This window comes from Misgurnus anguillicaudatus, chromosome 17, assembly GCF_027580225.2.
Source record: "Misgurnus anguillicaudatus chromosome 17, ASM2758022v2, whole genome shotgun sequence".
Lineage (NCBI taxonomy): Eukaryota > Metazoa > Chordata > Actinopteri > Cypriniformes > Cobitidae > Misgurnus > Misgurnus anguillicaudatus.
Genome location: NC_073353.2, coordinates 25,584,704 through 25,705,633, shown reverse-complemented (window position 1 = coordinate 25,705,633; position 120,930 = coordinate 25,584,704). Strand labels below are relative to the sequence as shown.

At 37.7% G+C, this 120,930-nt stretch overlaps 2 protein-coding genes across 2 annotated transcripts; one reads left to right on the top strand and one right to left on the bottom strand.

Annotated features, from left to right (window-relative positions):
- Positions 1-10,608: 10,608 nt before the first annotated feature.
- Positions 10,609-88,854, bottom strand: clybl (citrate lyase beta like). The gene is made up of 8 exons (XM_055215299.2): positions 88,723-88,854; positions 48,754-48,964; positions 28,257-28,445; positions 21,053-21,154; positions 20,338-20,431; positions 19,975-20,142; positions 12,613-12,737; positions 10,609-11,557 (listed from the first exon to the last, which is right to left on the bottom strand). Exons 1-8 carry the CDS (start codon positions 88,764-88,766, stop codon positions 11,462-11,464), a joined length of 1,029 nt encoding a protein of 342 aa, XP_055071274.2. The 5' UTR covers positions 88,767-88,854; the 3' UTR covers positions 10,609-11,461.
- Positions 88,855-107,775: 18,921 nt separating this feature from the next.
- On the top strand, positions 107,776-109,985 carry LOC129451832 (G-protein coupled receptor 183). The gene is made up of 2 exons (XM_055215296.2): positions 107,776-107,954; positions 108,136-109,985. The coding sequence occupies exon 2, from the start codon at positions 108,146-108,148 to the stop codon at positions 109,163-109,165; it is 1,020 nt and encodes a 339-aa protein (XP_055071271.2). The 5' UTR covers positions 107,776-107,954; positions 108,136-108,145; the 3' UTR covers positions 109,166-109,985.
- The last annotated feature ends 10,945 nt before the right edge of the window (positions 109,986-120,930 follow it).

The window sequence follows — 120,930 nt, the reverse complement described above, 5'->3', positions numbered from 1 at the left end:
GATGCATGGGCGAAAACTTACGGGGTGTTGATACAATCCAACGTGAGTACATTTTTATGAGCTCAGAATTCAAGAAAAACTGTTGCATGCGTTTCTCCATATAGCATCTGTTTTAGCGCAGTTTATTGATCGAAGTCTCGTGCTTTTCTCTTAGGCGTGCATGTTAAAGTTTGCCGTCCCATTAAGTTAGAGGCCGGATGAGTAGTTGTTTGCTATTTGCTCTGAAAGCTCAAGCCCGACTCAGACAGCTGTGAGTTCACCTATTAGCCCCGATGTCTTTCCCAAAAGATTGCTTGAGTTAAACATCTGACAATGAGCACTCAGGGGTGCCGCTTGCCTGACCTCCACTCGCTTTTAATAGTTTCATAGGAACTTCATTAAATCAATTACTTCTTGAGCACATCATAATTCATTTGTACTTATCTTTTTAAAAGACTCTTTAGTAACACTGTTTAATACTTTTAATGAATATGTCGTTAACAAATATGAACCAACGCCCAACAATTGTTGTCTTAACTAATGGTCGGTTTGTTAAAAATTAACAATGTTTGTTAAAGTGCATTTTACAGTTACATGTCGTTTTTGTTGTTGTTGTTTTCGAAATTGGCATGCATAATTAGTGATAAAATATTATCATTGCAAAAATCTGCTATGCATCATTTAGATTTAATGTAGCAGTTTTTTTATTAGCGAGGCATGAAATTATTGCAAAACATAGCAAACTTTTAGATTTAGCAACCAGCAGAAGCTCAACTTTTCGTCTGTTAAATCTATGGCCTATGAACCATTAGGACAATTAACCATGCTTTTAATAAAGGTAAGAAATAAAAACATGGTTACTATTAAATAGCAATGGTTTTGCTAGAAATACCTTGTTTTCATCAATACGCTAAAAACAATGGTTACTGTAAAACATTTTTCGTAAGGAAAAGTCTCTAATCTGAATGTACTGTATGAGTATTGTTGTGGTTGTAAACAGTACCTTATAAAAATTAACTTTTTGCACTTTACAACAAACTAATCTACACTTTTATCAAATACTATATTTACATATTGTAAATAATTGTCTGGATAATTAGTGATCTAAGGCATTTCTAAAACTCATATAATACAGTTTTATTAAATTATTATTTAAAAATATACACTAACAACTACAAAAAGCTTTAAAAAAGTTCTTAAAGTTCCAAGTTCAAAGTGCTATGGTACTTGTATATGCACCACACCAGCGATAATCCCCTTTATCTTAAAAGCATATGAGTAATCCTGTCTGTCTGCATGAGAAAACTGTCATAATATCTGGCCTTACCACAACATCTGTGGGCCTCCAAACTTGGTGCTGGTCCAAATATGGATCCCCAGGATTGGGAGGCTTTCCAAGGCACTTGGTGATGAGAGCAAGGTCGTCCACGGACATGTCCAGGAGACAGAGCTCTACACCTGGCCCATTCAGCCTATGCAGCACATGAACTAAACCTCAAAGCGGCGCGACCACTTCTCTGCTTGCCTTGTATTTGACAGGTTCTGTTTAAATAGGTTTAAATGCAGGTCTGGACTTCCAATAGATAAAACATTGCATTTATGTGGCAAGTGTTCAGAAGCATTTGTTGGGCTAGGCCTTGTCCTAGGAGAGGATTAAAATGTTCGATATAAAGTGTGTTTGGTCAAGGAAACACTACGTGATCTGCTTGAAAGTGAACAGTAGGCATGACCATTTAGCATATAAATTCTGTGCATTGACTTTGCATCTATGTACAAACCACTGTGTTGTTGGTCACTGTAAATAACAACAAAATACATTACAACATTGAGTGAAATGTTAATGTTAAAATGATATAGATGGGTTATTCAGACTGCTGGATAAACTGAATGGAAGAAGAGAGTTATAAAGGGAAGATAACCCAAAAAATGCCATTCAAAACTTACATGACTTAGTTGCTTTTTCGAAAAAAAAAAAGTAAACATGAAGGGAATAAGTAAATAATAATTATGGTTAAAGATCATCCTTTTCCATAATTTCAATAAGAACTGTGTTCTTAACCGTTTTCACAAAGATTAGTGATGTCAGACTTTGAATTTTTGTAATAGGAGTAAAATACAGTATTTGGATGCAAAATGATATGCATTCACGTGACAAAATCTGTATTGCATTGGCTTTCCATTCTGATTTTGCGTTCTGTAGATCCTAAACCTTTTCCACATCTTATGAACTATCATGAGCAGCAAATCAGAGTTGTGCCTCTGTATAAAGCGTCTTTCATAGAGGAAAAGGTCAACATTCAGTGAGAGGAAATCATCTGCACAGCTGGACAACCAAAGTGCTGGATCATCTCAGTCAGAAACAAGAAGAAAGAGAAAGAACAAATACATAAGTCTCAAGTGTAAGAAATAAGAAGGAAATGAGAAAGAGAGAAGAAACTGTCAAGTTGACGAATACAGTTTACTCTTGATTAACCTGACATTGTAAGCCCACCAGAATATTGCAGGCTTCACGAGGGTGGCTGTATGTTCTTAAACATCACAAGTCACTTTCTCTGTTTCAAGCTGACCTTGTAATGGCTATTAGACATGGTTTTGAACTACTGGAACTATCTTTCATAAACCAGTGTCAAGGGTCCCCCTGAGTTGATAATGACTTGCTTTCATAACTGCTGTGACATTTCGTGTAGGTATGCTAGGCTGGCTCGCAGGCCATATCTACAGAATGCAATGCTTCCTTTCCCCCTCAGCAGGTGTGAATCCAAGCTGCATGGTCTGCGATTTGCAGTGCTGTGTTTACGCATCTCAAAAATAGTATAGGAGCAAGAACACGCTGCTAATGTCCAGCATTGATAAGCAATTTGGCTTACTAGCGCATGACAACAGCTCAGAAATGTTAAGGGTCTGAAGGTTAACTAGCAAATGTAACTACTCTGTCACCATGATATGGAAATGACAATACCAGGGGAACCACAGGAAAACTAGATGCTAGCCAAAGTTCGATTAGCAGGAAATGGATGTACCCAAAATGTTCACCCAAAAATGAAAATTCTATCATCATTTTATCATCCTCATGTTGTTTTAAACCTGTATGAATTTCTGATGAATACAAAAGAAGATATTACGATAAATGATGGTAAGCACACAGATAATTGTAACCATTGACTTCCATAGTAGGAAAAACAAATACGTTGGAATTCAATCGGTACCGTCAACTTTGTGCTTACCATAATTTATCAAAATATCTTCTTCATTATTTATCGCAATACTTCCATAATATTTGTTTTCCTACTATGAAAGTCAATGGTCACAATCAGCTGTGTGCCCACAATCATCCACCAAAACATCCTCCCTGGTGTTCATCAGAAAAAGAAATTCATACAGGTTCAGAACAACATGAGGACGAGTAAATGACGACAGAATCTTCATTTTAGGTGAACTATCCATTTAATTTGCTTTTGATAAAGGTGTCTGTAAATGTGAATCTAAAACATGCAAAATGATTTTAGGCCACTGAATATCAGCATGCATTGACAAGTTCCTGTGGATGAAAAAGAGATAAATGAACTCATTCACTGTGCCCTCACATAAATGAGGTTTGATGAAACTGATGATGGACTCGGGCTGCTGAAGATGTGATCCCAGTGGAGACTTTACAGTGGTCTGTCGCACGCACAAGACAAATTATATAATTAGGCCCAACTCTTAGGGGATGACCACCTTTGCCCCGTTCTTGACATCTTCAGTTGTAAATGACAGCATATCTTGCTAAAACAACTGAGCAAATTCATCTTGGTGACATGAGCGGAATTCTCTTTACACTTGTATTAATTGTCTAGATTTGGAAAAGCCCCTTGACGTGTACTTTTTACATGACACTGTGCACCTGTGGGAGAACATGGCATTTGATTATAAAGATAATCATGATTCCTAAGCTGGCCTGCCTGAGAGATTTGTACATGAATGAAAAGCAACTTGTTTAAACATTAGAGTCATTTGCATATGCAATATTGGAAGAGTTCATGAATAAATCGTAATGTCTTAAGACGGCCCAATAAATCAAATGAATTCATTTTGATAAGAAAATTAAGAACCCGTAACCCACAGTTTATGCATTTTATATTTATTTTTTTATAAATATTTTTAAATTTAAACGTTCCCAAAGAAAAATGTCCATGTTTGTCTTGGTGTGCAACCCAAAATTCCAAATTTATGCTGCAATCCGCACAACACAACCAAAAATCTCAAACATGACTTGCTTTTGATCATCATCAGCATTGTCAAAATGTTTGTTAAGGGCCGCATGCTCGCAAGGGGCTCTGACTGAAAAGCAGGTTAAGCCACCTCTCCAGCTATGCGGCCCCCAGCGGACCCTCATTACTTTGGCTCCTGGAGCAGTCAGCTGTACTGTGGTTCAGAGAAGAGCAGCTCCTTACCTGGGCATCACTGCCTCACAATCACAACATAAGCGCCTTCACCAGCCTGATATGACAGCTCATACCCAACTACAGCCTGCCGAACATACAAATTATTAAAATATGTTAGTGTTCATTCGCTTTGAAATGTGAGTGGCATTTTGAGTGCACGTGACAGCATTTTGACTTGACATACATGTTTGCTTAAATATGTTTTGGGTTTTAGTTTGGTAGCAAGATTTTGCCATATGTGTATTTACAGCATTCTTCAATAAAGCTGCCATTTCAGCTTACAGGGCTTGGCAGTGTGAGGTTTTATTAAGTTCAATCACCCCATGCGGTTTCTTTGTTGTAGAGGCAACATTATTATTGATATGCAAAGGATGCTTTGTGGACATTTCAGTTATGAGAGATTTCTGTATGATTAGCATACAGAAAATAGTAATCCATTTCCTCATTTAAAAACAATCGCTGGAGTGTATAACAAATGTTTTCATAAAAGATTTTTGTAATGCGACAAAAATAAAACAAGAAATAATTGTATAAAATAAGCGGGGGAAGCACCAGTAGTACTGAAGTGTATTTTAACAAGTTGCTATAATTTAATTTGAAATAATAAATTACTTAATAGGGTTGTCATTCAGTCGTGATTCGTGTTCCTTATCCCAGTTTACAGTGTAATGTGTCTTTTCCATACTGGGCGGAATCAATTAGACACGAATTACGTTTTTTTAATCTACAAAAAACAACTTTAATGTTTAGTGTATTATTTCAGGATCAGATTTCATATAATCAAATAAACAGACTTTAGTTCCCTATAGATGATAGTATAATTGTACTGAAGATTTATAAACAAGAAAATGCCATTAGTACTCAGAAGTAATCAAACCAAATTAACAAAAATTTACTGCTAAAGACACTTTGTATTAAAACAAAGTTTGAAAGGTCAGTTTAATTTTCAAGTGTACGTAATAAAGTAACACATTTTATTAGGCGGAAGTAATTCTTTTTTAATTAAATATGTTTTCATAATATGCTCTGTAACATTTCGCTATCGAATATATCGGAAACCAATTTGTTTTATTTTAAGGCAATATTTTTTCAATGTTTCTCAGAGAATTTTGTTGGTAAATTAAAATAATATACTTATATAGAAATAGCCATTTTTAAAATATCGCACTGATCTTGAACTGAAATTACATTTAACTTCATATTAAAAATAATTAGACTTTTTTTTTACAATAATATCAACTCTAAGCTTTTATAAGAATAATATTTTGGTTTAGGAAATTTGGTGCTGTCAGATAAATAAATTAAAATGATTATTTTTAATCCAAAAGGTTTTGAATGTTCTTTACTTTACTTAGATTTCAGTGGAAATAAGCCACTTATTCAGACTTTACACTTTAAAAATTCGATAACTTTATTTATTGTACTTTTATACGTTTTTACAAAAGTATAAAAGTAAATAAATGTAATTGTCTTTTAATTAAATGTATTTTGCAATCATCCAAACATTAAATAAAGCATTCATGCATTTTAAATAAAAACAGCATTAAAGAAAATATTTTCCCACAAAACAGGTAATAATACAAAAGCAACGGACAAAAAGTACACCAAAGCAGGTTTAACAAATGAAATGTATTTGACTAATTCAAAGCCATAAAGTTGTCAGCTGCCCATTCGTTAAACAGCGGTATTCACTCTTGACAAAGTTCTGGGTCTATAGGACAAACATGTTTAATTGGATTAGCGGAGATGATGTCATAAACTACAATTAAAGGCTCGACTGTGCAAACACAGACACGCGCTTAACTTATTAAGCACAGGTCTATAAAAAAAGAATTACTGTAACAAAAATGTTACTATATATATATAGGTTACATTTATAATAAGAGTTATATTTATAGTTATAGTGTTAGAAATACTGTAAGGACAGGGAGTTTCAAGTAGTGCAAAACAAGATAATTTAAAAGGTAATTTTATCAAAAGAACAGAAGTAAATAAAATAATAATTATCACTTCTAAATAATAATAATAATAGGTAAAAAATAATAAATAACATGTAAACCTAAAGTAAAATCTATTCTAGAATTGTATTCTAAACATTTAGATTAACCCAAATTGATTGATCTATTGATTTAAATTGGCGAGAGGTCAGAAAGCCTAAGAGACACTGAACACACATAATGTTTATGTGTCCCATCAGACCCATCGTCTACCACTTCCCTGTCTTGAGATACATTTATGAGCAGTATAGTTGATCTTCTAACTTTGTTATCATAAAATTAATCAAGTGAATTGACGCTTTTATGGATTTATTTTAACCACAATTATTGTAAAATAATACCAATAGAAAAAAACTTGACTAAAATATAAATAAAATTTACAACATTTGCACGTGTTAAAATGATGTTCAGCATCATGTAATGTTTGTTTATAAGCCTAATGAAAATTATTCATAGTGTCTCCGTTTTATATAAAGAAACAAACACTATTTTTTAAGAATATCTGTCCACATAGTCTACACGTTTATGTTTACTGCATGGCTTGTTAAACAATAAGCACAAGGTGGACACGCAAAGAGCACTTTAGCAGAACTTGACTCCAGGCAAGGCGATGAAGCATCGGCTCGTATTCACATGTGCGCGACAAGCATAACCTGATACCTGATACTTAAATCAGTGAGCTGGAAAGGATTACTATTTAATTACTTAGTATTATTAGGTTACAATTTAGATAACACTATATATACTGTAACAAAAGCGTAAAGCAGTATAGAATAGCAGATGCTTTAAATATTAGATTTTTTCTGAGACAATGACTTAACCAAATAGTCCTTTTCTTCCACATTTTTTAAATTGATGTTTTAGATAATCAGGTTCATTCGCTTTTAGTCCACTGCACAGAATACACCTGTTACTTATAATAATTAGTAAGTACAAATATGACCAGACAGCAACCCATATAAGTATATATTGATCATATATTCATATCCACTGGTCTGTCTGGATGCATCTGGACCGTTCAAGGGGGGTTCAACAGCAAAAGTCTTAACAGCCAAGAAGCAATAAATGTCGCCTTTATGAACAGCCATTCTCTTTCTGCCCCCAATTTTGACAGCATCCGGCGGCACACTTCTTAAAGTTCTGTTCTTCTTTCATCAGAAAGCCAGTGGGTGAGATGGTACTAGCTGCGCCAAGCAGTCAAGATACACAGCAAGCTCACCAGCACTCAAAAGCCTATCTGTTTTATCGCATCCATGAAAGATATCGCGCAATTGTTTTAATTTCTCCCTAATTCATGAGCAGTTCTGTGATAATGAGCCAGCCGCCATAATATACATAAAACCATGATGCTCTGATTATCCTGGAGGCTACGCGACAATTGCACCATTTTGTCACAACAGAAGGAAAAGTGAATTTGAAGGGGGGCTGCCATGGGCCTGTAATTGGGGAATCCACCCATGTGTTGTTCCGAAGACTGAACAGTGAGGTGGAAATTACATCTGCCCGTATTGCAAGGAAAAAATATTTAAAAATAATCATCGGGGTGCAGGATAAACTCCTAAACTTTGACAATTATTTTTTATCATGCAGTCATTCACATCTGTTCAAAAAACGTGACAACAGTAATAACAGTAATAATAAAGTTTTGAATTACTATAATTATTATTGTTTATCTTAATATTATAATGCTAAAAACGAACACAACAATAACCTAAAACAATACAATTTTAATCTATAATAGTAACTAATTTGGGTTTAAATAAATAAATAAATTATCAGGAGACTGATGGTGAGTTAACTTTGATTGACAACGCACAAACAAACAACCTTTGACGTTATTACTATTAATTATAACAAATGGTTAGAAAGAAATAAAGGGTTTAAACATGAAAAGTTTATAAAGACTTTTTGTCGCACTGTAAGGAGTGTGATTTACGTGGCCCCTCCACTCGAAGCCATAGCAACCGCAGACAAAGACCGGAGGAGGTTTGCTGGGGTTTGTCCTTTGATCTGTCTCCATTTCAAATAAAGAGTCAGCTCAAAGTCTTCGGTTATTCAGAAACAACTATCCTCCACTCAAGCAGCCCCCCGAAACATTACAACATTACTGTTACAATACAGGAATAAAGAAAAATATTTAAAATGTTTAATTTATATAATAACAATGAACATTATGAAATCTCTCATTAAATAGCCTAAATAAAAAAACGAATATTTCATATAAAAATTGCGGATGTCTGTCTGATGCTTTCACAGGCTACTACCACAATCATCCAAGAAGTTTTATTTTTGTAACAATAACATTAAAGTACGAGCTAATGGAAATGTAAAGAATATTAAAAAAGATTACAAAATACATTTAAAACATTGTTTTAATACATTTGGGAAGAAATGCTTTAAATGGGTCAAAAACGCGTCTGTACACTAACCCAAGCAACTTTTAAAGGTATTTTGCAATAATAACCAATTAATCTAAGAAAAACATGTTTAAATGATTTAATATTTTTAAAACATTGACTTTTTGCCCCAAGTGTTTTTATTTTTAAATGAATACTTTTTCGAAAGAGATTAAAGCTAACATCATTGTTAAAATAACACATGCGTTCGGTTTTTGCTGTTAACGGCGAGCTTAATATTGATATTAATCCAAAATGATTTTAAATAATCTCATTTGCGAATGTTTTTGCTGTAGACCTACTATTTTATTCTATGTTATCCTAACAAAGACTCTTTATAGCATTATTAGAGTTCAATTTTACTCATTAGCCCTATTGCCAATAAATTCAATTTCATTTCAATTAGACATTATTTCCAAAACGGTTCCCGCCTGCTCCTGTTGTAAACGATTGGTTTTATTGCAGTGGAATCATCTTTGTTGAAATGAGTTTGTCATATATTGTCTAGTAAAAGAATGAAGTCATTATTGGGAGATCCCTTGGCGAGAAATTAGGCGAGCAAAATCCTTTCTGCCACACGGGTCCCATTGAGATTAATGAAAAATATGTAAAACGTTTCCTTTTAATTTTCCTCAGAAAGCACTTTGCATACATGCATTTTCTCCGCTGGGTTGATATCAGATAATTTATGAGAGCAATCTCAGCACATAACCATCAGGACTGTGTTTCAAGCCTAATTGAGTGCTGTCAAGATTAGGTAAGGTCCTATTCGTGTTAATTGTATTGTACTCTCTTTGGGAATACTAGTAAATGTATTTAAATAATTCTGCCTTGTGAGCTGAAAAGATTATGTCAAGTTAGAGGCATAATAGAAATGTCATGAAAAATGACAAAGAATTAGAAGTTGCATTTCACTGATCCTTCCTCGAGTCCTTTAAACCGTGCACATATCAGTTTCAGGATAATAAATAAAATGAACAATGCCTGTGGGTCAGGATTAATTCTATTAATTTCACTTTACATTAAAATAAGCTGATAATAATAAAATGAACACATTTATGGGTTACAGTAAAGAAAAAATTAAAAATTGCCATTTCGGTCCTACAAAGGTCACCTTTAGTTTTACATCAATCAACAATCAAATGTCTATCATACAGATTTCCTACAAAGGGTTATGTTACAAATTTACAGGTCAGCATTACCCGAGCTTATGCGTGACCGTGTTGTGGTTAGTCTAATTTAGCTGTTCCTATGTTAGTCTTTAACCAAATCATGCTTTTCTGAGTAAAAGAAACTGCTTTGCTAAACTATATGATGGCTTTTAGCTTTCCACAGTGGGCTATTGATCCAACGGTCTCTGATTGGGAGTCATTAGGAGCGCTTAAGAGAGCAAAAGGCCTTGTCCAACATGAGTCCAAAAAGAAGATTCCAAAGAAAATGTAAAATAAATGAGCGCAAAAGGCAAAGAGCACAGGGGAGAGGGTACAGGAGACAAGCGTGGGACAAGTGCCAGGCCGTCAGCTTACTGTCTGTCTTTTGGGCTGCTCACAGCAGCGATTTCCATCTTTCTGTCTGCTGGCACAGAGCTCGACCCGAGACTCTCACCGCAGACACTATTGATCACGCTTTATGTAGAGGCCTTCATTACCATAGTGACCAACTAAACCATCAACCATTCCCCCACCCCCATCCCAGACAAATCTATTCTGCCAAAGATCTCATCGGCCCGTGGGAGCCGAAGACCAGCAGCAAAAAGTGGGAACCGAGTGTACTGTAAGATGCATTCATGACAAAAAAACAACAACAACACGCTTGAGGGTAGAAAGGATGGTCATTCATTGGAAATGACATCCTGGAGCTTTATTTGAAAAGAGGCATTCTTGACAAAGTGTGTGCGTGGAACAGTGATGAAATGGGCAACGGCGGCACGTCTTTACAGCACCCGGGCACGTTCGAGGCGATTCAGGAGCTGGATGGAGAGGTGGGACCCGCTGACCGGGTAACAAAGCCAAGGAAAGCACGAAAAACTGCTGATATTTACATAGAGCGAAAAGGACAAACTGCAGAGCCCTTTGTATACATGTTTGTGAGCGAGGGAGCGAGCGTGTGGCGTGCCACTGAGCAGGTCAGCTCAGAGCCAGACCGCAGACGCATTCAGACCTTCTCTTAGAAAACAGACCGGCTCGCAAAGTCCCCTGAAACAAAGGCCTACAATTTAGAGCAGGCTCGCAGACTTATTCTCTCTCTGTTGGTTTTGGTAAATTCATGGAGGCTTCTTGGCAAATAGGACTTTGATGTGCAGGGGCCTGGAGCAGCCTTCAGGCTGAATGGAAGCTCAACTGCAGGGCAGCTCTGTTTGGTTGCCCTTTCACTGGCACACACAACCTTTGCCACGGACAATCATCCGCTTTGACGCAAGAGGCGCAGGGGGTGGACACTGCGTACACAAACAACAAATTAACACACAAATGCAACATTATAATACATTTCGTCAAAATAATTAACTTTAATAATTAAACGGATCTTCGGAAAAATGCATCTCTGAAACTAAGAGTTCTCTGCTGCTGGTTAAACAATGCACAGATAGATTTCAGGGTGTTGATGTGAAGTGCAAGGCGCGACCAGCGTGGTGCAGATTTTGATGTCTGTGGAAGTCGGGTTTGCATCACTTTCCCCGAACAGCTGAAGACAACGTGACGATGTTCTGAGCTTGCTTCAGAGATGGCATGTCAATCATACTGCCATGAAAGGTGAAAGCTCCCTGAGGAGATGAGAACAAAGTCCGCTGACATATTGTCTGAAATATATACATACATATATAACACAGACGGACACTCCCAAAAACCTTTATTAGCATACAAATATTTTTTTATAAACATCACAAATACAAGAAAACTATTGTTAGCAGTAGATCAATAAATTTATGTTAGGTTTAAGTTGTGTTTAACTAATTGTGTTTCACTTATTGAAACCAAACTTTGTACATGAACTTGGGACTCCAATGTGAGGATGCACAACATAACAAAATCATTCTAAAATTTTACGCCGCCAAACAGGAAGTCGTCCATTTCTCAGGAATGCTTTTACCTATTGAAACCAAACTTTGTACATGAACTTGGGACTCCAATGTGCACAAGATAAAAAACTAAAGCGGCAGCACCAGAGCAAGCATACTTTCGCAGTTCCTCCGGAAATGCATTTTCTAGTTTAATATTGCAAGCAAAAAATGCAGCACTGTTGCAAGAAGTTTTTTATTCAGCTTACTTAATAATAACCTCTTAAGATGAAAGGGTTAAAAACTAGACATATCCTAAATTTACTCAGCTGTATAGGCGTATGTTAATGTTGGCGCAATGCTAAAAATGCAATGTTGACATGCACTAAAACCTCAGGTGCGTATTATACAAACATTTTCTGTAACAAATCTGCAAGAAGATTGAAGAGCGTATGGAAAAATGGTGGCAGAGCTCAAGTAAATCAAGCAACTGCGTCCAGGAATCTTGGCTAGACGGAGAAGTGAGGAGTGAGGAGAGGGATGCTGACGCACCCCCCAGGCCATCCTTAGCGTAAGAATTACTGGCAGATTGTACATTACTAGCACATCTCAGACACGCGCAGCCCTACCGCGCAGAAAACGCAGGACTCAATGATGCACTAAATTAGGAACTATAATATTCGACACCTCATTTGCTTTCCTTCGTCGGAAGCTTGAAAGATACAGTGCAGCATGGGTCGCGGAAGACGTCTTGATGTTACGCCACGCTGGAAAATAGTACAGATCTCTGTATGGAAGCTCAGGGACTAGCGAGTGTTTACCTTTCCCAACTTCTGATGCTCCTCGAACGCAGCGATCAGCTCCGTGGCCCACTTAACTCTCGCTGGACTGGGGGCGAATTCTTCTTGAACAACTTGGATTTGGTTGGGGTGGATCACTTGCTTTCCTGGAAAGAAGCAAATACAAGGAAATTGACTACATGCTACAAACAAACTACATGAAAAAGGGAGTCCAAGGCACTCTTCATATATCAAAAAATATAAAAAGCCTGTATTAAGACATGGCTATAGCATTAAAAACATTAAACTGGGCAGCAACCGCACGCGTATCGGCACAGATACCCTGAAGATGGCGGCTATGCGTGGGTTGCTGCCCAGTTTAATGTTCTTAATGCCATATAGACATGTCTAAAAAAAGTTTTTTTATATATATATTTTTGATATATGAAGAGTGCCTTGGATTCCCTTTTTCACGTTTTGCATACCCCATACCAAAGAGCACCTAACATTTTTTTTCTAAACTAATTTCTTCAGCCATTTCTGAGAACTATGGATTTTTTCTGATTTCATAAACACTACATCGTTCTGATCACGTAGATCAGTGGTTCCCAAACTTTTTCAGCGTGCGGCCCCCCTTATGTACGGTGCATTCCTTCGCGGCCCCCCCAAAGAAAATTTGTGACAAAAAACTGATCTAAAACTCAACATTTTAATAAAAAAAACATTAAATGATACAAAAAAGTACTGCTGTTGGTTAGTAGCCTTATTTTTTTAGGTTAAATTACACAGAATTCATGATAAATTAATGTATTTCATAAAATGTCATAAAACTGGGGGCCCCCTAGCACCATCTCGCAACCCCTAGTTTGAAAACCACTGACGTAGATAACAGATAGCAATAAAGGAATTTTACTTTTTTTTTAAACATAATGCTACGTTTTAATTTCACACCATGATGCATTTGAAACAAATCTAGAGACCCTTAGTAGGAGGGACAACTGAGATGTTTAAGGGCCAAAGGGCTCGACTCTATGGTATAGCTGACATATTGGGCCCGAGGGAGCAGGGTGCACCATATTGTTTTTCCTGGAAGTTTCAATTTAAGCAAGAGCCCTGTAACCAACCACTGGTTGTATGTAGATTATTTAAAGCCTAAAAATGTTCTAAAACAGGAGCTTTAAATCAAAATCAAATTTAGTGTAAAAACTCGAGTATAGACGGTTTCATTGGACGCACGTGTGGTGACGCGATACGCATCTGATTGGAGCTTTACTTCTGTTTCAGTTTTTTATGGTCTGACTAGTTGCTAAACTGAACTCTTATACAAATACCTCGTCGAAAATAACAAATGTTTTGATTTCCTAGGTCAGTGGTTTTCAAACTGGGGGCCGCGAGATGGTGCCAGGGGGGGCCCTAGTTTTATGACATTTTATTAAATACATTAGTTTATCATGAATTCTGTGTAATTAAACCTAAAAAAATTGGCTACTAACCAAAAGCACTACTTTTTTGTATAATTTAATGTTTTTTTTTTTTATTAAAATGTTGAGTTTTATAACAGTTTTTTGTCACAAATTTTCTTTGGGGGGCCGCGAAGGAATGCACCGTACACAAGGGGGGCCACATGCTGAAAAAGTTTGGGAACCACTGATCTAGGTAATCTACATGTTGCTTATTTTGCTTGTTATATAAATAAACTACGTTTAAAGTACTTTGTTGTTATTTAGTCTTAGCGGAGTTTACCGGAAGTTACGTTGTTGACCACGAAAGCCGTTTGTTTATGTCGTTACTGCTGAAACCGTCTATAAACTTTATAAGCCAAGAAACATAATATTCCACCAGTAGTCTTAACTGATTTGCTATAGGGTATTGTAGTGTGCACTTGCTGTAGTAAACTACGCTTTAATTTAAACAGCAAGTCACTTACTGCACCTTTAACAGTGTAATCCATTCTAACACAATTTTACAGGAGGTGACTGAATTCTGTGCAACCTGAAAATGTAAGATTATTCCTGCAGGTGTGGTATAGGGACAGGCATTTGTGGGTACAGGCTCCTCTTTGTCCGAGAGGGAATTTAGGGACACAGCAGGGATGACGGATGCTATGAATTATGGGTGTCATCCCGATTTTCGCCTTGTGCCCCGCTGACCTCCAAACTTTACTGCACGCTTAGTTACACTCTCAATCTGAGGCCGCCTCCGTGAGATTTCACTCGCTGTTTTTATTACAGACTGTGTGTGAGCTGCTCACACACATGCACACACACACAGACAGGAAATTCAATACACACTTCATACAATCATGCCTATACACAAACGCAGATATAGATGTCATAAAGCAGCAAATTATATTTTAATTTGTGTTAATAAAATATGGATGGCGACTACAGTGGATGACTATGAAATTTTATGTGTGACCCTGGACAACAAATCCCGTCATAAATAGCATGGGTATATTTGTAGCAATAGCCAACAAAACATTGTATGGGCCAAAATTATAGATTTTTCTTTTATGCCAAAAATCAGGATCCATGAAGTTATTTTGTAAATATACTACTGTAAATATATAAATACTTTATTCATGTGAGTGGATGCAGTTGCCAAGGACCTCATTTGCACAACTTTAAATGCAATTTTCTCCATATGTTGAATTTTTTGCACCCTCAGATTCCAGATTTTCAAATATTTTTCAATTTTGTATGTCGTTCAAATATTGTCCTATCCTAACAAACCATACATCAATGGAAAGATTATTTATTCAACTTTTAGATGAGTATATACAGTAAAAAAATATGCTTATAACTGGTTTTGTGGTTCAGGGTCACATATTTATAGAGTCAACATCAAGGACTTGCAAGAAATTCGATTGATTAAAATGGTTTCTCTCTTTAGTTCCCACATCTTCACGTTTTAATTTCATTTTCAATTATTCAGTTTCATCTGTGAGGTATTTTCACATCTTTTTCCTCAGCTTTACTTTGGAGCATCGACTAAGAAGCTAAAACGGATTATGGCCAAGGCACCAGAAACCTTATTCTCAAAAATAACATCTGTCCAGTATTACGCCAAGATTATCAGGGACATGTTCCCAGATCAAACTTCTGGGTTATGAAACTCCATTTGAGATGTGACAGCAGGCACTGTTATTTTTCTGCTTTAGCTCGTCTCAAAAGAATAAACAATGTAAGGTAGCTAGCCGGCCGTCACCGAATTTAATACATGAGAAAACCATTAGCTCCATCTGTGAGTCTTACCTCGGTTGACCTCACAGAAACAAGCCTCTGCCATGTGTTATCCATTCCAGTTCCCACATAATTCAGCACACAATGTTACATATTGCAGCATAATGCCAGTCACATGTTAACACGCTCATGCCATGCAGGTGTTACTTTCCTTTACACATTGTCAAAGCAAATATGGCACCGCGTTCCCACAGCACAACTGAGCAATTGAGAGTGAATGAGGCGTTGGGTAAAAGCTAAGGCATGCGCTTCAATGTAAATAAACCAAAGCAGCTTGGTGACTATTCTTTTCTTATTCAGCCACAGTGCCGCAGACGGACGTATCGTGGAGGCTGAAGACCAGAGCGTACGTGTACCATCCCTCTGCGGGTCTGGAGGAGATGGCCTGTTGGATCAAACCCTAAAGCCGAGGCTCAAGGTCCGTGTTTGTGACGCCCATCCCAGAAAAGACTGGCAGGGGGTCGTTCCCTCACATCAACAAAATATGCCCCCTTCCCCAGACTGCCACCTGTTCAGGAGCGGTCTGTTTTGAGCCAGCTAGTGACAGAGTGAGCAGAGGGGGCGTGGTGAGGCCTTATGCCACACTGCCATTGGCCTGCCATGGGCGCATCATTATTGCTTCCTAATGCCAACCGGCCAATCATGGGGTGCCATCTGGTTTGGGTATGTCTGGTTGGCTCACTACCATTTAGCAAAGGGGTCCTGATGGTTTTCAAAACCTCACTAAGACAAATCTATGAAAAAATAATGGCAAACAAATAAATGTGCTAAATAAATTATTTTTGTTTGTTTTCTTACACTATAGCGAAATATCACTGATATGAAGTTATATATATATATGTAGTATATATAAAAGAATATAACACTTTATTGTGGGGAACACATATTCACTATATACTGAGATTTTTTGCCTCAAATAAACTAACCTAATACTTCTTAATAAAACCTAAGATAGTTGTTGTACAGTTTAAGTTTAGTTATATGGTAAGATTAAGGGATGTAGAATATGGTCATGCAGAATAAGGCATCAATATGTGCTTATTAAAAGCAAATATGCTAGCAAGCTAATAGACACCTAGTTAAAAGAAAGAACTGGTCCCCATACTAAATTATTACCAAAAAGAAATAACAGGAATATTAATGAAAATACAAAAAATGAAAAAAACTTAATTTGAACTTCTAGATACTTTTTAGAATTAAAAATGTACCTTTTATTGTCTTAAATTATTGTTTTTTTTTATTTTTAATGTCTTATTTAATACACAACAATATATGTGTACTCAATAATGCATTTAAAGTCATAAACAGGGAGTTCAGGGGTAATGAAAAAAAGCTTGGACACAATGTGGCGTGACACATAAGAGTCGATAAAATACAGGTTAATGCTCATCTGATTTTTAAAATTACATCGTAAAGTTTCCTCTTTTACAGCAGATTAAATCTTTATTAATATTGTTAAAAAATGTTTTGTTATGTCCGATCAATTTCAACTAGGAAATGATTAGGGACAGATTATGTATGATATTTATTGTAAATAAAAAAATTACATTAATTCACTTAGCATTCATTTGCCATGCAATGTCTCAAATTATTTTTTAAATAATCATAAAACACCAAAACATAGATAGATAGATAGATAGACAGACAGAAAGAAAGACACAGAGATAGAGACAGACAGACAGACAGACAGACAGAAGTGTGGTTTAAATAAACCTTTTAAATATTACAAAATAATCTATAAAATGTTAGATTACGTGTAAATAAGTAAAAGATTTGTTCCTGCAGCAGTGCACCGTTCATGACACGCAGTCATAACAACCTAAGGATATTTATCAGCCTGTAATTTCAATTTCCTATTTTCCTGCAAACACATGCACACACATTTCACACTGAGGGTGTAACACTGTAAACAGTGTTTCTGTAGGCCTCCCAACACAGGGACTAGCAGTGGCAAATGGCGTGGCGCGAGCTCAAGGCACACGATAGAAAGCTGCTCTGATTCAGACTCACACAAGAGGCAGAAGAGAGTCATCAAACCCGACTCCACCTGCCTAATGACAGGGTGCCGAACGGAGCCCCGCTGATGGGCCGCAACATGGCGCGATCAAGAATCGCCACCAAGAAAATATAAATACTATTTCACTTGCATCCAAAGATTTCCTTGAATAGCACTAAGCCAAAAATGATAATAAATAAATACATTTATGTAAACCTTACAAGAATACTAAAGTTCCTAGAAAAAAATCTTCAGTAAAACTATTAAAAATATTACAGACAAGAAAATAAATCAGCTTACGTTATCTTATCTAGTTAATTATGATAGCTGATCGAGTAGTAGTTGTCTATCACTTCATAATTTTACAATAGTAATAATAACTTTTGTACATACAGAATTTTGGCACAATCAGGATGTTTTTGTATGGCATTTAACAATTAATGTTCCTAAATATTTTTTTTTTTGCATAAAAAGCAGAATAAGTTTTGTTGAATGAGTTGCATTTAATAAACTATAATTAGCAATAAAATAAAATAAAATAATATATTGCTTATAATAAAATTACAAATAATGTGAATAGTGATAAATTTCAATGAGACATAAAAAAAGAAAGAGATTAAAAGTGAGATCTTCAGAGCAGAGGAGTGCTGTGTTCTGCAGGAATGGCAGTTTAAGTGTATACAGGGATGTGCAGGGAGAACAGTGTGCATTCTGCAAACAGCAATTATATATTCATTAGCAGAGGCTCAGAGGAGGGCTGTGTCTCGCCTCCCGTGGCCAGTTACCCGCTCACCAGGACACAACACACACATACACGTTGCTTGGCTACAAACCCACATAGTGCCGAGTTGCAAACATACGTCTATCTCGCACACACACACTTGTGAGTAACGCATACACATACAGACAAATAAAAAGACAAGCATGCATGCGTACGCAGGCAAACAAAGTAAACTTTCTGTGGCACAACACAAAAACCTTTAAATTATCCAAATTGGGCAACACTACAAAGGTTTTTAAAACAAGATAAAATTGTACATAAAGAACTCAACTCTTAACTTGACTGAAATGTAACAATTAGATTATCATATCTGATTAAAAAGGATTCAGCAGACTTTAAAACAAACGTCACGTGGACAAACAGGAAACGGGTATCACTTGTATCCGCTTCTAAGAGAAAGTATTATCAGCAGTATGAGCTGTACAGCAGACAGCAAAATCAATTTTTAAGGTGAAAATTTTTGCAATTTTATTTTATTTTAATATCTGAATATCATTAAGAAAAATAATAAGAAAACTGATAACGGTTATGCTGATCTCTGGTAGCTCCTTTGAAGGCATCTTCTGGAGTAAAACATCTCTATATTTACAGAGACACAACATACCTGAATCGGATGCGCTACAACCTGTATTACAGAATAAAAGTTTGTTGTGCATTTAACAACCACTATTAGAAAGGAACTCAATGGTACAGATACAAGAAGAGGTGTGAAAGCTCATAAAATATTTTCCATTTAATTTTACGAGATATACAGTACTGTGCAAAAGTCTTTGCCACCATTAGATTGTTTATTTTTGCAATTGTATAGTGATCAAATATAATTATTTCTCAGGTTTTTTATTAGAATACAACAAAAAAATCCAGGAAACTTGTATGTAGTATTAAAACTGTATAAAAGTATAAGCTGAAGAGTGAAGTATTTAGTGTAAACTCCCCTTCCACTTGAGCAATAGCAGGACACTGCAGGGTTTTTAAACCTAAATTAAATTAAATCCTAATTTCTTATTCTAATCGAATGACTTCATGACTTCAATCTCCTCAAAAAAGCTCAAGATGTGTTTAGTGACAAATATGTATGGACTTTAAAATTTTGCTAAAACAACAAAGCTGGTGAACAAAGCCTAAAACTTTTGCACAGTACTGTATGTTTATTTATTTATTTATATTGTTGTTGCTTTATTAACAGCATCTCTGACATGCTATTACCAATTATAGGTTCTCTAACTTGTTTTACTCAGGCAGCAGCAGACATTTTTACGTATTTGAATCAGAATATACATATGTGAGTTAATGTGCTTTCATTGAAATTCTGATTATTTTAGTATCAGGCCAGAATACAGTACAGTGAGTGAAAAAAAAAACAACAACAGTAGCAGTCAGCATACCAGTGAATCCCATGAGCGCGCCCTCTCTGGCCTGATGCCTCAGCCCCTCCACATCCTGATAGTCGATGTAAACAAGGTCAATCGCCTGGAGCCCAAACGCTTTGGTGGTGACCACCACTTTTTGCCGCGCGTACAGGAGCTCTTTAGCATCTTTGGTACGTGTGGCTCCTACAGTAAAAAAAAAAAGGAAAAACATGAACAAAGGTGTCATACAAAAGATCACTGTGGTGAGTTATAATCTTAAATAATAATGTTCTCAAATGTAAATCTGCATTTTTTATATAACATTATTAGAAATCTCATCTAATAGTGCATGGCATATTGTAAAGCATGTTAAATGATTTAATAAGAAAGACAGCAGACCTATGCTGGCACAGAAGTCATCTGAACCGAAGACAACGCCATCATGATGAAAACCTGCCTTTGGCCCAAAATCTCGAAGTGCTTCACACACTGCCTTTAAGAGAAAAAAATAAAAAGCGGTGTGTGTGTGTGACTGTGTGTGTGTCTGTGTGTGTGTTGGTACTCAATCAAGTCATCCAGTCAGTCGGCTCTAATTTTCCCCAAAACTCCCTTAATCGCTGCCCATGTCTCTCATATAGTGTTTCAAAATGGAACCTGATCAGATATAAAAAAAAAACTACACACAATTAATGGCCTGATGCGTCCCTGTCTCCATAGATGGAGAAATCTAAAAATCTATGAAGCCGAAACTAACCCCAGAACTAAAACCGGTGAAAGTCTGGAATGTGACCGTGTCAGGCGTGGAGCAGATGGAATTTCTTGAATGCTTTTGTTGGGCTCCAAATTAATTTCACTTCTCGCTGTGACTCTGCAATATTTCCCTGTCTTGGCTCTGTGATACTGTCTAGCCAGCACAACAGAGGGTTTGGGGGAGGGGAAAAACGAAAATAATCAAGGGGAAAAAATGAGCTGCATATTTTATAAAGGAACAAAAATGTCATTTTTTTATTTTTATTTTTGAAGCCCACATGACAAACAGTTTTTAGATGTCAAATTTCTGAAGACACAAAATAAGCATGTGGTTATATAAAAGGTTTGCAGGGTTCTTATTTACCTTAAAATTTAGCAGACCTACAGCTGTTTCCACAAAGGTGACCAAGCGGATGGGTTCCTCAAGCTCTCTGCCTTTTAAGTACTGCTGAAACCTGTCAACAAACTGAAACACAAACACTTAAAATCACTTTATAAACAGATTACACAAAATCCATGCTAATTCAATTGAAAAACCTCTGACTTGGTGGTTAGCAGAAAGAAAAATATTACTACAAAGACTCGACAGGATTCACAAAGTCTTCGTGTTTCACAGAGGCCCTCGAGATATACTACAGGTTCCTGTCTGAAATCACGAAGAAACGCTGAATATGAAAAGGGATTTGATTCGAGCTGTCTACGAGTGCATTTCATTTCAGTTTAATGCAGAGCCTTCGCTTCCCCGGGTGAAAGGACTCGGTGTGTGACACGAAACTTCACCACTCCATTCATTTTCCCGCTAATATTCGAGCTTACCTAAGAAGGCTTTAAAATGAAGTTTGGTTCTTTGAAGACCAAAGCGTTCGGATTTTTTCCAACAGACCAGTTCACAGCTAGCTGTGGACTGCCAGTGGGGTTGCCCAAATTCCAAAATCTATCATCTGGAAACACACAAAAGCTCCCTCTGTCAGATATTTTCTTTTAAAGCCTGTACCAAAAAAAGGGGGGTGGAAATGGAAAAAAAAAACTCAAAGCAAAAAAGTGTAATTCCCTGTTCCCCATTCGTCTCTCTTTCACACATTGGGGACAGCAGATTAAAATAACCTCAGGTACGTCAAGGCTAGTTTTCCAAATAAAGGCAAAAATATCCCACACACACTTGTTTTATTAGCTCAAAGAATATGCCTTCATTGAGGGATTTTTTTTTTCTAATGGGGGAATTTTAATCATCTCCCCATTCAATCTCAGTAGGATAAATCATATCTGAGAGATTTGCATAAATATAAACCATCAAAGACTTTTCATCTTCAAAGGGGTTTTCAAGACCCAATAAGCTTTGTACTGTAATCATCTGAGGTCACAACCCTGCAGGGGTAACGCTGCTATGGCAACATAAAAACGCCAAAGGCTTAGCATAATATTCCCCTCGAACGCCAAAAAGGGAGGGAGAGGGATTGGCTTGTTTAGTGGCCCTTCCATTTCCTCACCATCTCTCTTTTATCAGATGCAACGTACTGCCCTCTCCAACGGGCCGGTATTTTCGCACGAAATAATATCGGCTTTGCGGCGAAATAAAGCATTTATGTAGCCCTCAATAAAACAAAAATATTTGCCACGACGCGCGTCTCGAACAGCCACCGTGGTGCCACGAGAGACTATAAATTACAGGTGTGCTTTTATTGAGTCAAAGTATCAGGACCGATCGGTCTCTTTTAATATTTACACAACCACCGAACTCTCAATAGTTCAGTAGTTTAGCTTAAACGGTAATACCGCTCTCAGGTGTCAAGAGAAGAGGGTTTTCCGGTCACCAATAGCGCTATTATAAAGGCCAGACTCCTTCAGTGGTCCTTCAACCACACTTCTCAACAACAAGTGCCACCTCAGCCCCATCCGGAAGAGAAAGACGCACGGATTTCAAGGCGAGGGAGCTGCTAGAGCGAAAAAGGCGGCAAGTGGATAAGTTTCAATTAATTCTCTTCAAAAGAGGGCCAGATTAAATGTTTCCGGCCTGCTGAAGTGCTCATTTCACCGTGTGGGGGTGAAGAGAATTAGGAGCGGACGGGGAGGGACGGGACTCGAGCTGGTTCTTTTCAGGACTCGGTAGTGTGGCGGCCAAAGAATGCGCACGGCTCTGAATCTGTGGGAGAATTGTCTGCGGACAAAAGGAGGAGGGGGGGAGAGTTACGCCTGTTATAGTCCAATAAGCCTTGTCAGTCAAATAAGCAGAAAGAGAGGACAGAAAGAGAGAGTAGAAGATTTTCACACAAAAGGAAACAAGTAAGTCCATCTTTTAGCAACAAATCAGTCTAGAGGTTCCTCTGCTCATCTACGTGAAGAAAAAGGAAAGAAAATAAACAACAGAGGGATTTAGGGTCAGCAGCAAAGAAGAGAAGAAGAGGAGGAGGAGAGAGAGATAATCAGGCTTGTAGTGGTACGACTTTGTGTTGTGCGTTGGATTAGATACTCGCTGACTGCCTATCACAGACACAAGACACGCAACAAAGGAGAGGGAAAGAGAGATATTTAATGCTACACAATAGCACTTGATAGCAGGTGATTATTGTGTGGCATCAAAAGAAAAAGAATGAACAATTTTCTTCATTTCAGAGTCAACCACTGGATTTGCCTATTTAGTACCAATATCTCAAGTATGAAACAAAGCTGATAATAATATTTATTGTTCTTGAATTTAATTTACAGATAACTAACCAATGATTTATAATGCAAATTTACCAATAGTTACAGTTAAAATACAATAGTTATTTCAGTTATTGTTACGGAACATATATTTTATTATGTTTAACCTCCTAAAACCCGAGCTGTGGTTTGGCTTGCATTTTAGATTTCTTCCAGCTATTTGGGGTTAGGAAGAACCAATAAATAACCCAATATTTTTCTTTGAACATGAAGCAGTGCAATTGTCCACGCTTGTGTACAACAGGTTCCAGTTACACAGAATTAAGTATTTTGGTGCAAACAACAAAAAATGTGATGTCCACGTATGTGGACACACCAGGTCTTAGAAGGTTACAGTGGAAGTATCATTAGCAAAACTGCAAAAAAAAAAAAAACAGGCACCTGAAACACTAGTCAGCCATTGGATGAACACACAAATAGTTCCAGCCCTAACTTACACCATTGGTTGAGTCAAGAGGTGTGTTCGACTTCATGTGGCACTGTCCAGACCAATCGTTGGCTGGGTTGAAGCAGTGCATGCCGGTTACAAATTTTGTCCGACGTGAGCTGACGCCGACGTAATGAGACATATGGCATTATAGTACTGCGAGACCAGCTGCACGAAATTCTTATGATGACACAGCTCTTCGTGATTGGTCACCTCGATGACAACGATCACATGCGTTTTGTGTAACCGTGATATGTTTTATTGTGTCATATAAAAAAAATGAAAAGAAGTGAAAGATGAAACTCTATAGGTATTTTAATAATAGGGGTGGGTGGGGCAAAAACTAACATGGGGTTGGTTGTAACACGGACCGTTTACATTGTTGCACAGGGTTGAGCGATTTGTTTTTCCGTAATGTTTTCACGCTGACAAAAGACGATCTCCCGCAAATTTATGGAACGGTATAATGTTTTTCCATAGCGTTATTGATGAAAAAGTGTTTTGGTGGCATGCAAGTAATTTTTTATCATGTTCACATTTTTGGATTTCTGAGTTGGGTGTGTAAGATACCAAAACCAATGTTATGTCATCTTAATCAGTGTCTTGTTGACTAAAACATAGCATCGTTTTGAAATATGTCTGCAGCACTTACCAACTTTTATGGTGGGCTTGAAAATATTTTCACCCAGCGGGGTTAGTTGTAACGCTGTGTTACAACTAACCCCTCAGCACTGACAATATGAAAACAGCTAGCGTTAGCATAATTCTTGCCGTTGTTTTAAATAGGCTACACACTAATGATTGCTGGCTGCCAACAAAATAAATATGCTTGTCTTATCAAAAATTTTGTCAAAATTTATTTTTGTTCATAAGGTCATGTCAAATATTAAAATAATAATGAAATGAATGGCTAAAATCAGACTTTGATTTTCATTATCTCAGAATTTGATTTTGAGATTTTAGTATGGTTTTTACAGACTGGGTCTTCTCACATATTTAGACATTTGTATTCATTTATAATTCAACTATTGTTAGATGAGGGATGAATAGTGTAGATACCTGTCTATTATAGACAGATATATAAACAATATCCACTTCAAGTATATAGACAAAATAGTATTGAAATATTTGCCTGCAAAACTTAATTTTTAGCAAGTGTTACAAGTAACCCCCTGCCTGTTAACCCACCTATGGGGTAAGTTGTAACGTTTGTACTTCTGTCATGTTTGGTGTAATTGTCCAAGAATGGTAAGTAATAGAAACAAACTTCAAATAGTCATTTGTAGCAGAGATGTGTGTGTGTTGCTTGTGTAAAAATATAATGAATCAAACTCAAATATTTTTTGAATGCATCCAAAAAGCATTAGGATGTGCCCCGCTCTCCCATATTGGCTTATGTTTACTGTTATTTTTGGGCATACAGTATAAACAGCAACTAAAATATTTTCTATTTGTATTTGCAAATTTAATAAAAATATATCTATATTTTTTTACAAATTTACTATCTAATTTACATCCGCGATAAAAAAAGGAAACAAGGCACACACGTCACTATGGCAAGCAGCAGGCTATGTCTTTAACTCCTCCCTTGATTGCAAGTGCAAACCTTGCCGAACGGTCTGCGCAGTACCGCATGCACTCGAACACACCTTTCGTTGATATGATTGCAGTCACAGCATTTAAATTAACCTATGAATTGCTTAATTCTGTTTTTTGTATATTAACCTGAATTGGATGAAACATAATTTAAAAAAATAATAAAAACACTTCCCCTTTAAAGATTTTTTTATGACACGTAAGTTAATACCAAGATGCAAATTTACGGTATAGCAACAATTAAATATCAGGTGCCGCAAGGAACCGTATGACAATGTAACAAAAATCATAGCAGTGAAAAATAGCAAAGACAAGCGAATCACTCTCTCTTTTCATGTTTGTCTCACGCCACTTTCAAAGCAGTGTGCCCATGTCAGGTCAGTGCTACACGACTTCCTCTCCGCTCACAATCCTCCGTATCCTGCTGCGGCTATGAGCTCGACCGTGTGCAAAGCATGCGGAGTGCATGTTCTAACCCCCACCACATATGTGTACACCTTTTTTAACACACACAGAACTAGCTGTGTATTGCCAGTGTGACATATGTTTGGAGGTTGTATTGATTTTTGAGTGGCTATGTGGGGAGTGAATGACTGATATTCTGGTCAATGTTATTTTGAGGAAACTCTCAAAATTGGAGTAATTTCGTGTGAGGGGATTCTTTGTATTCAGTGTGACTATACTGAAAGCAAAAAGTATATATATAAATAATCTCTGATAATTTACACAAACGCCCGAAAAATATTCCCGGTCTTCAAGTGCGCTTTCCTTAAAACAACAGCATTGTTAATGGAATACTCACAGGGGATGTCAGACATTTTTGAAGGAAACAAAAACGCTAACAAACGCAAATGAGAGAGAAATATGACCACCTGTCTGCAATTAAAAGCGGGAAAAAGCAGCCCAGGAAATATATTAGCACTAATTAAATCCACTAGTTAAAAACTTCCTGCTTCAAGCCTAAACTAACTGTGAGCAACAAACTCGGGGCCCCTCCATCTCTCTACCTCCGCTCCTCCCTCCCTTCATCTACCTAGTTAAGACATTGTGGCTTCTTTTAGGTCCTTTCAGTGGTCATGCAGAGCAGATGAATACTGCAGATTTGGGCTGGGTTGGCCGGTTGGGGGAAATGAGCTAGAGGGATTTGGGGGTTGGTGTGTTGGCATAGCCAGGGGCCACCAGGGGCCTCCTGGGGCCGCCTGGCAGAGACAGTCCTGCTTTGATGGATGGACAGAGGTCCAGAAGAACACCTCTTATAAGACTCACAGGTGTTAAAATGAATACCATCAATGTGACGTTGATGATGTATAGCACATATGTGATAACATCACGGCTCTAGTCATTAAAGGTGCAATATTGCGCCCTAACGGTGGCATGGTAATATTCTTTTATACAACCATGGCTCTTCGATTTTATCCTTAGACATTTTAATTAAAGGTATCCTTGAACTTCGAATTAAATAATTGAATCGACGATGCTGCCACTCCAATCAAACGTGATTATCCCTATGCCCTTCAAAGATCAGAACTCTTGATGTATAAACTTGAAAGAGAGTTGCGCTACTGTGTCTCATACTCATAAAATACATTTGGCGAATAAATCACAGAAAAACAATGTAATTTTCACTTTACATGGAGCGACTGTTTATGCTACATCTTCTTCCCAAAGCACCGTTTGGAGTGCACTCAAAAGTGCATACATGGAGACGCGTTTCAAATAGCAAGCGAACAATCTTTATGTTCTTGACAGAACACATGCAAACAAAATGATCTCGAAATACCACAGTATTCTTTTTCTAATAAAAACATTTGTTTAAGATGTTTGCCAATAAACGACATGGCAGAAATTGTCCTTGTCCTAATTCATGTATAATGCTGAAACAAATGTAGGCATGTTAGAATTACAGTTTTGCCGCTTACATAATGTAGCCTTTTTTAATGTTTGATGACAAGATAGAGACTTAAGAAAAATTATGTAGACTAATAATTTAAGTTTAATGTCCTAATGATCAGCCTACTTATTTGTATGTCCCACAGCTGACATGGAACATTTTTAACCGGTTCGGGAACTTAATGTTTTTGTTCTAACCGGTTCAGGAACGTCAATTTTAGGGTTGAATAGAAAAACAGAAACGTTAAAATACTGTTTCTGTTCGGAACGAACCAATTGGAAAAAAACTGATTCAAAGTCCTGATAGGACATTTTTAAAAAGTACTGCCCCAGTATGTGCACAAACAGGGCTATTTTATATTTTTGCCCCATCAACGCTCAACATTAGTGAACTTATGGAAGGTTTATTCAAGAAACTCTGTGTGTATCAGGGGACAGAGGCTGAGCGAGTGTATTTGGTGACATCTGTCTTTTGAGGCCAATTTCAGATGTCATGGCTTTCTTGAGCAGATGCCAAGAAATACAGCCCATCTCTCTCTGGGCTGAACTACAGGGATCAAGTCCTTTTTAGTGTAATGGAAAAGACTGTTATTATTGCTTTGAAAAGAGCTGTGGTTTCTTCTTACCCTGTGAGTTCAGAGGCTGTGTTCTTTACAAACGATGGAAAATGCAAGAGCACATCAGATGTATTTATACTTTCTCATTTTTCAAATTAGATTGGGCAGAGCCTTCAATTTTTGGGAATAAAATGTAATTATTGTAACATTAACTATAATCTAACTGTAATCATCTTAAATTTACTATAAAAACACGAGCCTAACATGTATAACTCAAGAGTCTGATGAATGTACTAAAATGTTTGAAAAACAAATAACATATATTAAATTAGTGTAAATTCGATTTTTCATTTTTGGACTATATGGTTCAAGATTCGTAAGAGTCATGATTCACTCACCCACTGCAACTCTTCTGTGTCCTCCACCTTCGGCAGCATGAGGGCCGTGGGCAGCACCTCCGCCTGTAAAATAACCTCCAGGTCGGCTTCGGACAGGCCACTGGACACAGAGTTGACCCGTACGCACTTCTCTGTCCGCCCCAGATCCAGCTCTGCCAGCATTTTCGGTATGGTCGTCCGGGCGGCATCCTGCCAGACACACAAAGAATAAAAAATGATGGGGTGGTTTCCCGGACAGGGCTTATCCTAGTCCCAGACTAAAAAGCATATTTGATCTGCCTTCATTTAAAAACATCTTCCACTGACATATCTTAACATATATCAGTGCCACTGTTTTGCACAACAGTAATGTTTTTTGTAGGGGTTGTTTGTAAAAAGTACTAAAATGTCCTAACTAAGGCCTAGTACTGGATTAATCTAAACCCTGTCTGGGAAACTGTATTTGTGTCAAAAGCACTGACCTCTACAGAATTTACAATAAACAAAGGAAATGACTTAAAATGAGTGGTGACTGAATTAAAAGAATGATGCAGTATAAAACATGCTTGCAACAGTACAACTGAATGGCTGCGTTACATAATTCAGACAATTCAGGATGGACAATGCATTCTATCTGACTGTACACATGTTTGTGGATAGTCTGCATGTATAAATTGGACCGTATCAAACTCTTTCACTGAGTACTCAAATGACATTTTTAAAGCTTGCCACCTTTTCTATAACTTTGCTTCATCTGCTGCACTGTTAAAGTAACTTAATATTTGGACTTTTGTGTAACTTTAATATGCTTCAATCATGCAATTTTATCTAAATGCGCAAATCCATTCATATAACACTAGACATTCAGATGCCTCTCATTCCTTACCATTGTTGTACTACACAGTCAATTTCAATCAAACACAGAGGTTTATCACTTTGGCACTCACTTTTTTGTATTACTAAAATGTCATCATTCATAAACCTTTTCAAACACACACTGAGGGCCAGGGCCACTATGAATCAAGCTACTTTGTAAACCCCATTATGTTGTGTTTTGTACACTATAAACACTTGATTTTCAGTAGTTCTATTTTCTTTCATTTCATGTTTTTTTTAGATTCAACGTTCAGAAAATGCATACTGCTTGGGTCGTCAACAGGGGCTCCTTGGTGGTATTACTGGGGGTACTTCAAATATTGTTTGAATTCAAATTATTTATTTATTGAAAAATAAAATAAGATATCAAACAAAAATGCATTAATAGGCTTATAATAGAAATGATAAAAACTTGATTAAAAAAGGTTTTAAGGTTCCTCATAAAAATATTCTCCATAGTGAGATCACCACGATAGTATAGGCCAGTAGTTTCCTTATTTATTTATAATTACAATTGCATCATCATTGATGCCCGGGGAACAACTCACTAACTGGTTTTAAACCTCTGTGCACATAACAACCTCTCTTGCCTGCGATACAAGCTCAGGTGCGAGGAAAGTTCACATGCAACACAAGTTGGTGTCGCATGTGCAGGTAATGCGGGAATTTTTATGTTAAACTATGATAATAATAATAGCATAATAATAATGTTAAACATTAACCATAAAAAACATTAAGCCATAAATCAACATAAATGCTATCGGCGATATGTCTGACTATCATCGATAGTCTATCCACCTTATTTTCGAACGGGAAAGTAAGTGATATGATGTATTTCCCTTCTTTGTCGAGACGTCCATTTCAATAGCCAGCCGGTAGAAAGCAGTGTGGTGGGAGCACACATAAAACATGATTTAAACAGTTATGGTAAATATTTACTACACCTGCCATGTATGACCCAGTAAGACAATAAAATTAAGAAGTGGCCTAATATATCATATGATATAAGATATATTCAATAATTTCATGTTGTTGCTCGGGGGTGACGGGTCTACAATGGGCAAATATAAAAGCACAGAGACATAACAGTATCTTTACAATGGGAAAGTCAGTCGAGTGTTTGTACATGGAATAGACCAAGACTTTGTGCTTTTAAACTTTTCAGGAGATGGTTTAAAATGTCACAACTGTCCCTCTGGTGCGAGTTTTTTTTTTTTATTGTTATAAAAATATTATTATGCAGTAGATAAGGGATGAGCTTATGAAATTATTTGCTTATTTAAAAAAAATGTTTAAAACATAACAAAAGTATGCGCAAACACGTTAAGAACTATTATAAACATTAACTAATAAGCAGTTTATTTTGTATGTATTCTTTAATCACATTTTTATAAAAATATATATTAGCAGAATAAATAAACCCCCAAATCAGCATATTTTAATCAGCATAATATTAGTTGATTTTGAACAATTATTTGATTTATTGTTCACTGTCAGTTTTTATGAAAGGTTTTACTGGATGGATTTGTGGATAATGGATGCACGTGCGCCACATACACATTCAGCTCATGTACGTTTATTATGGTTGAAACAAATGTTTTGTAGAGATTTACTGCGTTTGGATCAGCTATTATGGCAACCCCTAACTGCACAAATTATGCTAGTCTTTCTGGACTGTATGAACATTAAAAAGCAAGTCAAAACGCCACGCATGTGTCCCTTGCAATACAACAACCATTAGCTGTAGTGGCTCACCAGAAGTTTAAAAAAAGGAGCTCAAAGATGGCGGCACCCACATTTACGTCAAAAATAAGGTGGATTGGCACAACCAAAAGCCATATTAATCTTTTTATGTGTATTCTTGTTTGGTTGTAAATGTGCACACGAGTGTTAGACAGAATTTGTTTGCCTTTGCACTACTGTTCAATGCTTTGTGTTGCAGATAGAAACATTATGACACATTTAAGAAATTGCAATAAAAATGCGACCCAGGAAATATCAACTTAAGCACTGGTCACTAGTGCACTTATAAAAAAAGATAAAAAAGATAAAGATACAGCATCTTGGAAAAGCGGATGCTATGCGAGTTTACAGGGGAAGTGGTAGCTGGCGCCTGGGATTACGGTGCAAAGCAAGATCTAGCGAAAGGATTAACCGCACTAGAGCCAATGCACCCAAGACCATAAAGTGAAAATCCCTGCACACAAGTCTTCTCCGCAAACACCAAAGACACATGACCAAAGGAAGTGGAGGAAGGTAGAATCAAAGTTAATGCCAAGTTCCAAGACCTAACTGTGACACAGCAGCACACGCCAGAAGATTCAAACCAGATGCGGCCCTAAGAAACTGAAGGTAGGTGGGAGGGAGAGGGGCTAACAATGAGGCTTCCATTGGTCTGAAAGCGGCACTCCGTCCGAAAGGAAATGTGGTCTCAGTTAAGCGGTAAGAGGAAACAGTAGCTCAGAAGATGTCAGGTTAGATCAGAGGAGGGACGAGAGTGACCACTAAAGAGAGAGGAGGAGAAGAGAGGCCTTGGGGTTAATTCAACTTGAATGAAGAACTCCTCAGCCTGGGTCATCTTCACACCATCAACAAAGGAGCCACAGCCAGGGTCACCTTCACCAAAACACTATTTAACTTTCAGTCCAGACCATGACGGCCTTGTAATAAATTGCATTGAAGTCAGTCTAGATCTGTATCACTGTCTTCTAGTCTAGTCTGGACCATAAAAACCTTGTCATTTGACCTGGAGCAACATTATCAAGCATTTTTACAAGGAATGTACTTATATGATATCTGAAGGGTTGCAGATATACTAGCAAAGCAGATCAAAACCAACATGCAATCTAGACATAACTCACATTTAAACTAACACTGCAGTCCTCAACTTACAGTGTATGGTAAGAATTTCTTGATTACCAAACAAACAGAGAGATCCTCAATGATGGTACACTTGATCACAGCTGTTTTAAGAGGGCTGGTGGATTTATGAAGCCATAACTCAGGCTGGATCTACCATGGAACAGCTTTATGAATGCTGAGTTCTCTACTATCAGTATAATCCACTGATCCAGGGTCTTAGATGCTGCTGAACCACTTTAAACCACATAACTGGTATCACATTTTAACATTAAAAAGTTTAAAAACATTCATTCTTTATATTTTCCACATTTTAGAATAAAAGTAAACTCATCAAACTATGGAATACAAAAAATCCAAAAATTAATCATAGCAATGTTTTACAAATAGTTTTTTTTTTTTACTAATTTTCCATCTCCTCTAGAGGTAAACATTTGATTTTTAAAGTTTTTGAATCCATTCAGCCGATCTCCGGGTCTGGCGCTACCACTTTTTGCATAGCTTAGCACAATCCATTGAATCTGATTACACCATCTAGCATCACGCTCAAAAATAACCAAAGAGTTTCGATATTTTTCCTAAATTAAGCTTTAAAGTCAAAGACAGAAAAAAATAGACCCGAAAACATCAGCCCACACCTAACAGTATAACACTTTCTTAAAACTCATGCCACACATTTTTGCTTCTTATCAGCACATAGTTTCACTTTCAACTGATATTACAGACAGCACAATATTTTTTTAAACTGAATTTCTATCGGTCGGAAGGGCTCGCTAACTCATCTCTTCTCACCATAAATTGACAGAAAGAACATTATTGAGAAGGGATTGGTTCCTGAGGGCCCTCAACCACTTGGTGCCAGAATAAAGTACTTTGAAAACCGAAATGTTTTACATTAATGGAAGCACGTCCAACTAGTTGCTTCAAAAGACCCTTCCCCAATCATCCAGCATCCCACAGAGTGACCAGGAGAATCACAGGTTTGAGTGATCTTTGATTCTTTCTATCAAGCCCATCATTAAAGTTCAACACAGTATCATGACAGCATGTCACAAAACACTCCAAACAAAAGATGGCTTTTCAAGTTTTTTTAAAAAAAGGCAATATACTTAATATTTGTAGAAGATTTAGACTCCAACTGCGTGATATGCTAAGAAATGGGTCTACGCTTGGATTATTCAGTGTTTAAGTCAAAGGCACTGAAAAATATTATTGGAAATATATAATGAATTCCCTATACATTAACACTCAAAGAAATGAGAGGGAGGAAGGAAGAAAAGGGGAGAAGGAGAGAATAATAAATTATGCAAAACAAAACTTACAGTATCTGACATTTTAACAGAAAAATTAACATTTTGTCATCATTTACTCTCTATAACTGTGGGTTCACACCAGATGCGAATTCAACGATTTTGCGCAAATAGATTACATACAAAGTGAATGCAAAGGCGCGATCAGACGCGTATTAGCCCAAGTTGAAAATATTGAACTCGAGCGAAAAATTTGCATGACACAAAGTTAAATCCCTTAAGTAATCTAGAGCAGAGGTCCCTCAACCACTGGGTCACGACCCAGTACCGGGTCATGGACAAGTTGTCACCGGGTCGCAAGAACGTCCTGAAAAAAAATGCGTATAATAGCTACGTAATAATTTTATCTTTTGTTTCAACTTTTCTACCAGGCCGCTCTTTCTCTCTCTCTACCAGCGCATCGGCGATTTAGAGTATACTTCTAAAACAGAATCCCTAACCTAAGGTTTGAGCTGCCTTCGAGAACAGCAAGTGAAGTTCGTTTACCGTTAATTATTAAGACTAAATGGGCACGCAAACTCGTTAAACAATGAAAGTAATCCACCAAAATATGGTTTTACACGTCTATTAAAATAAAGCTGTTATTAATTTTCTTAAAGCATGGTTCTTTGATCTTTACCTCCGTTTAAAATGTTATACATTTCGCAAATAGATTTTCAGCACTTTGTTTAAACAGCAACTCTGCAACCAATGCCCGGTCAGCGAATTTTTTTCAAAGTTGAAACCAGTCCGCGGTGTAAAAAGGTTGGGGACCCCTGATCTAGAGGGAGTAACGCGATGCCCCATGTTTGGTGTGTACGTAACATTGGATTTTAACCCTGCATTTTTTTTCTTCAGAAATTCTGCATGTAATATCCTATGTTTAATATAAAGTACAACCGTGAAAATGACTAACTTTTCTTTTTTTATTTCTTGACCTTTACCTTTACTGTAGGCCTATGTCTTACAGTTCGGATATTTGAGAGCAATAGTAGATACATCAGCCGTGGTCAGTAATATTTCCATGTACACTGTAAAAAAAATGCAGCCTGAAGCATAAGGAGCTTGGTTATGGAAGTCAATATAACCAACTATTTTAAGTTCTGACTTGTGATAACTTGACATCAATTATATGTTGATATGATATAATTTTTACAGTGTACCTATTAGATTTAATTTAGTACATAATTTTTTTAATTTCTGATGTCGTCCAACCCACTATGACAATTGCAACACTGGTGAAAATGACCTGTAACTATGTAAGGGATGAGTGACTCTGAATCTTTATATGTGAAATCTATGCAAACAATTGTCACACGGACAAGGTCTGACAGGTGACGCACCGGGCATCTGGAGCTCCATTCCAGCTGAATGATTAACAGATCCGACATCTGATCCTCTCCTCATTCCGCATTTGTCCGGTTCCACATGAGAGGAAACCCCGTCCCTCTAGGCTTGACGATAGATGCTCTCAACCTCCTGAAAACCGTCACTTCTTCTCACACTGTGAGGTTAAAGAACGGCCCAGGGGCTGCTACATTTTCAGAGCGCTGCTTGGGCGGCTCGAATATTACATGACTGTGTGGCCGCCCGGCTCTGCCAATCAAAACAGACTGCTGTAATTCGATAATAAGAGAGGGAGGTTTTTCTTTGAAACTCAGCGTTTTGTGATACGTTGTGCTGGACTGGACTCCCAGCATCAAGATGATAGAAAGGTTCCAGTAAAGGAGACTTCAGATGGGACCTAAGGCCCACACCATGATGAAGCCACATTCAACATCTGCTAAAAACCACGGCTTGCTGTTTGCGTACTTGGTTAGATGCTGTTCCAGGAAGCTACTTTTGTTCCCATAGCACTTGACGCATCTGTCATCAAAACCCACATTTAAGCAATACATTCTATAGACGGTTTTATCGGACGCACGTGTGGTGACGAGATTACGCATCTGGTCAGAACTTTACTACCGGTTTCTGTTTGTTTTATGGTCTGACTAGTTGTTGAAACTGAACTCTTGAACAAGTACCTTGTCAAAAATAGCAAATGTTTGGGTTTCCTAGGTAATCTACGTGTTAAAATAAAATTCCCCTTTACACTAAAACTCAATCCATTTTTTTTTTGCAATAAATTAAAGGGCACCTATTTAATTACTAAAAACAACGCTATTTTGTGTATTTTGTATAATACAACGAGTTCACGTGGTTTACACATTTTTCACATAACGTACATTTTTGTAGCTCTAGATATCCCTGTCTACCTGAAACGTCCTGATTTTGTACAAAGCTCATTGATCTGAAAAGCGCTTTGTCCCTGATTAGCCAGCTAATCTGTATGTTGTGATTGGCCTGAATACCTCTAAAGTCAGATGGAAATGTGACGCTCATTACCATGTTTAAAAGATTCGCTCAGAATGCAATGCTAACGGGAGTTAACGTACAGGGTCCAAAATAAGAGGAATTATGATAATGTCGGTCTTCTCTACATCACCAATCCCAGGAAGTAAACTGTTGCCTAAATCCATGTGTTTGTTGCAGTCCAAGAAAAGAGATTTAAAGGTGCAATTTGTAAGATATTTGCAGTAAAATCTCCAAAAACCACTAGGCCAGTGTTATATATTTTGTCCAGCTGATTACTATCAATATCTGTAATGTTTTCAACTACTTGTAAATCGTGAGAAAATTTCCATTCAAAACATTGACACGGGGCAGTGCAGTCTCCTGTCAATGACGTTAATATCCATGTGACCCTTTGTCACCGCCTTTACTGACGTAAACCACATGACAACAGTGGACGAGCTCGAAAAAATAAAATGGCGGCCAAGGAAGCGACTGGAGCAAAAATTTAGTGTAAATAAACGTATATTTTCACTTTTTAAGCATTTTAATTGCATTTCTATCGAGAAATTAGTATTGTAGTTTTCAAATATGTGATTAGTTATCACAAAGGCGCTCTCTGTTTATATTTCAAACACGCTGCCTTTGAAGTGCGTCGGAAAGCCTTTCTCTGAGCGGCCTTCAGGCCTCCGAGGCCGAAGTCATTTCCTCATGAGGCAGCGAGGCAACAAGTCACTGCCTTGAGTTTTCCGACGCAGCCAGTGTTGTGGACAAATGCGGAACCATGCGATAGCGCCTGTCGGGCTACGCGCTTGCTTATGAACTTATGGATATCTCTGTACCGTCTGCCGCTGGTTGTGTCAGCTCCTCTAAGTGTACGGGCCAACCAAACGACCCAAGAAGAGTTTGGAACAAAACGAGGGAGGATCAATTTGGTGTTGCATTATCTGGATGGAGAGAGCTTCACGACAACATTTAACTAGACCAAGATTCTGATCCTGCTTGTGTTTTACGCGATGGGTGAGTTGTTTTGATTCGTAACCCTTCAAAAACGTATGCTATATTATATTGATCACAACATTAGTGTGTCGATTGTAATCAGCGCGTCTTCCCGCGGACGATATGCACATCAAAAGGTATTGTACAGCAATATAAATGGTAATTTTAAGACACTTCACAATAAGATTTGTACTGTCAATACATTATGTGAAAAATCATTGTAGATTGTAAGTTGAAAACTTAATTCTGTGCTGTGTTTACCATCGAATTTGGACTAATACTGTAATATCAATATGACTAACAATTTCGTTTTGAACATCACATATAAACTTACATAATGAAATAAACGATGTCATCAAACGCAACATTTATAAGACTTGATTACCTTATTCATCAACGTGATTTCTCGTTCTCGTCTGATTGATGGCCATCAGCGGTTGAGTTAAAGACTACAAATCCCATAATTCCACGCTGCTTCAAAGCGTCAGTAAACAACATCTTTGTTTTTGTTTGATCTGGCGCCATCATCATAAATACAAATTGTATCTTTAGGTTGGAAACGATAACTCGCGTCATCGTTTACTTTGGGGTATATACCTTTTGCATATCGTTAACATGTACTAATACACTCTTACACACCAAAGGAAATGTAAAATCGTGAATCAAACGATAGATGCTCTTTAAAATCTCCACACTGTTAGAAGAAACGGTCAAAAAACTGTTTCCTAGCAGTCACTGGGGCGGTCCCCTTTCAAAAAGTATACTGCAACTCTGCAACTAAAGAGTTCATATTAGTACCTCAGAGGTACATATTGGCACCAACGAGTGCATATTAGTACCTCAAAGTACATGTTTGGTCGCACGCCGAAAAAGTTTGAGAACCACTGACATAGAGGTACATACTGGTACCTCAAAGGTAAATATCTGTACCCAAATGGTACATATTAGGACCTTTTTAAAAGGTACCATCCAAGTGACACATTTTGTACCTTTTGTCTACACCTAAATGACACATATAAGGACCTAATTAAAAGGTACTGCCCCAACGACAGCTTGGGACCATTTTTTTTCTGACAAAAAGTCAGTCAGCTGTTTTTCTTTTTTTGGCATTACATCGAGTACATGGGGTACAAGGACTGCTAGCAGTAACTGACTTTCAATTTTCAAGTCATTAGAGTTGCTCACACCTGCTGCCAGGGTCAGAGCTTTGTAACAAAGTCCTTCTATGCAACCTGCAGCTGTGAAGCACAAGTGATTAAAATAACAATAAACATTCCACAGGACATACAGATCTGAGTAATGATATCTTAATGTACACCATACATGAAAGCCCACCAAATGACTTTGCTGTTATCTATTTAGAAGGCTGTAGTCTAAACCGGATTCTCTGTAGTGCTTGAAAAGCGAAATCTGTTAAAGAAAATAAATTGCTTGGCATTGAACTTTGAGCTTTATAATTCTGCAGGCATTATTTATGCTCTAACATCAACCTTACACACCAACTAAAACTTGAAAAATAGGATCACGAAAAACAGCCGCTTTAATTATACATAACTACAGAATGTATAACTAAATGTAAAATAGGAGACATTAACTTGCCAATGAACAAATACAAATAGAGTATAAAAGACAATCTTTGCTAACATGTGTTCCTGTAGCTCAGTTGGTAGAGCATTGGATTAGCGGCTCAAAAGGTCATGGGTTCGATCAGAAGGATCACACATAGAATGTATAGCATTAATGGGGGTGCACACCAAACAAGAAGCGCAGCACCGATTCGCGCCATGAATCCTAAAACAGAACACATTATTTTCTATAAATGTACACACACGGGCGGCACCTGGCAATGGCTATCCGCTGTAACTCTGGACACTGCTCAAATCCCTGTCGCGCCACAGAGCGTCACTCACATAGTTTAACATTAAATAACATCATATTCATCCCGAATCGTTTACGTTTAACCTTGGCTGCTAACTTATTTTTTGCATTTTGAAGTAGACGCTATCTGATTAAGCTTGTGCTACTTAAAGTGCACTTGCGGTGTACGATACCTCCAAGTTTTCCTAGACGCGGCGCTTCTTGTCAGGTGTGCGACCCCCTTTAGGGGACATGCACACCAAAGCTTTTACGCCCGCGGGCGCCGTATGTTTTCAATAGTTTCCAATGGAAGCGCGCCGTTTTTCAAATAAGCAAGCAGCTAGCGTTTTTTTCACGCTGGAAGGCGGCACTCTGCGGTTTTCCACGCTCAGCGTTGAGCGCCGAGAGTTGAAAAAGATTCAACTTTGGGTAAAAAGCTCCGCTTGTCAATGTAAGTTCTCACACGACCATCCAATCACAGTGGAGGAAAGACGGGACCAATATAACAACAACCAACCAGAGCATCGTATAACGACTGATAAACAAAGCAGAAGTATTACAGCCACCAAAGGGCTCAAATGAAGAAAGATGCTAGCTGAAAAAACAGCTGGCATTTGGTGTCCTCCAGCCGCATTTAAAAGCTTTGGTGTGCGTTCACCCCAGATGCGGAAGAGGTGGCAAGCACGAGTGATTACATGTTTAGTCATTGCAAAGACGCGAATAGGCATCCTGCAACGCGTACCTTGCGAATTGAGCGTTGCAGAGGGAAACGCGCGAGTTGAAAAATCTGAACTTTGGCGGATATTTGCACCGCGTTAACCCAATCAGGAGCTTGCTCTAGTAGTTACGTGATTACAGGAAGCGAGCGGAGTCGCAGAAGCCACTACCATGACGCGAATTTCCGCATGAATGTCTGGAATGACTAGAATATCACACGCGAATGAAGCTAGTAAACTCAAAATGTTCAACACCTACATGGACAACACCTACCCTCGCCTAAGTAAAGCCACACCACCATGGCAAATATGAAATACATAAAGTTTGACTCCAAAATAACATGCATAATATTTAAAACGCTGGATAAAAGTCTTTCAATCAAAGTACAAACTACACCCATCACATTTTGAAAGAAATGTGACATTCTAGTCTCTGCTGTTCTGGCCCCAAGAGTTTTATTTTATTTAAAGTTTGATCAACAATAGTGAATCGAAATGGTTTTATCTCTATTAATTTGTTCTCATTACAATCCATTGATCCTTTATGAAGCCGTTATACCCGTTCACCTGCAACACCATGATAAACATTCATTCCAGTGAGCAATGTAGCCTATAAATACAAATACGGCAAAAAAAGTTATTATATCACTTATTTAGCTTCAAGCAGTTGGGCCAGCCCTCCACATTGACCCCTCTAACAGAACTACACAGTAACACACACAGCTCCTGTGATATACTGTAGGTATGACATTCACACACAGGTTTGACTGGCAGGCAGTTTCTGCCAGCACACACAGACTGTCAAAGTTCACTTATGCTGGGGATTCATTTTCTGTGTGAGCGCCTTTAGATCGCAGTTTGTATTTCTTGGCAGCCGAGCGCCCAGTGTTTCTCTGGAACATTCCTTAGCTGTGCCATTTCTGGTTAAGGAGTAGTTAGAAAATAATAGATTTCTATAAATGAAAATTCTGTCATCACCTTCATGTCATTTCAAACCTTTTTCTTCTGTGGAATACAAATTTTGAGTTTAGCAAAAAGGACTTTTCTATAAAACAAAACAAATAGTATTCAGCCATAATACATACTGTACATACATATAGTCTTCTTAATCCGTGTAATTGCTTTGTACAACATTTTCTTTTGGGGAAAACTATTGCTTTAAGACGCAGGCGTCTTTCTCTGCGTACCCATGATTACCGGGAAAGCTTTCTACAGAAACTTCCCACCTAAAATTAAAAAAGGCCACATCCTATTTTGCAGTATTTGTCATGCGGACTCCACAAAAACACACATCACTACGCCGCTGCGATCCATTGTGGCATTTCCTCTTTGAACCGACCCAGTGAGAGTGTGGCGGAAGAAATTTGAGATGACTTCAAAATACAGACATTGGGTTATGGACTTCTATATCAGATAACAGTTGGTTGCATAAATTATGGTAAATTGGAAATGTTGACAGGAAGCCAAAGTATTTCACTTTCAAATAAGCTCAAACTGAAATCCAAGACTATAATAGTGTATTATAGAGCCAGTCCTGACAAACAGAAGATGAGTACTACTTGTGAAGGCGTACAAGAGCAAAAGACAACAAAAGCGGTCTCACACAGCACGCCACGGTGCAGGTATGGAGCTATCCAATGCGTGACATTACATTGATTTCTGATGTATGTACTGCAGCATATTAAAAAATATATATTAGACATTCTGCCACTTTTTCTCAAATCATTTCATCTACTGCCACCACCAGGGCTGATAAAGAACAGACCAAATATAAACAGAATGTCAACATGACAGTCTGCTGCCAAACACAGTGATGGAAACTGTAATGAAATGTTAATGGCTGACAATTAGCTTTTATAGCTTAATGTGATCTTCACATCCATCTGTGCTTGGAAAAATATGTTCAGATGTTTACAAGATGTAAGTACTTATTTTAAGCAACAAATCTGGTCTAATATTCCAACAACCAACTAGTAGATTAGAGTAGATTAAGGTTTGTTAAAGTTTTAAAGATTTCACAGCAGTAGATGTGCTGTAAGGAAAACAGTTTGCACAATAAAATCTTTGCCGTCTCTTTAAATTCATCATCTCGGAAGCAAAAACACATTATCTGCTCTCTGTTCAAGTCTCCAAAAAAATCACATGAATCAAAATCAGCCAAATTTACAGGGTTCATTTAAATTCTTTTTTGGTTAATTTTCAGATGTCATTTAAACCCCCAATGTCTTTCTTTGTTCTTCAAAAGCCAAATGCATATATATTTTTTTTTTCTCTTTCTTTTTCGAGGCTGGACCCCAAAGTGTTAAATAAATTACTCCATTTGACTTGTGTCATATAGTTAAAGTGTACTGAAGATGTTTAAGCATCCTAAAACTGCCTAAACAAAGTTCAGACACAGAGAATAGCGGTGTCCCAGTCCGAAGGCTATGACCTTCGAAGAACGTATTGTAAGACTGATTGCATCACAGCAGCGCAACTGAAGGCTTGTAAGGCTGTCACAATTCGAAGGCTGCTTAAAATGAATCCTCGAAATGCGTCCTTATGTCTCTGCGCTGATAAAGATAGAACGAATGGTTCCTTTACAGCCTAGGCTATCCCGAGATTCATTGTGCACCTGTATCGGCTGAATATAATGGATGGATATTTTAAAATAAACATTTATAACTTTTATTAAATAAAGGTGTGTATTCTTGTCACTGTTTTACTATTATAAGTTAGGTTTTGTATTAATATTATTCTATGTATGTTGCGTATATTTCTAAGATTGATTAATTTGATATGTTATTGGTTAGTTTAATCTACATCAACGTGTCATATTTTCTCAAATAATTTTTTTTTTTTTTGGTTCGATATTTATTTTAATTAATAAGTCAGAAATGTCTCCACTGTGTCCTGCTGACATGCGCGATGGGCACATACAGCAGGCGATGCATTATGGATCCTCTGAAGACTAGATCGTCTCATTTCAGTTCTCTTCGTGGACTTCCGAGGTGGCCCCCTTCAAAGACCAAGTACTCGCCTTCTGAGCCTCGCATTATAAATACAAAAAATAACTTGCATTTTAAGCAGCTTTCGAATTAGGACAGCCTTACTAGCCTTCAGTAGCGATGCTGTGACGCAGTCGGTCTTAGAATGCAGCCTTCGGGGGTCGCAGCCTTTTAATTGGGACCCAGCTATAGTGCACTGAGAGGCACAGATGAAGGCTGCGCCCAAATAACCACACTTGCAGTCTTTGCACTTGACCACTTGAATACTTACATGATGTATTTCCTGTATTTTGCCCAAGTGTTCTTGTGGGCGTGAAGATCCCAAGCGTGCATGTAAAAATTATTCACCTGATAGGACAAACTTAGCAAGTGTTAAAATGTCAGTCTAAGTAATGGTAGCAATTTGCACCAAAACATATTCATTTTTTTATTTAGGCTACTTAAAATATTTTTTTTAAGGTTTTCTTTAAATAAAATGAACACATAAACAAATAAACAGATAAATGAACATTTAAAGAATATTATCTACACTAATCTGAAACTTTCAGACGCAGAATTCTTTGCACCTGTAAAATATAATTTTGTGCATGTAGCTTTATTAAAGTTTATTGTTTATATAGTCCCTGAATAAACAACACCATTAATGTTGTTTTAATGTTATAAAAGTAGTTGCAGATGTTTTACAAAAAACATAACAATGTTTACACCAATGAAATGTGAAACACTCTGTTTTACTACCAAAATATGTAAAATCCATTTATTAACTTACAATTAAAAGTATCCACGACATCTGGCGAGATTTGGGCATAAGTCTCATGATTTACATCCTGAACGTGATGCATGACGAAATACGCTTAGCCTTGAATACCGCTTCGAAGCGGTATTCAAGAAAGTGGGGGTTTAGTGTGCATTAAGGGCACAGCACTTTGCCAGTTTTAAGACATGGGACAGTCTTGCGCACTTACTTCCTGTCGCGTGCACATGCTCTCAAGTGGCCAAGTGGTCATTTTAAATGAGTTACCGCCAAAATCATTTATTGTATCAGGTCAGCACAACGGCGAGTTGAATACACAGAATCCTATTTTTCCTCATCTTTGTACTTTGTACTTTGTACTTCGTGATCAACAAACAAACAAAAACAAAATAATACTTTGATGGCATTGATAAACCTATGGTGGTTTTCTATGATGGGAAAGAAACAGTAGCCAACAAAATCTTACACGAGAGGCACTCGGAAGACGGAAAAATGCCGGGTGCTTGTTCTCCCGACAGCATCAAGCTTCTGTTATGCTAACACATTGACCCCAGGCGATCTTATGAAAAACTTTTCATGATTTTACACAAAGTCAACAAAAATCGTGCAGTGACGATGTCCCAAGGATAACAGCAGCAATGACAGTGTTATTAATATGACAAACTGTTTTGATTAATGCCATTAATGTTTATTTTTTATCAGTGTATACCACTAGTCAACTAAATGAATATAACATGGCAAAGATGAATGCACATTTATATATTGATTCAATAGATTTATAGCATTTTGAAAAAAAAAACTTGTCATGGATTTATTGCATTTTGTGAAAAAAATAATCCCTTTTAATAATCAATCTTTAACAATCACGTAATTTAAGATGCTATGTGAAAGTTTGTAACAGAAAATCTTCTCATCTTGTCACTTTCTTGGTATAAAAAATAAGTTTTTACCGAAATTAGTCAAAATGGATTTATTGCGTTTTGGAACCAAACTCTTCAAATAATGGATTAATTTTAGTTTTTCACCAAACCTTTTTGTATGTCTTCAGGACACTTAAAATATATGGCATGAGTCGAGTATAGTATCCTTTTTCCATATTAAACTATGTTATTACCTTAACTAAGAAGAGTTGATACATCCCTCTATCATCTTAGTGGGTGCACGTAAGCGCTGTGGCGCGCGATGACACTTTGGTAGCACTTAGCTTAGCTCAGTTTTTTTAATGGTACCAAACAGAGATAAAGTTAGAAGTGACCAAACACATCAACGTTTTTCCTATTTAAGAAGAGTAGTTATACGAGCAAGTTTGGTGGTACAAAATAAAAGTAGTGCTTTTCTAAGCGGATTTAAAAGGGTAACTATGTTGTATGGTGGAATAGCACTTTTGGGAGTACTTCGACTCGCCTGAAAAATCCGCTCCCATTTTTCCTCTCATAATTACTTCGCCGAGTCGAAGTACTCCCAAAAGTGCTATTCCGATAGTCTATTCCTTTAACACTTCTGGGTTCCTTTTGAACCAGAAAACCAAAAACAAATTTAATTTTGGGATTGGGTTCTAAAGAAAAAAGAAAGCCATTGGGGATCAAATGGCATGAGAGTAAATCATGACAACACTTTCATTTTCAGGTGAACCATCCCTTTAAAACTTAAATAAATCAATAAAAAATTAAGGACTTAAGGCTGGGCCGAACCAGCAAACCTGTTGCTTAGGAAGTTGTTCTTGCACCTGCTCTGCTCAGCAAAGGTGCAAGAGTTTAGAGAAATAGTGAGACCATAAAAACAAGAGAGATGAAGCAAGAGGTTTAAAAAAAAGGAAAGGGGCAGGGATAACTGTCATGATTCCAAGCATCACCCATCACCACCCGCAGATATGTGCATCAGATAACAGAGCCCGATGCTTGTGACACTACACCACCAAATCAAAATCACCAAGGGCACACACAGACATACAGCCTCAGTGGGCCCGTTAGCGGGGGGATTTATTCTCTACATACGATGTCGGGCGGCTTCGGGAGCTCAAGAGTTGATCACAGAGGAACCGAAAACAACATCCGTCCACTTTCACACTTCAGTGGAAGAGGTGCCCCCCCTCCGACAGGGCTGCGTAGTCTTGCCATCTGGAGAATAAATCGAGTGTGAAGTACAGTATAGTTTGGGACCAAGCTCCGTGGCGGCAGCTCAGCAGTCAGTTCATTAGTTTCAAACTTCTAGGGATTGGAGCTGGGGGGGCAGAGCGGAGTGAGACTGCCGCGGAGAGAAAGAGAAAGCGGGGGTAAAGGGTTGGGAGGGTTGAGCCGCCGGGTGGAATGCCCCAAACTGAGCCGCCGTCTATAGGGCATCAATGCCACAAAACACACAAATAAACAAACTTGCCCCCAGAGCGAGAAAAAGACAGGTGTAGCTGTCAGCCCCAGCCAAAGTGGACTTTCAACCCCTCCTTATCAGTAAGGAGCGATGTTTTTTTAAATAATAAAAGTGTGAGTTAAGCCAGCATCCAGAGTGGTGGTTAGCAGTTACTGGGTAGTCTGAACTGTCTGCACCCAGTGGGGGGGGGGGCTGGCACTGGTTTGCCAAGGGACAACAATGCTTGTGGCAAACAAACGGTTAGTATAAGCAAGTATTTATCAACACTTTTAGTCTGTTGAGTAAACTCCCTTTTCAGACAAAATACACAAAACCTTTTACATGCACAAAACGCAAATTTAGCATTACAGTGATTTTACCACAAGTCGATTTTTTTTTATAAAATGGTGGTAATAGCACTATGATGAAAGACAAGTTAGCTTTGTTCTGAGTTGCTTCGCTACCTTCAGCCTACATACTACTTTTTAAATTAGTATCCTAACCACCATACAACCTCATAGGTGATTTGGAAAGCTCTACGTGAGTCACAACTCTCACTTATTTGCTATCTTTTCCGTTCTCTTCTTAAAAATATGGCTTTTAAATTTAGATTAAACAGCAAGAAAATACAAGTTTAACAAAATTGTGTTATTTCGACAACGTATGATTACGAGAGTATCTCAGAAACCTGTTGGTTATATCGTCTGATGTTATTTACAGATCCTCTCCTATTCCATCTTCTACACAGGTCCATACAAAAGAAACCTAGCTGCAGGAGAAGTGTCATTTAGTAGGGCAGAAAATAAAATATCTATCTATAGGTATACACAAACCCCCATGGATTTCCAATTGCCAGAATGGGGAAAACAGCTGAGAGTGTGGGAAGTGAAAGAGCGAGTGCAGAGGAGCGAAGTGTTTTATTATTGAGTTAATAACTCATTTTTACATTACGCAGTTGCGCTCTAGCAAATAAATAATGGATCGCAGCTTTCCTCGTTCTATGCCAGGCTCTTTAAAGCTGACATATGGTCTTTAAAATTGACTGTGTCTTGTACGGATTGTAAGCGCTTGCGGCCCTAACAGATTTACACCATTGAAAAGCTGAACAGCAATGGGATTATATTCGCAAAGTACAATGTTATTTTTCCAGAGTGAGTTATTAGCATTTTCATCTGAAAGACTAAAACGCAGTTTATTTCATCAATCCTGACAGGGACATAAAGAGAAAACGTTCAGCTTAGAGAGGAACACAGGTTATTTTCCCCTTACAGATCACCTAACATTAAAATATATAATCCTATAATCCTATACAGACAGCATCCTTCTAAAGATCTTAATTTTTATTCAGTGCTATAAATTACAAGACCTGTAAGACAGGTATGCTGATCTGCTTAAGTTAAAGGGATAGTTCACCCAAAAATGAAAATAATGTCATTAATGACTCACCCTCATGTCGTTCCAAACTCGTAAGACCATCTTCGGAACACAGTTTAAGATGTTTTATATTTAGTCTGAGAGCTTGTTGACCCTTCATTTAAAAATTTACGTACGGTTTACTGTCCATGTCCAGAAAGGTAATAAAACATCATCAAAGTGGTCCATGTGTCATCAGTGGGTCAGTTAGAATGTGTTGAAGCATCAAAAATACATTTTGGTCCAAAAAAAAAAAAAATTACGACTTTCTTCAGCATTGTCTTCTCTTCCGTGAAGCGCATGCGCGAGACTAAAGTGATGTGACTGCAGTGACGTGGATGACGTGTTAAGGGCGATTTATAGTCGTGTGTAGGTCCTACGGCGTAGCCGCGATGGCGTAGCTTCCGCGTCGGTTTTCATTTATACTTTTGCGTCATCCTCCGCGTCAACGTGCAAACACACGCGGAAACCGCTGGTAGGCAGTATCCACGCGTGTAACCACAGTAGCAGTGCGACCGTCAGAGAAGAAGAAGCTTGGCAAGTTAACCCACAAACGAAGAAGGAATAGCAACTTGTTGTGTATAATTTGAGAAGACCAGCAATGATGGAAGTAAATAAACAGCGACTTTTTGTCGCAGTTTGAGTTAAATCACTCCTCAACTTGGCTCAACTTTGTTTTCACCGTCTGAAACGGAAATACCTATGACGCAGGTTTTTTTTACCTAACGGGAGGGGTTCTGGTGGACCAATCACAGCGCTTGCGGTCCGCGTAGAGCCAACGCGCTGTTAGAAATTTTGTGAGGTGCGCGTCAGGCTACGCAGAGCTACGCACAGGCTACGGATAGTAGCTACGGCGTAGGACCTACGCACGACTATAAATCGCACTTTATCCTCAGACATGTTGGCAAAGTTTTTTTTTTCAAACTTACAGAGTGCATCTCCCTAAGACTGTAAACGAAGCCTGGACACATAAAAAAAACAAAAAAGAGCTGGGGCGCACCAGATAACACGTCAGCCGCATCATATGTCATCCGCGTCACATGACTTTCTCACGCATGCGCTTCACAACAGATGCGGAAGAGAAGACAATGCTGAATAAAGTCGTAATTTTTGTTATTTTTGGACCAAAATGTATTTTCGATGCTTCAACACATTCTAACTGACCCACTGATGAACTACTTTGATGATGTTTTTATTACCTTTCTGGACATGGACAGTATCCCGTAGATAGATTTTTAACAAGCTTTCAAACTAAATATAAAACATCTTAAACGTCTTATGAGTTTGGAACGACATGAGGGTGAGTCATTAATGACACTATTTTCATTTTTGGGTGAACTATCCCTTTAACAATACCATTTTCAGAGAGCTGTGTACAGAAAGGCATTTTCAATGATTTGTACATAAAAAGAAAGAACCAGAACATCACTTAAATATGGATTAATTTGTAACCAAGGCACTGAAACTAAACAAAAAACACGAGAGCATTCATCTAGTAATTTCTTTGGCTTTACCGGATACTTAATGTTTCTTTTTGAAACCTTTCCCCCACTTAGCAGTGATAAAGAAATAAGTGGGTGTTACCAAACATTGGGTCTCTGTCACCTTTTCTCAGAGGTCATAGTTTAGGCTGTCTGTCAAACTCTCTTTTTCCCACTCGAGCAGGAATAGCCTCTGGCCATATCAATCATCTTTATTAACATGACTTAAAAACCTTTGTTAGCCACTGGTTCTCCTTTAGCTCCTGCACCAATCACAATTTCACGGAGAGGGGTAAACAGGGCCAATTGGCTGGCTGTGTGGGCGGGTCGAGAATGCTTTTAACCTGCAGCATCTGCTGACTTCCTGCTGTTTGCTCAGTGTGAAGTGGGCACCTTGTTTCAAGGGAATGTGATAGGGGGGCATTTTTGCCTTTATCGGCACATAATGGGACGGAAATGTGCTTGTTTTAAGCAATGCTCTTAGGTAGCTTTCTTTGGAGTGATTAAGGATCAGCACCTGGCTAAAGGAGAGCTTTAAATGATGAGGATTTTGCGTTTACGTCTCACAGCGTCAGGTGCCGCACAAAGAATGGGAGATTGGGGCGGTCGATACCTTCTTATTGAGGGCGACCCCGTCCTCGCAGTCGAAAACGGCACAGTCCACGTCCAGCGCAGTCAGCTTCCGCAGTTTTCTCTCATCGTCGCCCGGTACATAGAGCACGGCACGGCGGGGTACGTACTTCAAAGAGGTGCCAGGAGTATGGTGGGCACGTTGAGAACAATGACACCAGGGCACAGCAGCCAAGAGTCTCCGACTGATCCCCCTGAGAATATTCACATGTACACACACAAATTCAATTTCAATTCAAACATATTTAAAATGCCTGTAGCTTAAGGGGATTCGTTCATCCAAAAATGAAAAAGCTGTCATTGTTTACTCAGTTTCTTTATTCTGTTGAACACAAAAGAAGATATTTTGATAAATGATGGTAAGCACATTATTCCTACTATGGGAGTCAGTGGATACCATCAACCATACACTCACCATCATTTATCAAAATATCTTCTTTTGTATTCAACAGAATAAAGAAAATCATACAGGTTTAGAACAACATAAGGGTGAACTATCCATTAAGTTGGTAGAGCATCATGTTAACAGTGCAAAGGTGATATGTTTGGTTTCCAACACCCCATTCATACAGCACTTTGATCGCAGAAAATGTCCTGTAAATGTTCTGGGATCACTCCGATCAAAAGGACCTGGTCCTACAGAATGGTTTTACAGAAAGAGTTACATTTACAGGGGGGTGCCGTAGTGAGGACGTGCGTGACATCTTGCGTGTCATCGCAACAAGAAGTTATGGTTCAGTTCTTTAAAACAGGGAATTTACATGCAGATTTACATTCACGTATATTAGAAATATCTGTAAATTAGACTGAAGCAGAGGTCACTATTCACGCAGAAGCGGCACCATTCAGCAACATAAATAGTGCGTCACATAGTGCGTCACATGCTCATATGAGCTTATAATAAACAAAAATGCATGTGCGTCATCGCATTCACCTCTTTAAAAGGGGGGTTTGAAATGCACATTACATTGACAATGAGAAATCTCTGCAAACTGGACTGAAGGAGCTCGTCAAATATTCACTCTAATCATCTACTAGCATACAAGAACAGCACATTACGTGCTCCTTTATGATCTTATCATAAACAAAAATGCATGCGTGTGGTTTCTCTCTCGAAATCACAGATACCATATTTTCCGTACTATAAGTCGCACTTTTTTTTTGTTTGGCTGGTCCTGCGCCTTCTAGTCAGGCGCGACTTAAAAGTCAGTATTAGGGCTGTAACGATATATCGCGTGTCCCATTAAAAAGGCCTGCATCGCGATTCTGTGTTTCATGCGCAGCTTGTGTGTGTACTTTGGCGTTTTGGTCAGTAAGAAGTCCGTTATCAATCTAAAATCATTATGAGTCTGAGTCGTTTATGACGTGCATTTGAAAAAGCAACACTCGTTAAACAAAGTCATTCAAAATATTATTTATTATCATGAAAATAACAATTTGTAGAACAGCGATATACATATTCCTGTAGACATTTCCTGGAATAGGGTTTGTAACGCTACTTCTTCTGTGGCACAAGTGACGTTTCTGCACGAGTGCACCACTGTGCCCCCTGGCTTTTGGATGTGCGTTTGCACGATAAATCGTTACAGCCCTAGTCAGTATGAATTGATTTTGACATATATGAACCAAGGGACAACATTACCGTCTACAACTGCGAGAGTCGGCTATATGCTGCTCCTGTATTTATTTAATCCAATGGATTCAGTAATGTGGATTGACGAGCCTGCGAACTTGATGCTCGTTGACTTGTTCCGTTCATTAAGCCTATTCAGCCTTCTAGGTACTGTATGTCCAGTATGCTATTGTTTATTGTGTAAATAACTGATAATGTTACGTTAACGTATGGACATCTATTCAGCCTGCTGTTCTGTGTGCTTTTGTTTAGGTGAATAACTTGCCTTTTCAGATTAAATGTCTGTTTTTCGTCTTGGATTTTGTGGAAAAAAAAAATCAAAATAAATGCGATGTGTAGTCCATTGTGACTTATATATCGTCGCTGCCCGATGAAACTCACGTATGTCCAAAACGGTTACTTTTCAGGAAGTGAAAAAACACAGTATTTCAAAAGCAGTTTAATGTAGTGTTGTCATACTTGGTACGGCATCTTTACATGTAACCACATTCTTGCCACTGTAATGATATAATCCACATTTGACCAAAATTGAGTTTAAATGGACATACGTGCATATTTTACAGTAACGGTGGTCGATACGCGTTCTTACGATCATTTATTAGAATGGCCAAGTCACGTTTCAAATTGACAGATGAATACGCTCAGTTTATTAAATAGCCTACGTCTTAGTTTATTAAATACGGTTAGTTTATTTAATATTAATTATAAATGTATTAAATGTCTCTTGCAAACTATGAAGGGACAATGAATCAATACACTGACATGGTAATGCTAGACAAATACTTTGTTTGCACAGTCCTACCGTAATTTTGTCACTCCTAGACATACGTCTGGCGTCAGGGGGGAAACGTTTACCTCTATGAAGGAAAGTCATTGTCTCACCAGGCTATGTTTATTCAGCTCCAGTGCTGAGCTTCGATGAAACTTCACGAGACCGGCGAGATGCTTCCACCGGGCAGGAGATATGCGGTGTGATTGACAGCTTTGACACCAAATGGATATATGTGAAAATCAGATGACATGATTTCACAACTTTTCATTGGCCATTTAGATATGTGAAGCATACTGTATACGGAAATTAACCTGGACATTCAATCCGTCTAAAAATCGGCAAAATGGACATACATGGTTTTCATCGGACAGCGACAATATGTTTTTCGTCTCCGGAAAATACGGTAATATGCAAACTTAAGACGTTGCTAAGAATAAACCTACCAAGTGCAGGACTTTAAACACATCACATATATTTACGGGATCTTTATGCCATGTGTGATTACGGAAAATCATTGGCAGTGTGAAAGAACCAAAAAATCCAACGATCCCAGATGCATTTTCTGTAATGTTTCTTTGAAAAGGGCTATATTTATAAGATGTGTAAATTAAATGCATTGTAAGTAGCTTTGGATGTCCGCCAAATCCATACATGTAAATGTAATGCAATATTGCTTGTAATTACCTTCGTGTTTACCGAAAGTTTTTAAAGAGCTTTAATATGACAACAAAGCACCTAATCTTAGAACTTAGACTGAATTTCAATTTCCAAATCTTTACAAACTGACAGTTTGTTTTCTTTTCTGCGTCCTAATAGATAAGCACCGTTGACCTGAGGCTCTTATCTTTGACAACATCAGAGCGACCACTTCTTCTCTAATGCTAATTTACAAAGGATCAGCAAGCACAGCTGAACAAAAATCTATTTAGGCCAAACCACTACGATTTGAAAGAGACTCAGAGAGATTACAAAGCTCACCACAACAATCAAAAGTTTAGACAAGACCACAAATCTGTGTGCTGCTTTGGTAAATGACTTCAATTAACATCTATATAAACAGCTGTCAGAGAGACCCAAAATATCTGTTTCTCAAAATCATTGGGCTTGTAGAGGGCCTCATTTTTTGGCTTCATTTCCTTCAAGCACATCTCATCACATACAATAATAATCTGGCTGTTCAAACAATTAGCGTTAATAAATGCAGCAAATAATTGCTATCACATACAACCAATTACCTCCGACAACAGTCTTCGCTTGTCGGATTCTTGCCACTGCTCATGAAGAGATCGTATGTATTGACTGTATTCCTTTCCTCCTTGAAATAAAGAAGGGGGTAGGGAGTGATTTTGGGGAGGTGGGGGTTTAAGATCCTCTTTGGGTCTTTGTTGTCAAAAGAAGCTAAAGTCACATCAATAGCCACTTAATCCCATCTTTCATGCTTACAATTGCCCTCAAGAACCAAGCAGGCATATTCTTCACTGAGATGATGTAGCTACACCAGGCTATTAAAAGCAATTCAGATATGGCTGTGAGAACTATACAGGCCTAAGTACACAGACTCTCAGTAGGGATTCTCAATGCTATAGTGTTCGGATTTGGTGTGACACTTAACAAGAGTTCCTTCCATAAAGGAAATGCAAATAATAATAATACAAAAATATATTCAGCACTCACAGCAAAGCCAAAGAAGAACCATTTTCACCTTTTTATAGTCTGAAGAACCTTTATGCAAGAGAAAGGGATAAAGGTTCAGTGGAAGGATGTAGGGAGAAAGAAGAGAGGAATTTACCATTACGCAATATCTCAAACCTTGCAAAGGATTGGTAATAAAGAAGCCAAACGGTGAAATTGGAAATTAAAATTGTGAAGGCGATATTTGGGCATTATGCATGTGTAGGGGGTTGACAAGAATGAGTATAGAGCAAAAAAGAGAGGGAGGTATCAAATTAAATCTTCTAAATTCGACGCATTGTGCTGCAGGGTGAAATGTTAAAAAGGCATTTTAAGTGGGCACTTGAAAAAGAAATAAATTATCTTGTAAGTAGGAGGCTTACAAAATGATAGCACATGTAATTAAAGAACAGATTTCATAAAAGAGAAGAAAAACATAAAAAATCACCATGGGGAAGTAGAGTTGCCTTGATGGATCTTTATCAGAGAGAGAAAGAGAGGGACAACGGATCGCTTGACGGAGGTATAAGAAGTCTAATAGAGAGACACCATTCAGTGCTACTCTCTCTATGCCTTTTTAAACACAGTAGGGGTCTCACTTAGCTTCAACCTGGCTGCCACAGGGGGAAAGAGAGAAGTTTGCTGTGTTTAGTTGTTACTGTCGCTTCTGGGTCAGTGACACGACATGCATATTTTTGTGTCCGGGGGCATTATAAAGAACTGATACATTTATGACATGTGACATTTTATTCTATAAAAAACCTATTTAGTTTAAATAGATTTACAGTATAATAATAAATAAAAACAATAGTATCTTAAACTTTTAAAATGCCAGGAAAACTGTCCATACAAATTAGCAGGTAAAGACAACTGTTAAAAATGGTGTTTGGTGTTAAAATTATTAAAATAAAATCGAAAAAGAGACTGCATTACTGTATGTTCGAAACCTTTCCTATAAAGAAATTTCACAAATATCAGTAGTTGCTGGGATGTTCGAATAATTGATGTTCTCAAATGTCAGTACAACCTCAATCATGTGCATTTTATTAAGAAGTTAACTGGCTGCATAAACAACTAATCGCAACTAATCGTTTGCAGAATAAACGTTTTTGTTTAGTATTGTGTATAATATTTATGTATTTATAAATACACAAATATATGCATATATATATATTTAAAAATAATACAATTTTTATATTTATATCTTCTTCTTCCTTTATTTCTTTATGCCATTCCAGCATCTACGGCTATATTCATGGCGATAACCAGTTAATCCATACGCAAGTTTTATTCAGACAAGTTGATCCATACACAGGTTGGGGGACTAACAATTTTGGCATCTCCAATTTACCTGACTTGCATGTTTTTGGCCTGTGGGAGGAAACCGGAGTACCCGAAGTAAACCCACGCTGACACAGGGATATTTATATATTATATATAATTATAAATACTTAAATATATAAATATTTTCCCCTTAAATTATACACGCATGTATGTGTATTTATATATACATAATTTTTATACACAATACACACATATATGATGTAAACAAAAACTTTTATTGTGCAAACGATTAGTTGTGATTAGTTGTTATGCAGTCCTAAAGTTAACGTATAAATAGGGATGGGAGGATAACCAGTTTTATGATTAACCACGATAAAATGTCCTGCCAGTTACTATTATCGTTAAAAATTTAATTATCATTACAACCGTGTTGGATTACCGCGGTAAATCTTGTCCATCCAGAATCAGTTTAACGCAGGCATGCACATGCAACATAGTTCTTTGCAAAAGAAGACATTTAAGGGATAATGTATTGTATTCATTGACAGTAAACTTATTAGTCAGATTTATTTTTTTACCACAGAAATAATTTTAGGGACATAAAATATTAAATTGTGATTTTTAAAAATAAAACTTGTTCAAATGTTTTCAGTGTGTGTATCAGTTCTTTTTGAACATTTCCATCTCATTTTAACAAAACCATGATCATATTGATAACCGTGATAACTTTGGTCACTATAATCCCATCCCTATATGCATAAACAGTAAAAGTAATATAAATCACATCATACAGTGAACCTTTGTGGCTAAATGAAAACTTAGTAGATATCTTATATGTTAGGTTTGTAGATTTTTGTAAGTTTGTAGAAATATAAAAAAACAATAGCTACTTTAATGTAATTGGTAAGCTGGTACAATTTCTGTGTCAGATGAGTCAACAGGGGAAAATTAGAAAAAAATGCTATTTTACCAAACACATTTTTATTGTATTTAAAAAGTGCATTCAGGTCAGGTGGTGCAACCAGAAAGTCAAAGAGTGCTACGAATGGAATAGAAAAAATTAAGCTAAATAATTTATAAATGTATTTTTAGATTTTAAAATAACTTAGCTAAAAAAAGTTTATATAAATGCAAGCTAAGGTTTCAGTGCTGGGCAACGATTAATCGCGATAAATCATATCACAAATAAAAGTGATTTTTTTTTGCATAAGATATGAATGTGTGTAAATATTATGTATATATAAATACACACACATTCATGTATGTATTTAAGAAACATACTCACACACATACATATATTTATTTAATTATTTAATCATTTATTTATATATAAACAAAATTGATATATAAATGAAAAATGTTCTAAAAAGTATATATGTATGTGTCTGTGTTTAAATATACATAATTATTATACACAGCACAGACACAAATATTATTAAGAAAAATGCACTTTTATTGTGTATGCGATTAATCGCACTTAAGTTCTCAAATGTTCAATGGCGGCAGACCCGAACGGCCCAGCAAATGTTAGTTTTATGGTAAAGTTGTTTTACACATTTAAAAATTTTTTAGGATTATAATTTCAAATGCCACTGTCAAATAAACAAACAATGAACATGGCACAGGGAGCACATTAAAACTTATCTGGCAAATGATTGGTTGTACCACCTGACATGTTTTTATGAAAGGGGATATCAAAAATATTGTGAAAAGAGAAGATTTAAATGTATTGAAATATTGTTCAATAAACACCTGTCTAAACACATTATTCCTGACTCAAAAATATGCATTAACCTCCAAAGACCCGAGCTTTGGTTTGGCTTGCATTGTAGATTTCTTCCAGCTATTTGGAGTTAAGAAAAACCAATAAATATAATAAGCAAATATTTTTTCTTTGAACATGAAGCAGTGTAATTGTCCACGTTTTGTATATAACAGGTTCCAGTTACACAGAATTAAGTATTATGGTGCAAACAACAAAAAATGTGATGTCCACGTATGTGGACACACCAGGGGCCTCATTTACGCACAAAAGCTTGTTTACGCACAAAACGGGGCTGGAAACGTGCGTATGCCAGTTCCCACGCAAAGGTTGTGATCTATAAAAAAAATAAACTTGACGAATGGGCTTGCAGGGTGGGATCTGAGGATGATTCATGTACGCACACTTGCAGGTGATCTGTGATTTATACGGAAACATTGCTTTGTTTTGTCCTAATATTTTTTGGCATATGCCATTTTCGGCTTTTGTGCATACGTAGACTTTTAGTAAGGATCCTACGCACAGTTTTATAAATCAGACTCCTGGTCTTAGGAGGTTAAAGCAATTTGTATATATTTTTTTTAAATCTGTTTTTAGCAGCTTGGTTTGACATTGACCTTTTTATGTTCGAATGAGATATAGGAGGGAAAGGTCTTTTGCATTTTTTCAAAAGCACAATGTAACCCTCACACGAAAGTGTGTGCTGTGGTCGACCGTGATGCTGTGTGTTCGGCGGGGAGGGCTCTGACTGTGTGTTCCTCATGCACATGACCATGTCATCAGGCTTTAAATAACAAGAGATCTCATCCAAGCTGCATAAAGACAGATGTATCGGATGATCGTGACACAAACAAGAAAAATATTTCATCTCCCACACTCTTTCTGACCCATGCATACTTTTAGTATCTATGTTAGGGGTTTGAAAAAATAAACAAATGCTAAAAACATATTGAATCCTGTTACAATGGTTTACTGGGATAAGCTTGGTTAAGCCGCTCTTCCAGTCTGGCCATCTTGGTGCTAGGTTGGTTTAGCGGGTGTCTTAGCTGTAATGCGGCCAGAACACCAATAGAGAGACCAGCCTTACCAATTCACTCTGACTTGGGAATTTAATTCTCAGGTAAAAGAATTGAATGACTGAGTCCAGCCAAAAAAATGTGTTTTACAAATAGTGTTCTTATTCACACAGAAACTCAGATATGTTTCAACACCACAGGCATGGTAGGCAGAAAAAGACGTGTGTCCTTTTTAATGAAACACCTTTAAACCGAAACGCTTTCAAAGTTTACAATATAGCACTTTTAAGTTATAATAATTGTAATGCACAAACACCGCGAAGCTAATTAGTATTAGCTTATGCAGTAGCTTGCACTTTTGGCTTATTCAGCCATGAAAGTCTTAAAACTTTGTGGCACACCACTCTTACATTATAAACCAACCAGAATTCCACTTAACAATGGCTAATGAGATTTTTATACCAACATTTACCATGGCAATTCATTCACTGCAGGAAAATGAGCTTATCTCCCAGTGATTTATTTGATTAGATGATTTGGCCATTTTTCCTTTGGATCCGCATAAAGCTAAGAAAACCCAGAAATTAATAAGCGCAGTGGTAACTCAAGTGGCCAATATTACGTGAAGAATAAATCATATAAAAGCAACACAGACCATGAGCAATAAAAACAAGAAGCAATAAATGTTATTACAGCACTACGGCAGCTCGGGAACCATTCGAGGAGCGCCGGTCTTCCCAACCAGATACAGTGCTTCCGAGATACGCAATCTGGAGCATTTTATTGAAACATCTGTCCTGGATTTTCCCTGTCATTAAACTATGATATATGTTTTATAAGTTCAGCAATCCCTGATGCAGACAACATTTCTCCAGTCCTTATTTTTGGACTTTAAAGGCTATGATAACACAAGGCAGTTAGTGGATTTACTGGTGAGAGTTCTGAGGTTTTCTGCTCTTTGCGGTTTTTATATGCTTCGACACAGGCCTGGTCCTCATTATATGCGAGTCTGGTTTCCCTATATCAGAGGGGAGAGAGAATACAGAAACCTCCGGTGGAGACGTTGATAATACTCTGATTTGCATCTACTACCTAAACTGCACTATTGCTTCTGTAATGCAGATCTAAACGCATTAGGAATGAACTATGACCATTAACATTTCTCAGATCTTCTTATGTAATGTAAAGTGTTCTTCTTCTAAATTTAAGATGAGACTGCAAGTAGGAGATGAGGGTATGTATGGGGACATATGCCCTCAGTTTCAAAATGCCAACTGGAAAACACGATTTAAGGATAGAATGTAACATCGGCATAAGTAGCTATTATAGTTTTCCTAATGATACTGTATACCAAACAACTTCCAATGCAATCTTTTAACCGCCCACTGAGTTCGCCTAAAATAAAAATGTGTTGGTGACATTTTGAATAATATGTGTACTTGTGGTATAATACAACTTTAGTTTAAATGTGCATTTTATGATCTTTTTTATCTTGCCATCCATCGACAAAACAAACAATAGGCCAACTTATCTTTACAAGCCACTTTGAGGAGCAATGAAAATCAAATAATAACCTTTTAGACAACATAGTAATAATAACCGCAGTACAAAATGAAGAAAATTACACTTCATTTTAGCCATCTGCTAAAGCATTACATTTCAGCCTTAAATTTCTCTGTTTCATGCATTCATAAACAGCCCGATACGGAGGCATGGATAAATATGTTGTCCAATTTAACCCCCCACCTTCCTGTCTCGTGCAAGCACTGTCAACTGCAGTCCTCTCAATATGCAGATTTCACAATTATTTCCAGCGCCTGGCAGCAACAGCAGTAGCTGTGTCTAAAATGCACAAAATTAAAGATCTGTGTTTCTACTCTGCGATAATCAGCATCTTTTTAATATGCAAACTATTTTCAGGATCTGTCGCGTTCAGGCTTTTAAATTAAATTTAAAAATTGGGGGTTAAAAGGATGAAACAGAAGGCGGGGGGAAACAACGACATACAAATCAATGCCATGTTGCATAAACATGAAACGGCGGAAAAATAAATGGTCAAGGAGCCATCAATATTTATCCCATCTTCAGGCCTTGTCTTCCCCTCCCGCCTCTTCTTGGCACCAGGCTAAAACAATCCCAATGAAAGCTGCTTCTCAGCATGGGATCGGCATTGTTTACCAGTTTAAAGATACGAGGGCCAGTGCTAAAAATGTGGCCAAATTAACCATAGGGTCCTGGTGATGGCCAGGGAGGCGAAGTAAAACGTTCGTCTCTCCTCTGCTTTTCCATCCCTCCCTCCTTTTTTAGCTTGTCCCTTAAGGGGCCGTCAGACATATCTGATCCTCTCGTAACAGGATCAGCTGGTGGCTGGTGACCCTGGCAACAGTACATCAGAAGTTGCCCGTTCTCCGTTTTTCCATCGTCCTCTCATTAGAATGGATTTTACGCCCTAATCTGCACAATGAGGCTGAAGTCATAGCAGTTATGTGCACTGGCTTACGCATCTACCTGTAATCCTTCTGGAATAGGGCGACTCGCTCTTTCTTTCTGTTCTTCCACAAAGCTGCACACACACAAAGACCGACAAACCGCAAACTCTAAGCTCTAATTCTTCTCCACACAAAGGCTCAGACTACAGACAGCTCAGCTGTCAAGCATCAGAGTGTTTTTGTTTCCTGGACTAAAGACTCATGACTGCTTGCCCGTAGCAGAAGAAATGTCTATATTCAATTCACCACACCGGCAAAATAATGACGGCAACACATTGACAAAACCCACCTGGTCCCACAACAACTTCTGCCAGGAGCTGCAGATGTGCGCGCGCGCTAATAAACACATAAAAAAACAAAGTTTTAACCCGAGTTGACGCGGCGAACCAACTGGCCGTTCGATTCTCTTTCACAGCAGGTTCGACACTGAAAATTTTCCCATTAATTTTTCTTTAGAAATAATTGAGAAGGGTCCATCAAAAGGAGGCAGCAAGCGTTGGGTGTTGGGAGGGCAACGGGGTTACCTTTTAACTTAGCATTTTTATTGACTCCGGGAAAACAAAATAAGGGATCCAACTAAGAGCGTGCACTCGGCAATAGCCATTCAGGCCTTTGGAGCTCCATTGTAGCACTTTGAAGGGTCTGAAAGGAAACCCCACTGGTGAAAATCCAGTGGAACATCTCCACAACAGAGCACAACTGTTCCCTTTCGGTTTGAATGGGAGGGAGATAAAAGGGGAGATGGACTTCTGAGGTACAGCCAGAAACAAAGGCAACAAAAGTGCTGATCATGAGGGAAAGACACAACTCGTTGCGGCAGAGGGGCGCGGAGAAAAGGAGCCGTAGACAATGGCCCTCACGGCCAAATGACACACTGAAGAACGGAAAAATCTACACAAGAAGTGCTTCCCTCCCCACTTCACAAAAACCCACAAGCAACTGCTGGATGGCAGAGGGGCCGGGGTGTCTTACAGGGGAAGGGGACGAGGGAGCCGCAAGAGGACTGACAGCGAATTTTCATCAACAGTCAAAGAAACTGACAAGAAGAGGGTGACACAAACGCACGCTCGCTTTTGAGGGAAAGACATGAAGATGCAAGACATACAGACAGACAGAATAGGAAAAAGAAAGTCACTCCTGTCTGGTTAGGCACTTTAAAGGTGATGCTGGATCCCTGATGCATTCCCACAGTGAAAGCTCTGCCACAGCGGCGCTACTCCTGACGCCGGCTCTGTTCTTTTCCAGGACTTTTGAAGTACCTCTTTGTGCATCAACACAATTAGCTTTTAACCCCCAAAGAAACATTCATCCCCACCCACTTACCCATTTAACATGTGGATGACTCTTAAAGAGCCGTTCGCCTTCATCTCGTCCTGGCAAAAAGCCCTCGTGACTTCAGACCTAAATAAGTCCCATCTACAATTATCATGCCCTCCACTAACATTTCCCCTGCTTATTGCAGACACTTTGTTGGAACAGAAAAGATTCTTTTAGCGGAGCCAAGCTGCGTTGTCCATTTTAATAAGTGGCAGGGCTTCATTTACAGTTAAATCGTGTCACCTCCAAGACTGAGAGCATCTGAATGCAAGCGGGCGAGGAGGAAAGGGGGGACGGATTTGTTTGACATGTTTTTAAAAAATCTCTCCGAACGATGGCCGCCTCCCCCCGCATCGGTTCATTTGCATGCTCTGACACACATCCTCGGCCTGAAAGATTAATGCTGATATGCATACAGAAAGAACAATTTTGAGATATGCATAACGTAGTTCGAAATGTTGTGCGCGTGCTTGTCCTTAAAACTTACATGCAAGTAAACTTTCTTAAGTTAGATCAGATTGAGAAGTAAAGCAATGAAACTATAAAGATCATAAAATGTATGTCAAAATAATATTTAACTTTCAAGAAACAATCAAATCTAAGGGTCATGCGATGTATTGGCCATTATTATTCAGGGTGTTTCCTGTCTATGGCCCAATAAGCTGGGAAAAGCTCCCGCGACCCTGCAGAGGACAAGCTGGTATCTATAGCTATATCTATCTATCTTCTATATCGATCTATATCTACATTTATCTATATCTACATTTATCTATATCTATCTATCTATCTATCTATCTATCTATCTATCTATCTATCTATCTATCTATCTATCTATCTATCTATCTATCTATCTATCTATATCTATAGCTATATCTATCTATCAATATCTATCTATCATCTATAGCTCTATCTATCTATCTATAGCTATATCTATCTATCTATAGCTATATCTATCTATCTATAGCTATATCTATTTATCTATATCTATCTATCATCAATATCTATCTATCATCTATATCTATCTATCTATCTATCTATCTATCTATCTATCTATCTATCTATCTATCTATCTATCTATCTATCTATCTATCTATCTATCTATCTATCTATCTATCTATCGCTATATCTATCGCTATATCTATCGCTATATCTATCTATCATCTATATTTATCTATCATCTATATCTATCTATATCTAGATTTATCTCTATCTGTCCGTCCGTCCATCCGTTTATCCGTCCATCTATCTATCTATCTATCTATCTATCTATCTATCTATCTATCTATCTATCTATCTATCTATCTATCTATCTATCTATCTATCTATCTATCTATCTATCTATCTATCTGTCCATCTATCTGTCCATCTATCTGTCCATCTATCTGTCCCATCTATCTGTCCATCTAACTGTCCATCTATCTATCTATCTAGATCTACAGCTATATATATATCTATATCAATCTCTCTGTCTATATATCTATCAGCAGAATATATATGTATCGATCTATTGCATCTGTCAGTCTTTCCATCTATTCGTCTATTTATCTATCAACCTATCCATCCATGTATCTAAGCTGTTTATCTGTTTGTCAATGTGACTGACTGCCTGTATCTTTCTGTCTGTTTCTCTATTTACACTGTCTACCTGTTTGTCTACCTATTTACTTTGTCTGTCTGTCTGTTTGTCTGTCTGTCTATCTATATAATCTGTCTATATGTCAGTCTATTTGAATGTATACAAAAACAGAAGCATATAAATTTGACCACTATGATACAACAGCTGATAACAGATCTGTGCATTCCCAGGCAACTAGTTCTGCCGATCAAGCCATTGGTTCAGTGAAGCGCTGCCCCAAGCAACCGAGAGGATCCCACTTTTAACCCAGGACTCTTTCTTTTCCTCTCACTTTAGCTGATTAATGGATCAACGCTGTAATTGATTAGCGGCAAGGTGTGAATTTAACCAGAGTTCAGCGGCAATAATAGTCTCCTGACAATAGCAGCCGACATAAAATGTAAAATGATAGCCTGCAGCCTGATGGCCATCAAAGGAGCGCAGCCCACATAAAGAGGCCGGCTATTCTCTGGGGCGCTGAATTTCTCTGGGCCCTTTTCTCTTGGTAATGCTGTCAGTTTAACTGACAGGAACTATTATGGACGGTGCTTGTCAGCTCACCTTCATAAAACAAGCTGTAAAACAGCAAATAACAGGCTTATATGGCTTCATTATCTGGGGCGCTCTAAATCACAGTGGAGGCGCTTGGTTCTCGCGTGTGTGCGTGCGCGTTTGTGTGCGTATCGTCCCTTCAGCTCAACCCTTCGACTGAGAGGGCAGACAGGGTGTTTTGAGAGAGACAGAGACAGTTGAGTGGGTCAGTCTCCTCTGTAAGCACTAATAAACCTCATCCTTTTCATCAGCCATGAGGCAGAATGAAGCTCCTCTCTATGTTCTCTATGCCAATCATTATCCAACATGTTATTAATTAGTCCACATTCACCCGCCTATAGTTCCAAACCGTTAAGACAAAGCGTTCTCTGACCGGGACGCATCTGAAGTGAAAAGGAGAAAAGATTGAGAAGCCAAAAGAAAAACTGAAAACACAATGTTAATAAAAGTACTGGTTTTGTGAAATCATTTTAGACGTAACGTGACAGAGCGGGTGGCCAAGACACAGATGGAGACTGCACCTGGACGAGGAAACCTTTTGCCACAGCAGCATGGCTTGACGTGCAATCACTTTTATTTATTTCATGCAAATAGATCCGGGTCTTAACTAACCTGACAGCAGGGGCCGCGAGGTGTTAGCCTTCTGAGGCGCTAAGCGTTTTTTACTGGTCGCTGAGGTGTTGCAGGGTTGCGTTGCGGGATAGGTGGTGGTTTACCGCCGTTTCTGTCATGTGTTAAAAAATTCAGTTCAGTGTAATTATTATAGGTTCCTGAAAAACTGTATTCTTTCATCATTTACTCACGTTCATGTCATTTCAAATCTGTAAATCTTCCTTCTGAACACAAAATATATTTTAAAGGACGCAGGTAACCAAACAACATTGGCCATCAATGAATTACGATGAAATGCCGCTACATTCAAAAGCCAGAGGGCGCTCTAGTTCAGAAACTCAATATGCGCTGCAGACGAAGAACCACACACACGCAGCTAGTATGACATGCAGCTCCAGGAAATGGCTTAATTTCGAGGTATTTTCATGATAATAAAGAATATGTATAATGTAGAGGTAGACCGATTAATCGATTTTGCCGATTAATCGGCACCGATAGTTCATTGGTGGAATGATCGGCTATCTGCAAAAATGTATGCGATAGTTTTCAGAGTTGCGTCCATTGCTTCCTATCATGAAAACATTTTGTTGACTAGGTGCCGCATTAGCAGAGAAACAACAGCAGGAACCTGAGTTTTTCTTCAAGGCTGACACGACGTTAATATTAGTAGTACCTCAAACAAAAATACACGCAGATAAATCCAACCCAAATGTTTAATGTCATGATTATTACCATCCATTTGCATTAGTTTATATCCAGCTGGTTACTTTAATTCATGATTTAGCCGGCTAAGCTGCATATTTTAGGCTTCCATTTTAAAAACTATCAGTTGATTAATCAGTTATCGGCAAGTACGAACCAACCTAGTTATCGGTATCTGTAAAATCCACTATCGGTCGACCTCTAGTATAATGATTATGTTTGACGAGTGTTGCTTTTCCAAATGCATGTTATAAACGACTCAAAGTAACAGTGATTTCAGATTGATCAGGACTTACTGATCAAAAGGCGTAGTACATGTAATAGCTGTGCATAATATCTGCTGTGCGATTCAGAATAGTTATCGGCCACGAATTATTAACATATATCGGCATTTATCGGTGCACCCCCACAATTTTTTTCCCCCGATGAACTATCCCTTTAATAAAGTCAGGCTGGGTCTGTATCCCTCAAGTAGGACAACAAGAACTTTCACTACATGCATTCATTCATCAAAACTTTAGTTGTTTTGTAAACATTTGAGAAAGCTTAAGACGAACATGAACGAAATGGGAAAATAATTGGAGGGGACGAGCAAATCAGTCTACATTTCACTGATAGTCTGGCTTTGGCTCAGACAAACAAATGCGGTAATTGTTTGGCAAACAGTGTGATTCGAGCGGTGTGACTGCAATTGTTTTAGTGGCAACAGTGAGCGGAGGACACAGAAAGAGGAGGAGGAACCAGCGAATGGTGTGACTGTCTCTTTAAATGTAGAGAGCGAGAGAAAGAGAGTCACAGGTTGAGAGGGTTTGACTGATTAGTGTTTGTTTTAAACAGCAGTAGCAGTGCCATGATTGACGAGTCGCTGGCAGAAGCCCCCGAGTCGTCCCTGTCACACACACAGACATGAACAACAAAAGAAATCAAATAATGCTTATATTTATTGTCTCATGAGACAATAAACTCAAATTTGATTTTCACATATACAGGAAAAAGATGGTTACCAAAGCATTGATAATAGGTTGCTGGGTTGATCTGGATGGTTGCAAGACAAACAAGCTCTCCCCAAATCCTGATGATGTACGATTAAGATATTGCTTATGGGACATCTTCGATCATTTGTTTATCGACCAACTAAAGTAAAAGCTCACCTATCCACAGCAAGGAACAAAATGTATTGTCCGTAACACAATGTTGCAAAAGACAAGTTTAATTTAAGCTTAATACTTGCATGTTGCAAAAGGATTTGAACAGACCCAAGATTAAGTTTAAGAATAAAATCATCAAAGATATGCAGGTGCATGTCTGTTTAAACATGCGACCATGCACCGACACACTCCTATGTGCACCCACACACTCCTATGTGCACCCACACACAGGTGGCAAAACAAATCTAAAGTGAGTAGAGCAGACACACATAGTTTCTCAAAATCTCATTCGCTCTAGACGGGCAACATTTCTGGCTGTTCTCCAGAGCACTTCAAATGCACGCCTTGCTTTCTCCCTCCACCATATGGACAGATCTGAGCCCTTTGTAGTCATCTCTCTATAGAGGGCCTACCTGACTAAAGCCCAGCGGACTGCGACCTGCAGGGACGAGCATGCCGGCGCCAAAGACTGGCTTTTAAACACGGCGTAACACTCGCCATCTGACTGGCATAAGACTCATTGCCCTGCTCACACACACCAGACGGATATGAGTACTATAAATGTTTTCAACATTTTAACAATCAGCGTTTTGGAGATGAGCAAATGTACAAAAAGAAATAAATCATATAAACATGCCATTTGGTGTCGATTACCATCGTCTCACAAACTAGAATTTATCAAAACTCTTTTAACAATATCTAAACAGAAACAATGAAGAGATACTTATTGTGAAGCGTATTATTTCTGTACCCCAAAATGGCACCAACCGTGATTTCAAAATATTAACCAATCTAGTTTTCCCGGGTTAGTCACGCCCCACATTGACTCCATTGGTTGAGCCAGTGTTGCTATGTCAGGCTGCTCAAACGAATAGAGTATTTTAATACCCTCCTTTAAATGGTAATTTCACCCAAAAAGAAAAATTCTGTCACCATTTCAAACAATGATGTCTATGATCTCGGACAGATGACAAAAAAAATGATTCCTTTGATGAGCCCTTATTAATCTGTTCCTCTTCTAACACATCATGGCTTCTGATGGTTCAGAAGATTCTCAATTCATGTCCCATGGAAGAAATTAAGCATGAGTAAGTGATGACAGAAATGTAATTTTTGGGTGAATTATTCTTGTTACATTAAGACGTCAGTACGCTATCCGAATGACTGTTGTCAGGGGGCACAACCCATAGCGCTGAGTGTGTAGAGGAAAGATGGATGATCTAGCTGCACCACAGGTGGGTGAGGCCCGGTGCAAGGAGGATACGAGTTAGAGAGACTCGGTCTCTGGCTTTGAGGCGGCTCGTGTGTTTTCTGCAGGGCACACGAATACAGAACAAACAGTAAGAATCCAGTCACAGGCAGATCAGCACAGGTAAGATCTTTCTGTACCACCTGCGAGGTTCATCAACTCAAAGCTTTTTGGATATCCGAGTTAGGTGCAGATGTAGACCAGATCAAATCAGCTTTGGTCTGACTTATTTCAGTGCGTTTCCGCTTCAGGCACCATGTTTGTGTGAGACAATTTGCTCTTTTTTGGGGATGCAGTTCCATCTAATTCAAAACACTTCCCCTAAATCCTCCAGACACCAGCCTGATGGGTTTGCCTCGCCCTCTAGTGGTACAACATGCAAATGCAGGCGTTTCTGTGCATCAGCTGAAGCTTATTTTAATATGGGAAATCAACACAGTTTTACGGTATATATTAAAAATATAGGTGCCTAGAGTTATAATTCAACATTAAACAACTGACAATATAGGGTGGAGACGATGGAAGAAATCTAATGCATTAACAAATTATTCTGGATTATTTCACATTATTGAAGCAAAATGTGGCATTTATTAAAATGTCATTGCATATTTGTAAAGGTTTGATTTTAACCAACAATGCAAAAAAAAATAAATGTAATTATTATTGATAAATAAACCAAACTTAAGTGTGATATTTTGCAGTTAAATATTTTAAATAAAATAGCTTTGCTCTTTCTATATCATGACAAAACGCACTAAACAAGAACAAACAGCTCAGTTTTGAAATCAAACATGCATGTATGGAAAACTAATGGAGATTAATGCTTTGAATAATATTTCCGCACTCAAAATGAGATTTCCCTTTTTTCACCGGTATCCCTTCTGCCTTAAACCCTAGAAGACACAGAACTGTCTAATGTCATTACTCAACAAAGACCCCGTGACACATACTGACCCTGGGTCAGCGAGTAGAGTGAAACCTGTCATGAACCATGTGCATTTACAGCATTATTACACATTTAAGCAGGATTCAGACTCTCTCGGGCATGAATGTTTCCAGAAGACCTGCACTAATAGCATCTAAACACCTCATATCAACAGGACGGCCATTCAAATGCTGCATGCATGGTTGGTGCTTATAAGCACCAAATATAAAGCCAAATATTTAAGTGTGATAATCACAATGTAACGGTGAAAGAATATTTCAAATGCTAGATCATCTAAAAATAAAAACTGTGTAATCATTTACTCAACCTCTTGTTACAAACCTTATGACTACTTTTTAAAGAATGTTCACATTGTTATACACAATAAAAGTAGATGGGGACCAAAAGGGACGAAAAAGCATCTTAAAGCAGACCATGACTCATGTATTATAATAGTCACATAAAGGATTATGTGATAAACTGACTGAAATTAAGGTCATTATGCACTGAAATACTTGACAGCCGTGGTCACCACTTCATTGGTTCTCATACAGATAAAAGTCATATAGATGAAAATAAATGTAAAGAAAAGTAAAAAATGATAATTTTAGTGTCTTATTTCTAGTTCACAATACAACACAAAACAAAAACGTAAAGACGAAATAATGATTTGTGAAACATGAATAGAAACACCTCTATTTAAGCAGATAAAGAATAATCTATTTGGGGCTTTTTTGGACCACAAGTGAGTAATGGTTGTGTGCATCTGTGTGTTTGTGAGTGTGTTTGACCCAGCAGCAGCCTTTGTGATTGCAATAGTGCAGGCAGGACTCCCCCACCCACCGCCCTCCCTTCGGCCCAGTCCAGATCCTTTAATTAATACTGGCTTAGACCCGATTGCTTTTGACACTACGGGGAGTTTCCTGAGGCCCAGCCTACTTCTGCCCCACAACACAGTGACCAAATCCACAGAGGCCGCCCACTTCCACTTCCACACAAGACCTTGCGAGGACAGTAATTAAAATCCAACCATATTTTAGTTAAGAATAATAGGCTTTGGTGTATACAGTCCGACAACAAGGTTCTGGCATGCTAGTCTGGCTCTTAACAATGTTTGACAGATTCTGAATAAGCATGGCTGTGGTAAATGGATTTACTAACCAACACTCACAAAACATTCGGCATAAATATTTTGGGTTCATGGTAATAACTTGTGCACAACAACTGCCGAATGCACAGCTGTAAATTTAATTTCCTCTATAATTTAAGACTCTGGATTCCTGAAAACCACAGAAGGACACGATCTAAACATTTTCCCTCAGGTTAACCACAGTGACAGTAGTAGCACTAAGGGTAGCAAATCCATCTAACCAACATTTATCGCTGCCACATTTTCACCCAGCGCAGCGCATACGTGGAGTACGGCGCACCGCGTGAGGCCAGCACGTGTGTGTCAGACATCCCGCTTTGCTCTGTGTGCAGTAGCCTTTGCGATCCGCAAACCTGCGGTCTGTACGGTATGCCACTTACGCCAAACATATTATTACATCAGACGGCTTACCGTACTAGAACCATTCACTGTAAATACTAAATACTTTATTGGTTTGTTCTTTGAACTGGAGCAAGATTTTTAGCAGATGTGTTGCTGGGTATTTCTCAAAGGTAAATACCGGGTATTGTTTAATTAGTGTGACAATGGAAACATGACCGAAGGCTACGGCTATAAATACAGTCTATTACATACAAAAAAAAGAATAGAATCTGGAATACAAATGCCGAGCGAAGGGCAGGAGGGAATAAAAGCAAACGTGGAAATGCAGAGCGGAGGTGGGAGGGTGGAAAAGGGCAGCATGTTTGTTTTCTTGCCTCTGGCTAATGAATTTACTAAACTGCCAGGTGGATGCAAATAGCAGAGCAGGCGCCTTGACTCCGCAAACAGCAAACTTCACAGCATCTGTAGAAACGCCGCAGTAAATCCAGAAGGCCTACGTCAGTGTGTAACCAGGGGGGCAAAATAACCCTAAGGAGAAATGCATACAGTCAAACAGCTCTTTAAAACAGACTGTCAACAGATTACAGCTAACACCAAAGAGCTAAGTAGAGTGTCACGGGAGTTTGATTTATCAGTCAACATTACCAAAATGTATTCATACAAAGGTTTGGAGACAATAAATATTCAAAAATGCATATATAACTAGGCTACACTAAAGGCAAGGTTATATTTTCACAAAATGTTGTTTACATTATGGCAGATGATTAAAGGAACACGCCCAGATTTTGGGAATTTAGCTTATTCACCATATCCCCCAGAGTTAGATAAGTCCATACATACCTTTCTCATCTCTGTGCGTGCTGTAACTCTGTCTGACGCAGCCCCCGCTAGCTTTGCTATGTGTTATGTGTTGTGATTTGTATAGTCACAGCGTGTACAAATATCAAGGTGTAATGAGACACAGCGATCTTTTAACATTAAACATATTGGGAACTATATTCTCTGAAAATGAAGCACTGCTACTTGGGCGGAGTGATTTGCTCGCAGCACCCAAGAAGCCCCTGATGATGAGCAGAGAGTTTGGTCAGAGTTGTGCAAATCACTCTGCCCATGTATAAGTGCTTCATCTTCTGAGAATATAGTTCCCAGTGTGTATACTGTTAAAAGATCGCTGTGTCTCATATGACCTTGTTATTTTTCACAGTGTGACTATACAGATCACAACACATAAGTGGGAAAATGTTCGTGTTGTTTTGTCGCATATTGGGAGCAGTTTGCTGGCTGGAGCCATTCACTTCCAGACTTTGTGCTGGGCTGGGCTGGCGGGGGCTGCGTCGGACAGAGTTGCAGCGCGCACGGAGATGAGAAATGTATGTATGGACTTATCTTACTCTGGGGGATACGGTGAATAAGCTAAATTCCCAAAATCTGGGCATGTTCCTTTTAATCACAAAAATCTCTACACAAATCTCTTACTGGAAAACCTACACAGCTGGACACCTGCAATACTGCCATGCTTCTTAAAACAATGTAGACACACATATAGTGCCGCAAAGTTGGTCTAGTTTCTCCTTAACAGTAGCAGACAATGTCAGTTCATTTCTGAGTATAGCTCAGTAAAATTAATTCTCACCTACAGTAAGTTGAATAATCATTATGGTGAAGGGAATGTGAAAGGGAGGGATATAGGCTGTTGTGCTTGGCTATGGGCTTCATACAACCACCTCCCTTCCTTTCCAGCTCCACCTCAACAACATTTACACCACCTGATACGCATCAACACGGAAAATATGCGTCATGCATTTAGAGCAGGTAAGCAAAGGCGAGAAAGCATGGTGTCTTTGGCTGAGAAAGGACTTTTATGAGATAGCATTGGCTGGGGTGACTTTGAAAGCCTGAGAAAAGCAAGGCCAGGAGCATCTTTCACTGGAATCCAGCATTGGCACCTTCGGCTAACTTACTAAGCGCCGGCAGCAAGCCTCGCGGCTCAGAGGAAATTATTTGAAAAGGTTCCATATGATATTTCAGAAGCTTTTCCTGTACAGGCGGAAAATCATGCGCTAATGATGGAAACTTCAGCCGACTGACACCCAGGTCAGGCAGGATGGCACCGAACACACGCTATTTTGCTTGGAACGCTGACGCGTGGCGTCAATTGATAACATTTATCTTTCTTGTTTGTGCTTTGACAGGAGTCCAAAAATAGATGGGATGGCATCACGCTACAAGCACCTACGCAAGTCAAACCGTAAACAAAACCGAACGGTGCTCAGAGTCAATGGAAGTCTGAACTGAGCTTCACCACAGAGTAACTCTAATGAAGTCCGGCTGTGTCTCCTTAACCCGAGGTAAAGGAGGAGCGGCAAACTGGTTTCAATTTAGACTTGTAAGGGACAGAAGCTTTTTAAAATCCCAGGCCTCATGACTTCCTTCCGTGGATGTAGAGGAATGCTGCGCCTGGCTTTATGCACTGCTGTAGGACTACAATAAAGCCAGAAGAAGAGGAGGGGGCATGGTTTTACCTCTTTTCTGCACCACTTTACCTTCATCTGTGAGAGCTACAGAAGCCTGGGAAAAAGCTGAGCAGTAATTTCAAGTTGGAATTAAGTTGAACTTAACCAAAAAATGTTTCAGAGAAAACCATAAACTGTCTAATGACAGAAAGCTGTGTATGATAGCAAAGTTCAACACAAAAAAATTATCAAGAAAATTCCAAGATAAGCAAAGATGAAAAATACAATTTAGGGCTCTTTTCTTAAAGCAAACAGCTCATCCCAAATTACAAAAGTCAAAGCACAACACTTACGGAAAGCAGGCAGCATCGAATGAGTATAGATCTCTACACAGAACGCATTTAAAAACTGTGTGATGGAGTGCAAGGGTCTCCAACACATTCTTCAAAGTAGGCTACAAAACTACTAAATGCAATTCAACCACTTGCAAGTTGGTTTGCATGTACACATACTGTACGCTGACAAATAAAACATATTGCAGACAAAATACAAAAGCACATCTTGTATGGATGGGCAGCATGGACCCTAAATGTCTGCCTAGAACAAGCTCCTGTAGCTTGATTGGTCGAGTATTGTGATAGCAATGCAAAGGTTGTGGGTTCAATTTCCTGTAATCACACATATTAATAACATCTATACACTGTAAAAAAAATCTGTAGAAATGACAGTATTACTGGCAGCTGATTGCCAGTAACTTACTGTAGATTTTACATTTATGTTATTTACTGACAACAGTTTGTTCAAAGTTAAATAAACATGAAACATTTTCCGTCTTTATCTTTTACAGTAAGTTACTGGCAACCAGCTGCATAATTACAGCAATTTTTTTAAATGCACTACTTAAAAGTCACTTGCATAAATGTATAAATAAATAAACATGTAAATAAATGACTAATAAATAAATGACTAAGCTAGGCTTATTGATTTTTAAATTAAGGAACAGTTTCCTGTACAGGGTTTAGATTAATCCAGGACACTAGGCCTTAGTTATATTAGGACATTAAAGTAGTTTTTACAAACATACCGTACAAAAAACAATTCTGGTGTTCGAGACAAAACAACGGCACTGATAAATGTTATGAAATGTCTGTAACAAGGTGATTTAAAATTAAGGCTCAAACATGTTCTCTAGTCTGGCACTAGGATAAGCCCTGTCCGTTAAAATGCCCCTATAGACGGTTTCATTGGACACACGTTGTCGCGGTTACGCATCTGGTCGGAACCACTGATCTATATAATAGACTGGATTGCGCATAAAACGCTTAACGTAACAGCGTGAGGTGAAGCCAGCGCAGAGTTTGAGCCGCCATCTTGGTATACCCAACCGGCAGAGGGTGTCTTTGACTTCCATTCAAAATCATTTTTAAATTCACCCGCTTTACAGCGTATCAGTCACGCAAGATTATTTTTAGGATATGTGTACGTAAATTAACTGTTAATTCTGGTGTTATTTTCAATGTTTATGTTTTAATCGGGCAGGAAAATGGATTTATAAAAACCCATTAAGGTGAGTGTTTCTGCTGCGTTCTGTTAATGACACGGGTATAAATAACGTTTTTTTTGACATTCAGCTACACGGTCAGCGTTATTTCTCTAAATAAGTTTAGGTAACTTGTAAGTTTAGATAACATAAAACCAGCAAATTATTGCATGCACATATGGTACAAAGTATGATTATTTATATAGATTTCAGAATGAGCAGGTTTGTCATTAATACTAAATATGCTGCGGTCTGTCTGCTGATCTGATACTGTAATGAAGATGAATGTATAATAACTGATTAAAAACTAAAATGTACAACTTTCAGTAAATAACTATGTACATGCTTAGGACGTTTGTGTTGTAATAATGTACAGGGTAACTTCAGATGCAAAAACGAAGACTTGTAAAGTGATGTTTTATCATTAAAATCTGATAGCGTCCATTGATTTAATAGAATGTTTGGGTATACCAACATGGCGGCGCGGTGGCTTCACGGCTGTGACGTCATGCGCGGTCCAGTCATTTATATAGATCAGTGGTCGGAACTTTACTTCCGGTTCTGTTTTTTAATGCTCTGACTTTGTCTAAACAGAACTTTTGAACAAATACCTCGTCGAAAATAACAAATGTTTTGGTTTCCTTAAGACGAAGGGACGGCGATCGTGGATCACTGCTATGTGAAGGGAGGTTTGGCAGCCGGTTAGTAGTTTACATTGTATAAATTATAGTACACATTTTACACAGTAACATTACCTCACTATAGTGTTTTAAAGGCTTAAAATATAAAATATGAACTGCGGTAATCTACCTGTGGTTTATTTAGCTTGTTACCAGAAATAAACTACTCCTAAAGGACTCTATTGTTATTGATTCTTTGCGGAGTTTACCGGAAGTTACGTTTGTCCACGAAAGTGGTTTGTTTATGGTTGTTACTGCTGAAACCGTCTATATGTTTCAAATTTAATTTTTTTTTTTTTAATGCCTTTTTACTGTTTTTGTTTATATCAGTGCTTATAAACCATCTATGGCTAAAAATATGCATAAGTGTGATTAATTTAAGAATTAAACAATATTAAACAAATACTACTTCTTAACCGAAAAGTTAAAACTAATGTGACCTGCTTTCATGGAAAGCAACACACTAAAGAGCAAAATCTAAAAATCTTCTTCAAAGCAAGCTTGCCATAGCCTTTATCAAACGTGCAGTGGTTAAATCAGTGGAACAAGAAGTCCCTTTTCTGACCACGGCTGTATCCTGTATTTTCCAATTATCACCTTTTAAAGGCCAGCTGGGTGCATTCCAAACCATCAGGGGGCAATTCCATTTGCATTGCTCTGAGACAAAGTCATGCTCAAGTACGCTCATAGTAAAGTTCATTACGAGTGGAGAGACACCATCATTGCTTTCATTATTTTGGGAACAGGTTTCCTCATTTTCTGATCCCGGGCCTGTGTTATTGATCCAATCTTTCGCGCTCTCTCAGCTATAACACCAATCAGAATCGGCACAAAATCAGAGTGCCGAATGCGAGCCACGGGGAAATATACTTCATTAGAGAGGAGAAAATTGTTATTCGGGATAAACGGGGCAGTTTGCTTTATGCTCGTTTTTCTCTGCCTCTGCCATTTTCGCTGCGTAAATGCTATAGACTGATAGACTGTATATGATAGACCTTCATATGTAGGTTTTATTTCAATACAATTTTCAACTACAGAAGTTGTTATAATCGATCATGTTCTATAAAAAATGGAAAAAAACTAACTTGTTAATTTAGTTTGTATGATGTTAATAATGTTTTTTATTTTGTGTCACATTTTATCAAATTAAAATTGCAAAAAAATGGATCAAATAGAGATATTGGCCTGAACAACTGGTATCAGAATTAAAATATATGTTATATCTTCAGTTTATTCAAAGAGCGGCTTTGCAGTCCTTTTGCTGAAACTCCAGTTGTGTTGCTGACTATGAAAAAATGCCCTGCACAACTCAGGGTCTTTATCTGAGCCTAAAAAGTCTTTCCAAGTAAATGCTGTTGTATGCATTACGGAGGAAATACATTTTCAAGTTTAGATGAACCCTGCTGTGGCGTAATTCGGCTGCTGTACAATAAAATCCTGCGCCGCTTCCGGGTAATTTCACTGTTTCGCCTGTGCGTACGGAAAAGTCAACACCACTCCAGGCTAACATAATAGCAGATCAAACACTGCGCAAAAGAGACAAGAAACAAACAATGGGCACCCGTTCGCACTGGCAGAGATATATCTAAATCAGGAAGCTACCATGTGAATGGAGAATTTGAGGGGACAAAAGCCTGCTTTGAGCTTTCGCAGAGTCGTGGCCCCTGATCTGTCCAGACAGAGGAAAGGGGCCGAGGTGTGAAGGAGGAGCGAGACGATGGCCCCTGGGACACGCACCCACCTCCACACCAGCAGCCTCTTAATGCGCTGTGTCTAATGTGCCCATTTAGGTTGTGGGGTGCAACAGTGCACGGACTCAGGTTTTTGGGAAGCCTTGGGGCGAGGAGCACGGCTATCACCTATCCCAACAGCTGGGGCCCAGAAGGCTAAACAAAGGCCTGTAGGAAGTAGCGAATGGCTACAGCCAGTTTCAAGCAGAAGTTATACTCCGGACGTCCACGTATGCGCGCAGTCCGCATGACGTCATTTTCGTCGGCAGGAGGGTCCGTGGCCGTCAGCGCATGCGCGTGAAAAAGTTTAGACAGGACACTATAAACAATAACACAAAGGCAATTGACAGCATTTGCACACTTTTTGCCACCATAATGTATGATTATCCCTTTTCTTTTTTTTTTCTTGTTTTTAAACTTTGTTTGCAGTGGTGGATCCACTACTTTTCATCATCTATTCTAATTTTTTAATGTTGCAAATCTTTGCTGCCATGATAGCCTGGTAGTGTAATAATTTGAATAAGAAATTATTTGTATTGCGTATACGTGTCCAACACGGCCATCCGCGGGGAGCATGCATGCGCGAGACGGACGCAGATGCGGAAAAAAGTATACCCCGGCCTTCAAAAGGCATGTGTCTGAGAGATGCTACTGTGATCTAGCCAATGTCGATCTTCAAATCTCAAATATTGGATAGAATTAAGACATCGCAACAGGTGTTCAAAACCGATGGAGGCTGATATTTTAGGTGTAGGTCTATTCAAACCGTATGGACCACAAGAATGGCCCTTAATATTATTTTGCTCCCTTTCATATTTAGTGTCCAATTGCCATTATTTGCAATCTTGTGATGGGCTCATTGTCAAACGGACGGATCAAAGCTGTGCCAACTGGACTAAGGGGGGTTTGTTGGGACAAGCCAGTGCCAGAAATAAAGGGAAAAGGCCTTAAAAGGCTGTTACTCTGAAGGCTTTGGTGCCATTCCCAGGTCGTCACTTTCAAATGACCTGGTCTGTAATTCACACGTCTTCATAATCGCGGCCCTTCATGCCGACTGAATACAAATCCACGCGGATCAGACAAATAAAAGGCCTTTGCTTTTTGAAAAGGCTGGCCGTGGCACCACCAATTTCAGCCTATCTGTTTGTTGGGCCGGTCGGGAAGGTTAAACCGTTTAGAGGACCCTTTCAGCTAAACAAACCATTCCCCCTCACTCTTTGAAACAACGTGAGCAGAGAAAAATGCTTCTGGCTAATTCACAAGGCTTTTCTTTGTTCTCAAGTAACCATAAAATGAACTGATTGCGTCATAAATTGTGTCTTCCTCAGATACAATGAATATGTAAAGCAAAATTGTAGGAAACCCCCTCACCTGTTTGAGCATTTAGCAGCTGGGGCGGATGATTCTGATAGGAACGCTCTTCTGGGGACATTTACAAAGGTGCTAAAATAATTCACTTTGTGCTCTCGCGGAAACAAAATCAGAGAATAATTAGCCGAGTTGTTTGTTGGCACATCAGCTATTAGGTGATAATTAGTTCAGAAGCAAACAGTTTGAAAAGAGCCGTTTGATCTACGCACCACCTCCCAAATGAATCTCTACATCCCGTGTAACAGTTAAACCTTCCCTTAGATGCACATCTGAATGTCAAAGTTATTTATAAATCGAACCAAATCAGCAATAAAGTTAAATATATTTGACCCAAAGCCCACCATTTAAAGCAGTCAGAAGTGATAGAACAAGAATAACCAGAGTGCATTGCGAATAATGTTATCTACATAGAGTCCCATCTGAGCTACTGATTTGTAACATAATGGAAACAACCATTCAACCTTCCAAAAACTGAAAAATAGTCCTATCATTAGGGACTTCCCTTATTACACCCTAGCGTGCCATAGACAGACTGGCACATTGATTTGCCTCTGTTATTTGTTTAGCCTTGAGACTGTTTAAAACGTTTTTAGCCATTCTGTAAAATTATTTGTTGAGGAGTAAAAATCCTCTTGGTAAAACTAGTCAAAAAGCAAGTCGAAAAATACTATGCAAAAAGCCACATGGCACACAACATTCATGGATTACTATTGACAATCTGGTTCAACATGCCTCAGCTTCTTTAACGTCTGAGGATTCCCTGCTATTTCTAGAATCGCATGACATGATAACGCAGTTCAGAAAAAGTGCAGCCAAGAGTCGCTGTCCTCCCAACCCAAGCCACTGAGCGGTCAGGGAAAAGATTAAACAGACAGCATGGTCTGGAGAAAAACAAAGCTTATACGTCACGGTCACACCTCTTCCCAGGGTCAGCCTCGGGGCAGACAGCGTTGCGGTGCTACGCTCAATACTGTATCGCAGCTTTCTCGACACCTTAACAACACGATGCTCCCGTGATTAAGAGTGACATGAGATAAGCCTTGCCTGACACTGTTACCATAACACCTCTGCAACAGGAAAGCTTTCCTGGAGAAAGTATGCATAATGTACGCATCACAACAAGAAAACGGGCCTTTATGGGCGGCAGTCTTAAATTGGTGGTTTAAGCTTAAAAGTTAAATTAGAGGCAGAGATGGCATGCCAGAGTAATCAGTCATATAGTAGCAATGAAAAAACATCCCTCCAAGGCTTGACTGGGCCCCTGGTTTTAACCGTATCCGACGGGCAAGCCGTCCACCCCCCTCGTTTACAGCCGCGAAGGACCCCCAGTATTCCTGTAAATAAGTGACGTGGCTTTAACGGTGCCCAGATTCAGCCATGGGAAAAGGTTTCCAGCCTTGTCATCCCTTCTCATAACAAAAGGGCCACATTTCACTGCACCTCCATGAACAAAGGGGATCTGGCTGGTGTCCAATACAGAAATAAATTGCGGTGAATGAGACACTGCCTTCACAAGTGACCCTTAAACCTAGGGTAAACCTTGTGGCGTCATAACAAAGCTACACTGCACCTTTTCACATCGGCAAACGGCAGACAGCTTTTGACAGTTGCTCCCAGTTTCAAGGTAAAAAGCGCCCATCATAAAGCGAAGTCTAGGAAACAGGATAAGCACTCCAGCCAAGACTATAAAACGCTCGCTGGGAACTTGAAAGCCACGGAGGCAAAGTTGAGGGCTGCCATCTGGAAACAATAAACAAACAAAAACTAAGCAAACAAATATTGTGTGTATAGAAGGAAAAATCGGAGGCGCTAACTGTAACCAAATCGAAGGATGGAAACGGACGGATGAGTCCTACAAGGACAGATTTCTCTCAAGTGTGATGAGGTTGCTGACTCAGTCCACTTCCTGTGTGTGCCAGGATCTTGGACTGGTTCTAATGAGCTGCAGAACTAGCGGGGCAGCGTCGCCCCTTTATTTCCACTGATGTGAACAGACACCCATCACGCTCCCCATTAAGAGGCGCAAGTGAACGGTCTCGCTTGCCTGCGTGGCTCCCATGCACCTCCAACAGGCGCACCCATTCACCCCTCTGCGAAAAGGATGCAGGGTGAGATTAACAGGCCTTCTAAACGGAAAACATCCAGAAGGTAAAGGGCACGAGGGGTCAGACCTAAATGTAGTTTAATAACACATCTGAATAACCTTTAGTTCTGCTGGGAAATAAATCCTCTTGGCTGAATACATGTCCATATAGTTGCTGACATTAAAACAAACTACTTTCTTTGGTCTTAAGCTAAAAGACACATAACAGAGAAAGTGTGAGGAGAAAGAGATAGTGAGGTGTAATCGTTGCGGGGGTGATATCCATAATTAGTAGGTTTTTTCGGGTTCGTCGTGCACCTAACACATGTCTGTCGAAAGCAGGGGAAACTGATTAGCTCCCTTCAAATCCCACAGACGTGTGAATACCTGAAAAGATATCAGGTTGAGCCAAACCTTGAAAATCAAATTGGAGAGAGTGTATTGCATGTGTGGCACAAAAAAAAAACACTAATTATCTGTAAATTGAAAGTGGCAGGTGCTTTAATAAGATTTTTGGTATTTTTTAATTTATGAATAAAAATATGTCATATCACAAATTAATATGCATTGTAATATATGAATAACAAATCTGAATTATTATTTTATTTTCTTTATCTATAAATGATCTTTTAATTATAAACAGATATTGAAGAAATGAGACTTAAGCTAATTACTAGCTTTAACTATATCATTAAAATTTAAATTGCCATGCTCACAGTAAACAGTCACTTCACTTTACGCACATTTCTGTGAATATGACAAAAGTGGTGTTACTTGTTTCATACGATAGAAAAGTGTTAACTAGAGACGACTCCCTGAGGAAACAGAATTCCCAGGCAGGAGTTTTTCTCACAAACATCACAAACCCAAAGTATTACAAGCCTATCTATTAATAACTCTAATAACCTAAATTTATAATTTAACAGTTACTATAAAATTAACATTTAATCACTTATTCAAATTCATTAACAAACTCCCATAGTAACATGAGACACGTGTTGGTTCTCAACACTCTAGGGAAAAGCTTTAAACCAATACTGGTATTTATACCAATAAAAACTGGTATTTTAAAAGTCCAAAGCATGCAATGAGAGTACAAACCATTCACAGGCTGTAAATAAGCTACAGACACTATCCTAATATTCAAGCTATACAAGAAGGCCGAACTGAAGACTCTCAGCGCCACCTGTCTCTCAAACATTGCCGAATGCAACCCTCAAACCTCCTGCTGCGTAGCCTGAACCCTGATGTGCTCATTTCCAAAGCTAATGAGAAACGGTGGAACGTTGGCGTACTGGTGGAACCTTACAGGCACAGAGAGAGGAAACCAGGCCCAACCTCAGGGCTCCTATCTCCCCATTTACATGTGCTGCACCATGGGAAATATGCTCCCATTATTATCTCTTCTCTTATTGCTTATGTTCTTTTAATATTTCATTCAGTCATTAAAAAAAGGAACGGATATCATTTCATTGCACGCTTCATCGCCGGAGACTAATTTCACTGTAAGTGCTGTTTGCTCTGGCCTTTGAATTAGAACTTAAGGTCCGTGTTTCTACATAAAATTTGCAGTCTCTAGTGATTTAGGAGGTGGAGTAGAAGTAGATTTATGTATTTTGGCATATGCCAGCCACATGCACTTAATACTGATTTAATTATTTTTTAAAGGGAAAAGACAGTAATGGTGTACAACATATTTTGGCTGATCAATATTATTAGTTGGTAAAGCCGGAACAGTAGGTTTTACCCTTAAAATAATAATCCAACAATTTTAAATGCTATCCAATGTAAAATATAGTAGTTTATATACTGATATTTACTGAAAACGCTAGGATATCAAATAAAGAATACAAGTGTATGCCTTTCAATAAAATGCCAACTTGAAACTTTTCATTGACTTGCAGGGATACCTAACCGATGTGTGACCACAGGGCTATAATCAAATTGAGAACATTGCCAACACTGACACCATGGGGACACCAAAAGTATTGCCTCCACAACCCCAGTATCCAAACTGAACAAGTGCAGAAAAAAATCCTGCTGCTGCCTGCTGTAAACTTAGCGCTAAAGTTAATGATTATGATGTATAAGACAGGAAATGCATGGTGATTACGGCTGATCTTGGCACACTGTGGCATTCCCAGCAGAGACTGGCTAGTCCAGGTGTCTTTCTAGAGGTCTTCCTGCAGTATGATGAACTGAGCATGGCAGCTGCTGTGGCAGGAGATCATGCACGCTAACCCACACACCTCACACTCAAGCCAGTTCACCTGACGCAAGCGGTGACTCAGTGGTTTCTCTATAAATTTTTCTCAGAAATTGTCTTGTTATTCCAGCACGCAATGAAGCGCATTTGTTAAGCAAAAGCATTTAGATAGCTAATAAACAACCGGCCAGTGTAACACTTTACTGTTGCACTGTAAACATTGAATGTAAGAGATATAAAATGCTATTAATGCTGTGCTTTTTTAAGTTCTGATGGTGTTGATTTTATTTTTTATTGCCATGTCAGCTTTAAAAGTTATGTTCATGCGGAGAGAAAGTTTAGTTATTCAAATATTCAACTATAAATAAAAACATTTTAATAAAAAAATACATTTGTTTTCTGTTGGAAGAAAATGCATGAGCATTATTAAAGGGATAATTCACCCAAAGATTTCGTCAACATTGACTATTAAAAATTCAAGTCATTATTTACCAGGGTGGTCCTTATTTTTCAACTTTTAAAAGTTTGTGTTCTCACCCCACCAATATGTTTGAATAAATAAATAAAAAATTGGGCAAAATATTTTCAATATGAATTAATATTTAGAGGTTGCTCAAGACCATTGAAGTTTAACACATTTGCGTATTATGTAATACTTTGTGCTAGCATGTATAATTGTTTAATAATATATATTTATGGTACCAATGGACTTATTTGCTCCATGCAATTAAAACTCCTGTTTTAGTTGTGATATGTCTTTCAAAGCAAGAAAGCTTCAATGTGAATGAGGCAAAATAGACAATATACACTAAGACAATGGCTGAAGCAACACAAAGCAAGTCCGCTATATGGTTACTCGGATCAGAAAAGACTGAAATAACTAGGGCTGGGTATCGATTCAGATGTTCCAGGTCAATTCGATTTCTATTTACAAGCTATCAAATCGATTCGGTTTCGATTCTCAATTCAATTCCGATTATATAGATTATATAGAATATTATATTATAATATATTAGAATAAAGACTGAATGATTGACAGCCTCGCCTCTCGCTCCTTGGTAACATTGCGGAAGAAAAAAAGAGGGTGACATCTAGTAGAGAAGACTTGTAATTAGATTAATGTTAATCTTACGTTCAATGTTTGCGGAAATAAATATGGGAAAAAATCAATTTGTGGGCTTTAAGAATCGATTTTGAATCGACCACGTAAAAAAAACGATTAATCGAAAAATCCAATTTTTGCCCAGCCCTAAAAATAACTGGAACAAAGTTACCCTCCAAGAAGCTAGTTTTATGTGTGTTGTACGTTTTTAAATGGTACAGATTTTGCAAAAATATGTAATTTCGGAAATATTTGAAATATATTTGAAATAAGGCTTTGAGCAACCTCTTGATATTGTAGGAACTATTCAAAATTTTGCACATTGTGTTTTTATTGATATCCTAACACATTTAGGGGGTGAAAGTTGAACATTAAAAAAAAATTGACCCATTATAAGGACCAACCTAGTATTTACTCAACCTCAAGTTGTTACAAACCTGTATACATTTCTTTGTTCGGCTGAACACAAAGGAAGATATTTGTAATTGAGCAGGAAACAGAAGCACCATTGACTTCCATAGTAGCAAAGAAGAATACCATGGAAGTCAATGGTGCTAAAAAAAAGTTTGGTTACAAAATATCTTCCTTTATGTTCTGCAGAACAAAGTATACGGGTTTGTAACAAATTGAGGGTGAGTAAATAATGACTTGAATTTTCATTTTTGAGTGAAATATCTCTTTAAGTGTAGCTTAATCTTGACCAAAAATAATCTCATCTGACATAACCTTTTAAAATGTTAACTTGCTCTCTTCTAATAATTTTGTAGCAACAGTCCAAATTCATGTGAAACAAAGTCCAAACGTTTCAACATCCCATAGCTGTTATGTCTGAAAACAGTGCGTATTCCCAAAACTGTTCATTCAATCCTAGCGGCAAGCTGGATCTATGAACCGCATGAGTCCAGAGGTCTGGCTCTAGAACAAGATTCTATTGTTGCATTGTTCACACATTCCTGAAAGGCCATGTTTATACAGATGCTATTCCACGGGCTATCTGAGGAGCCGCGCTCTGGCTGAGACCCTCCGTTGATCAAAGGTTTTAATGCAAGAGCAGAGGCACTTGTTTGGGTCGGTGGGGACTCGGAGCGCAAATCTCCATCTGTTGGCCGTATGGACCTTCTCAGTTACCTCTGAGACAAGAACGCTTCTAAACTGCCATCCCTCTACATTCAGTTTACTCAGCTGGCTCTCAATCCTGTTACCTCCCCTTTGTTTTGCCCCAGAACATGTGTTAAGTTAATGCACTGTAACAAATTTCAAAGGCCAACTTAGGGGGGGTCAACAATAGGTAATAGACCGATTTATTGATGTACTGATCCGAAAGGCGAGAGCGAGAAGAACACTTTATGATGGAAAAAGGATATTGTTTTTTCACTTGGATACGTGTACGACGGAGACAAATAAACATGTCAGACTTTATGAGGGAAACGACTTTGAGTGCAGCGTACCTACGTAACACTAAAATAATCTCAGGCTCGCTTTGATCGCACCGAGTCAGACGGTTAAGCAAGATTCCTGTCCGAAAGCTCTATTCAATCCTGACTAACTTGCAGAATTTGGTTACAGTAAAGCTCTCTTCTTTAATTGGATTAAGGCCACACACCTCTGCTTCTGTTACCAGAACCAATCACTGTGGAAATGAGTTGTCAACACATCACTATTTACTCGGCACTCATTTATTTTCCTTTGGGATGCCTAAGGCTGCACCTACACTAAAAGGCACCAGATGAGGGGGACTGGGGACTTTGAACATTTAAAATGATCTGTCCTCTCCTGTTGACTTTGTTCGGAAATGTCACAGTCCTTACGCGCACACACACACAGAATATTAGAACAGGAAACAACAACAACCCTAATTTATCTCTTTCATGCACTAGTGAGTTCGAAGCAGTTGATATAAAATTCAAAACGTAGGCTGAGGGTGCATATTTCATCCAGTAGTAGTTTGAAAACAAATAATATGAACAATTAACTTGACGGCGATGGACACAGTGGGATATTTAGGGGCAAAACATTTAGGTAAAAAAATGCTGGGAGTTAAATTTGAAAATCTTTACAAATAGACCATAAAATATAAGCATAATCAGGACTGGATCCCATAAAAAGCAAAATAATACATACTGTATTATCATGTACGCTTTGTAAATGTAGGCTGCCATAACGCAACCATTGCCAAAAAAACCCTCTAAAATTGCTTCCCATTGCTTTGAGATATCCAAAGGCGTTTACTCTTAATTGAAAAAGTTATAGTAGCACATTACACTTCATGGTTTTATAACCAGTACTATAAAGCCCAGGCAGGCCCCAAAAGGGGAAGCTGCCCATTAACTTATAGGGGCCAGGCCCGGGAAGTGTAATTGACAAGCTCTAGGCTACTTTCATCACTTGTCGAGTTCATAGCTGCAATTCATGTTTCCTCTAGGATGCTTTTGCATCTTTGACATGCGGGTGTTTGTGACAAATCCCAGTGTGCCTGCGAGCCAATGGCTCTGGGCTCTCTATAAAACATGCACACACATTATGCTCGCAGGTCTCAGAATTGAGTCCAGCTCGTGCAGTTAGCCATGTGTTCAAACTTCCTTACAAGCCAAATCAGTTTGCTTTTTGGCTTTGTGGGAGGGGGAAAAAATCACAAGAGGACCAACAGTTGTCGAACAAATGGAAAATAATGAAAATGCAGTTATTTATGATGTCTAAATGTAAACAGATTTAAAGGGAAAACCTTATTCAAGTGCTAACAAATATGAACTTAATTAATAGGGCTAAATACATCCTCTTGGCCGACCTCAGGCACCGAAACCGTCATTGGATGCATCTCATATTCACATACTAACTGCAAATATGACAAACCCTGGCGTGACAGTCACTTCACACTGTAGATTAGCTGGTCTATCAGTAGAGCGCCTCTGGAAATTCATCTGCTATGAATTACAGCCACCTGGCACCATGTCCTGATGACCAATGCCCAATACAGACAGATTACTGAGACCTTAAAACCAAGCCTTCTTTGTAATTGACATTTAAACTGTTTGAAGTCCCTCATTAAACTCTCTCAAGAGGAATTAAACACAGATGTACAGTTTTGTAGAGGTTTTGATAATACTACAGGAAGATTTTGTAATATTGTCTAATGCTTAAGCCTACGTAATTTCCCTTTTATTCAAGGTCAGTTTAATTAAGCAATAGCTAAGAGAGGCAGTGATATATTGTGAATATAGTCACATATCTGTTTTATAATGCGTAGACATTAATTTTGTTTTAAATTAATATTTTATATTCAAATGTTATCGGGTACATTGTAAAGAACAAAATTTACATTTTTTAATTTTCATCTTTAAATTCATATTGTCTGACAGGCTTTTAAGTACTAAGAAAAAAATTTAAAAATACTAATAAAAAATAAAGAAAACATAATAATAAAGCAAACTTGAAAAAATAAACTAAATAAATAATAGAAATTATCAAGATATAAAACTTATTTTCTAGTTATTTGGGTGATTCTCACGAAACCATTGAAACACCACGGCACTAATGATTTTAGCTTTAAAATGTGTAATATAGTAACATTAAAAAGCATCAGAATTAACACAATACTGTGTTCTACCTTGCACAATGTGTGATTTCAACATAAGAATTTATAATTGTAAATTTTATCTAATTTTCTACTGAAATTCTCATTACCGCAATGTGTCCGGCTGTGTTTGAACATGCCTTATGTTGTAATTTAATCAAATTAACACAAAAATATTAAGAAAAAAAATAAATGGATGTTTTGCTAGACTGCTTTAGATGACAGAAAAAATATTTACTGAATATTCATGTATAATAATAATGAAGAAAAATTAGGAAAATGATGTGTCCATGCCTGATGTTCTCATCCTCCGCAACACTTTTTGAGAACAGTTTAAGCACACATACAGAATTTTAATAAAGTTTGATTTTGAGTGACCAAGCACATGGACCAGTTACTTCAAGATGGCTACCAGGTAAGATAATTTTTTTTACAGTTAATTTGAAATATTGTCTTGTCAGAATGCTTACACGACATTTTGATTATCATTACCGCAACAGATGCTTATTAAATGTTAAGCATATTACTTTGATTTTAAATGCATGTGCAGAATCTCCAAATTATGTTCTTTCAGGTTTGTCAGTGGGGAACCTTCAGGGCCTTCTACGCCTTCAGAGAAGGCCTAAAAAAATTAATAAAAATATTTTTTATAATAATACTAATAAATAATAAAGTATTCAATAAAAATATGTTTTTACATGTTTAAATTTATATTTAATTTAATTTAATACATGTAATATATTTTCTCTCATCTATGTTCTAACGTTAAGCTTACTGTCAGGTTCATATCCAATCAGAATCGTCTGTCTCTATTAAGGCCCGGTAAACTGGCTCATTCATTGGTTAGGACTTCAAGAATCCCAAGGAAGGCCAAGCTATGTGTTTTGGTGTGGAGAGTGACGGGCAAATCGACCAATCACGCTTTGATTTCAAGTGGGCGGGTAAAAAACAAAGCATTGTAAGCCTTCATGAAGTCCTAATCATGCAACAAGCTGGATGCGAGCTGCCGTAAAACACCAAAGAAGAAGAAGTCCTAATCATAGACCGTCTAATGGCCCGAATCTCTGCGGTGAGAGTGGTTGAGGTAAATGGCAGAAAACGTGATTGACGTTGTGGCTAGTTTGATAGGGCTGAGGTAAAAACGAAATTACTTAAGCGGGTACTCGTGAAGAGCACAGCCGAGAGATGCGCGTGCAGCTGCGCAGCGCATATCAGACGTGAACACGAGAAAAATAATGGGTTTAATTATACTTTCACTTCCTGACAGTTTTACTTGAGGATAGTAATGACTGCAGGCGACGCCGAATTACATACAATATAATTACCTAACTAAATCTCAGAGAATGCAAAAACATTCACCGGGGCTCGGGCTAGGGATTTTGCGAGCCCGCAAAATATAACAGTTATAAGCCACAAGGAGGTGCACTGAGAACGCAGGGTGCTATATTTCCCCTTATGAAAAAAGACTAACAAGCTATCCTACGGCTAAATATATATTTACAAAAAACAAAAATTAAATGCAAATTTACAGAGCAGCAGAGTCTGTATTTGTGTTTATCAGTTAGATTAAAGTAATTTTCAACTTTAAAACTGCATTTAAAGGCAAACGATGCCTATTCTGTAATTTAACTTTGCGTGCTTAGAATTTTTACACGTTCACTGTATGATTTAACGAAATACGAATAGCCTAGTATTATATTCTGAATTTTAAAATTTATGAAAAACAAACTACTCTCAATTTATTTTGGTGTTTTTTCCCCCATGCTCACTTGTCTCCATTTTTCCTGTTTTTAAGAAATAAGGCGGTGTAGTAAGTAGAACCTATCCATTAAATTTGTGACTTTCATTTATTGCGCCATGCGTAATTGCGCATGGAGAGGCATTTGCACTTCATTGCATATTTTGAAGGCCCAGCTGAAGTACTCACGGTTCGCCACTGAGGTTTGTCATGTCATTTTGAAAATATGTCAGTGTTGATGTTTTCTGACTGTTGCGGTAATGAGATTTTTTAGGACTAATTTTTTAAATTATGTTACAAAAAGTGTTAAATGATAAGTAAAAGTTTTTAAATTAATGTTCCCATTTACTCCAGACTTTGTTTTTCAATGTCTGGTGGGAAAAAAAGTAAATTTAAGCAATTTTTACATTTCATGCTTGACATTTTTAAAACCAAGTTTTCGTGAGAATCACCCATTTACTTTTTAAATGCACATATCTCTGTCACAAGTGTATTTCATAGTGTAAATACGATAAAACAATTAAAGGGATAGACAGACAGTTCACCCAAAAATAAAAATATAGTTATAAACCTGTATAAATTTCTTTGTTCTGATGAACACAAAGGAATATATTTTGAGAAATGTTTGTAACCAGACCGTTCATGGATCCCATTTACTTTCATAGTATTCTTTTTTTCCTACCAAGTGAATGGTATCCACAAACAGTTTGGTTACAAACATTTCTCAAAATATCTTTCTTTGTTTATCAGAACAAAGAAATTTACACAGGGTTGTAACAACTTGAGATTGAATAAATGATGACAGAAGTTTCTTTTTAGGTGAACTATCCCTTTAAATCATGGTTTAATAGGATGTGAATACGATAACAACACGACTTCTGTTTGACCAACACCTGAGACATGACAGCTTTTTCACCATTAATCTGTAGACAGGATGTTTCTAACAAACATAAGCAATCAACACCCATCGTGGAGTTTTAACTACCACTTCACGCTAATGCTTGCGTTTTGAACCAGACAAACATACTGATAACTACTCCTTCAGAAGAGAAATTCAGTATCAATGTCATGATGATCATATAAAGCGATTTTACTTCTCTCTGCCTTCACATATATGAGGTAATTTTAAACGTTTCACTCCATCATTTCAATGCAAGTTGATATTAAGCACTGTCATGTATGTACAACTTTTATCCTAAAACATAAACGATATGAAACGTCAAGCTGCTTCAAACTTACAGCAGTGTTTCTCTTCCGTAAGCATGAGCTATGCGCAGCGCCATGTTTCCAGCGTCCTCATAGAACTGTTTCCTATTGGCTGCCGTGTTGCTGTGTGTAAAATTAAAGACATTTCATTGGCCAGGCAAAAAACAGGTGCCTTAAAGGAACCCACCATTCTAGGTTAACGTTGCATACCATGCACTGTATAAAAAATAATAAATGGCTAAAAAAAAATTATAGATTTAATAAAAACTCGTTATTAATAGGCACATTTAATACATTTCTATGTTTCTTATATTTAAAAATACATAAATAAATAAATAAATATGTGACCAAATTTGCAGTGCCAGAGCACATTGCAGGAGTAAATGTATCCCACAATGCAATGAGCTTGATTTTTTTCTTGACTCTTTATTTGATATAACTGAGGTAAAACTTTACTACACAGAATTTGAATATTTTAAATCCTTAATGGCATTTTTTATGTAAAAGATCATTCTTCAGCCCCACTCAGTATATTAAACATGCCTAATAGGGTCATTATAAAATACTTTTATACAATAAATAACAATAATGGAATATTTACTGGGCAGTATACAGTAAGCTAATATCCCATTCGAAACATGCCTCACTTTGGTAGTAATTCTGGTTGTCATGTCTATGCTCTGACGTGCACGACACCATCACTGGAGCTCGCTCCAGGAGCTGGCGCACAGCAGTGGTGAATTACTACTACTACCATCAGCCAGGTCCATGCGTGGCAAACAAATGACACGCAATATTTGCCATGATTAAATCAGCAGGGGACTTTGAGAAAATGTCAGGTTTCAAAACCCTTTTTCTGGGTACGTAGTGGTTGCACACAGCATTGCTTGAGGGGGAGGAACTTTGGAAGATCCTAAAAAACAATTATGTTTCACAGTCATTTACAGACCAACAGAAAATATTAAAAGTAAACAATGTATTATGGTATTTTAAGCATCTGCATGTTGATACGTAAGTCCCCTGTAAGTATGATTTACACATTATACATAAATATTTACCTATAATTAGTGAATATATTTTTATCAGCTATTTAACTTTTTACCAGCAGGCAAAAGTGAATGCATTTCAGAGTCAATGACAATACATTTGGTTGTCAAAAAGGATATGCTATCATACAGCATCAAGATTTTCCTGCATCTTTTTAATTCATGCAATATCGAAAAAGACATTGATAGGTAATGCATAAGGTGTAAGCATGGATTTGTAGACATGGTGACCAATAGCACTTCATATACTAGTCATAAACTAAAACTGCATGAGCTATAAGAAAATGATAATGACACAACAGATGTATACATCTGTATACATTTATAAAAATAAAACTGATATTGTATTTCAAATTCCATTCAGTAACTTGGAAACACTCATTTTCTTACTCAAATCCTTTCATCAAACTCAATTGTTGTCTGTTTATCCAGTTTTGATAGCATTTGGCACACTTTCTTTGGAGCACAGCAAGATCCCAGACTTCTATTCTGGTCTCCCCTAGGAACCACAGAGCTCTTGAAAGAAGCCAAAGTAAGGCTGTCCCAAAAAGGGGGCCTGTGCCGCCTGATAAAAGTTGCTCAGATATGCACATAGCAAGACCATAATCTTATATCATAAATTTAAACTTAAATTCCCTGAAATGTACATTATTTCGCGTAAGTCCAAAATATAAATAGCATAAAATGATCATTTAATTAAGCAGAATGTTAATAAAGTAAGCACATATAGCAGCTCTAGACGTTTTTGATCTCTTTTGGTCGCTCCTGGTACAAATGGACAATTAATCAGCAGGGTTTGGCAGCAAAGATTCTTTATTTATACATACACTTTTTGTGCTGTAACTAAAAACAACTAAAAACTACCAAAACGATGGCGAAATATTTAAAAGCAAATACAAATATTGAAAATGCAAAGTATAATAAAGTCAAATATAATAAAATATTGCTTTTAAGGCATGTTTTTATATGGAGCCATATTAACGCATGCAAATCTCAATACTTTCCTAAAAGTGCCATAACGGCAGTGTTGGCAATGTTCACCCAGGGGTACATCCCATCACAGAAATGTCACCGGATTTGGTATGAAACCATGACATTTAGACCCAAGATATCTATTGTGATTTTCAGGAATCTTGTTTTTCAGTTTTTAACTTTGTTTCATATGCATGTACAAGAATAAACATATAGTGTATTTTATAGGGCATGTCAATGAATATTAAATTGGTGGTACATATTAATATAAGTTTATTTTGTTACAAATACTAGCTACACACTTGCAAAATAACCCTGAAAGCAAAAACGGCTAAACCACTACAGTGGTTTCCCTGAATGTTTTTTTTATCACATACACCCAATCACAGACTTTCAAATTCATGCACCTGGAGTGTCCCTTTTTTGTTTTTGAGGGTTTTTTGGGTTTTCTAAACTGCCAAAACACTACTACGCTACCTGACCTAACTCGACAGCAGAGTGACATTATCACTATTCATTTATAATAAAGACCCCAACGTAAATTTTAAGAAGGGCAACATGTCACAAACAACCCGTGTCATGGTCCCAACACCTAGAACCTGTAAAAACACAAAATCAAGACTATTTATTCATCGCCTTCTTGCAAGTATTTCAGTTTTGTGCCTTCAGCAAAGAATCAGAAAAAAGAAGAGGGGAGAGAGTCCATCATCACTGAACTACATTTATCCACAACTCAGATTAGGTATTACAAATGATATCATGGCAATTTGTCACGCTCCTCAATTCAGTGATGTTTTACCGACTCATTTGCTATGATACCTTGTTACGGATCCAGCTGCGAATCTGAGGCTTGGCATGGCGTTTGGGGCAGACCCCCCTCTGCGGCTGCCCAATGACCTGGAAGGCAATAGGGGATGCCAGTGTCTAGAGCATGTGCTGCACTGACAGAGCAGCAGGGCTCTGTCAAAAGGCCTCCCATACAAACTTTAGATCACTCTGTTTTTAACAGATGAGTAAGCAGCCACGGACCGAGCCTTCGGATTTGTGAATCACAGGTTTCCTATTTGGTTCTAGTGGCCTTTTTTGACACACCCTGTATCGCCTGCCTCGAAGGGGGATTGTGTGCTGGTGTATCTGGATGGAGGGGGGAGATTGCATGTGGCAGGGTCACTGGTTGGGTTAAGCAACAATTCAGATATGTGCTGTTAACATACAAATGCCTGTGATAGTATCTTGCCTAGATTTCAAAGATAACAACATTGATCTATGCCGGAGAAGACTCTTTGATGGAGTAATAGCAGTTTAAAACAATCAATTCATCCTTTATACATACTAACAAAGATAAGCCATCGCACCGAATGTTACAACAGTCAAATCTATTCAAGAATAACTATTAAAACTTGCAATGTCAACAGAGGCCTAAAATAAATAAAGTAAAAATGTGATTGTGGTCAGCAAGACAACAAAATTGTGGTAATTGCCAGTTGCTTACAGTCAGGGTTGGTATAGACCTGGTCAACACATTAACAAAATCACAGGAAACGCTTTCAGGAGTCCCCACCCCCATCCACACTGAAAACAACTTTTTCACCTCATTTAACTAAATTAATGAGCCGGTTTGGGTCCATTTAAAAATACAACGAAAATAAATAGGCAAATGATAAAAGTGGACCGTTCAGCAGCTGCCACGTTTGAAGTAAAATGCATGTACTGCATTCTCACAATAAAAGATGTATCCTCATCTCATTCAAAGCCCTTATGTTGAAACAAATGAATTACTCAGAAAAAATCTTTTGAAGTCATACATGACAGTATTCCAGTAACATATAAAATGGTTTGAAAGTGCAAATAACAAAAATGATTTTTGAGGGGATTTAACTTTTTCAATTACATTTATTTATTTATTTATTCATCAGATGCTTTATAAGATTATAAAAAAATCTAAATACAAAAGAGTGGGAAAGCACTTGGTTTCTTTTATCAATTATAGCTTAATAGCTTAAATATTTGTATTATTATTTTGCAACGTTGTTTATTTCCTGTGCTGCATTGTTTCCTCTCTGTATAAATTCACTTTTCTCATTTCCTTTCTCTCTCTCTTTCTTCTCTCTGGTGACCTTTCCCTCTCATCAAACAGACAAGGACAATATGTTTGCTTATGCCATGGTCATATGATCAATGAATTGATATGAGTTCATTCATTATTCATGCTCAGTTTTGCATAAGCATTTCCCTATCATGTCTGTCACTTACATAGTCTACATTATGAAAGCAGCTCGTCTCTTCACAGTGGTCACAACTAGCTAGTTAGTACAGACATGACTTGCACAGGGGACATGCACCAAATGCCTCTCCACTGACCCGTGAACGAGAAAAACAAGCAAACAGCGACAGCAAGACAAGTGGTGGCAGTATCTGATTATTAAAATATTATTGGGGCGAGGAAACATGCCCTACTGCCAAAGCCGTTGGGTAAGCATGAATACATTGGCCCTCAAGCACATGCCGGTGATGAGGGGAAAGGTGAAAACAGGTTTTACTCTACTGGCCGGACACATTAAAGGAGGTCATGCCACAAATTGGGTCTAATTATGTAGGTGCCAATTAGGCATGGGCCGGTTACCGGTTTCAAGGTATACCGAGGTTTTAAACAGTCAAGGTTTTAAAACCACTAAAATGATCTGTGATACCGTCTCCAAGGTATGAGCTTGTGTTTATACAAAATTCATTAAATCATTTAGTCATGAGATTGATTTGATGTTTACATTTAATATACATACGAAAATATTATATATATTTTTGAAAGCATAATATAATTTAAAAGCTTTATTTTTGAAAATAACACATTTTAGTGTTGCAATACCACAACACCGTGAAACCATGGTATTTTTGCTAAAGGTTATCATACCGCCAAAATGTTATACCGGCCCATTAGTGCCAATGAGAGCGCATTAAACACCCCATGCATGAATTCTTTGAATTGACACAATGTCTTATCAAGAATGGTCAGAATTTCTTTAGGTGAGCATCTACAATGTTGTCAAAAAATCTGCAATACATTCCGTAAATGAAAAGCAAATCTGAAATTTGCTGAGGCCAGTTTGTCAGGTTAAAGAAATAAACAATATGGTATAATGTGGAAACATATTATGGTTTGTCAATAATTATTTAAAAAATAAACGACATTATGTATGCTAAACAATAGCTCAAACACAATACAACCCTTTACCTGGCAAAGCCCTTTTTGAGTGGGGGGTGAAAAGGTGATGTACCCCTTCAAATTAATATAACATTGGCATTTTTTTTGTCTAGAAGCCTAATTTTGGTCTTGTTTTTAAAGAAGACACTTTAAGGTTTTTTACAGAAGTGTCTGGAGGTGAAAATATTAAATAAGAAAATTTGTTATAGCAGTGTAAATTTATTGTAATAAATTAAAGCAATGCAATATGTTATTATTTTATACATAAAAATTATCAAAAAATTAGGTTTGTGTTGGTTTGCTGTGAGTTTTGCTGCATACTTTTGATACAAATAAAAGGTTTTGAAATATGAAAACTCTTAGACATTAAAAAGGCTTTAGGAGAAAAAAAAATATATTATTAAGTATAATTTTATATTTTTATAAAAAATAAAATCAAAAATAAAATATAATAAAAAATTCACTGCAAAAAAAAGCTTAAAATAAGTCACTGCACAAGACTTATTGTCCTATTGTTTAATTTAACTATACATGCTTTAAAATGTACAAACTTTTTGTTATTGCGCCACCTAGTGTATAAATCTCTTTAAGCCACTTGATAAAGTCACAGACAGGTTCACAGATTTTCCTCAAGTCATATACACAGACCATTTTACACAATCTCTGACTTGTTTGCATTGTGTCCATCCATCAGCTACAGTAACAAAATAACATAATTAACACTTAAAAGCGCTTAAGGTAATTTTTGCCAAATTTGCTTGACGTACCCTTAACACAGACTAGCTGATCTCTAGACTAAATCTCTTTAATGTTCGCACCTTTTTTATATAAATATCCTCCCACCCTGGGCATAAGAAAGCTGTCAGCAGAACATTTGTTTTCCATTTTTCACCACTGAGGGCTGTTCAGGAGGCCAAAGTTTGACAAGGCGTTAAAAATGTACACCAACACTTACTATTTGCCCTTCAGAAAATTTTAGCAGCTTAGCAGATGGGGTTTAATCTGACACCGTTTATTTTTTTCTCATTTTCTCTCATTTAGATCAATGCCACTGATTTCACACACTGCATAAATGTACGCTTCAGTGCACTAACAAAGTTCAGGAAGGAATATGTGCATACTGCTTTACATTGTGTCATACAGTACACCATCCTTAAAGCGATAGTTCACCCAAAAATGATGTCATCAATTTCTCACTCTCATGTTGTTACAAACCCGTTTAAATTTATTTGTCCTGATGAACACGAAAAAGATACTTTGAGGAATGTTTGTAACCAAACATGAGCCCCATTCACTTCTATAGGATAAAAGAATACAATGGAAGTGAATGGGGCTCAAAATCATTTCTTAAAATAACTTCTTTCGTGTTCATCAGAACAAAGATATTTATACAGGTTTGTAACAACATGAGAGTGCGTAAATTATGACAGAATTTTCATTTTTGGGTGAAGTATCCCTTTAACACATACTTATTAAGAGACTTTAGGAAACATCATTGCACTTCTGCACATTGCTGTCAAATGACTTTATTACTTTGCATTGCATTTACTTCGCAATTTTAGGAAAAGCACTGTTTCATCTAAAATTAGGCATGTCAAGGTTAGCATTTTAAGAAGTTGTAAGAGACCATCTTGATGAACCATAGTAGGTGTTACTTAGACGAGCATTAGACAAAGGCCAAAGAGGAACAACATTGAAACTAGTTAAGTTCCTGCTCTTCTTCTCAGGTAAACATTATAGCTATATGATTTGCTGCTGTGCCAAACATTAACTACTTTGAAGTCATTGAAGTTGGTCGTATTTGCTTTTCTCCATCTCTGTATAGTGACTGAGACATTTTTGTTAAACTGTGAAGGCCCACAAGGGAGAAAACACAAGGATCACACATCACTTCCAAGACAGGCAGAATTATATAAACCACCCTATGAATAGATCAACACACATCTGTTTCCTTCAGTGTCTGAGCCTCCCCAAATGAGACTCGCTATGGGTGAAGGCAAGGCCGCTAGAGGCTAAGCGATCCAGACGTGGGAGATGCCGAGACTCAACAGCGTGATGAAAGCGGCATGGCACACGTGGAATCCCGCATGTCAGGTGGCGAGTCAAACTGAAATAGATATCACAAGCACAGCCCGGAGAGTCACATCCATGCCCGCCGTTGACCTGATACCAGTAAGAAAACCACAGAATGTGGCCGAGTGACCGGGCAGGGCTTGAGTTGTCCAGTTGTCACCCCCCTGATGCTGATTTGGTTTAATGAGCGGCGTGCTGTCACCACACATATCTACTCTGCGTACGCTTGTACAATCTGGCAGCTGTGGAACCTGCTGGAGTCTATGAAACTCCTCTGCTGACTACTAAAGAAACTATAAGAGTGCACTGGGTAATATTTACATACAAATAAACAATATAGTAAATCAATTGTATAAGCATGGAAGCCCTTCATAAGGATGTGCCCAAAGAGGTGTGCTGATAACCGTACCTGCTCCCCGAACAAACTGTACAGTATGTCTTTAACATGGACTGTGGAAGATGATGTCATTACTCAGTCTATAGATTGTTTGGTTTCGGGTACATGCAACAGCCTTATCCATTTTTAAACATTTCCTAGGTTTTAAAAGAGGTAACAGATGTAAAATATTAGATATTGCCAATTATGTAAATGAGATGAGACCTTTTGTCTTTAGACGACTGTGTACGCCTGAACTTTCTCAGAAGAGTTTATGATCAAAATCAAGTGTTTTTCATGTGTTTGTGGACATTTCAACAGACTTCCACTCTGAATTCCTCTTGGGCATCCTTCTGGAAAATGGCATAAGGTTTACAAAACATCATTGTGGCTGTGGCACCAATTACTGTTAATATATGTCAAATGGGTAAAGGCACAGGCTTAGAAGCAGACTGATCACTCCGATAACGCCAACTGTCAGTCTGTTTGCAGCAGAGCAGCCCACTGAAATAATTAGTCCAATAAGACAATACGATAAAAGCCAAAATGACATCCTAAATATGGTCCCTCCCTCTTATGACATGAAAACAACACTGTAAAAAAAATCAGTGGGAATTGCAGTGTTGTTGCAGCTGGGTTGCCGGTAACTTACCGTAGATTAAAATGTATGTTATTTACTGGCAACATTTTGTTCAAAGTTAAATGAACATTAAACATTTACAAGTCTTTGTCTTTACAGAGTAAAACTAAAAAAACAGCATCAAGCTAAACATTCTGGGAAACAAAATCTGAAGCAAAAAACAGAAAAAGGTTGATAATGATTTCTGGTTCCCAGAATGCTTTGCATGAGGCTGTTATTGTATAGTCTTATTCTGTAAAGATAAAGACTTGTTAATATTTAAAATTTATTTAACTTTGAACAAACTCTTGCCATTAAATAACATAAATCCAAATCCACGGTAAATTACCGGCAACCCAGCTGCAATAACATTGTAATTTCTACGGAAATTTTTTACAGTGAAGATATAGACTGAGAATTATATTGTATTAATATTGGTTTACTTTATATTGATAATATATTTGTTAAATGGGAATCAGACTGAATCCATGTCAGTGATTCTTGTTTTAGTAAGCCTTTTTTAACTCTTTGCATGACTAATTGCTCATTAAATGTCTATGGATTAGATAATTAAACGTATATGATGATTCATTAGGAAAGGCAAAACAAAAGATAACAAAATAATTAAAAGAAATAAAATCATAGTTAAACAAATGAGTCAAAATATCTCTATATAATTAAAACTAAGTACTGAGAAAAATAACTCTTTTTGTATTGAATTAATATGTATTGCATAAATGGGGCCACGTGACAGCTTGAAATTAGCTTAAATAAACTATAGTTTAACTCTGGTTACTGCTTTATAAGCATTAAATACTTTAATACTTCATACTTAAAATCTAATCTAATCATGACAAACTTTATATCATTGGACTGGGGTCTAGAATACACATTTCACCAGGGTTTTATTAAAAAATCTAAATGAATAGTAAATAATTCATTTATGTGCATAAATGTTTAAAAAAGCTGAAAATTGTCACTTGTTATACCAGCGGAACCCTGAAGTTTATTTCGACATTTTTCAAAATAAAAATAAAACATAGTTCGAAAGATCTAGTGTAGTTTTGCAAAAACAAAAAAGAATGTAGTAACAGTAATTTCAAAACATGTCACTGACCCACAGGTGGGCCCATATGTTTTGCATATTTATGACACAAATGTCCTATTTTAAACATGGATTTTTTAAACTTACATATCAATGGGAAGCTCTAAGAATGTAATTTTTACATTTCAAAGCCATTTGATGATAGAAATTGTGTGGTGACAGTCATTTTGTTAAATTTTACTGACCCCATAGAAATGCATATTAATTATTATATATTCATAACACGAATATCCTATTATTGGAAAGCTCTAGGAATATACTTTTCATATTTCAAAACGTTTTTGCACTAACAATAATGCACTGAATGTAATGTATCAGTTTGTGACAAGAGTATGCAGCAAACCATTGACACCTAGTGGCCATTGTTGGTAAATCTACTAAAAGTGTCACAAAAATATTTTTTGGATTAAAACTAGTTGAAAAACTAGTTTATAGCTTTGTTTGGTCTGAAACATTTTCATTTTTATAGTTTTTTAATATAAAATATATACTTTAGTGTTTTTTTATTTATTAAAAATAAACTTAAAGTACTATAAATTTGTATTAATAAATATTAATATTAACAACTCCATTAACACCTCTTACAATGTTAAAGTGTCTACCTTATAAAGAGACCAAGATTAGGCTTCTAAAGAATGCCAGAGTTATACTGATTTGAATGTAATCTTTTTAGCCCCCCCCCCCTTTAAAAAAGGGAGGGGTGACAGTTGAGTTAAAGAATGAAGTTAAGTAATTGAAAAACACCAAAATTCATAAGATATTGGCCTACCTAAAACTAAAAGATTTGTGGTATCAACAGCATAATATGGTAACACATGTATCACCCATTCACATGCAAAAAACCCCAAAAACATTGTAAATCTAAGTTACTACTGAAAGCATAGCAAAGAAAAAGCTACAAAATTACAATAGAGCAAACTGTAAATTATTTTTAACCTTGGTTTGAGTGGATTTGACATTTTTGCTGTGATAAATATTTTCTTTATAATGAACAGTGGTAGAATGAAACTTTTCTATGCTGTGTCTCTCTCTACATTGCAGACAGTGGGGTCATGGCTCATCTGTGTGAAGCAAGCTGGCTGTGATGTCCCCGAGAGCACAGCACTTGTCTCCCACTGAGAGCAGTTGAGAAGTACAGACCGGACTTTACACTGAAAGACAATCTCTGTCTAAAACACAGCAATGCAGTTCCTGTGGAGCACACACGCAAACATCTGTAGGATACTTTTGGACATTCACATTTCTGAAATGCCCTTTAACCCTCTATAACAAATTATTATGTCCGAAACCTCAATTATGCAAAAAGAGTATGTGACAAATACCCAGATGGTCCACTCAGATTTCACAGCATCGGATAGACACTATTCAATCCCGTGAGGCCATAAACTGAGCCACCAAATTCAAAAACTTAATCTATTTAAAATACTGCTATGAACTGGACAGATCTTTTTAAGTAAAAGCAATACAAATACCAAGCAATAGAATCTACAGTGTGGTTAGATTGTACGAATCTTTTAGGCCATAAGTAGGCGATCTAGAATGCAGCATACCACTGGTTTCCTGTAAAAGCACAAGCTAGCTAAACCTTGTGCTAAATTTGACAAGCAGCTGAATGTATGCAACGCGTTTTCATGCAATTGTAAATGAGTGACATTGCTAGAGATGTGCGTCCAAGAAAGCCATGTGTAATTGGTGATGATGGAAATGAACACAAGCCACATGAGGCCACTGACAAAGAAGCACCGTTGTCACCAACAAAGGGCTGGTGGGAGAGATGACGGCTCTAAAAGGGGCAAGGCAACTTCAAAGCCCGCCGGAATCAATCTTTTCTCCTTAACACACCCAGAGCTCTCTAAAAAGGGATATTTTGGTATATTATTATCTTATCATTCTGCCTGGATGAATTCACAATCAAGGATCAAGACAGATGCATGAAAGAGAGATAGTATGTGATTATTGGGTGAGTCAATAAAATGGTCAGGTCACACATGTGGACAACTTATACTGTAATTAGTTTACCTTAACTTGACCTGTTTGTCCTTTTAATATCTTCATCATAGCCTCTTTATGATTGAAATTGTTATGCGTATATAACACAACACAATACAAACAAACTTCAATACAGACATAATGAATGTCACATATATACTGTATATATAAAAGAAATAGATTTATGCATCTTCACTTATGAATTTGGCAGACATGTGTATTCAAAGCGACTTACAGTGCATTTGTTTTAATCAAACCCATGTGGTTTGTGTTGGTTGAAGTAAGTAGTCATGTGTGCAAAAAAAATGTATATATATATATATATATATATATATATATATATATATATATATATATATATATATATATATATATATATATATATATATATATATATATATATATATATATACTGTTCTGAGCCAGAAAAGAATATATAGTTCATTAATTATTTTTGTGACAACATGCACTAAAATAAAGAAATACAGATTTATAGCATGCAGATATAAAATGCATGGCATTGCCAGGTGCTCCAGTGAATTAAAATTCAAGTGATCTGGCAAGTATGCTCCTCCCTCTAGTGGTCATAAAAGGAATTAGCATTTGTAAATTCAGATTTTGTTTGTGGTGAAACTATTTACTAACATCTTCTTTTCTTATATTGTAAGAAAATAATATTTTATTTGTTATAGGTTTTCAACCAAACCAACTAAGAAAACTGTGCCCAAAGGCTGCACATGGTAGCTATGGCATTTGACTTGGCATTTTCACATCCATTAATAATTACTATCTGTGTCTTAGGTGCTGAACCCCTGCGTGGATGATTGAGACCATACCCATGACAACTGCATAAAGTGTGAAACAATACTTAAATACAGGATTACACTTCATATTTTTAGCAGCAGCTTTACCTGAACAAAGATCCTGTACTGTTGTAAATGAGCACTACATTTCTATGTTGTTTACAGCATTTTCTGTCAAATTAAATTTCAAATCCAAAAGGAGGAAAGCATTAAATGATATAATTTTTGGCAAACCGATTCCAGGATTAAAAAATCTGCAATTTTGTATAGTTTATAGCATCCTATATTTTATTCTTCAGCTGTAGTTGCATTTAAAATGCAAAAACCCTCCAAATCAGTTTCACCCTGATCTCCCTCCCCTTCCTGAACAAACAGAAAAAGGTCAGACTTCTAAGAACAGACTTTCATGTTCATCTCACGCTGGGTCATCACTTCAATATCCAAAAACGTTTTCTGTCCCTTGGCCATCAACACTGCACTGACTTGAATCCTGCATATTATTTAAGTACTGTATAGCTATCCATGTGTGCTTGACTTTCACTTCCTATATTCAGTGAGCGAGAGCATGAAACTGTTTTCTTTTTCATACCAAAAGCCAGAATGAATAAAGTGCCATCTGGACGGAAGACTGAGTCATGCAATGACCTCAAAATTTTTTCACAATTACCGTGCCATAATTTAAAATGTTTTAAATGCAATTGCATCAGATAGTAAAATATCAAACCTAGGACAGGTATCATTTTTTTAGGTAATGTATTTGTAGACTTCTTATTTGTAAAACATACTGAAATTTTAATAGTTAATAATAATGATAAATTACACCTGCGAGCATCATATAAAGTGTGGACGCGGCAAGTGCCGTCACAGGTGGATGACGCCAAAGAGATTCAATGTCATCCTGTTGGTTCTTGCAGCGATGCCTGAAGTCAAAGGTCCTGTCCCAAATGGCGCACTTCATGGGCTTAAATTGCGTTTAGGTTATGAGTCCATAGAATTGTCTATCTGTCATTTTTACACTCCGACGTGTGCTCATCAGCGCCCTCTTTGCACCCTTAATGTGGTCAAGTCACACTTTGATGACATCATATAATGCAGACCTTAGGGACCCTTGACGTGAGTCCACGAGGACGCACCGGAGTCGTATTTTGGGACAGACTCGAGGGTCACACCGGAAATATGAAGAGAAGTTGCCCATCAGTGTGAACTCCTCCTTTCCGTCATCTGATTGGTCTGATTGGTCATTCGCAAGGACTTCTTAGTTGGTAAAGTGCGCGAAGCCTGCTGCATCAAGGGGGGTGCTGATGAGCACACTTTGGAGTGTAAAAATGACAGATCTGACACCTATAGACTCGTAGAGTAATGCTGCATTTACACCAGCCGCGGCAGAGGCGTCAACCGCGAGTAATTTCGATGTTAAGTCAATGTGAAGACGCGTTGACGTGCATCTGGAGGTCTCGTGGTGCGGCTGAGGCTTTGGTGCGGCGCTGTAGACGCAATTCCACCTCATTCGTGCTTCTAGTTCGCGCGAATGGTGCTTTTTGTGCATTTGACACAAATTTGCGGCTGACACCCGAGCTGAGAAGTTTGAACTTTGGCGGATTTCCGTGCGGCGTTAACCAATCAGGAGCCTGCTTGCTGCTGTGGCGGCAGCCCCGCCCGGAGTCACTCATTCAGCATAAAGGCTTGATATTGTCCATGAGCAGTTACACGGGAGCTATACGACACAAGTTCATATTTCTATAGAGACAGGAATAAAATGACCTTGGTTGTAAGAGTGTCAGTGAGGACATTGGGCAACCTGGTAAGTTGTAAATACACATTTCACTTTTGAGTCACGTGACTTTTATCAAGAAGCAAATTTTGCCTCTGATGCGCGTCAAATGCTTGCTTTTTTTCGCGCATCTACTTCGCTCTAGACGCGCGAATGCATTCAAACTCTTCAAGCGACAAACTAGGCGCGGTAAACGCGATTTTAATGCCTGAAACGCGGTTGGTGTAAACGCAGCATAAGCGAGAATATGCAATTTAAGGCCACGAGACTGAAAGTCCACGAATTGAGGCATTTGGGACAGGGCTTCTGTCCTAAAATACGCCTTTGGGGCAGCCTCGTGGACTCGTGTCAATGGTCCCTAAAGGCTGCACTACATGATGTCATCAAAGTGTGGACTCTGAGTGTGCCATTTTGGACAGGGCTGAACACATAATCTTCACAAAAAGGGAAACTTAACGCATTTACTGAACAAGGTAATTGCAAAAATGCAAAGAAAAGTAATTTGCTTGCAGTTGGTTTGGTTTTCTTATGCAAATATTTTCTACATATTTTTAAGTTTTTGAATTATAAATCTTTTTTGGATATAATGCATGATATCCTTTTGTATGTGGAGGTAATAAGGTACACACTTTTTTGAAGGGGGGTGAAAGAAAAGCTTTGTAACCCTGTGTCACATACAGTAATACTGATCTAATGTGTGGTATTAGCTCCTGTCTACACAAGGCATTAGTGTTGTGACCTGTGTGTATTGTATCATAACTGTAAATGACTGGTGAAGATTAGTGACCTTTTGCTGGTCTCAAACTATTTACTTCAATTACAGTACAGAAGCTATTGTGGACACCAGCTGTGACCATGCCAGGCCACAACTGTACTTACTGTACCTTATTTCTTATGACATACTGATGGTGGCAAAGCTGGCTGGCTAAAAAAATAAGTACATTAACAGTTTATAAAAATAATAGTTTTACAAACACTAAAAATTGATGGGTTATTTTCAACCCAGGGTTGGGTCATAAAGGAATAAAATCAGTCTGCTAGCATTGTAATTTAAAGGGATAGTTTACCCAAAAAATAAAATATGCTGTTTATTTTCTCACCCTCATCTGATTTGTGGGTGACTTTTTTCTTCTGTAGAACAAAGTGGTTTCCGCCACTTTGAGAGTTTAAAAAGCAGATGTATCTAATACAAAAGTAATCCCCACGACTCCCGGTCACATATTGACACCTCATGAAGCATATTGAAACCTCATGATTGTTTTTTGCAAGAAACAAAACGTTATTTACAACATTATTAGTGTTAATGTTAAACATGAGAACAGATTGGGGTGGTGAAAAGTTTTTGCTTGTCTTGATTTAACACATCTTTCACCTATAGTCCAGTTTAAGATGTTTTTAGATGTGTGTGTGTGTGTGTGTGTGTGTGTGTGTGTGTGTTAAATTCATGATGCATATTGTTTCCTTTGACTTGTCTTTGTGGGTGTCAACTCATCAAAACAAAAGAAGCTTGCAGAGAGAGAATCAGAGAGAGACAGCCTGAGCATATATCCTTATAGGACAGCGCTCTGATTCTCTCCCGCGCGAGAAATATTAAATCCATATTCTTGGTCTGATGTGTCTAATTTTGTTAAGGTATAAGTTGAATAAACCTGACAACCAGCACCAAATGGCTGAATACGCAGGGATCCGTTTTCTAATTCCTGTTGAAGTAACATAAAAAAAGAATTAAAGGATAATTCCAATATTTGACACTTTGGGTCTCGTTTCTGGTTTGTTTTGGATGGGCTGCAGTGATGGACGCGGAGGTTTTGACAGTGGGTCGTGTCTTGAGTTTTTGACTCGTTTGGGGGCGTCTCTTGGCTGCTTCAGAATGGAAGTCAATGGCCATGCACAAACATGTCATTAAAACAACACTTAACATTCATTTTCGGAACTGTGCTGCTCGCCGAGTGGTTTGTGGTGTTCGTTGATGATTAAAAACAAGTTGTGTAGCGAAATACAGTTTCTGTTGTGTTTTATTTGGCATTTTGTAAAATTCCATTGACTTCTCTTGGAAGACTCATTGCTCGCTGATATATCACTCCGCCGCCGGGAAACAGAAAAGGGTCTGTTTACATGTGGTTGTAATTTTTTCCCATATTTGTAGGGCTGGACCAGAATATTCGAATATTCGTTTTGTGGGTTGACATTCGATTTTCAGTTCTGAGATTCAAATATATATATAAATATTTTACAGCGTTAATGCAGAGCTTTTGCCAAGCAGGAAGTCCCGCTCTATAGGTGGTGCAGAGAGACCAACATCCATAGCCAACAGTCACCAAACGGCACCAGTGGAAGAGATCGCCTCGAACGTAAAGCGCGCTTCCTGCTTTGGCATTAACGCTAATAGTGTTGTAAATAACGTTCAGTTTCTTGCAAAAACTGATTGATTTGCTTCACAAGACATCAATATGTCACACGGAGTTATGAGGGATTACTGTTGTATTGGATATATGCTTTAGCTCTTAAAGTGTGCGGATCTGTTGACTTGCATGGCGGAGCACTGGGGTTTCTGCAAATTATCTTCTTTATTGTTCTGCTGATGAAAAAAACATATTGGATGGTGTAAGTGTTATAAATAAACTTGATTTTGAAAGTATGCTACCGTTTTATTACAGTTTGTTGGACTACGTTCATTCATGCTACAGACTCAAATATAGAGCGGAAGTATATACGGGTTGTGAGGTATCTGAAAAAATAGTTCCACTATAGCAAATAACACGGATTGAAATCATACATTGCGTCAATATATTTGTTTTTAATCATCAACGAACACCACGAACCACTCGGTGAGTAGTACAGTTTTAAAAATGAACGTTAAGTGTTGTTTTAATGACATGTTTGTGCATGGTCATTGACTTCCATTCTGAAGCAGTCAAGAGACGCTTCTAAATGAGTCGAAAAGTCAAGACTCGACCCATTGTCAAAATTTCTGTGTCCATTACTGTAGTTCATCCAAAACAAACCAGAAATGAGACTCAAAGTGTTAAATACCGGAATTATCCTTTAACATCTAAAACCCCTCTCAAAGAATTCACAGTACACTCGAGAAAACAACTCCATGGTGTGAGGTCACACCTTACTTCCTCCCCTCTCCACCTCTTCACATTCTCTCAGGACAAACTGTATATGGAATGCTACATACACAAAGTATATGAAACTGGACTTTTTTGCTGTTAGGGTTTGTTTCAATGTAAGTGGTACAATTTGGTTAATTAATATAACAACAGAATTTAACGTTAAAGTGTAACACCTTAAAGGGGACATTCCAGAAGACGTTTTTAAGATATTATAATAAATCTTTGATGTCCCCAGAGTACATATTTGAAGTTTTAGCTCAAAATATAGGTAATTTGTTGTGGCATGTTAAAATGGGAACTTTATGGGTCTGAGCAAAAATGCACCGTTTTTGTATGTATCCCTTTATATCCAAATGAGTTGCTGGTGGGCGGAGTCTCAAGCACTCTCGGTGTAGAGAAGACAGAGCATCAAGAGTGCGAAAGAAGTTAGTAAGCGATGTTCAGCATTATATTTTTGAACAAGTTTAAAAAGTCAATCATCTGTTTTATGCATACTAAATAAATGTTTATCAGCAGATGGGAAACATTGTGGAAAAAAATTAAGACTTTTAGGTTTACAAAGACTCACCGAGTGGTCAGGGGTGTTCACTGATATGCTCACACAAAAATCACTGCAAAAGATGCTTTCCAATCTTACAGAACCGGAAGCGATCTACTATGTTTAACAGGAATGCAGAAGTAAATTGCACATATACCCTATTGCTAGTGGCGTGGCGCCACTGCATACACATGAAGGATATACCCTTTTTTTGAGGGTGCACGATGCAAAGTTCGTCACAACATGTATGTAGCCCGTCGTGTGTGGTTCGTAATTTCAAAATATGTGTTCTGAGCATCGAGTGATCCTATGTGTATCACATGTCCTGTCAAAACAAGTGCCTGCTGCAGACGCGCCCAAAGGGTCTATGACAAAAGAAACGCTCGCGTTTGCCAGATACTCACATAATCTCATGCGAAATCAGAGTTTACTGTTAAGCTGTCTTGCTTGTACTTTTTGAACGTGAGCGTCTCTTTTATCACAAACGTAATTATTAAAAATAATTATGAAACAGAACCGTTCCAGAAAAGTAACATTAATAGCGGGGTTAGGGCCTTGTCAGTCTGTCATGCTCACATCATGGCATCTTCCTGCAAAAGACAGTGGCATATATCAGTAGAAGATCTGCTGCTGAGCGTTGCAAAATGGTTGTTTCATTTGAAGGTTATGTAAGAGCGCATATGGGAAGTTAACATATCCTGCATCTCTGACATGGCGTGACTGTGGCTGTACTGCATCTAAAACAATTTAAAGCAACATTAAGCTGATTCTTTTGTAATTGTGTATTCATGCACATTTTAGGATCATGTTAATTGAGAAACTAACTAAAAATAAAAATCTAAAATGAACTAGTGAAGGCAAAAAGTAAAAAAGTAAAAAATATACACACTCACTTTCATATCAGTTTTAACCTAAAATCCTATAACCTCAAATAAACAGCTGCAAGTTGAAAATTACAAAAAATTGTCTCATAAATGTTATCTGCCCTTTTTGTTTTTGTGAAAAGAGTAAATTATTTTGCTATTTTCAAAAACAGTGATTGGGAAACTGTTGCCACAGTCTGAGCCTGAGACTAAGGTACATTGTGGTGATAAACCACAGATGGTATCAGCAATCTGAGTTTCTGCAGACTACCTGTTGTCTTTCTAAATCAAAGTTTGCACAACCATACTTATTTTGTCTTCAGTTAAGCTTTTAAAGCTTTTAGCAGTCAGCAGTGTGCATGCTTTCTGAAGGTGGATGGTGTGACAAGCTGTAAATGTGCCTACTTGTTGGCATCTTAAGTGGGTCATTACTGCACAAAAAAATGAGTTTTTGGTTTCATGTAAGCAGTAATGACAAGAGGAAGAGGTTTTACCACAGGTGCTATAGAATTCACAGTTCACACTATATGTAAAGACAGTGTAAGGACACAAACATGAACATTGAAACTTGTGAAGATGGTGAAAAGCAAGATTTGAATAATATAGATATAGTAAACTTTTGTCTCAGCATTTTACTCTACTGCTTTAGCTAACTTATCACAACTGTCAATAACCAATCAGAAGAAAGGGGTGGATTTACAACTGGGGTAATTTACCTAAAGCACACAATGACAAACTCACTTTGTGAGTCACATCATTATCCAGAACAAATTAGACGGACTGTGAACCTCTGTGAGTATCATTTTTAGATAATATTTTTTTTTATTGGTCAACTATCGCTAATACGTTATTACTGATGGTTTTATAAATAAAATATGTTTTTTTAACATCGCGTGAAAAACTTAATTGTCTGCACATGCAAAAATTCTGGTTTGTGTTTGGTTCCTCCTAAAACATCTATTTCCCCAAACAGTCTCAGGAAAATGATTGAATCTTCCACAACGCTGCCACGGAATGACAGCAATACAAGCCAAACTTGTGATGTGTTCATTTACAAGGAATCTGCTCGGATCCTCTTTCCCATTTTCTACTCCCTGGTCCTCATTGTCAGTGTTGCAGGCAACAGCCTGGTTCTTGGCATCATCTGTCGAAAGAAACAGAAAATGAACTCGACCACGATATACCTAATCAACCTGGCCATCTCTGACACGCTCTTCACCTTGGCTCTGCCCGGCAGGATCACTTACTACATCCGTGGCTTCGACTGGCCTTTCGGAGATCTCTTGTGCAGGCTGACCGCCATGATCTTCTACAGCAACACCTACGCTGGCATTGCCTTCATGACTTGTATCAGTGTGGATCGCTACTTGGCCATGTTGCACCGTCAGAGATGTTTAAGATTGAGGAAAACCAAGGTTGTGAAAAAGATCTGTGCTCTGGTATGGACGGTGGTTATCCTTGAGACTTCCGTGCTGCTTTTCAAAAGCACCTTTGAAGAAAGATCACCGACGCATCGGACATGCATGGAACTCTTTAATTTTGAAGGACCACGAACGGCATATTTTCTTCTGGTTGCTTGCGTCATTGGTTTTTTTGTGCCTTTGGGACTCATCGTGCGCTGCTACAGCCAGGTCAACTCTAAGCTTTCCAGGATAGCTAAAGAGAACCCGATGACCAACAGGTCTGGAAGCAGCGGTAGAGCCAGAAATACGATTCTGCTCATACTTTTCAGCTTTGTGGTGTGCTTTATTCCCTACCACATTAACATCATGCAGTTTGCAGTCAGAAGTCTGATTAATGATCCCACTTGCGAGGATAAGAAGAATATGAAAATGTCCCTGCAGGTAACCTTTGCCATGATGAACTTTAACTGCTGCCTTGACCCTGTCATTTACTTTTTTGCCATCAAAACCTACAAGCAGAGAGTGATAAGCCTTTTTAAGACCTACATTTCAACCCCATCTTCCAAAAGCACACAGGACAACAGCAGCAGTAACACATGAGTGCCAACGTTACTTAAATGAAAAAGAGTCGAGTGAAAAGCGCTGCAGATATGTAAAGGAGTGCCTGGACTAGATTTTTTAGGGTGAAAAAATATGAGTATTTTAATAGCTTTACTTTTATTTTTTCGCAAAAAATATGTTACTGTTAATGATGTATATCATCTCATCTCATTTGTTTTGTTTTATTTTTATTACAATTTATTGGTAATTGTTTTTTGAGATACTGACAATTCTGTTTGTATATAGAGTGTACAGTTTATATGAATTTGTCAAATGATCAATGCTATGGGTTGTTTTAACCCAGTTGGTTAAATATCTGACGGTACCAACAGTTGAGTTATAAATAAATATATTTCACTCTTTTGTTTATGTAACATAAAAATTTTTGAATGATTAATTTGTTATCAGTTTCTGATAACTTGGTGCTGGCATTACTTTCAGAGATCAAAAAATTTGATGGAAAAATCCCACATAAAGGTCAATAAGACTAAACCGATTTACAATTCCGAGTAAAATGACTGATTGTGTAGGTGTATGATTGACATTTCTGCAGGGTGCTGTGGGAAAACTGCTTACATTAGTTTTGTGTAATATAAGTGTGTAACCCAATGGGGTTTTCCTTGTAATGTTTATGCAGCTCAAACTTTGTAAGTCACTTTCACCCTGACTGAATACCAATTAAAGATCATCAGTTTGATCACTGAATCAGTTTGTTGTGTTTATTCTTTTATCAGCTTTTTCTATAGCTGCCTACCTAATTTGGCCTTTACTTATTACCATTGGGGAAAACGCAACTATACATCACAACAAGATACTACTTAATCAGAATCACATCTCAGCGTTTCTCAGAATGTGTTGCGTTTGGTTTGGGTTCTTTGTACTCCTGCATATGAATCATCTCTCATCATCTAACTGAAATGTTAGTGTGCCACAGCGATGACTTCACCGTCACATAGCACGTGTGTTTGATGAGTGCATGTGGGTGTTGTATATAGCAAACGCGGGAGCGCTGTTCTCTTTCCTGCTTAATTTCACCCGAGTTTCAGAACAGGATATCAACATACCCGCAAGCACATTAAGAACGTTTTTTAGCGCTACAGGTGGTCTGCTAGGCTTTGTTGTGTATTCCATATAGCTACGTGTCTATAAATAAATGTGGCAAATGTGGCAGGCATGAGGCAGTACTACAAAAAGCAAGGATGTAGGTGGCATGTGATGTGGGTGATAAAATCATCTTTGTGAAGAATATATACTCAAACACTCATCTAAATATGACATTGATTCTGCTAAAAGATTAAAAATAGGCCTTCACACAAATAAATATAGCTGAAATGTAGTAATAGCACAAAAACTTTCTTAACCTCAGCACTTATCAGGATCCATATCTTTTACCAAATTATGTGGTAGAAGACGTTCATGTGAACAGATTATTTTTTGAGTCAAATGAATACAACAACACCTTTATTCCATTTGGTTACTTATAAAGTTAATGCAACTTGAATCTAAATCCAAAAACAGAACCAGATGAATTAAACTTTATGATGTTAATATTTAATAACAACTAATATCTGACTAATAACCTTTTAATTGCCATTACAGTGAAATTATTGAATCTAAAACAATGCTCATGCTCATTGCATCTGAACTCTTTAAATGTTATCTTCAATTCCTGCATCAAAAGCTTGACCACAGAACGTCAGGGTGGGTAACTATACATCATCCACTCTCACCCTGAATACAGGGGTTCCGCAGGGTTGTGTTCTTAGCCCAGCCCTTTTCACTCTGTTTACACATGACTGTACACCCATCCACTCCTCTAACACTATAGTGAAGTTTGCTGATGACACCACTATAGTGGGGTTGATTTCTGGAAATGACGAGAAGCACTATAGAGAAGAGGTTTAACATCTAGTCGAGTGGTGCTTTGATAATGACCTGGTTTTGAACGCCACCAAAACAAAGGAAATTATCACAGACTACAGAAAAACCAGGAAAACAACCCCCTCACCTCTTTATATAAATGGAACAGAGGTTGGACAAGTTACAAACATCAAATTCCTGGGCCTGTATATCACAAATGATCTAACATGGACTGTTAACACACGGTATGTAATAAAAAAAGCTCAACAGAGGCTTTTCTTCCTGAGGAAGCTTAAAAAAAGCTAAAATACCTTCTCAGCTTTTGGAAAATTTCTACAGGAGTACAATAGAAAGCATTCTTTGCCACTGTGTGACAGTGTGGTATACCAGCTGCACTACACAGAATCGAAGAGATCTGGCTCGGATAGTCAAGACCGCACAAAGGATCGTGGGGATCCAGCTTCCCAATCTGGACACGGTTTATGCTAGCCATTTGTTTAAAAGGGCCAGTAACATCATTAAGGATTCAACTCACCCAGGTCATAGACTGTTTGAACCACTTCCATCAGGAAAAAGATACAGAGCAATAATAACTCGCACAAACAGACTGAGAAATTGTTTCTTTCCCAGAGCGGTAGCATGTATCACACCCTTTTCCCATACACACACATAGTTGTGGTAGACTCAAAATGACCCAAACGTTGCTGCTATACGTACTGATACTTGACCATACGTGTGTTTTTTGCACTGTTATTTTCACTATTTAATTCCACTGCAGATGATGATAGTATTTTGTAGCTATCTATATTACGTGGATCTTGTATTTGTTGTTTTTGATGTTTCTGCTGTTTCGGAGAGCTTCTAAACAAATTTCATTGTATTTTTATATAATGACAATAAAGCTCTATTCTATTCTATCCCTAAATTTAAATCCCTTTATTCCTTTAAAATTTAAATAAATTCTCTCAACTTCCGTCTCAACAGAGCTGTGTTTCCTTCTTTTGGATCTGCTCATGAACACCACTATTGTAGGCTGTTATACACACGTACACAGAAAATAGATGAGGAGTTCAGATGCAAAAGCCGCTAAATGCCTCCTCCATCAAAAATGAGATGATGAAAATAACCAAATGCACTAGGCACGTGTTATATGTTCATCAAATACCACTTTAAAATCGCTTAATCCCAGCCTCAGGCTATTCAGAAATACCGGTTTGTTGGCAGAATTCATTAAACACCACGTCAATTTTTCAGCAAAGTCCTCTAAGGGCACGAAAGATGAATTCATGAACGACAGCGTGTAAAACAACTTTGGATCATATTCAAACTTGAGTCCCTTATTAGTACTTGGATATGAATACAACTCACATGTGGCAAGTGTTGCCAACGATTTTCAAGTAGCTAAAGTCTCAACTCAGATTTACAAGTCATTTTAAACTTACAGTTATTAATCTTGACAAGAGATCAGTTGCTATAACTTATAAAATGAAGTTGTCATATTTCAACTATATTTTATAAGTTATAACAACTCATCTGTAGTTATAACAACTCATCTCTAGTCAAGATAAATATTTAAAACTGCTTGTTAATGTGCACATTTTAACTGAACTGTAAAAGTCCGGTAAAAAAACTGTGCAACTGAAGTATGTTCATGTTTATTTGTCCAAACAGTTTCAGTTTAGTCCAAAAAGTCGTTAGATTTGCCGCTAGGCACTTTATGGTAAAAAAAATCACTAAAGGGGTCTGAAAAGTCATTAAATCGAGTGACAAAGTCGCCAACTTGACAACACGGATCTCAGCGCCCCCTAATACGTAGTTCAATTTCTTCATTTATCTATTCTGACTTTCATTATTTGAAATGTTTAGTTGCATCTTTAGTGATTTTGCAACTGTTTACTATGTCTCGTCCAAAAAAGTTTTTTTTTTTGAAGTGGAGATATTTGCTAAAAATGCTTGCACACACTTAGAGGAGTTTGCAGTCAAATTTGTTAAATGCCAATGAAATGACTTAAGTGACATGTGTGAAAATAAGGAATTTTTTAATTACCGACTAATAACCTTTTCATTGCCATTACAGTGAAATTATTGAATCAATGCTCATGCTCATTGTTATCTTCAATTCCTGCATCAAAAGCTTGTTTCTCTTTTACAATATGTATACATTTAGTACATAAAGAGGTGGTTTCCCAAACAGGGTTTAGGCTAATTCAGGACTAGGCCTTATTTATATTAGGTCATTTAAGAAGTTTTTACAGACATACCTTACATAAAACACTACAGATGTGCATCCTGAGACAAAACAATTTCACCAATATATTAAGATTAGCCAAGACAAAGTGTTTTAAAATTAAAGCAGCTCAAACTTGCATTTTAGTCTGGGACTAGGATAAGCCCTGTCCGGGAAACTTCCCCATACAGTTCATACAAATAAAATGCAGCATTTAAAAATATTATAATATCTATACAGAAAATATGGATGCATTTTCTAATAAAAATTTCTAATACAATAGTAACATCATCAAATGCAGAACCTGCCATCTTTAAACTAAACATTAGACGTCTGATGGACATGCAAATCATGTCTATGTTAGGTCTGTCGGTCCAAGACCTATTTTGGACGTCTACACAATGTGCAAAGTAAACTATGTCCGCTATTTAGTAATCTAACCATGACCTCACTTAAATGTCAATGTGCAGTTCAGCATTTGAACGACTGACTAAGTAACTTTTTGGACATCCAGAAAATTTGTCACTCTCCCTAAGGAAGGCATGGGCCGAAACGCGTTGGAATGTTTATATACCCTTTGTATGTAGCCCTCTAAAGTTAAGGCTTTTTTATTTAAAAGAGTGCCACGGTCTTCTAAGTTTGTTTAATGGACTACGATTAACTCTAGACCCTAGTGCACCTTGACCTATATTTTTCCCCGATGTGCTGTCTTCCATTGGACTTTGTTAGGTTATTTGTGATTAAACTTTATTTTTATACAGTATAAATCACAATGAACACGTTTGGACTACAATTGGCCCCTATACTGAGGTCCAATGAACATCAATATTGGACGTTCAATAGACGTAGGATAAAATACGTCATCTTGCGTCACCGTCTGCACTTTCAGGGGACCAAAATTGGACGTGCAAAAACACATGCAAAAGATGTTGTTTTGACATCACATTGCTCAGTGGGCAGGAACTTAACCTTAGTATGACCAAACTTGAGCAAACATTGATCATATCAAGTAATGTCATGCAGTGAGACTTCCAAAATGCACCTTAAAATTCGACATCATTGAACCCACAGAACCAAAAGATCATTGGTCAGTGAGTTTGCACATTTTGGATGTCTGAGTCGTGCGTAACAGTGACAAGAGAGAAAAAAATCCTAAAAGAAAAAAAAACTCTATTAAGACATAAAAGTGTTGCTTACTGCAATAGTGAAACCTGTGTTATCTGATTAATGGAAAAAAAAAGAAAATTACAGAAGTAGAACAGTTTTTTAGACCCTCAGAAAAAATGGTACAAAAGCTATTAATGTGATGGGACAGTACCCATTTAAAAGGTCCTGATACCTGTATGTACCATTTAGGTATACATTTGGAACCAATATACCTTTGAAGTACAATTAAGGGCTCTTTGGGTACAAAGGTGTACTTTTTGAAAGGATGACAGCTTTTGTATCTTTTTCTGAGAGTGTAGAGCTATGTGGAAACAAATTAAAATTAGGTCACCAACACTCTAAACTTTGTTATAAGGTTTGTTTAAATAATTATTCACTTTACATTGCACATGCACAAAAACATAGCATTTTCTTATATTTTTACAAAATGCCCACTACTTTTCAATATTATTATATTTTTCGAATTTACAATGATCGTATCATTTAAACGTTAACTTAAACATTAAACGTACGCTTTTTACAATCAGCTTTATTAGTGGTGCTCATTAAAAAAGCACAGTTTCATTATTTATTACAGTATATTGATTATGAACTTATCATTATATAATGTGACATAGAAATATCAGGGGGATTTGGTTTGGTGGGTTGGACTTCATTCTCATCAGAGGTGCACTACTCCAGAGTTTGTTTAAAATCAAGGTTGTCAGTGTCACGGTGATCCGTGTCATGTTTTGTTTGTCTCTCCGATTACGTCACCTGGACATTCACGGACTGATTCATCACACCTGTTCCCTGTTAAGTGTTGTGTATTTATACTGCTGTCTGTTTCTCACCTGTCGCCGGATCATTGTCATTGTCATTACTACCCTGTCTGTTCCCCGTGTCACATTTTGGATGTTCCTGTGTTGCTGTTTTACTCCTCGTGTTTTGTTTCTGTTCATTTTATATTAAATGTTATTTATTTCATGGTGAACCCTGCACTTGCGTCCTGATTCCTGTTTCCCAGTCGTGACAGAATGATCCGGCCAGACTGGACGCAGCGGGTTCACGGAGGGCGGCTCCCCCAGGAGTTTCGTCGAGGGGGAGTAGTGACATCGGGGTTCATTCCCCATCAGCCCCGATATCTCTTGGGGACCACCGTGAGCGATCGCTCGCTCCTGCGAGCATGCGGGAGGAGGATCGGCCCAGGCGGTCCCCCAACGGTTGAGTCGTCGTCAACGGTCCCTCGGAGAACCACTATCCTGCTCGCAGGGGGATCCGGAACGGACCACGCCCGATCATTTCCCCGGGGTGGCTACCGTGAGAGGGTCTCCGTTTCCGCGAGGGGATGGGAGATGACTTCCGGGGGCAGCTGATCGTCGGCGATTCCCAGGAGGGGGGTAATTCGTCTGCCTCGGTTCTCGGAGCGATCGCTCCGGTTCTCCTGGCGCAGTCCGGCCTACCGTTCCTGTTGGTCTCATCCCGGCGGCTGCCGGCTTCGCCAGGGTCCCCAAGCCCTCCACCCCTCCCTTGGACTCTCGCTACCAGACTTTTGTGTTTGTTTTGTTTAGGTGAGTGTCTGTTAGCCACTCTTAGAGGGAGGGGTCATGTCACGGTGATCCGTGTCATGTTTTGTTTGTCTCTCCGATTACGTCACCTGGACATTCACGGACTGATTCATCACACCTGTTCCCTGTTAAGTGTTGTGTATTTATACTGCTGTCTGTTTCTCACCTGTCGCCGGATCATTGTCATTGTCATTACTACCCTGTCTGTTCCCCGTGTCACATTTTGGATGTTCCTGTGTTGCTGTTTTACTCCTCGTGTTTTGTTTCTGTTCATTTTATATTAAATGTTATTTATTTCATGGTGAACCCTGCACTTGCGTCCTGATTCCTGTTTCCCAGCCGTGACAGTCAGATTGTGTTTGTGTTGATCTGAGTGCGATTTTGTGTTAAAGGACAAGTTCGGTATTTTACACTTAAAGCCCTGTTTTCACATTGTGTATGATGAAATAGAACGGTTTTGAATAAAATTTGTACATATGATGCGTTGTAAACTGGTGGACCTATTTTTCCAAACGCCTCACACACACCCGTATATTCTTCCTTTAAGAGCTTGAATAATAGACACTCCAGTCCAGTTGGTGGCGATAATCCACCTTTGCCAATTGCAAGAATACAAACAAGGTTCCCGGTGCGGAGTAATACCGTACCTCACAGCACATCTAATACAAGTCAATGGAGTTGGACAAAAACTACGATAAAACCTGTTGGAAAGCATCTTTTGCAGCGACTTTTGCTTGAGCATATCAGTGAGCACCCCTGGCCACTCGCTGAGTTTCGCGTCTTTGTGGATGAGGGTTTGGTGCATTTTGGGAAGGATTGTTTCAGTGCACCTGTGCACCCATTATATAGGTGTGAGGTGATAGAACAAACCCCCGAAAATTCTCGGGCCAGCATCATATGTCCAAATTTCAGTCAAAACCTTTCTATTTCATCACAAACAATCTGAAAAGTGTAAAATACCGAACTTGTCTTTTAAATATGCCTACATGAACCAAACTAAAGGCAAACTGCAACAGATACAGAATCCAAATTAACAAAGCAGGGACTCTTGCATAAGCATACAGTGATGTGCTATACATTTCTGAACATTACAGCAATCATATTGCATATCAACATCCTGGCAGACACATTTTGTGCTCAGGACATTTTATGTCATTGTACTGAATTGGTTGTGTTGTTATACGATGTTACATTTTGGCATTTTGCTAACGCTTTATCCAAATCTACTTGAATTCAGGCAAATTTGATAAGTCCATGCATTTCCTGGGAATCAAACCCATGACCTTGACACTAGCACCATTCTCTACCAGCTGAGCTAAAAACTGTACATGTGATACATTAAATATTAAACTATCACATAAATCCAAAATAATTCAGAATCAACACCTTTACCCATTTACAACCATTCACACTTTCCTGAACCAATTACATTCCAGGTCGAGTTTTGAGTGGAAAGCCTGTCGTGTGTAAAAGGAGTCATCACAGTAACCACTGTTTATGTCAAAAAATAAACCTTACTTCCCTTTCTTCTATAAGTCCTAATTGAGAAATAGCTATGTGTTACTGCCCTCTAGTGAACTAACACAATAACAGCAAATTCCTATTGACAAACTCTTGGCAAGAATTCTATTAATTAAAAAAAAATAAAGGATATAAATGCTTCAATTAGAATGAAAAACATACAATTATTTTTTTATTTATATGAAAATTTAATCTGTGATTTTTTATATGTTTGTGCACTTATATAAGTTTCAATAAGCTGTAAAATTTTGGATAAGCTTTGACCGTACCTTTTAAAGTTTTTCTATAAACTGTAACAAGAGGTGGACAGAGTAAAGTTAACTCAACTCAACTCAAACCATTTAAGTAAACCGGTTGCATTAGTTTTAAAACACATACATTTGAGTACTGTGAACTTAAACAAATTGAGTCATATGCAGTTATGCACTTATATCTATGTTCACACTACTTAAATATAAGTGCATAATTGCACATGACTCAAGTTCACAGTACTTAAATTTATGTGTTTTAAAACTTAAATGGTCTAATGCAACCGGTTTACTTAAATGGTTTGAGTTAAGTTAACTGTTAGGTTTTACAGTGCAGCTTCATTACTTGAGTAAAAGTAAAGATACCACTTGCTAAATTTTACTCAATTACAAGTAAAAGTACTATAGTCAACTTAAGTAAAAGTAAAAATGTAATAATTAAATGTCGAGTCTTAAACCTTTCTTGTGATGCCGAGTTTGTCCAGAACAAATAAAAGTGTGATGTTTTGACGAGTAATTAATTTTGAACAACAATATCCGGGCTCACCAGTGATGCCTGCCGCTCAAGGGGTTGAATTTTTGTTGGCGGTGATGAAGGTCTGTTTTGGAAAACACAGCAAACACTTGAAGTGAAAACTATCATGAACTTATTCTGAAAATTGAGAGGGGGGTCCACGGGTTGGCACATTCCCGGGATGGACCTGTTGCGTCTTCATCCATTGTTTCGTCCATGGTTTCATCTCTTATCTAAATCTGACTATGGTGACTTTGGCAGAAAGCTGAAGGTGATTGCTGATAGGCTGTCCCAATCAGTGGCGCCTGCACAATCCAATCACATTAAAGAGGGAAACAACAAATTTAGGGTTTCTGGGATTTTCTTTTTTCTTTTTTTTTTAGAAGTAACAGATACTTACGGTTATGGATAGAAATGTAGTGGAGTAAAGAGTACAATATTTGCCTCTCAAATGTACCGTACTTGAGTAAAGTCACGAGTACTCCCCAAAAATGATACTCGAGTAAAGTACAGATCCCTCAAAATTGTACTTAAGTACTGTACTCAAGTAAATGTACTCCGTTACTGTCCGGATCTGACTGTAACCTGCTAACATGGTATGCTGTTACATCACTAGTTGCTTTACTGCTTTACAGTTTTTTTTTTTTTTTGATAACTCATCTAAAATTTTATCTTAAAAGCAAAATCTCCCACACCAGATTACAATGTTATATTTAGTCAATCAACTGAACTATGTGTTCAGGCAATGCAGGAAACAGTCGAAACAAAATAAAGTTATCACAGCTATTTCCTATGCGAAAGATGTTGCAATACCATATCATGAAGACCACAATACACTCTAAAATAGTGCTAAATAGCAAAAAATCATAATCATAGAAATCATAGAGGAACCACTTTAAGTGCTATTTAGCATATGTATACCATTTTGCAGACGAGTAGACCATTTGCTTAGGATGAGAACAGTCTTGATGACATGTATCAGTTATTTAGTGTTGTTTTGATCAGAAAACATTACACTGTAAGTGTAAATGTCTTGATTTGAAAGCATTTACATTGGATATGTTTATGGCATTATCAGTTTCTGTTTCAATTAAGTGTTATGGTTAGCTTGCTTTATATTTGTAAATTTAAGTACTAACATGATTAAATAATAGTAGCATTGCTGAATTTAACTAATTTTTACTCAAATCAACTCAATTTAATTGTGCTATGGTAATTCATTAAGTTTAACTAAATGCATATATCAAAAATTTGAGCCATTTTAATGATTTTTTCAGTATGCATATATGTTGCTGAAAGCTGTAATACAGTATTTTACCACATCATGGTTTTGGAAAATAGATCAACATTTCCAAATGGAACATATCCAGACAGCATTGATCTATCAGGTTGTAAATGATAAGAGAACTACTTGTTCTCTTTTTCCACAAAATGCTATCAGTGAGGTTTCCGGATACAGTGGTAAACATGTTTTCGTTCACCAGCTAACCTAGTACCAAGTTGTGTGAAGTCAGCGAGAACGCGGTTACCACAAACTCTAGCTTCCTGCTGGGTGTTGCAATCTTGCCTTTACGACCAATGCCCCTTAAATATTGCATTTAAATGCAAAGCATACAAAATGTGAGGAGCGAGTATACAAATTAAAGAAAGCTTTTTCAATTTTCAATTCAATTTAGAGTATAAAGCGCTGTTCACAATTGCTAATTGTTCCAAAGCAGCTACATGAAATATAAAAACAACAAAAGAACAACATAAACATGGCACTTTAAAATATAGTTTAAAGTTATTTGAAGATACAATTTATTTCTTAAATATTAAACATAATCTAGGATGGAGTACATGGAGGTATTCAATTTGGATAGAAATAAAATAATGCAATAAGTATACTCCAATTGCAAACAATATATGTATATCAATGTAATGTATTTACTTTTATATATACGATTTTACTGTTGACAACATGTAAATTATTCACTTCCGTAAGCATGTTCTGTTCAGATGGTGTTGAAAAGGATTTCCTATTTCTTACAATATTTGATTCACATTCGCACAACCATAACAACTTCTCATTTTCACAGACCAACAACAAACTAAGTTGTAAACTCTTCAATTTTGCCTTCCTGTGTGAAGTCTAGTTGTGAAAACCTTCACATTTCAACCAAAGAAAGATCATCCACATATTTATGCAGAGTTCGTTGATTATTTTTATAATTGATTTACATATTACCTCATCTTTATTTTAAGCCATAATGCCATTTAAAATGTAACATCATAGTCTGTTTTAGAGACCTATAGTATACTTTGTGAGAAGCTTATGCACATCCATCCATCCATCTTCTGTACACCTCTCTCTGTGTTTGGTCGAGTGCTGGCGCTTATCTCCACATACCTCAACAAAGCAAATTTTATGATGTAACCCTTGTCAAAACTTTCAAAGAGAACATTTCCTTAGCATAATTATTATTGCTTTTGTTTATAACACTCAAAACAAAGGCATCGTTTCGCTATGACTCAAAACAGAAACTTTTGACTATAATTTTAAAGAAATGAAAATGTCAGCAGGCACTACGATGATCTCTGTGGTATCTGTGACCCACATGACATTGCCACATGAAATTGAAAAAGGCTTTGTATTGGTATTGATAGAAAGCAATCTATGTACAGATGATTTATATAGCAGC

Coding starts and splice junctions, on each gene's coding strand:
- clybl (XM_055215299.2), bottom strand. CDS start 88,766: ATGGCGCTGCGCATAGCTCATGCTTACGGAAGAGAAACACTGCT. Junction 20,432..21,052: donor TAGGTCTGCTAAATTTTAAG/GTAAATAAGAAC, acceptor TTTCTCTTAAAG/GCAGTGTGTGAAGCACTTCG. Junction 11,558..12,612: donor AGCATCAGAAGTTGGGAAAG/GTAAACACTCGC, acceptor TCATCTCCTCAG/GGAGCTTTCACCTTTCATGG.
- LOC129451832 (XM_055215296.2), top strand. CDS start 108,146: ATGATTGAATCTTCCACAACGCTGCCACGGAATGACAGCAATACAAGC.